This window comes from Ctenopharyngodon idella, chromosome 8 (assembly GCF_019924925.1).
Source record: "Ctenopharyngodon idella isolate HZGC_01 chromosome 8, HZGC01, whole genome shotgun sequence".
Taxonomy (NCBI): Eukaryota; Metazoa; Chordata; class Actinopteri; order Cypriniformes; family Xenocyprididae; genus Ctenopharyngodon; species Ctenopharyngodon idella.
This window is the reverse complement of record NC_067227.1, coordinates 12,499,558-12,642,214: the sequence shown is the minus strand read 5'-3', so window position 1 is coordinate 12,642,214 and position 142,657 is coordinate 12,499,558. Positions and strand designations below refer to the sequence as shown.

The 142,657-nt window shown below is 36.7% G+C and overlaps 4 protein-coding genes and 1 long non-coding RNA gene across 54 annotated transcripts; 3 read left to right on the top strand and 2 right to left on the bottom strand.

Annotated features, from left to right (window-relative positions):
- Window positions 1-45,377: 45,377 nt before the first annotated feature.
- arpc5la (actin related protein 2/3 complex, subunit 5-like, a) lies at window positions 45,378-52,609 on the top strand. Its single transcript, XM_051904251.1, has 4 exons — window positions 45,378-45,767; window positions 47,374-47,445; window positions 49,584-49,760; window positions 49,856-52,609. The coding sequence occupies exons 1-4, from the start codon at window positions 45,627-45,629 to the stop codon at window positions 49,916-49,918; spliced, it is 453 nt and encodes a 150-aa protein (XP_051760211.1). The 5' UTR covers window positions 45,378-45,626; the 3' UTR covers window positions 49,919-52,609.
- A 1,160-nt stretch (window positions 52,610-53,769) lies between these two features.
- On the bottom strand, window positions 53,770-77,222 carry golga1 (golgin A1). The gene is given in 24 exon segments (XM_051903438.1): window positions 53,770-55,366; window positions 55,368-55,376; window positions 59,320-59,406; window positions 60,171-60,437; window positions 60,535-60,594; window positions 62,342-62,497; window positions 62,600-62,760; window positions 63,835-63,937; window positions 64,035-64,124; window positions 64,684-64,779; window positions 64,875-65,027; window positions 65,321-65,416; window positions 65,550-65,645; window positions 66,579-66,674; window positions 66,760-66,885; window positions 67,350-67,445; window positions 68,624-68,735; window positions 68,965-69,134; window positions 69,384-69,512; window positions 69,638-69,768; window positions 72,809-72,883; window positions 73,602-73,692; window positions 76,120-76,396; window positions 77,055-77,222. Coding segments are annotated over 23 exon segments (2,595 nt in total). The 5' UTR covers window positions 76,246-76,396; window positions 77,055-77,222; the 3' UTR covers window positions 53,770-55,297.
- Window positions 77,223-79,396: 2,174 nt separating this feature from the next.
- On the top strand, window positions 79,397-128,020 carry si:ch211-158d24.2 (multiple epidermal growth factor-like domains protein 9). The gene is given in 8 exon segments (XM_051903425.1): window positions 79,397-80,038; window positions 89,517-89,715; window positions 101,357-101,496; window positions 105,386-105,535; window positions 111,636-111,905; window positions 125,874-126,031; window positions 126,033-126,305; window positions 126,307-128,020. Coding segments are annotated over 8 exon segments (1,686 nt in total). The 5' UTR covers window positions 79,397-79,593; the 3' UTR covers window positions 126,358-128,020.
- LOC127517582 (uncharacterized) lies at window positions 89,566-107,507 on the bottom strand. 50 transcript variants are annotated; one of them, XR_007931315.1, is made up of 6 exons: window positions 107,404-107,507; window positions 107,060-107,317; window positions 106,888-106,973; window positions 106,539-106,796; window positions 105,454-106,452; window positions 89,566-89,706 (listed from the first exon to the last, which is right to left on the bottom strand). It is a non-coding gene; the product is annotated as an uncharacterized LOC127517582 (long non-coding RNA). The 50 variants fall into 50 exon arrangements; XR_007931324.1 differs by having other exon boundaries at window positions 107,060-107,231; XR_007931284.1 differs by having other exon boundaries at window positions 105,454-105,936; window positions 105,980-106,452; window positions 107,060-107,483.
- A 7,090-nt stretch (window positions 128,021-135,110) lies between the features above and the next one.
- si:ch211-158d24.4 (uncharacterized protein LOC560966 homolog) lies at window positions 135,111-138,613 on the top strand. Its single transcript, XM_051903426.1, is given in 5 exon segments — window positions 135,111-135,406; window positions 135,408-135,548; window positions 136,367-136,397; window positions 136,524-136,589; window positions 137,404-138,613. Coding segments are annotated over 5 exon segments (723 nt in total). The 5' UTR covers window positions 135,111-135,352; the 3' UTR covers window positions 137,835-138,613.
- The last annotated feature ends 4,044 nt before the right edge of the window (window positions 138,614-142,657 follow it).

The following is a 142,657-nucleotide window of genomic DNA, read 5'->3' as shown; positions in this document are numbered from 1 at the left end:
TGATACAAAAAATGTTTTCATCCTATGACCAAGAAATATGAAAATCACATTGATGAGGGTCAGAAACATTTTTTTTTTTTTTTTTTTTTTTGAAGAATTCATGGAATATCAAATAAATAAATGTTTCCATTGGTAAAATATTTCAAAAATTGCAGCATTCCGGGTCAGTTTGACCCCCTTTATGCATTCTAGGAATAAGAAGCAGTCATGAAAGTGTACTCTCTTTAAGCACACTTTAATTTCATATTATATTATTTGCTAGTACAGATATTTAAGAATATTCTTTTAAGATTTGAAGTACACTATACAAATGCAAATTCAAATTTAAGTGCACTTTTTTACTAGGGTGAATACCAAGAGTTGAAAGGGTTAGTTCGCCCCAAAAGGATAATTCTGTCATCATTTACTCACCTTCGTATTGTTCCAAATCTTTCTAGCTCATAAACATAAAAGATGATAATTTGAGATATATCATTTGTCCACAATGAAAATCGATGGGGTCCAGTTTCGTTTTAGAACCCATTGACTTTCAGTCTATTGACAAAAACAGCAATAAAAACACACAACACCCTAGTTACACGCTCAAACCCATTTATAACACTTTTTTTTTCCAGTCAGAAAATCAGTGGGTGTTTATGCGTAAATGACATGCAGATTTCTTGTCTTCCAGTTCTGAGGTTACATTCATTCTGTCTGAGCAGGAAAAAGGAAACTCAGATATAAAACCACACTGTGTTTTCATGAGGTCATTGTTACATTTGGGAGGTCTGGGTGTGGTGATGATTGACTGACATGACAGGGTGTGTATGCTTAGATGAACTCAGGAGAGGTATAGTATTGTCGGAAGAACAGGGCGGAGGTTCAGCTTTAATGTGCGGGGGGTTCGCATCTGAATTAACCCACAAGACACTTACTCATGAGCCAAAGCCTTGCACAGCAGAATTCCAAGCCAACATCAGTACTCCATCAATGATGCACAAATAAACCACATTTATCTGTCAGACTGTAGCTCAAATGCTCAGCAGGATAGGAGTTTGTTTTATGTGAAAACCACACTTGGATACTTACATTTCTTTGTTAATATGGGCATCAATACATGAGACCTCACTAGCAACCCTAATAAAAGCTGCAGGTTGTCATATTTGGTGCAGGATGTCATTAATATGATTAAACTGAGAAGACAAATGAGCCGTGGCGGGTTAGTGTTGTGCAGCTCCAGTGTCCCAGACCCCCTAAAGGTCCTCTTGGCTTGCCTACAAGTCACTTTGTATATCGAGAGTCTACTCACCCTTTCCAATACACACCCTAATCCAAATCACCGTGCTGGGACCTCGAGTCATCTATTCCTATAAAAACATTAAATAAACAGATTTTGAAGCCACTGAACACTTAGTCCCAGAGGTACAAGAACTACATGTCAAGATGATTGATAAATTCTTGAATTTTGTACATGTCTGTTCACTCAAAAAGGGGATTTCCATTCCTGCCCTGCAGAGGCTTTGACCTTTACCAAAGGCATAACTGGATTTTGTTGAGTTTGTTGAGGTTGTTTTCCTTAATTCAGTGCTCTCTGAATGCAGTTAAGGCGTACAAAACAAAATCCTGAAGGCTGACCGCAAGAGGATTGAAACTCATTATGACAATAACACTGCAAGAAGCCCCCAGAAGTCCCCTTCACTTACGCAAGACACTGAGCAAATAAGCGTTGATTAAGCAATTGCATTTGCAAATGTCTGGCTTTGACTCAATTCATATTTTATGCATTACAATACTGAGAACTTGTTTAAAGCAGCGATTTGATTCCTCTATGGAAACCCATCAAAACAAGAAAATGTGTGAAGTTTGCAACAAGCTATATAGTTAATTAATTGGCTATTCCTCTATGTGACATTTAGAAAAAATACAAATCATTTTAGTGAATTGATTCTTCCTAAATTGGGTGTTTCTCTCATATGTAGCACTGAAAAATGTGAATCGTTATATGTAGCGCTTGAAATCCTGCTAGTGAATCTATTCATCCTAATCTATTCTTTCTCTCATAATTATTCTTGTGAATCAGTTCGTCCTAAACAATCCTCTCTCTCATACGTACAGTATAGGATGCATACAAAATTACATACTTCCCTACTATATAGTAGGCGAAAAACAGTACAAGAGTAGTATGTACAAATTCACACTACTCATAAAAGAGTAGGCAAAATTTACCCAGATGACTTACTACTTCCGGGCAAGATTCTGTGCATACAATGAACATTTTACTGTCCAATGAGGCCACAGGAAAGGATTTGTGGATGAAAGTGACGCAACTGACGCTGGTAGGTCACATGACAGTGACAACATGACGAATGTAGTTGGGGTGAGCGGGGCACAACTTAACACGGGGCTAGTTGTAACACACATGGTTTAAAAGTTTTCACACATGCCAGCATGACAAATCTTAGTGCATTTACTAGTTTCCATATAAACACTATGGGCTCTATCATACGGCGACGCAAGTGTTTTTTGCTAGTTTCAGCTTTAAACTTTGTTTAAATAGCAAATTGCATTTGCAACCATTTGTGTGCCCATGGGCATGCTTGTCTGAAAACGAGGTGTGTTCAGGTGCATTGCTGGCGTGTTGCTATTTTGAGGCAACTGAAATAGACTGCGCCATTGACCAATTGAAACCTGGTCTAAAGTCAATGGCGCAATATTGGTTTTGTTATTTAAAGAGCGTGTTAGTAATATGCGCCTACTCTGCACACAGGGATGCGCAGCAGCACACAAAAAATGTCAAATAATATTAAAAATAAAAGGATTACAATATAAAAGATTATTATTATTATGTGCATAAAGATAAAAATGCTTTGGTAGAATCTGGCTTTTCCTGTAGATGGTCTGCTCGCATGCTTTATGTTCGCGCATGAGTAGATCCGTTTCCTCGCTAGAGAAGTGTTCAGTTTTTCCGCTTGAAAATTGCATCATGTAAATAGCGAATACGCCGTGGCGCGAGTGCAACTGGCTTTTAAAGGGAATGGGAGATGAGACTCTGATTGGTTTATTGCACGTTATGCCCAAAACATACCCAATACTCATTAAGAGAATAGGGACAACCCTTTTAGACCATGCACCGACCATTTTTCCCATCCTTAAACTTGCAAAAGTGGATTCGGACACGCCCTAAGTGCACTTGCGCCGTGCGCTTTAGACCATGCGCTTAGATCTTTAAAATAGGGCCCATCATAGAGAAAAAATTGTGCCAAAATTCAAAAATACATATATATAAAAAAGATATTAATGAACATATTTTCACTTCCATTCTTTTGGGGTAAATGAAGAAAAATGTACACACTGTATTAATACAAAAAAACACATAATTGTACTAGAGATGTGAAATTAATGTGGGAAAAAATAAATACTCTGAACCCCAAGTGAATTTACACAAACTGAGAAAGTCATAAAGTGTTGTTGCCCCGCTCTCCCCTACGTTCAAATTCCATTCATACTACACACACTCATACTATATAGAACATACTTTTTTAGCAGTCATAAAGTAATTACTTACTCAAAATAAGTACTTAGTAGAGAGTATACGATTTCAGACGCAGCTGAAGTGTTGTAAAGTCAGAACCAATCTAGTGAATTGGTTCATTCTAAGCGATTCTCATAAGTAGTGTTGGAAAGACTGAATCATTCTACTAAATCACTTTAGTGAATTCATCCTAAAAGATTCTTTCTCTCATATGTACCATTGGAACATCTGAATTAATTTAGTGAGTCAATTTGTCCTAAACAATCTCTCTCTCAGAGCACTGGAAAGTCACACTCATTTTAGTAAATTATCCTCTCTTTCAAAGCACAAAAAAATTAGTGTATGACATTAAAGTACCGTGAGAGCGATTTGAAAGCATATGGAGCCGTTTGCTCTCTAATCGTTCTTGCAGTACTTTGATGTCATACACTGATCGGCCTGCGCAGCGCCGCTTCAAGTCGAACACACCTATTGGAAAGTCTGATTCATTACAGTGAATCAGTTCATTCAAACAATTCACGTAAATTAACAGACTACAAGAAAATTATTAAATTTAATTTGTGGTATTTTAGTTCTTCCTTTTTTGTTATATTCAGTGTAAATGTATTTATTTTTTATGCTGTCACTGTAATTGTTAACAAAATGGTGAAAAAAATTTAAATTTGTAAAAAAAAATAAAAAAAAATAAAAATAGGTGGTTCGGAGCGTGTATGAAACTGCCAAAGTCACGCCCCCTAGTGGTGAACCATTGAAATTTCGAAACACTTATGACATAACGAAGCCTCCTTTACTGAAATCACGTGACTTTGGCGCTCCGAACCACTGATTCGAAACAAAGGATTCATAAAGCTTCGAAGCCTCATGCAGCAGTGTTTTGAAATCGCCCATCACTAGATATTGTTAAATAAAGTTATTGTTTTGTTTTTTTTGGCACACAAAAAGTATTCTTATCGCTTCATAACATTAAGGTTGAACCACCGTAGTCACATGAACTGTTTTAAATACGTCTTTAGTAGCTTTCTGGGCATTGAAAGTGTCAATTGTCTTGCTGGCAATAGAGGCCTCACTGAGCCATTGGATTTCATCAAAAATATCTTAATTTGTGTTCTGAAAATGAACGAAAGTCTTACGGGTGTGGAACGACATGAGGGTGAGTAATTAATGACAGAATTTTCATTTTTGGGTGAACTAATACTTTAACTATTTTTATATATACTGCTATAAAATACATTGAATTTATAAGTCACAAGCTACAGTTGCAAAATAGATTCCCCAACACTGATTAAAGTCATATGCTGAAAAAAAAAATAGTCAATGAGGCTGGACTCTATCAGTAATAGATTTGGTGTGTCCTGTCATGTAGTGCAAGCTTTGCTAACAAGATGTGAGGGGTATAACCAACCCTAATCAGAAAAGGAGTTGCCCTCATGACTTCGGTTACACACACACACGGTGAAAGGGCACTGTAGGAAGCCATTGTAAAAAACACAATGCAGTCTTTAGGACTGATGGGGTCAAGAAATGTGAAGAAGAATGCAGAGTTCCCACTCAAGATGGCAATTGAGAGGTTGATGTTCTGATGCTTCATCTTGATAACTGCACAGTCTGTATTACACACATCTTCTGTAAAGCTTCAAATTCTTCTGTAATTCAGTTTAATCACTGCCTGAAATAAAAAAAGCATGCACGGCAGATAGCAGAAATATCTCACTCTGACCCTGACAAGAAATATGACCGCCCCAAGCCATGCTGTTTGTGAAGAGATGTCTATAGACTCAGAAAATGTCTGGGAATCATAGTTTGATTGTTCACATAAAAAAGTGCACTGTATTTAAGTGGGCCTTTGTGTAACACTTATCAACCACAGTGCTGAGAGTTTCAGCTGTAACAGGAAGCTGAATTAATGCAGTTTGTCTTCATTTAGAGCAAATGTCAGCCATGGGAAGAGAGTCTAGAGAGAGAATAATGACCCATGTTGTGACAGAAAAAGTTTAACATATTCAGACTGTGATGTAAAGTACAGTCACAAAGGCTAACATACTGCATTCAAAGTCTCAGGCTGAGAGGAAACAGAAATGACAAGAAAGGTTTGTATACAGGAAGCTAAGGACATATTTCATAATACGTTGAACCACAAGAGGCACATTCATCACAAAGCAACATTAAAGCACTTAATAAATCAGTGTTGGAAAGCAATAGGAAATACTTCCCAGGGCAAGTATGTGGTGATATGTATTTATACAGAGGTCAGACATATCACACATTTTTATTTATTTATTTTAGGTAAAAACATTTGTAACTAATGTGAAAAAGACGTACACTTTAACATACTTTTAAAAGAGTACTTAATATACTTTAAAAGAGTATACTGAAGTGCGAATTAAATGTATTTTTAGATACGTAATTACATTTATTCCAATATGATGAGAATGTATTATAGTTTAAATTTATATTAAATTCAGTTTTGGGCCAGAGCAGACTGTGCTCATGCTGCAGAGGTTCACGTTATACTAACGCGAAAATGGACTTCATTCGCATCAGTGGAAAGCATATTTACACTGTCTGAATTGTTCCCTATTCTCTATATAGTGTACTATGTGCCATTCACCATGTAGAAACTAGTAAATGTGTGAACAACTGACCGATTTCAGCCGCAACTTAAGTGTCTGTTGATAGTGTAGGAGGGGGTGGGACTTCAGATTCTATAGAGCATTTGATTGGACAGAAGATTTGATGAGAAGCTGAAGTGCCGTGATCCATTTTAGCGGAAGTGAGAGAAAAATGTTGTCATTGTTTTGGAACACACCAGCTTATTCATAACCTTAAGGTTTTTAATTATTTTTTAATTATTTAAAATGTACTTTAAAGTAAAACATTTTATTTACTTTATTCCAAAGTGCATTTTTAAAAAGTGTACTTTAATGTGCTAAGAAACATGAAAGTGTACTCTTTTTAAGTGGCCTTTTTATTTCATTAAAGGGGACCTTTTATCTCTCTTTTCACAAGATGTAATATAAGTCTTTGGTGTCCCCAGAATGTGTCTGTGAAGTTTCAGCTCAAAGTACCCCACAGATCATTTATTATAGATTGTCAAATTTGCCCCTATTTGGGTGTGAGCAAAAACATGCCGTTTTTGTGTGTGTCCCTTTAAATGCAAATGAGCTGCTGCTCCCGGCCTGCTTTCCAAAAGAGGGCGGAGCTTTAACAGCTCGCGCTTCAGTTGCTCAACAACAACAAAGCTGGAGAATCTCACGCAGCCAAAATGACCATTGTCAGTAATGGTGTTCAGCCTTACATTGTTCAAACCGGAGTCGGACACTGATGGAGAGACTCAGGAAGAAGTTACAACTTTTAGAATGTGTCTGGATGTTTCTGAACGGTTAGTGGATAAATTTATGTAGTTGTTGTGGAGTTGATTCAACTCATTGACTAGCATGTGCCGTCATGTTAATCTTTTATGCAAAACCTGTATGGACGCCCACTATACACAGCGTACATGTTTGCCAAGGCTAACGTTTATGATTGATATCAAATGCTGTGAATGGTCTAATATTTTTTCTAAAATATCGCTTGGACAGAAACGCTCCTTTTTTAGCAATCGAGCTTGCCAGGGTCAACTTGCAGGCTATCCAAGCTAACGAGACTCTAAATAGTGTTCTGTGCTCGTCTGTGCAGCCAACAACTGAACAGTTAGCATGCTTTGCTCAAACTTTTGCCATGGCGTTAGAAGTGGTACACGGTTGTCGCTTGAGAAAACAAAATGGCGGCGCCGTGGATGGAAACGCGCAGATTAAGGGGTGGTAATATTATAATAAGATCCCCTTCCTACATCACTAGGGGAGCAAAATCTGAGCGGGTCATTTTTTCACATGCTTGCAGAGAAAGGCTTATCAAAACAAAGTTACTGAGTTGTCCTTTTTCACATTTTCTGGGTTGGTAGATGCAAGGAAATCCCATGGAAAAAGTCAGATTTTCATGATATGTCCCCTTTAATATCACATTATCCGCAAGTACAGTTTTTTTAAAAATATATTCTTTAAGATTTAAAGTACACTACATGCACAATGATTACAATTAAGCACACTTCTTTTTCACAAGGGAAGTTGTCACAAATAAAACTAATTGGTACTTTCCAATGAAACATTCCACATGTACCATGTACTGTAAAGAGTGACAAATCTACAAACAAGCACAGAACAGATTACTTCCAGACACATACAGAGATGACACACTAGGAGAAACACATAAGACAAAACACATAAAACTTAATGATGCAAAAACAGTTTTTATTGATTCAGCAGTGTGGGCAATGGCGCTTGAAAGACCAAAACTATGTAACAAAACACGGTGACGGGGTTACCCAGCTGCTCTGTTTAACACAACAGTGTGGCAAACAGCCCAGAAAAATACACACTCAGCACACGCAAACACACGCTCAATCACCCATCCATCCACACAAACGCATGCACACACAAAGCGTGCTGTCAAATGCCAGAATAATCAACTCTCGCGTGCTGTCCAGACTGAGTTCAGCACCATTGAAGACAACGTAATGCTGTAAATAAACCTTGTGATTCAAGTCACTCAGCTGTGAAAGTACCTCTTTCAACATGCAGGGATTGACGGGGTCAGACAAGCACAATAAACAAGGTAAAGAGGTAATATTTTTCAATCAATGTTTCAGAGTTGGCTGATACAATAAGCAATGTAGATGAAACATTTGTTAAAGGTGAAGTGTGTAATTTATGTGTCACTAGTGTCACAGAATGGAATACAATGTGAAAATAATGATTATTTTCAAACATGTTTCCTTTCTGGCTGCGATTGGTCATAAAACAGATAGCCCCGCCCCAAAATAATACAATTGGTTGAGCTGTAGCTGGGTCAAACTAATTGGGATCATCGGTTACACTGTATTTTGATGGTCCACTTTAGATATTCTACTAACTATGAGTAACTTTGCAACTACTTGTCAACTAACTCTCATTAGAGTATTAGTAGACTGTAGTAGACTGTCAGGTTAGGGTTAGGTGTTAGGGTTCAAGGTTAGTAGAATAAGTTAACTTGTAGTTGCAAAGGTACTTATAGTTAGTAGAAGGTATCAAAATAAAGTCTTACAGGATCCTTTAACAATAAAATGTTTTGACAGAACCACAGAGAAGACAGTCGGTGTATCCGAAATCACATACTATCTGAGTAGGTACTACATTTGAATTTGAATTGACTTTGCAACCATTAAAAGAGTATGTTCTATATAGTATGAATGTGGGTAAGATGAATGAAATTCTGACATACTACGTCCGCCATGTTGTTACTGTCACATGACTTACCAGAGTCAGATGCGTCGCTTCACTTCCATTCATAAATCCTTTTCGCCTACTGTTTTTCGAACACTGTATTCAGACATACTCCACTGGTATACTATATAGTAGGGAAGTATTCGATTTCAGACGCAGCGTATGGCAAGCCGTTTTGACTTTTATTCATTCTCAGGATATGAATTCTTGATATCAACAATTCAGTTCTTGATATCAAGAATAACATTTCCACTAGTAACAATGTTAATTCTTGATATCAACAATTCAATTTTCACTAGTTAAAATGCTAGTTTTTGATATCAAGAATTACATTTCCACTAGTAAAAACTAGAATTCTTGATATCTGTAATTGTATTTTCACTAGTGAAATGTCACCATAGACTGCCATTCAAATTCAATTGTTGATATCAAGAATTGATTTCTTACTAGTTGAAATTCCAATTTCACATATCAGAAATACACTTCTTATTAGTAAAAATCATAATTTTTTATATCATTAATTACTTTGTTACTAGTGCAAATATCTATTCTTGATATCAACAATTGAATTGCTAGTAACAATGTTAATTTTTGATATCAATAATTTGATTGTCTCTAGTGACAATGTTAGTTTCTGATATCATGAATGTGATTGTTACTAGTAAGAAAGCCATTTTAGATATCTGAAATTATATTGATATCAAAAATATATTTTCAGATATCAAAAATGAACATTTTTACTAGTAGTAATTCAATTGTTGATATCAAGAACTGGCGTTTCAACTTGTGCCAATTGAATTCTTGATATCAAAAAATTTGTATTTTTACTAGTAACAATGTAATTAATGATATAAAAAATTATGATTTTCACTAGTAAGAATTGTATTTCTGATATGTGAAATTGGAATTTCAACTAGTAAGAAATCAATTCTTGATATCAACAATTGAATTTGAATGGCAGTCTATGGTGACATTTCACTAGTGAAAATTGAATTGTTGATATCAAGAATTAACATTGTTACTAGTGGAAATGTAATTCCTGATATCAAGAACTGGATTGTTGATATCAAGAATTCATCCTGAGAATGAATAAAAGTCAAAATGGCTTGCCATATGCAGCGAGTGTTTACACCCTTAGTGGGGAATCAACCTACAAATGGTCTACTTGTATTTTTTTCTGCATCTTAAAGTAGTATTTTATATTTTAAAAATGTTCACACAATATCTCAACATTTTCTCTAAAGACCCATTCACACCAAATATATAGTTATCATTAGTTGTCATTCTTGGTGTGAATGGACCTTTATAGACTGTAATTAGAAATGATGATAATATCTTCTCTAGAATTTCAGAAGATGACTCAACATGTGTGCTTATAGATTTGTCAAAATATCTAAAGTCTGCAATCAGCCATCAGATATGAACTCATTCTCACTATAAACATTCTTACTGAACTAAAAGTGCATTCAGTTTTATCTAAAACAGATTAACATGAATCTTGCAATGTTTTATTAAGCTGGTTGTTGTACTTATTGTAGCAGTTCAAAAATGAAATGTCCATTTAATACCCTAAACCATTGGCAAACTTGGTCTTGGAGGGCCACTGTCCTGCAACCCTAATCAAACACACATGAAAAAGTTAATAAACATCTTCAGGATTTGATATGTGTTAGTTTACAAATTAAGCTCTGTGGTAAAAGTGTTTTGAGGTCATAGCATAGTATTGTGCAAGGAACTGTTTGGAAATAAGTAACTGATAATTTGCCCTTTTAGTCATAATTTGTATGAAAAGTTGGAGTTTGAAGTAGGAGTACTGCAACAAATGTAAATAGATAAGTTAGCAAAGTTGATACTTAAATGTAACTGCATTAAGAACAGCATTAAGTCTCCTGAGCAGTTAAAAAGAAAAAAATCTTGTGGGAACTAGGAAGAGCTGAAACATTGTAGAAATGAATATTGGACTGTTTGATTAATATAACTGACAATAAAGGCAGAATGTGTCGCTATCAGCAGCCCTGTACAGATGTGTGTTATTCCTTAGCAGAAATATACTTTCATTTGTTTGGAAAGAAGTGGACTTAATGTCAAATGTTGAAATATTTTGATTCTGTTTCTTGCTTTCTCTCTAGATTAAGGAGATTCCAGATTCTTGGAAGCCATGAGTAATCAGATTCATATCAAAAAGTATCTTTGCTCTAAGGATTGGGAAAATGCTTATGAAAATGCCGTTGTCAACAACAACTGTTCCCAAGGGCATGTGCTCTGCCATAAAACAAAAATTATTTGTTAGAATGATTCTTTTATTCTCTTGTGCACCACAAATTTCTAATAAAAAGCATTATTTCACTCATGCTGTGAATAAGTATGTTTCTGAACATCTTTTTAAAAAGAAAAACAACACTGAATCTCCAGCAATAAATATTATGCAATAGAGTTTTATTGCACCCAATTATTATTACATCTTATTTTAGCTTTTTCGCACATAAAAACTCACACATTCTATCACTAAAGACTAATTTCCTGTACAAGGTCAGAGTGCGTGTACAATATTGGACAAAAACACTAATCATTTGTTTCCTATTCTGGCCCTGTTCCTGTCCAGACCCAACATGAGGAAACAGCCCAGTAACCTGAACCCATAACATGCACTTAGATTTATTATTCTAACTAATGCCTTTAAGAGACATTCAGAAAAAGCCCTGATGACATCACCCAATGCCCCGAGTGATGCTGATACAAGCCATAAAAGGCGGAGGCCTTAGGTAAATGAAACCCTTCATCTGGCCAACTGTTTTTCAAATGACACACATGACCAACTATTTTCTTACTTCAGCTTTTGTTTATTTTTATTTGTGTGATGCATCACTCAGTTGAGCTGAGAGTTGAATTTTGTGGGAGGGCATTTGTATATTTATACAGGGGAAACTAATTGTCACTTTTTACTCCAGTGAATATTTCTTTAGGAAGGTTTATTTTAAAAAGATGATTTCACACATACAAAAATGTGAAAAGTACTCTATAGTTCAAAAGTTTGGGATCACTTACTTTTTAGACTTTTTTGAAAGAAGTTTCTTATGCTCACAAAAACAGAAATATTGTGAAATAAATAGTCGTACTTGAGTGCTGTACTAGGTGAGCTACAGAGCAAGTTTACTACATCAGAAAATCCATATGTACGGCGCTAATTATGTGATGCAAACATCAAAGTGTATTAGTTTACAAATCAAGCTCTATGGTAGACATGTGATGGTATCAAATTTTCATGTTGTGATAATTGCTGAAGCAAATTGCTGAAACGATATTGAAATAAGTTGCAAAAAAAAGTGTTTTCATAGTATAACAGTTTTAAGAACTCTTTCTTATAACAAAAAGAACTCTGAACATTTAAATACAATAATGCGATACAAAAAAAATTAAAAAGTAAAATGTTTCAAACAGATTAAAGTGCAAAAGAATTATAAAGAACAACAGGTAACACTAATAAGGTCTCACTGTAGTGATATTTATTTTCAGCTTAACATTTATTAAGTTTGAAAATAAATAGCCTATTAAGTCTTTAAGTATTAAGTATTTGGTGCTGTGATGAACAACATTGCGAATACAAAAAAACTGAATGGCTGTTTGAAGCATTTTAAATATTGGAGTAGTGCACCTACTTTGTTTACGGGTTTCCGGGGTAACTGCTGCATTTCTGCTGTTTCATCAGCGCCCTCTGCTGTCAGAGAGTGAATGTGCAATTTTATTCAGCGCATCACCTTTAATCGTTCCACCATGTGCTTCTCGTGCACGTTGGGCTTGTTTACATCTGACTGCACGTGTCCCTTTGACGCATACAGCGGTGTTGTGCATTTTATACGGTTGCTGGGGAAAGTATTCTTAAAATGTATTACATATTTTTGAATAATTCATAATAAATAATTATTCTTGGTATTTTGAAGAACCCACGATAACAATATCGTGCATAATGATTATCACGATATATCGTATTACCGAATATCGGCACATGTCTACTCTATGGTAAAAATGTTTTGAGGTCTGAATTTTCTGCCATTACTCCAGTATTTAGTGTCACATGATCCTTCAGAAATTATTCTAATATGCTAATCTGATGCCCAAACAAACAAACAAAAAATATCATCAGCGTTAAAAACAGTTGTGCACCTTAATATTTTTTTGGAAACCATGATACATTTTTTTCAGGATACTTTAACAAATAAAAAGTTCAAAAGAACAGCATTTATTTGAAATAGAAATCGTTTGTAACATTATAAATATATTTTCGACCACTTTTGATCAATTTAATGTGTCCTTGCTGAATAAAAAAGTCCCCAAACATTTGAACGATATTCTAATTTACAAAAATATAAAATTGTTTATTAATAATACATTTTATAAATGTATAACATTTAAAGCACCTGACAACTCACTTCTACCTTCATTATGTTGACCCTTGTTTGAATAACATTAACCAACCAACCCTCCAAAAACTGGGCAAAACACATTGTGTAATATTTCATTTCTCTCTATGACATGCTGAAATTTGCTGTGAGTGATATAGCAGGATTTAGTGCCTTATGGGTATGAGAGAAGATTCAGTCAGGCATCTGAAAAATCCTCTGTTTAATGTGAGAATGATAAATTAGCCACAGATGTTTGAGTGGGATGAGCGTTATACTCGCCTCCAGAGAACAGGTGATGCCATATGTTGTGAAATCAGATCACCCTGCATCTCTGATGGTTGTGGGTCATATTGTAACTGATTGTTATGCCTCGTTCTGCAACTGACTTTGAAGCCAATGATATTCAGATGCTGCGCCAATGCAAACAAGGGGTAAAAAGGAAGGTTTCGAAAAGCAAACTGTACTATCACCCGGAACTGAATTGGAGAACGTTGATGTTTGTGAGCGTTGGTGTTTGGGAAGAGTGGATAAGGAAAGAATAGCTATCTATCATGCCAAAACCCAGGTTAAAAGGATAGTTCACTCAAAAATCAGTGCCATTAACTGACCCTCATGTTCCATATCTGTGTGACTTTCTTACGTCTGGCGAGCACAAAAGAAGAAAATGTGAATATAAAAGAATACTGAGAAGAAAGCTATTATATGACTTCTGAATATTTGAATACTTGCATGATACTTATGGTGTATTGTGTACTTTTGAAACTTAAAATCTCAGTCCAAATGGAAAGTAATTGCATGAAAAAGAGTGACCTGGCAGTGAGCTCAATGAGTATGAGCTGAAGAAATTGTTTCCATCCATCATAAACATATTCCACACGGCTCTGCAGGGGGGTTAATAAAGGCCTTCTGAAACGAAGCGATGTGTTTGTGTAAAAAAAATATCCATATTTAACAAGTTATGAAGTAAAATATCTAGCTTCCGCCAAACCGCCTTCTGTATTCTACTTACAAAGAAAGCGTAAACTGGCGTTGCGTCAGTTAAGTTTTTCCATAACTTGAGAAGGAAAGGCATAGGACGTAGAGTAAACTTTTTGAACTGTTTTACACTTTCTTCTTACGTTGAATACGGAAGGTGGTCTGGCGGAAACTAGATATTTTACTTCATAACTTGTTAAATATGGATTTTTTTTTTTTTACACAAATGCATCGCTTCGCTTCAGAAGGCCTTTATTAACCCCCCGGAGAAGTGTGGAGTACGTTTATGATGGATGGATGTCGATGGAGACACTTTCTTCAGCTCATACTCATTTGGTAACAATTACTGCCATTATTAAGCTCAGATGCGTCAGGATATTTATTAAAATATCTCAGATTGTGTTCATCAGAAGGAAGAAAGTCATATACACCCAGGATGGCTTGAGGGTGAGTAAAACTTTGGGTAATTTTCATTTGAAAGTGAACTAATCCTTTAAGTATGTTATTTTGAAGTATATTATTCTCATTTTTAAAGCTAAAGTGTACTCTTTTTCACAAATTATGACTTTAGATGACTTGGAATATAGCGCACTAGTCATAAGGATGACTTTTAATGTGGGTGATCTATATCTTAACACAAAAACACTGGAACTGATGCAGCTTATACACCTCATTTACAAACACACAAAGTTATAAAGCTCTGAAACTCTAGTATCTCTATTTCACTCACACGCCTCCTCCACTGGCTGAGGTGGACAGCAGTATCCGCATGTGTTGGGTAGAAAGATAAAGAGCCAATATAAAAGTGGATTTACTGGTGTCTTCCACAGAGCAGATGTTGGCAGGGCAAAACTCCATTTTACTTGTAAAAGTCGAGCGGGAAGACAAAGAGCCAGGGCAAATTCCTAGACGCTCATTCCATGGAATTGCCTGTATGGTTTTTATGAAGGAAATAGCAGCATCTCTGAATCCAGGAGCACCAGAGAGTTATTTCAAGAGTGGATGCATTATATTGGATACATAGGCCTTCAGTTCATTGTCTTTCATTGTTTGTCTTAATGAGGGGAAAGCCATGAAAGAGCTGTGAAATTGTTCTTTGATTACACCTGTTTTTTATCACTTACGGACTGCCAACTGTAGCAAATATGAATTGAATTTTTATGGAGCCACTGCCCTGAGGTTGCCGAGAAGATGAATGTGAACAAGCATAAATTTAAAACAATGTGACAACTTGAAATATGTGCTGTTCGTGTACTGTTTATTAAATATGTTCCACTTAGCCAAAGACAGCCACTTCATTTTCAGCACTACTCAAAATCCAGCTTCAAACCATGTTAAAATGTATCTGTCATAATAAACCTCACATGTTTGAAAGCAGGACCTGTATCTAGTGATCCAAAGGATGTGTAATATACAGAATGATTTGAATGTGAGAGAAATGTCAATTTACCTTGACCTGAAAACAATATATCTGTAGGATTAAAAGCTAAAATTTCCAGTTAGCATTAAAGTCAATGTCAAAAAACATGTTCAACATATTTTACTTGCAAAATGTGATGTTTTTGCAGAGTGAATCAGTATATTCAAAGAAAATAACACTCGACTATTGTTAAGGAATTGAAAAATGCTAGAAAACTTCATAATGTCGACTGAAAAGAAAATGTTTTCTTGAAGTTCTGACCCTTTGTTAAGAAAACGTCAAAGATTTAAAATGTGCACTGATAATTCGTGTACAATAACACCAGGAAAATGCATTTTGTATAGCGTCTATTTTACGGATACAAAATATTAAATCAGTTTTTGCAAATATTTTAGGAAATATAATTTTTAAAGATAAGTCAATGGCATGAGCCAAACATAATATTCATAAATATAATAAACAACAATATTCTAAATAATAATTATCCTATGAGTTTCCGTAAGAAAAGTGTGCTTGTATCACATAATATTAAATTCACAAGACTGTCTTGATGAATTGAAACTTAAAGGGTTAGTTCGCCCAAAAATGAAAATTCTGTCATTAATTACTCACCCTCATGTCGTTCTACACCCGTAAGACCTTCGTTCATCTTCAGAACACTTCTTCACAAAAAACTGCTTCAAAGCTTTACAAATCTTTTATTTTGAATCAGTGGTTCGGATCGCATATCAAACTGCCAAAGTCATGTGAACTATTAAAATTTCAAAACACTTATGACGTAACAAAGCCTCGTTTACTGAAATCACGTGACTTTGGCGCTCCGAACCACTGATTCGAAACAAAAGATTCATAAAGCTTCAAAGCGTCATGAAGCAGTGTTTTGAAATCGGCCATTACTAGATATTGTTGAAAAGTCATTATTTTGTTTTTTTGCCGCACAAAAAGTATTCTCGTCGCTTTATAATAATAAGGTTGAACCACTGTACTCACAGGAACTGTTTTAAATATCTCTTTAGTAGCTTTCTGGGCATCTGAAAGTGTTAATTATCTTGCTGTCAATGAAGGCCTCACTGAGCCATCGGATTTCATCAAAAATATCTTAATATGAGTTCCGAAGATCTTACAGGTGTGGAACAACATGAGGGTGAGTAATAAATGACATGGTTTTCATTTTTGGGTGAACTAACCCTTTAAAGGAGACCTATTATGCAAAATTCACTTTTGCATGGTGTTTGGCTATAAATGTGTGTTGGCAGTGTGTGTACACAACCACCCTATAATGATAAAATCCAACCAATCCTTTTTTTTTTAATCATAAGCAGTGTCTCAGAACAAGCCGTTTCCAGATCCCTGGCAATGTGACGTCACATTAGCCACAGGCCCCACCCACAAATGTTGACAGACACTGTTTACACAGTCCGCCATTGCTGCACTGATGAGAATGTCTCCCAAGCATTTTAGTTGTTAGTTGTTCTGAAAACGAGGTGGATTAATTTTGTTTTCGAAGAAAATGCTCCCTCAACTCTACCGAAATTCGTGTATGTCTGCGCGAATCATTTCACACCGGACTGCTTTGTGAATGAATGTCAATACAAAGGGACAATACAAAACAGAGGGGTTGTGCTAAAATTTTTTTACTCAAGGATAGATCACTAAACTGTTCGTGATCCAGCTTACAGTCTCCAGAATGATACTGGATACGGCAGTAATGAAGGTGAGAGCACTTTATTACAGTTCATCGGAGTTGATTTACGGATATAAAGTTTACCAGTTTATTAAGCACCACCCGAAAAGGCATATGGTCTTTATATATTTGTTTACTGTTGTAACGAGTGTTTCTGTGTACTTCACTGTGTATTGAGTTTATGGAAAAATTTTAATGCACACTTGCACTGTGTTTTATTAAGCGCTCACAGTGATTTTCTAGAGTGAAAACAAACGCTTCATCTTTTGTGTGAAGTACAATAAACATAATAAAACTCATTGGTAAACTGGCTTGTACTAATATAGTGGACTGACTCCTGACACCGGAGAATGAGCTCTTGAAGCTCCGCCCTCTTAGGCCGAGTGCAGCAGCTCATTTGCATTTAAAGGGCACACACTGAAACGGCGCGTGTTTGCTCAACCCCAAAAAGTGGCAATTTTAACATGCTATGAAAAATTATCTGTGGGGTATTTTGAGCTAAAACTTCACATACACACTCTGGGGACATCAGAGACTTATTTTACATCATTTTCATCTTGTAAAATGGGGCATAATAGGTCCCCTTTAATGGTGGCCTAGTATGACCCATTCAAATACCTTAATGAAGTATGTTTTAAATCGTGTAGGGCAGCAATTCCCATTCATGTCCCTTGAGGCTCTGAGTTTGAGAACCTCCAGGGCAGGAATAGGAAACACTGTTATAGGGCTTATGAGCTCCTTTCTGAGCCTGAACATACTGGATATTGAATCTATTCAAGGAGGTCAGTTGAGGGAGCCTGATGTGCTTCAGACCTCAAACTGAGTGTTGAAAAATGAAATGGACATTCATAAGAGATCTATATCTTAAGCCTCAGGCTGTAATATGTGCTGCTTGAATTTTACAGCACCGAACTGTTTGTTTGAGATGATATTGAAGTCGATATAGTGAGTGTTTTTTGCATTCCTCACCCTGAGACTTCCCTCAGTGAATCCAACGCCAACTGTCTTCTTTGATCCATCTGAAATGTAGAGGAAGAATGAGTGAGCCGCTGACACAGCGAGCGTAAACTGTGCAATAGGGTTCTCGTTGATGATATCCAACACAAACACAGAACCAAGCAAATCACATTAAAAAAGAATGTGTTATCATGCTTTACTGCTAAAATAATAAAGAAGATCACTGAAGAACTGTTAGTATCTGTTTTTGCTGCCAGTGGGCAGTTTCAATGCAACATGGTACTGATAATACACATGATAGCATATTTATATAGCAGCAAGCTTGGCTCCATATGTGAAAATCAACAGAAGAGTGAAGAAAAGAAAGAGTATTTGGATGTAAAGCAAAAACTTGACCCCCTGCATAAAGTGTACTGTAAGTCCATCCATAATATGTTGAGACATTCACTTCATAATGCTAATGTTAGTGTTGGCTAACGTTGGGAATGTTGCCATTAAACAAAGAGCAAAGAGAGAGAGACATTTGGAAAAAAATATATACAATATTTATTTTATTCCAACGTGATCTCATGAAAATACTTGTGTATTTTTGCGTAGCTCTACCACATGTACATTTACTTACGTTTTCATACACACAAAAACATTGACGTATTTATAGCACTAAAACGTTAAAATGCTTACGTATTAACAGAAATAAAACGTAAATCATGTGAAAGTGTGAATGTATATGAATTCCCATGTATTAATATTAAAATCAATTAATTGGCATTAATGTTTTAAATCTGTTGTATGTATTCAATTGTCATATCAATACATGTTTTTAGTCGCATTTTTTTAATTTAGTTTACTCATCTAGGCCTACTTAATATGAAATAAAATTTCTGTTCGTGACTTGTGCTGCAAACTCGTTTCTGAGGATTACACGTTAAACAAGACTACAATTTGACACCTTATGAATAAAATTTCTGTAATTGTTTAACCATTTTGTAATATTTAGTTTGTTTGCTGTGCGACACAGAAGGCGTTTTCAGCAACTGACAATACAACCATAAGATACATCAGAGCACAATATAAATTCACAAATCACATCCATTTTATTTGTTTGCTGTACTCCATATCTTTAGAATCCATATGTTTGTAAGGAACAGATCCGAATCCAGCCCTTTTATCCATCAATCTTCATCTTCATTCTCAACGACCATCACAGTTAAAGCCCATGCACGTTATGATTCAAATTTGAAAGTAGTGCCACCCTCGAGAAGCAGTACGACATGGTTTACGGCACAGATATCGAACGCTCATTGGTTCTCACCTGCTTCGTCACAGATTGCGACATGCCGTGTTTCAGTGGATTGACATTTGAAATGAGTTCGCGTCTTCACAGAAAGAAGCCGGATTCATCATATTTTCATGGATTAAAGGGTTAGTTCACCCAAAAATGAAAATTCTGTCATTAATTACTCACCCTCGTGCTGTTTAACACCCGTAAGACCTTCGTTGATCTTCGGAACACAAATTAAGATATTTTTGTTGAAATCCGATGGCTCCGTGAGGCCTACATAGGGAGCAATGACATTTCCTCTCTCAAGATCCATAAAGGTACTAAAAACATATTTAAATCAGTTCATGTGAGTACAGTGGTTCAATATTAATATTATAAAGCGACAAGAATATTTTTGGTGCGCCAAAAAAAACAAAATAAGGACTTATTTAGTGATGGCCGATTTCAAAACACTGCTTCAGGAAGATTCGGAGCGTAATGAATCAGCGTGTCGAATCATGATTCGGATCGCGTGTCAAACCGCCAAACTGCTGAAATCACGTGACTTTGGCGCTCCGAACTGCGGATTCGACACGCTGATTCATTATGCTCCGAAGCTTCCTGAAGCAGTGTTTTGAAATCGTCCATCACTAAATAATTCGTTATTTTGGGTTTTTTTTAGCACACCAAGATTAACGAAGGTCTTACGGGTCTGGAACGGCATGAGCGTGAGTAATAAATGACAGAATTTTCATTTTTGGGTGAACTAACCCTTTAAGTTAAATTCTGCTCTGTACCGCATAACAAACTATTACCGCCAGAGAGGACTGCAACTGCAACTCATCATCATTTAAACTACTTTTGGTACCACTTTTGACATTTTCGCAATAAATAATTACGCTTGTTTGTCTGTTATTGTTTTATTTATAACAGTACGGAGTTTTAAGAAATGGTTATGGGTAGGTTTAGGGGTAGGTGTAGGATTAGCGGCTCAAAATATCGTTTTAATGTTATGTTTTTAGTAAAAATTGTTATTTTCCTACACATTTCTGTCCATTATGTTTTATTCTTTTAACATTCTGTATAAAATGGGATATGTTTAGGTTCGGTGTGGGGTTTAGGGATCTTATGTTTATCTACAAAACGATAAAATGTAAATTATATATATATCTTTATGACATGAAAGATTTGTAAATATTTTACGTTTTTCGCTGTAAAAACGTAAGTATTTTTATGTTTTAGTGCTATAAATACGTCAATTTTAGCACCTTACAAAAATGTACGTTTTGTGTCTTTGAAAGTTACGTACCTACGTATTAACAATGAGACCAGGCTGTTTATTCATTTAATTTTTATTTAATACATATTTATATTTTATTTGTCTTTAATATATATATATATATATATATATATATATATATTAAATAATCAGTTTATATTTGATCTAGGATGTTGAAAGAATAAAACCAGACCTTAAAATGATTAAAACACATTTCCTTCATTGTAAAACCCATCAGACGGAGAGATTTTATTATGCTTGCTAGCTGAAATGCCAACATTTAAAATTCATATTCCAGTATAACTATTCAAACTTGTTTTGCAAGCGTACTCTCAAAGGAGATGAAATCACTTGTACTGCAAGGTGATGTACGTTTGTAGAATTTACATAAGTCAGCCGCCCCAAAGGATCATGGGGGCTTGCATTGGCCAGTGTACTGAAAGACAGATTTGTAGAGTAAATGAAACTCAAGATTTGAGACTCAAGAATAAGACAAAAGACTTAACATTCAAATCACAATTCAGACTTTAGTCTATCAGGCCACTTACTAATAATTGTAATAGACGGACAAAGCATTATTATTATTGGAATCAAAGGTACATGCTATTGGAATGAATACACATGCTTATAAATCGAAAACATGCTTTTCTTTAGCTAGCAGCCATCATCATGCCCTGACAGTTTAACAATGGGTGGGAGGCTGGGAACGGGAATGAACGGGTAGAATGTTAATCCATATGCGATGTGTTTCACAATCTTTAGGGTTTTTTTTTTGTAGTTTTCTGAAGCTTTTGAATGACAATATGCACAGAATGTGGATTACAGAGGCATAAATATTTGTCTGGAATAGGTTCTAAAATCATCGAAAAAGCTGAGCATTCTGATTTGAAACGGTGCCCTGGTTTAACACTGAAACACATAATTACATAGAGCTCATACAAGGTTTTGTTGTTGTATCCACTGACAACATAATGGGCCTTGCTCATTCACCTTTGCCACCAGACACTAAACAAAAAACAAACCAAAGCTGCAAGTTCCCTAGGAAACTCCAAAGATGGTCAAACCTTCAACAAAGAGACATCTGTACTTTTGAACTGAAGTTTAAAACACTGTATAAAAGCAGAAGAGCCACTTTGGACCTAAACTTTATTGGCAGGTAAGAGTGCAACCTTCTCAACCAAACAGATTTTGAAGCCTGTATGGAAATCTTCCTACACATTTCCCTGTTTCTCAAAGGAACCGGAGGGGTTTTCATGAACAATCCCTTTTTTAGGGTTGGGCCGCATGAAATAGAACATATCTCTCTGGTTGGTGGATCATTTAAGGGTTTACAGATGTTGTGTATTTTGTGGGTGCGTGAGAATGGTGTAATGAAGGCCCTTCTCCATGTATTTCTGCCTATTCCACACATCACAGACTAGATACATTGTCAAACTTGGCTTCTGATTGTGAGCTGCTTGTGTAAACAGTGTAATACAGGAGATGATTTCAAAGCAACCCTTGTGAAAAGGAAGTGCACTTATTGTGTTGACTGTCCACTTAAGTCTAAAAAGTATATTTTTAAAGATAATATAATATTACTGAAATAAAACGTCACATATGTGTATTTTTTAAAAAAGTACATGACTGTTTTTTAACACACTTAAGCAAACTTTTAAAAAGCGCACTTTGTAATAATGTTAAATTAAAAGTTTTACCTCAAAGTAAAATCATTATGTTTTAATAATCTTTTGACATGCTTTAAAAAATGCTTATTTTGATGTGTTGACTAAAGGACATGTACTTGATTAACTGTAGTTTTACATTTAAAATTAATTTATTTTTTAAATTGCACCGTCATCATTACAAATGTGTAATTGCATATTAATAAATGTGTAATTACGTATTAATAATACATGACATACAAGTTTCAATAGAAATGACATGAAAGTATATTTTAGTTGCCAAAATGCTTGTCAGTACACTTTAAACCTATTTTAATGACAACAGTAATTATCGAATTACATTACTAATTACATATAGAGTTATTTAACCCTAAAAGTTATGTAATTCAAAAACGTATGTAATTCAATTGCATATAAAATTTCCATCCAATTTAAACACATAAATCCAACGTAAAAAAGTTAACTTTTTCTTAAGCTTCCCCATCATGTTCAGTTGACCTGAATGAATTAAATAAAGGTTATGTTAACTGATAAACTGCAATTTAAGCTTGTGTAATACATAAAGCTTACTCTTTTCAAATAATTTATTCTTACTTGCTTTATATAACTACCTTACATTTTTTAATTTATATTAAATAAATGGTCAAACACGTGTTACATTTATAAACATTTATTGTCACAATTGCTCCAGGAATAATAAGAAACATCCAATCTGACAAAAAAAAAATAGAACATAATGCAGTATTTCACATTTTAAGGCAACTGTTTACTGCAGTTTTGTGCCTTCTCCCAAACTAACACAATGGTTATGGCTGTGTGCCAACAAGTTCATAGATCAACAAGGAACCAAATTTCAACATCAAACATTATTTTCACATATTCAAGGAAATATTGGGATTTCACTGCATAGTATGGTAATCAGTTTGTGCTTTCACTTATCTGAGATCTGTAAATGGTTACATTCCTTGTAAACATTTGTTCAAACAAATAAACAATCAGGACACTTGGGGGGAAAAAGAAAAGCAATTTGAAGGATTACAGTTGCAAGAAAAAGTATGTGAACCACTTGCAGAATTTGTGAAAATGTGAAAAATTTTAACAAAATAAGAGAGATCATACAAAATGCATGTTATTTTTTCATTTAGTACTGTCCTGAGTAAGATATTTTACATAAAAGATGTTTACATATAATCCATAAGACAAAAAAAAAATAGCTGAATTTATTAAAATTACCCTATTCAAACGTTTGTGAACCATTGATTCTTAATGTGGTTACCTGGATGATCTATGACTGTTTTTTTGTTTTGTGATGGTTGTTCATGAGTCCCTTGTTTGTCCTGAGCAGATAAACTGAGCTCTGTTCTTCAGAAAAAGTCCTCCAGGTCCTGCAGATTCTTCAGTTTTCCACCATCTTTTGCATATTTGAACCCTTTACAGCAGTGACTGAATGATTTTGAGATCCATCTTTTCACATGGAGGACAACTGAGGGACTCAAACACAACTAATAAAAAAGGTTCAAACATTCACTGATGCTCCAGAAGGAAACATGATGCATTAAGAGTCAGGGGTGAAAACTTTTGAACAGGATGAAGATGTACAAATTTTTCTTATTTCGTTTAAATATAAATTTTTTTCATGTAGTACTGCCCTTCGGAAGCAACAGAAGATACTTACATGTTTCCCAGAAGACATATTAAGTACAATTTACCTTGATCTTCAAATTCAAAAAGTTTTAAAAGTCTAAAAAGGCAAATTTAGACTATACTTTTCATTTAATCACAAAAAACATGCATTTAAGTCTCTGAAAACATTACATTCAGTTCGCACTTAAGTATATTGTTTTTAAGGCACATTATTTTAAGTACTCTTTTTACAAATATGCTAATGTGTACTTCTTTTTCACAAGGGAATCAATGCAAGGTAAACCTTCAGACATGTATATGATGAGCATATGGATGCATGCAAAACAGCTAAAAAAAGTTTCTTTGGGAAAGCAGTTGTTTATCATGTTTAACATATAATGAATAGAAACACTTAATTGCCTAAAGCTTGTCTGAACATCTTGCTAAAACATGTGGCATGGACAGAAAAATAAACCAGCACAACTTGAGCTAATTAAAGACTAATGATGAAGCCCTTATTGGTGTTACTGTTGACTTCACATTCCATATGCCATCCAGAAGCCTTTTCATCATGGGATTAGAGATTAACTGACTGTCCAAAATCATAAAACATCAAAACGCTGAGCAAGAGGGTTGGACACAGAGAGCACATGGGTTACATGCAGGCAGCAGATGCAGCTGGGACTTCCATTCCTTAAATGAGTCATACTGACAGCACGGACTGACAGATAATCCAGGTTTAGCAGGGTCGTTCCTCATTGTAGTGCATTTTCATGACCCCATTTTATGTCTTGATACATTGGAAGAAATATTAAATATGAAAGGCACACTTTTAAAATATAGAAATCATCTTAGTTTTCTATTATCACAATAGCACAATTAAGTTTTATCAAATTTTGCCATGTCCCTGGGTGCTGCAATTAACTGTTAACATAAAAAAAACAAGAAATTAATTAAATATTTCAGGTAATTTTTCACATTTCCCATTTCTCTAATCAAAATGTTTGAAATTAAAGATTTTTTAATTTTATTTGGTAATCATTTCAAAGGTTTTTTACTTTCAATCCAATGCATTCCCCCAAGAAACTTTGCATTCTCTCACAAAAGTTCTGCGTTCCCCAAAGAAACTTGCGCTCACTCTCAAAAGCATTGAAATGTAGTTTTTCCTCTATCTCATTTTATTTCCATCACCAGTTTTGCAATCGCTTGCAAACGTTTTGTGACAGAACGCAAATGTCAAACACACCTGAAAAAGTCAATGCCTTCAGAGATACTAGAAAATTGCATTCAGGTGAGTTCAATCATGGTTTGAGCTAAACTCTGCAGGACATTGGCCCTCCGGGGCTAGATTTGAGGAAACCTGTACTACATACTGTAGGACATGATAATGGTAAAATTTCAAAAGGTAATTAAAAATATCAAAAATCATTTCAATTTGATGTCCCCATGTAAGTTCACTCTTAATCTCTCACTAGGCAATGGGTAAATTTAGCTCTTTATTTTCATCCTGTTGGGTTGCATCATGTTCATATTCTTCCTATTGTGTAAATAATCCAGTCATTAATAAAGGTGAGTTAGACCAGAACATATTTCTTGAAGTCTGATATACCCTTTCATAGAAATATGTTATTAAATGCAGAGTTTGTTAAAGAAGCTGTACATAGTTCGAAAGGTAATACAGACCTAGCACATATTACAGTAAGATTTATGTTCATAATTGACTGTGTTTTCTCCCTTGTTTTTTCTTCTTACATTCTCTAGGTGTAACTTGTAAGCAATCATTTCAGATTCAGTGAGGTGCCCCATGCTGACTCATGAACATAAATGGGCACAGCCATGCGATGCATTTCTGTCCCGTGAGACTTTTCAGAGACCACACAGGATCCATCAGAACAGCAGGCTCAATGGCATGGAACTCTATATTGAAACAAGGACTACAGCTCCAAGTCACAAACCAGAGAGGGGTCCCACCTCTTAAAACATTTCCAGTACATCAACATGGATCATCTTCTCCAAACACTGGTGCCTATAGCAACAGCATGCTTCAGGGGAGGATCCTTAAAGATTCAAGAAACCTCTCAGAGAAAACCTCCAAGAAATCATTCACAGCCAAAAAAGCTCTGCTCATAGGTAACCATTTGTCAATGCTTTGTGAGCAAAATGTTTAGAAAAGAAATATATTTAAACACTACATTACACATGCTTAATGGGATTTCATACACCAATTAAACAGATGTGGTGTATATTATATTATATTATATTATATCACGTGGCAGTTGAATGCTTGATTCTGATTGGTTGACAAAAGTTCCAGGTCTGTCAAACTGACAAGTTTGGTGAATTTTAAAGATGCAGGAGTGTAGTATCCATTTGCAGTAATCATGTATTAACAAAAAAAAAAAAAAAAAAAAAAAAAAAAAAACACAAGGAGCAGAATATCTAGGAACTCAGGAAAAAGAATAAAGACCTGACCTGGGACTTATATACACACAGTGTAATAGACTAACAAGACACACCTGGACACAATCAGGGAACTAATCAACAAGAAAACTACAAAGAGACTACAAAATAGAGTACAGGGAACCAAAAGACAAACAAAAAGTCACAAAGCAAAAGCATGAGAACACAAACAAAACAAAGAACCTATGACACAAACGCTTTATACTGTAGTTAGTTCCACATCACTTTGCCAAATTATTTAAGCTATTTCAAAAGACCCTACAGCCTAAAACAGCAAATGAACCCAAGCCCACAAAGATACTGACCAAGCAAATAAATTTAACTAACAATAGGACAAAAATGTTTCTATTCCAATTTCCATTTTTTGCAATTAAAGGTGGGGTAGGCAATTTTGGAGAGGCTAGCAATAGCAAGCTAGCTTTGAAAGCATAACACCGTGTTCTAACCAGACACGACGCGACGACACGCGATAAAAGGTATCTTTTCCATGTTAATCTGAGTTTTCAATAATTAATGTGGTTCAGATAACATAATATTTTCAGTTTCTGTTGATTAAACCAATCGCCTTCATTGTGTTAACTCAAATTTTTAATTTCAATGAACAACATTTTAAGGCAACCAGGTAACTTACTTTTTTAAGTTAAACCAACAATTCTTTTTTACAGTACAGGCACTTAGGACATCGCATCATTGCATTCGGACTGAACACTTTTTAGTCATGAGACTTCCACAGAAGATATGTGTATATTTAGACCACTTCTATTATTGATTGATATCTGGATGTAAAGAGACTTTCAACTAATATAACAAAATGTGTTTATAAAAAATTACCTACCCTACCTTTAAATTACCTTTTATTATCTATTGGACTCCGCTTTGCATTGTGACTGCATTGCCACCTTGGGTGTGCATTATTGTTTAAAAATTCAACTGCCCGTCATCAATTATTCCTTACTTACTGTATATTATGCAAGGGGAAATGTACAGTCAACCTGTGATCCTGCTTAGTATTCTGCTACTTAACAGTTAAATAAATATGCCTAATACTTTACCAATATTCAGCTGATGTTGGCAGCAGCCGCAGTTAAAGGCGTTTAAACCCTATTAATCAAGATCTCTGTTTATGTTCTCGCAGCATGTGGAGTGCGATGTGTCCTGTCCCCACGACCCTCCAACTGCTCCACATCATCACCCCGTAAAGATGAGAAAGACAGATCTCATTCCACTTCTGCAAGGGAGCAGAAATGCAGTAGAGACTCTTTTGAAACAGAGAGTGAACTGAAGGTATGGGAATCATACACTGCAATAAAAAGAATAGAGGACAGAGAGAGAGCGAGGAGCAGTATACACAGACGGAGAGTCCCACTGGACTCAACCCGCCGGCCTTCCACTGTCCCACTGGAGAATCAGATGGGACGCCGAGCACTAAGCACACCAGGTACTGCTATGGAACACATTACTTCACGGAGTCTCTCTGTATAAGACATATATACCATTTTTAAAACCACAAGCAGCACCAAACTGACATATCATGTCATGGTGACAAAATTATTCCCCCAACATATAATTTCATGATGATAAAATTCCTCTTTGCATATCTAAGTCTATATAGTGCTGCAGGGATGGCAATATTTTTGTAAGTCAAAACCAAATAAAATGGCCAAAAATTGTATTTAGGCTTAAAAGTTTATAAAAGTTCATTTGTGAAGATTATCATGATGAACAAAATGTCTACGTCGATTTGACCTCTTGATTCAGAACATGCATTTTCAAAAAATTGGAATCCTATTTCATATAATAAAAGCAAAAAATGTTTAATAACAAAATGAAAGATAATTTTCCAAAAACTCCTACAGAAATGTATGTCTACTGATATTCAACAGTTATTTAGTTAGCAAAGGCACACTGAGAGTTTTGTATGGCATCTGAGACAAGTGTAATCACCTGTTAATATGAGACAGAATAAATTGTTTATGTCATCTCAAAGGCCTCATGACCAAAGTTATAAACTAGCGGAAGAACGTTGTTGCTAAGTTCTCCTTCTCAAAGTAAATAGTGTCAATTGCTTACAAGACACAGAGCAGCAGATTTTAAGATCACTCTCATCATTTCTAAATAATTCTCATCATTTCCCAAACTAATTCTCAATAATTTCATTCTTTATGGAGAAACTCCCATGTGTAAGATTTTCTGGAGAAGAAAAGAGGAACAAAATGTCCTTCAAGATGGACATTTTACTGAAGACAATCTAACTCCATCACTTCATCTCTACCTGCCTTCTTTATACCAGCCGCAGGAGCAGAGAGAAGACACAGCTGCAGGACAGGATAATAGGTAAAACTAACTAAAACTGAACTGACAAATGACCATCCTGAGAAAACCAGTATAAAAATTGTTAAAACAGAGCTACAACTTCGAAAAGATTTTCGTTGTAAGGACGCTGAGGCGGCATTAGAATCCATGTGCAGTGTTTAATGTATCCACAGTGTAGCGAATCAGTACAGGTATTTAATTAATTTATGGGTGAAATATATGAATATAATAAATCATAAAGCTGATTAATTATAATACATATACCGACCCGAGAGGGAATTATACATATATTGTGAATTAATTACAACGAATTATAATCAATCACATATATGATTAGTTCTGGTTTGATAATAATTTAGAGAAACTATTAGTTTGTCCAGCAAACCGTTAGCTCCTCATAGCCGATTATAAAAGGAAGGTTTTTCTCTGGCCACGAGAAAGACTTCCTATTCTAGCATCAATGCGTAAAGCAAGGATACTGGATCGAAACGTTAAAGTGACCTGGGTTTGTTGCATGAGCAAAAAGGACAATCGAGCATGAATATAATGTATTTAATATATATGAAACTACGGATACAGAGACTATACTACTAAACATACACAAACAATACACATATATAGAAAGCGAAAGTAAAGTCAAGAAAACAGAGGTGATCAAAGGAATGGCAACTTACTAACAGTTAAAACCTTTGAGAGCCAGCAAGGAAACTCAGCTTACACATCGAGCTTAAAACGCTTTGGAAAGAATGGTTCTATACTTGCATAGGTTCAGATGCTGTGGTCGTTTCGTGTTTCTGCAGGAGTTTCGGTGCGTGCGGCTGAAGCGATTGGTCCTTTTCCGAGAAGGTGTTCTTCGGCGGGATTTTCAAACAAGGGTTTAACTTAAGAGTAAGATAACCGGAAAATAAAGAAAAAGAGTCCGTCTCCTAGGCGATGAAGAGTGAAGACTTAGGGCGACGGATGAAGAGGGTTTGACAAGAAACTTGTTGCCAAAAGATGGTCGTCCCGAAGAGAGGGGGCGCGTGATGGAAGCGCGGTCGCCGAGACGTCCGGGAGAGACGTGTGTTAAATGGCGAGAGACAATCGAGAGACAATGAGAGATGCGTGTCATTGTGTTTTAAGGACAACAGGCCAGAACGCCTCCTGGGATACATCAGCCAATGATGAGGGTGCGATTTTGGCGGGCAAACTCTTTCTTTGTCTCCATTTATGACCTAATTTGCATGGTTTACGAAGTGTCCGATCTGAGTACATTTTCTTCAAAGTACCATTAAAAATAGAAGAATGCATTTTACAGTCATGTGACATACATTTTCAATTAGAGCATAACGAAAGCTTTACAATGAGACCAAACTTGTCAGATGGCAAAGACATAAAAGGTGAGATACAGTTTATACTTGAGTTTTATCGTTTAGAAGAAAACTAATACAACTACAGTCATAGCTAAGCTTATATACTAGGGATAAATACATGCACCTTTAAATACAGCGACGGGTACATATTGGCACAGTCATATTTGGAGGATAAATGTACATTCACAATCTCCATGCGTGTTTGTGAGTGTCTGTATGTGTGTGTGTATTGGGGTTGTGGCCAGTGTCTGTGACCATATGTCCTTTAGTCCCACCAGGGTGACTCTTTGAAGTCTCTGGAGCTGGTGAGAATATGTTCTGTTTTTCTTTACTGGGGTAACAAAGGTGCCAATGGGGCAATTGGTCCCGGACTTGCCGGAGCCGATTCGTGATTTACATGCACAGTTCAGGAGGCTAAAAGCATTCTGAAATGTCCAAAGTTGATTGACTAGCCAGATCTATCCAGACGCTACAACAGCAAACAAATCCAAAACAGCAGGCAAATAATCGTAAACGTGAGGCAGGCAGAGGTACAAACACAATAAGGCAGTCCAAACCAGGCAACAGAACAGTGGGCAATCCAAAAGGCAGTAAACAGGTGAAACAGGCAATGATCATACACAATAAGGCAAATAATAGCAATGGGTAAACGCTCGGTAAGGCAGACAGGCTGGCAATACTTCGCAAAGCACAAGGAGCAAGGCCATGCTTAAATGTCCACCAAACAGGAAGTAACCAGTGAAGCAGAGGGAGCGGCATACAGTCAGTACTCGGGAGAGGGCTCCCTCTGCTGGCGTGGCGTTACAGAATCCCCCCCCCTAGGAGCAACTCCTGGCGCTCTACGTGGACGTCCCCGTGGTCGCAGTGCTGGACGATCGGGTCTGGCTCGATGAAATTCCTCAATTAGTGATGGATCCAGAATGTCGTGAGCGGCTACCCAGGATCTTTCTTCAGGTCCGTATCCCTCCCAGTCCACCAAGTATTGGAGCTGACCCCCTCTCCGTCTGGAGTCCAACAACTCCTTTACCGCATATGCCGGGGTTCCATCAATGTCCAGCGGTGGAGGTGGCTCTCGGTTCTCGACGTTGGGGTCAGCATCCGGGTGGACCGGTTTCAGGAGGGAAACATGGAAGGAGGGAGAGATGCGATAATTAACAGGAAGCTCTAACTCATAAGTGACCGCATTAATCTGTCTCAAGATCTTGAATGGGCCTACGTACCTTGGGCTGAGCTTCCTGCTGGGTAGCCGTAGCTTGAGGTCCCGTGTAGAGAGCCAGACCCTTTGTCCAGGTTGGTAGGGAGGATGTGGGCGACGTCGTCGGTTGGCTTGAATCTCCTGATTCCTGACAGCTCTTTGTAGACGTACGTGAGCGCTGTCCCACACCCTCTCGCTACGGCGAATCCAGTCATCGACTGCAGGTACAAGGGACGGTTCTCCAGACCACGGGAACATAGGGGGTTGGTATCCTAGGACACACTGGAATGGTGTAAGACCAGTGGATGAGTGCCTCAATGAGTTCTGTGCATACTCTGCCCATGGTAGAAACTCTGACCACCGATGCTGTTCACGCCCACAGTATGATCTGAGGTGTCTGCCGATCTCTTGGTTCAGCCTCTCCACTTGTCCGTTGGATTCCGGATGGTAGCCTGAAGTTAGACTGACATTAATATCAAGTTGTTTGCAGAATGCTTTCTATACCTGAGACGTGAACTGGGTTCCTCGGTCAGAAACAATATCCTCGGGGATACCGTAAACCCTGAAGACGTGGTGGAACATCGCTTGAGCAGTTTCCATAGCTGTGGGAAGACCCTTTAAAAGGAATGAGTCTGCAAGCTTTAGAGAAGCGGTCAATGATTACAAGGATCGTGGTAAACCCATTAGATAGGGGCAAGTCAGTGACAAAGTCTACTGAAAGGTGTGACCAAGGTCTTTGAGGGATGGGCAATGGTTGTAATAGACCAGATGGAAGTTCTTTGGGGGTTTTAGACTGTGCACACACTGAACATGACTTGACGTAATTTGTTATATCCTTAACCATAGATGGCCACCAGAAGGAATTTTGCGTGAGGTGTAGTGTTCGTGAGATACCTGGATGCCCAGAGCAGTGACGTGTGGACCCATTGCATGACTCGGAGTCGAAGCCTGGAAGGAACATAATGTTTGTTAGCAGGACAGCCTTGTGGTGTGGGTTCATTGCTCTGTTCTCTTTGGATTTCATCCATCAGATCCCAAGTGATCGGTGCGATGATGATGGATGGCGGCAAGATGGATTCAGGTTGGTTCTCTGCCTGTGGATGATCATGTCTCCTGGAGAGAGCGTCAGCTTTGCTGTTCTTACTACCAGGACGGTAGGTCACGGTGAACTGGAATCTGGTAAAGAACAAGGACCAACGAGCCTGGCGAGGATTTAATCTTTTTGCACTTTTTATGTAATCAAGGTTCTTGTGATCTGTGATTACCTGGAAGGGGTGAGTGGAGCCTTCCAACCAATGTCTCCATTCTTTGATGGCTGCCTTCATAGCTAGAAGCTCCTTGTCGCCAACATCGTAGTTTCGCTCAGCGTCCGTGAGTTTTCTAGAAAAGTAAGCACAGGGGAAAAGCTTGCCTGGTTGTCCGTGGCGTTGGGAGAGCACTGCACCTATTCCACAGTCAGATGCGTCGACTTCCAGGACGAATGGTAAATTGGGATCGGGGTGCTTTAGGATTGGTGCAGTCGTAAAGCTGTGCTTGAGGTTGGCAAATGCTTGTGTAGCGTGATCTGTCCATTTCAACTTTGACGGTTTACCTTTCAGTAGGGATGTTAGTGGTGCTGCTGTGATGCTGTAGTTGCGTATAAAGCGTCGGTAGAAATTGGCAAACCCCAGATAGCGCTGAAGCTCCTTGACTGTAGTGGGTTGGGGCCATTCAGTGACTGCCGTGATCTTGGAGTTGTCCATTTCCACACCTTGATGACTGACGTTGTACCCAAGGAAAGATGTTCGTTGGACATGGAACTCACATTTTTCTGCCTTGACATAGAGTTGATTCACTAACAGCCTGGTGAGTACAGTTCTGACATGACCCTTGTGTTCCTCCTCAGATTTTGAATAAATCAAGATGTCGTCTATGTAGGCCACAACATATTGGTTCAGAATGTCCTTGAAGATCTCGTTAATGAAGGACTGGAAGACCGCAGGTGCATTGGCTAGCCCATACGGCATGACCTGGTATTCATAGTGCCCCCTAGTGGTCAAAAATGCAGTCTTCCACTCGTCACCTTCCTTGATTCTAATGAGGTTATAAGCACTTCTAAGATCTAGCTTGGTGTATATTTTAGTTTCTCTGAGTTGTTCAAGTGCTGCAGGAACTAGTGGTAGAGGATAGCGAAACTTAACTGTGATATTGTTCAAACCTCGATAATCAATGCATGGACGAAGTCCTCCATCCTTCTTCTCGACGAAAAAGAAGCCTGCAGCTGCTGGGGAAGTGGATGGACGAATGAAGCCAGAATTGAGAGCTTCCTCGATGTACTCTTCCATAGCTTGACTTTCTGGACCTGACAGAGGATATACTTTACTTTTCGGTGGTATGGCATTTGGTAGGAGATCTATGGCACAGTCCCATGGACGATGAGGTGGCAGTTGAGTGGCTCTGGTTTTGCTGAAGACTTCCTGAAGTTCTTGGTAGCATGATGGTATGGTGACCAGCTTACATTCTGGACTCTCTATGCTGGTGGTAAAACAAGACTTGGTAATGGTGTTACTCAGGCAATTCGAAAAACAGAATTGTGACCAATGTATGATCTCACCATGTTGCCAAGAGATGACTGGGTCGTGAACAGATAGCCATGGATATCCAAGGATGATTTCATGGCACGGAGAATCAAGGACGTAGAAAGTGATGGTTTCTTGGTGAAATAGTCCTACTTGCATTTTCATGGGCAGTGTTAGTTGAGTGATGCCATCTCCGATAGGTTTGTTGTTAACGGTGTTTACCTTGAGTGGAGGTTTTACAGTGTTGGACGGGAATGTTGAATGTTGTAATGAGGTCCTGATGAATTAGGTTTAATGCTGAGCCAGAGTCAATCAGCGCTGTGAATTCAAAGGAGCCATTTTCAGCAGTAATCGTGACAGTAGTAGTGAGAGATTTGGCGTTGGTAACGGAAATATTGTCCACACTTACTTGGCTGTTGTCAGCGTAGTTTCTCCGGGCTTTGAGAGGACAGACTGCGTTGCGGTGGCCTGCATTACCGCAGTAGAAACATAGATTCTGAATCAATCGTCTTGATCTCTCATCAGTAGATAATCTCGTGACCCCTAGCTGCATGGGCTCAGGACTGGCATGATCATTGGCGTGGCTTGAGTCGGAAATCTGTGTAGTTTGCGAGGTATGCATGGGCTTTGTTGACTTGCTTTGAGGGCGATGAGTACGCATGAGATTGTCGATCTTGATGGCTAATGTGACATACTCAGAAAAGGAGTGCTCCTCACCCTTACATGCAAGCTCTGCCTGTAACTCCATATTCAAACTGCGACGAAACAGGGCCTTGAGTGACACATCGTTCCAACCACTCTGAGCAGCAAGCGTTCTGAACTCAATAGCATATTCAGCGGCGGATTTGCGGCCTTGAGTTAGTTGCATTAAACGAGTGGAAACATCCTTGCCCCCTGCTGGGTATTCAAACACATCTCTAAGTTGTTTTATGAAGTACGGGTAGGATGTTTGGAACAAGCGATCAGTTTCCCAAACTGCAGCGGCCCACTCAATCGCTTTGCCCGTTAGCAATGACATGAGGAATGCACACTTCTTCTCGTCAGAATCAAAGTCACTTCCCTGATGCATGAAAAAGATTTCTACTTGGCGGATGAAACCTTTACATTGCTCAGCAGAACCATTAAACTTGTCAGGTAATGCAAAGCTTACCTTTCTGGGCATAGGCGGTGGTAGCGATCGCAAATACTGAGTGAGGTAGTCATTAGCCGCTTGAGCTTTAGCCAGTTGATCACGGTACTCCTTGAGAACGTCGCTCTGATAAGCGAACGCGGCCTGTAGATTCGTAACATCTGCTGGATTCTTCGGGGGCGAAGTATTATGTAAGGACGCTGAGGCGGCATTAGAATCCATGTGCAGTGTTTAATGTATCCACAGCAAACAAATCCAAAACAGCAGGCAAATAATCGTAAACGTGAGGCAGGCAGAGGTACAAACACAATAAGGCAGTCCAAACCAGGCAACAGAACAGTGGGCAATCCAAAAGGCAGTAAACAGGTGAAACAGGCAATGATCATACACAATAAGGCAAATAATAGCAATGGGTAAACGCTCGGTAAGGCAGACAGGCTGGCAATACTTCGCAAAGCACAAGGAGCAAGGCCATGCTTAAATGTCCACCAAACAGGAAGTAACCAGTGAAGCAGAGGGAGCGGCATTCAGTCAGTACTCGGGAGAGGGCTCCCTCTGCTGGCGTGGCGTTACATTCGTTAGCAATGCCAAGGTCATGGGTTCGATTCCCAAGGAAAGCAACTGTAGGCTGTAAGTCGTCTGCCAAATTCATAAATATAAAAAAGGGTTTGATCAAGCACACAATTGAATAGACAACTGAAATCACTTACAGAACACTTCACTTGATCGTAATATCACTTCAACTTATTGAAACAGCCCGTCCAATACTGCTGAATATCCATGAGAAAAGTGCCATACCGTCTGTTAGAGGAAAAACTTCTCGCTCCGTGAACGCAGTCACATTTCATTAAGATAAATACGAACTTTAGCATTTCGCTATCGATCATGAAACACGCGAGAGCCGATGACATTTCGCACACGAGAGCCGATGGCATTTCGCATTGTAGTAACGCTATTTCAGGCGGCAATTTGAGCGTTACGGCGGAATCAGGCGGATGGACGCAATTATCAAATATTTGCGTAGTTAGGCCTTACACAATGTGATAGTTTGGATTTAAAATACTTTTAATTTTATGTAAGACATTATTGTGACTGTAGCTAATTTTTATCTATATGTTACGTGTTTTATGTTATGTTGTTATATAATGAGAAATTGATAGGTGCTCAAAAATAGTATAATAGTGAAATGGCTACTAAAATTATTGTGGATGTTTAAACTGAAAATTATACCTCAACATATCATGTCATGGTGAAAAAAAACATTCCCCAACATTCATGAAATAACGATGATAAAAATTTCCCTTTGCATGCGTCACACAGTGCTACAGGGATAACTTATTTTTGTAGACCAAAAAGCCCAACAATTGTATTTAGGCTTTAAAATTCATAAAAAATTGTGTTCATTTGTGAAGATTATCATGATGAACAAAATCCTATTGTCTAGATAACCAGGGTGATGCTAACTTCCAGGTTGGCCTACAAAAATAAGTCAACCCTGCAGCACTCTATTGATTCCAAAGGTTTCTCCTTGACAGCAATGGGTTGCCAGCCTCTTGTCTCTTCAGCATGCGGCAGTATCGGACACCTTGGGAGTGAGAACAGGTTAAGTGTAAAGTCCTTGTACTGTAAAAACTACATGAAACAAAATAGATGGCTAGCATATTCGAATACCAAAAATAATGGACTCATTCATCCATCCCCTTGAGCGGTTATACACGAGTGAAATCATGAGTCCTCTGTGCCACTGAGGTAGTGTTAAGTGACATTGTAAGCCGTGTGGTTAGTGTCTGCCATTCAGCTCGTGACAGTATGATGTTCTCACTTCCATGGAAACTCACAACAGTTGAGGCCAGACTAGAGTAACTCATGCTAGGAATGGCATTAACCTGATGCTCACAGATGAAGTAAATTTAACTCATCAGCTGCACTCAGCAGACATTTCTGAGCAGCAGGGCCGTCGTTAGGGTAGGAACATTGTCTCAGCTCCTGTGGTGAGGGGGTCCCACTAAGGTCCTCTATGCGCCTATTCATTTGGTAGATGGGGCCCATTCATAATGCAACCCAGCACAAGTAAATTTCAATTAATTTACAGTCAGTAACTGGGGCAATGACAAATAAGAGTGTTCATGATAAAGAATAATCTTCATTGTTTACCCTCCAAAAAATTAAACATAACATTTTGTAATGTAACATTTTATGTTACATGTTGTTGAATGAATGTTTATTGCATTGTTTTAGTGTCATGTGTGTTACCATGATTGTGTTTTTGTATTGTATTTTGTGACATTGTGCACCTTCTATACATTAGTAGCGTATTTACAGTACCTCAGCTTGTGGAAAAGCTACTTGTGATGAACTTTGATTCATCATGTTGGCCTTCTCTTTACCACCAATGTTTATAAGGAACCCCTAAAGGGAAATGATGTTACAGGAGGAAAAAATATATTTCAGACTTTTGCATTCCCTCAAGAAACTTGTTTGTTCCCAAAACATTTGCCTTCCTCTGAGAAGAACAAATTTTTTTTATTCCCTGGAACACAATTTTAACCCTCCCGAACTCGATTTTCACTCCCGGAACGTGATTTTTAGCCCCCAGTGCATGATTTTTACTCCCTGGAATGCAATTTTTACCACCCGGAACTCGATTTTTACTCTCCAGAACATGGTTTTTACCCCCTAGTGCATGATTTTTACTCAATGGAACACAATTTTTACCCCAAGTGCACGATTTTTACTCTCTGGAATGTGAGTTTTTGGGGGAACCAAGGCATTTGTGAGAGAACTCAAAAGCATTGACATATTTTTCCTCCCATCTCATATTTTTTTTCCATTACCGTGTCCCTTTACGGGCTCCATGTGGTAAAAGACAGATTTTAGTAATTTGGAATTTTTTCAATTAATGAAATATACTTAGTTAAATCTGTAAAAGTCAAAATGTTGCTACCATTATTTTTTTTTTACAGTACAGTTCTGGCAACCACAGCTTCAATTTTTACTGTAAATCTCACCGATCTTTTTACAGTGTTGTTTTATCTTTGTTCTATAAATATCACAAATTAATAATATTAAACATTGAACCTTTTCGGGAGTAACACCACATTACATTTTATAGATACAGATATTGAGAGATAATAATAAAAGTTTATGCCAAGTTTTCAGGTTTTTTTTTTCTTTCATGAATTTCATTCTTTTAATAAGTCTTTTTTCTTCTTTATGATATCAAGACAGTTGTATTACTGACATCTTTTACTTTATACCTCAAAAATATATATAAAATTTATTTTAGTTACAGAAACTAAAACATGCTCATAATGGAAGAGGTGCATTCCAGTCATTTTATGTATGAATTGCATTTTAATGTATTTTTTGAATAAATTAATAGATCAGAACAAATGAGCATCACATCGTTCCCTTAATTAACCTAATGAAGTATTGATGCAGTCTGTAACATAAAAGCATTTTCAGAGTGCCAATAGAGCTAATCTTTAATCTACTGAAATTACAATGGAAATATGTACGTTTTGTCTTGTACATATTATCAGTTTCCCATGACTACCCAGTTCACTGCATGTTTTCAGTATTTATAGCAGCTGTATGTCAGGCTGCAAATATCATTTCACATTAGGCATTTGGAGTTTTCGCTCATGTTCCAGGCTAGCAAAACTCTTTTCTCTGAACATAGGTCTCCAGGGTGCAGCAATCGAGAAGGGATTTCTGGTTTACTTAGCCTCAGGATGTAATCACTCTTTATGACTTTCGTACATCTGAAACCAAATAGTTTTAAAAGTAATAAGCTGTAAAATTATTTTGCCCTCCAGACAAACAGTCTCTTAATCTGCGAACAAATATGTAAACTTTAAAGTCCACGTGCGTTGCATGTTACTTGGCCAGCATTTTCTTTTTAGGCTAAACAAGATGTGATGTAAACAGTCTGTTTTTTACCTTTTTTCCTTCAAGTGCTGACAATTTGTTTTCCTTAAAAGCAGCTCAGAGGTGCACGAGAACCAAGACGTCACAGAGGAACTCAGAGAGCATGACGAGAGCCAAAAACAAGACATCATCAACAAAACTGAAGATGAAAGAAAAAATGATTTTACAGATGTCACAAGAAATGATATTACAGATACCTGGCTGAATGACATACAGAACGACACTCCAGAGGAAACCTTTGAGATTGAGGAAAGACGTCAACAAGATGACAACAGACAAAAAAATCAATGTAACATTGACAGATCTTTTAATACCATAGAAGACAAGCAAGAATATAACATCACAGAGAAGACTGAAGGCATATATAGGAGGACCAAATCGAATAGAAGTTCTTACAAAGTGTATGATGCCAAAACACGTTATCCGGCCACAGCTACAGCTCTAACGTTCCCGTCCACCCTGACGAACAGAAATCCCTCTCCCCCTGTTAGCATCCTGCCATCGTTTTATGGAACTTCATTTGGCTATCGCATCAGAACGACATCTGAGCCCTGCCGGTCCAAAACAAGGTCCAGGAAAGCCTGTGATGACAACAGATTTACGCGGCCGATGAATGATATGCGGCATACCATAGAAATAAAGGGAAATCCCTGCTCATTAAAAACAAGGGCTGGAGCGCCAGTCAGCCCCCACCCCAAAATAATGAGCACTGACAGGGGGTCCCAGCTTCATAAAATGAAAACCACTAAGAAGTTTTTGTGGGGACCAGAGGGGCCCCAAGAGACTAAGACAATGTGAACAGGTGGAGAAGCCTGGATTAAGTCTGAGAGCGATGTGACGGCACAGTTGTGTGTGGCCTTTCATGCCTTTCTAATACAGAAAATCTGCTTTGCAAAAAGCTGTTTGATTGAATCAAAGCAGTTCAGACTGGCATGTTAGACCACTTTGGGTTTAATAAACTCAAATGTCTTATGGCTTTGAGATGAAGGGCTTTGGTACCGGCTGCAATGTTCTCTCCTTTAATTTAGTCCAGCCAAGAGGAGTAATAGAGTTTTTTTTGGTTTTCTGACACCCATCTGGTGTTTCTCAGTGAATGGTGCTTCAGCTGTATTGACATCGATTATTATGATTCATTGAAATTTGAATCCCTGCAGGTTTTGGTGTTTTTTATTTCTCTCTGACTTGATATAAAAATAAAAAAATGTAACTTTTTCATCCAAAAATAATGTCTGGTGACTGTCTTTTGGCACTTGGGAATGGCATTACATAAGACTTTTGAAGGTCAAAGAGAAAAGAACCAAGGCAAAAAAAAAAACATCTGTTGATTTTGAAACTATAAAATGCACATTTCAATGAAAGACGGTGCACACTAAAAGGTCAATTACAGATACTTTGAAATCAGTTTCATGAGTTTTTTTTTTTTTTTTTTTTCCACGTATATCCATATGCGTTACTCTTCAAAAGTTTGGGGTCGATACGATGTAATGTTTTTGAAAGAGTCTCTTATGTTCACCAAGGCTGCATTTATTTGATCAAAAATACAGTAAAAACAGTAATATTGTGAAATAGTATTTCAATTTAAAATAACTGTTTCTTATTTTAGTATATTTTAAAATGTAATTTATTCCTGTGATGCAAAGCTGAATTTTCAACATCATTACTCCAGTCTTCAGTGTCACGTGAACCTTCAGAAATCATAATATGATGATTTGGTGCTCAAGAAACATTTCTTATCATTATCAATGTTGAAAATAGTTGTGCTGCTTAAAGGGATAGTTCACCCAAAAATTAAGATATTTTGAAGAATGTTTGTAACCAAACAGTTGTGGGGCACTATTGACTTCCATGGAGAAAAAAATACTATAGAAGTCAATGGTGCCCCTCAATGGTTACAAACATTCTTCAAAATATCTCCCTTTGTGTTCAGTAGAACAAAGAAATGTATACAGGTTTGGAACAACTTAAGGGTGAGTAAATGATGACAGAATTTTCATTTTTGTGTGAACTATCCCTTTAATATTTTTGTGAAAAAAAAAAAATGTCAGGGTTATTTTTAATGTGAAATAGAATTGTAGCACTGTAAAAGTCTTTATTGTCACTTTTGCTCAATTTAATGCATCCTTGCTGAATAAATATTAACTTCTTTCCAAAAAAAAAAAAAAAAAAAAAAGGTAGTATATATTATCTAAGGTCCACGTAAATGTATCGTGAAAAAAATAAAATAACGTCATAAATACTTGTCTGTTTCTCAAGTGTCTTGAGAATCAGTTCATTTTTAAGACACTAAAGAACACAATGACAGTTCACAGTTTTCTAAACCCTAACGCTCAAAAAAACGTAATTGGTTTGAGTAGGACAAACTTAAATTAAACAAATTAGTTCAGTTAAATTAACTTTTATGAGTATTTAAAACTTTCTTTTTGTTTTGAGTTCACAGCACTGACATATTTCAAACTGAATCGTTTCATTGTTTTGAGTTGTATGAACTCATTTCTTTCAATTTAGACTTAAGCTTAACCAACTGGGCTGGGATTTCTATTTCCCAGCATGCTTTGGCCATGGCACTCGAAAGCGAGAGTAAATGCTAAAATTAAGTGTTATATAATGTTTTGTTTTTTGTTTTTTTTGTGCAAGATTAATGGTAAGGAAGATTTAGTAGTGATGAATGTTTTGTTATGCTAATTTAGAAGAGTTTCTGTTAATGTGGGTTTTTGGAGAGTTATCATCATGGTGACAAGTAACGCATGTGGCTTGGTTTGAGAGCAAGTAAGTTACATGCTTTAAGCTGCTGTACTCATTCAGTACGTGTTATACCATGCTATTGTTAACATGTTAGCAAATGAGCAAGTTAGCATTTTCTGAATTTTCTTAATTAGGGTTTATAGCGAAGTAAATAACTTATTTGATTTGCAAGAACTCAAAACAAAAAAGTTAATTAACTAAATATTTTATGTTAATTGCTGTCAAAATGTATGAGTTAGCTAACTCGGTACTTAAAGTTAGGAGCAATTAACATGCATGAGTACTACAAACTCAAAACTTGATAGTTCTGCTTACTTAAAATTGGGAACATCATAACAAAACTGATGTAACTGATTACCTCAAATTTTTTGAGTTAGCCCAACTTATTCGGGTTTACAGTCATTCTTTATACTCTTTCATTTTGCATCCATATGCTGTACTGTTATATGTTAAATGAATTATTCAGACTCTGAATATGTTCAAAGAGTGTAACTTGAGGCTCTCATCAATGCCATAGATTTTCTGATTAAATGAACACTACATTCATAAAACAGCAGCAGGGTTGTGTGGAATACCCAGAGGTCTCTGTCTCCCAGCGTTCCCTTCCAGTTCAGACGCAGAGTAAATATTTGTATTGCTCTCAGAAAATGAGAGAGAGAGGATGTAAGCCGGGTATTGATAAAGCCTGAACATACACATTACTTAGCTGCAAGGCAAGAACAACTGTTATTTTTCATTAGAAAGAAAATAGAACCAAAACATAGATGTAGATGCAGAACAACACTAAAAGTAATTACATACATGCCATGAAAATCATGATGGGAACAGACTGGGTCAGATACTCCGAGTGATCTACATGCTATTTCATTAAAGTAAAATTTGAGTTAATCCTTTTTTAATATATTCTATTTACATGAACTTGACAAATTAATTTACTTGTTTAAAGTTTAATAAATCAAATTCTTTATTATAAGACAATGTAAAAGCATCATCAAGCTGCATGTCAAACAGTAAAAAAAAACAACAACAACACTAATTTGTTCAAGATGGTGTACTGGTTTGATCCATCTGTAAAATTGAATAGACATTAAATTTACTTGAAAACATTTGCTGTCCTCTAGTGGTCACTTTCTGAAGGTTTAAAACGCTTCCTTAAATTCACTGAATTGTGGAAAAGTGTCATTGAAAGCTAGATACAATAACTATATAGAATATATATTTATTCTAATTTCTAGCTTTCTTACCTTTCCCCTAAATCTGTCTACCACACTTTTAGATATATAATTTAAAATCTTAAATGTCTTTTATTATTTCAACAGTATTTGTCACAAATTCTCCAGACTTTGACATTTCAGATTTACAAACACCTTGGGAAACAATATAGATTCATCAGATAGGATACTGTATGTCAATTAATAATAACTATTAATTTATTTCTGCAATGGTAAAGCTGAATTTTCAGCACCATTACTCCAGTCTTTAGTGTCACATGATCCTTCAAAAATCATTCTAATATGCTGATTTGCTGCTCAGCATATTCATATGTTTTGGGTTGATAATTTCATAAAGAGAACATTAAAAGTTTACAACTAGGAGAAGTCATATAATTAATCAATGGCCCTTGGGTCGAAAAGGCATATTGTACAGTTATAATTAGTTGTAGACATGGTCTACATGGTCTGCAACAATGCTTAGGTAGGTGGTACGTGTCAAAGTAACATCCACATGGATGGCAGGACCCAAGGTTTCCCAGCAGAACATTGCTCAAAGCATCACAGTGCCTCTGCCGGCTTGCCTTCTTCCCATAGTGCATCCCGGTGCCATGAGTTCCCCAGGTAAGTGACGCACACGCACCCGGCCATCCACGTGATGTAAAAGAAAACTTGATTTATCAGACCATTCCACCTTTTTCCATTGCTCCGTGGTCCAGTTCTGATGCTCACATGGCCACTGTTGGCACTTTCGGCGGTGGACAGGGGTCAGCATGGGCACCCTGACTGGTCTGCGGCTATGCAGTCCCATACGCAACAAACTGCGATGCACTGTGTGTTCTGACACCTTTCTATCAGAACCAGCATTAACTTCTTGAGCAATTTGAGCTACAGAAGCTCGTCTGTTGGATTGGACCACACGGGCCAGCCTTTGCTCCCCACGTGCATCAGTGACCCTTGGCCACCCATGACCCCGGTTCACCTCTGTTCCTTTCTTGATAGATACTGACCACTACAGACCGGGAACACCCCACAAGAGCTGCAGTTTTGGAGATTCTCTGACCCAGTCATCTAGCCATCACAATTTGGCCCTTGTCAAACTCGCTCAAATCCTCACACTTGCCCATTTTTCCTGCTTCTAACACATCAACTTTGAGGACAAAATGTTCACTTGCTGCCTAATATATCACACCCACTAACAGGTGCTGTGATGAAGAGATAATCAGTGTTTGTACACACAAAATAAAAACAAAAAAGAATATTAGAACATGCATGATTGTGATGATTATTATAAACAAACAAACAAATCAGTTAATCAATAAAAGAAAGAAAGAAACCTTGAATAAGGTCATGTAGTTTTGAAATGTGATATAAAAGCATTAATCTTTGGATGTGTTTCTAAATAACACTGTTGCCAAATCAGAAAGCTAACAATTATTTAGTTCCCGAGAAAAACAAACAAACAAACATACAACCAAACAAACAAAACTCTTTTCCCTCCAACTGTGTGTCATTTATTTAATAAGGTCATCAGTGTTTGCAACTGAATGAGCAATTTTTTGGTGCTCACTAATAAAAAAAAAAGATATGAATTGCATACGGACCATTCCAGTGTTTAAATTTTAATTTGAAAGTCCCATCAACTTCATTCTATAATATGCAAATATGTTTTAGATTGAGAGAAAATATATTAAAGAGGAAAATACACAGCGTACAACTGGGAAAAGTCATAATTATATATTAAATTAACCGTTGGATAGAAAATACACAGGCTACAGTTATTAATATTATTGGAGGGGTTGTATATATATATATGCATAAAATAAAAACAACAATAACAAAAAGATATTAGAGCATGTATGATGTCATTATTTTGAATAAATAGGCCTAAATAAATAAATAGAGTGAGAGTGTTCTTTGTATATTACGAATGAACTTTTCTCTCTGTGTTGTTTATGTTACAGATAATCTATAATATGCATACATTAGGCAACTTTTTTTTTTTTATAAAAAATAAATAAATAAATAAATTACATTTCAAGAAAAATAAACATTTAACAATAGACATGGGGGATGTAACAGATGTTTCACACATGTTTTCAGAAGACAATTTTTTGTCCATTTACATATTTTTCTTGTTTCATACAAGGTAAAGCACATTCTGCAAATAACTTTTTTTCAGAATACGGGATGCTTTTGTACATTTCTTATTTCTTGTAATTGCATTCAATGAGTCATAGAATACTTTTAAATAAAATAAAAATATCAAACGAGGGCTTGATAGACAACTTCACTTGAGTCAAGCCCACTGATCTGTATAACGACTCAATAATATTCTCTATAGTGGTCAGTCCGCAGGTTCCATCGTTGCCTCACAGGAAACGGAAACACCGTGTCACAGCGTAACCATGGTGTGTAATTCCGTTTCCGCTCCAGTCGGGATTTTTGTCCGCTCTGCAGGAATGTGTGGAGATGCTCGCGCTGGGGGAGAGGTAACAGCCGCACCTTCCTGTTGACAGATGAACCCATTAACGGCGGTCCGTGCCTTTGGCTCTCTGCACTGCCACTGAGGGAAGCGAAGACACACTCGCATCCGTGCAGCTGCAGATCTGTCCATTATCGCACATTCCCGGGCTCGCATGATTGATTGAAGCTGCTCCTCCTCATGGCGAAAAACACCCTGTCCTCACGATTCCGGGGAGTCGACATCGACGAATACGACGAGAATAAATTCGTGGACGACCAGGACGAGGCGGCCGAGCAGCAGGGACCGGACGCCTGTGAGGTGGACGATCTTATCAGACAATATCCTTAAGATGAGCGCTGCTGGCGATGCTCTCTTCACTGTCATTATCGATTATATATATAGCCTGCCTTATGCTGACGGATCTTAATATTTATTACCTCTAGAAAACATGCCAGGAAAAAGTTAATCTTTCTTAAGGGCATCCAAATAACAATATTGTCCTAGTTTAGATGTACCTCATACATTATTTACACACATGTTGTGTTTAAAACCCCAGTCAGCTGTCTACCTAGGCATCACAGCACCAGTGGTGTCCAGAAATGCTGTCCAGTGTCTAGGTAGGCAGCTCACTGTGATTTAATAATAATGAACCTGTCAAATAGTTTAACAATGAATGTGATGTGGGGCAAATTTAGGTTTATTCAAAATTATGGATTTTGTTTTTGTATATGAAGTAACTTGCTGGTGCTGAATGCTGATTGCTTTCTGTTCTATTAATTTATTATAGCTTTTTAATCTGGTTTTATTTCTAATTTATTTGTCTTTCCAATAGTTTAAGTAAGTTGTTTTTCTAGCTTCATATTAGTTTAGTTAGTTTTTAGCTGTTATACATCAATTATAAATTATTTTATCAGATTATATATAGGTTTAATGTATAGTATAATCATCCTTATGGACTGCTACGTTAACACATTGACTGAGAATATTTGAATATTTTAATGCACATATTTTTAACACTGTGCCATTAATTTTAAATTGCCATTAGTGCCATGATTTTTTTTTTTTGTTTTGTTTCAATTTTTCTAATTACATTCATTTTTTAAAAAGCTTTGAATAACCTTGAATATGATAAGTTCATGTAGTTTTGAAGTGTGACGGATATAAGCATTACTCTTTGGGTGTGTTTTTAAATGACACACCAGAGTTGCCAAATCAGAAAGCTAAACAGTTATTTAGTTGTTTCTGAGGGAAAAAAATTCCCCCCTCTTTTCCCTCCAACTGTGCGTGATGTAATTTATTTAATCAGGTCATCAGCGTTTGTGACTGGAATGATCCATTTTTGGTGCTCAGAGGCACATTTTTAGACCGTAGGAGCTTTAAACGGCCTGATGCCTCCTTTACCCTCACTAATGAAATGAAGACATGAATTGCATGTCCATGTCATCAGCATATGGACTATTCTAGTGTTTAAAGGTTTGCCTTGGCAGCAGGTTACATGTTTTAATTTGATTTATTTTAGATAGTTTGGGGTGGGACTATCATTTGAGTCCGTGTCGAGATGGACAGAATGATGTTTTTATAAACAGAATGATGTTTTTATAGACCACAGAGAAACGGAGAATGTTTACATTTTTCTGAGAAATCAACCCACAGATGATTTATTTATAGTTGTCTCTGTATATTAGGCTGAGAGATAAGAAAGTATTTTAAAATCAACATATTTTATCTTCAGATTTAGACACAAGTTATGACTAGCCAGTGAGATCAACACCAGATATGTTCAAACCAAACTTCTGAACAGCTTCTCTGTAAACTTTTCTAATGCTCATCAAAAAAATTTCAACCATGCTAAAATAAGATTTACTCTATCTAAGGAATGCTCTTCAGGGTTCTTTGAGAGTGACTGACTGGTTGGTCAGCTTTCCTTAACTAACTGTGATGCACAGGGGACATGATGACAGCATTTCACATCGCCTTGAGGAATCCTCCAATCAACTCCAAGAATCCAGCAGTGAAAGTAAGAGCCAATTCTTTTACTCAGACAGTTTGATCTATCACTTTAAGATGTTCAAGAAGACTGTCAGCGTCCGAAATCGAATACTTCCCTACTATATAGAATGCGAAAAATAGTATGCCAAAAGAGTAGCGTGTCTAAATACAGAGCATTTAGAAAATAAAAATCGGCAAAAAGTACCTACATGACCTACTACTTCCACCGAGATTTTGAAGTGCACATTCGATGGACACTTTACTATCCTATGAGGCCATGGGAAAGGATTTATGAATGGCAGTATGACGAATTATTACTTGACAGTAACAACATGGCGGATGTAATGCATCTGAATTTCATTCATACTACCTATATTCATACTATATATAATGTACATTTTAACGGTCATGAAGTAAATTCAAATGTAGTAGTATCTACTCAGACAGTATGCAATTTTGGACACGCTGTGCTATTAGGAGCCTTATTTGTGCACAACAGGTTGTGAATTGTGATGACGATGTGATGTTCTTTTACCTCGAGGGGTGTGAAATTCAGCTCTCTGGATGGTTTAAGAAATATTTCTGGGTTCAGTACAAGTTCAGCTCATTTGATAGCATTTGCAAAATGTTGGTTACCACAAAAATTAATTTCCGCTTGTCTTTCTTTTTCTTCAAAAATAGCAAAATTTGGGCTACACTGAGGCATTTACAATGTTTTTGGTGTGAAAAAAAAAATTGCTTGCTAACCTTTTCTGTATAAAGCTGTTCACACACAGTTACAACTTTGTTGCCCTGAATGCCTAAAATGACTATAAAAACTGAATTTTACAGCTCAGATAGTACAGTTTTAACAGAAGAATTACTGTATGTGCTTTTACAAAATTATAAGCTTCACATTCCTGCTTTTAAATCCTCCAAAAATTACCATACTAAGCGCCACAGCATAACTTTGATTTTAGCTTTTTTTTTTTTTTTTTTTAATAAAAAAATAAAACAAGGGATGCGTACAAAAATTATGCCACAAATGCTGTCAATTGGGCCTAACTTGTCTTGTACATTAAATATTCCTTTAATAATGTTAAGCGTGATGCACCAAAATTTCGCCAATCAAGGAAATTTGTCCAAAACGGGGGAAAAAATGGTCTAAATGATTGACCGAAACAGTGATATGTAATATCCTCTCCTCTGATGGTGCTTTTTGATGGTGACCATGTCTATTTTGTGCCCCCAACGTGTATAAGCTACAAGTAAACAAGAAAGTGATGCCGAGAAAACCAAAAATGATGCTGGAGCAGCAATATGTAAAATTACGAGAGCCAGCTCAATGTTGAAGAAATGTACTACGACTGGTTTAATTTATCTTCTGAGAACACAACAGCATACCGAGTTCAATTATCCAGTTACCCAAATTTAATTTTCAAAATGTTATTTTCAGTTTTTGTCTAAATGGTGCATCCATAGCTATTAGGGTTGCAAAGGGGCAGAACATTTCCAGAAAGTTTCCATGGGAAGCTGGGGAATTTTGGAAATATTCCAAGTTGGAAACTTAATGGGAATTTACAGAAATTAAAGGGAATCAATTGGAAATTTGGGATAATTTATACAAACTGTATCATATACAAACATAAATATAAACATTTTGTTTGGTCTTAAGCAGACATGTATGGCAACTAATACAAATTTAAAATAAAGTAAATAAAAAAATTCTGACTTTGATTTAATGCGAGTGGAACTTTAATCGATTCTTTCATTGAACAACAAAAAGCATGAATGTTGAGTAAAATATACATTTTCTCTATGGACAAAAAAAACAAAAAAAAAACAAAAAACGTCCCATGTAAAATGTAATAAATGCAATAGCCCTGCGGTACGTATTGCGCTGTTTGCATGTGATTGAGGAATGTGCAGGGTACAAATAAACCTGAATTTGCATTAAATCTTAGTTGTTTTAACTAAGATAATGCTGCAAAATGTTTTTTCCTCAACTACATTTAAGTTCCCTGTTATAGGTTAACTTGCAGTTTTGCAAATTTCCAGTTTATTCCTGTTAATTCCCATATATTCGAATTTTGCAACCCTTCTAGTTATGCATTTAAACAGTCCAAGCGTTTTCTCTTTTACACCACCTACACTTGTTTCTTTTGCTCCCTCCACCTCCTCTCTCAGGAGCGGGCCCAGGCTGTGGTGTTACGAGTGCTGACTGCGTTCAAGAGCAGCGATATTGAGCCGGCAGTGAAGTCTCTGGACAAGAACGGAGTGGACCTGCTGATGAAGTACATCTACAGAGGCTTTGAGAAGCCCTCAGACAACAGCAGTGCCATACTGCTCCAGTGGCATGAAAAGGTCGGTCTTGGAATAAAGAGGTTTGATCTCTTTTAAGCCTTTTTCTTTTCATCTCACACGTCTGTGTCTATTTTTGTCTTCATATTCTCACTCAGGCTTTCGCTGTGGGGGGTCTGGGGTCGATTGTACGGGTGCTGACTGCAAGGAAATCTGTCTGAGAAGCCGAAAGAAATAGAGAGATAACCAGCCACGGGATTTGCTTCTCTTTCTTACACGTGGACAGCTTCCTCTCTCAAAACTCAACCTTATCTGGGGGAAAACCACTCTAGTACAAGCGATTGTTTCACTCAAAAACAGAGATATTGTATGATATTTAATGTAAATTATTGATTCTTCAATATGTTATTACGGAAGACCAGATTCTCGACTAATGAAGGTGAGCGGTTGTGTGACAGTCTGTGAACTGCGACAGAAGGACGATGAGTCTCATGAAGAGACTTTGCTGTATTAGCCCTGAGCAGCAGTTTCAGGGCAGTAAATACTGTGACGAATATGAAAGTTGTATTTGCTTGTTTTACTTAGTTGGCACTCTCAGATGTGTAGTTCTCATTTCTTTAGTTCAAATTCTCAGTTTTTCTTATTGTACAGAAAGAGGATGATGTTAAATATATTGTATTTAGGTGGTGGATTTATGGTTCAATTCGTAGTGTGGGGTCGGGTCGGGAGGGTTATTGTGAAGTGCCTGGTGCAATAAAGAACATTTAAGAGTGTATTTCTTTTTTTTTTTTCATATCTATTTGGTCATTAGATTGGTTCTATGGGAGCTTGTTTTCGCCACTGAATAACAAATAAAAAAGGTAATTGTGACTTTATTTCACAATTCTGACTTTTTCTCGAAATTGCAAGTTTACATCTCAGAATTGTGTGATATAAACTTACAATTGCAAGTTATAAAGAATTATCTGATAAGTCGCAATTGCGTTTTATCAAGTTTATACACTATATTGCCAAAAGTTTTGGGACGCCTGCCTTTACGTGCACATGAACTTTAATGACATCCCATTCTTAATCCGTAGGGTTTAATATGGAGTTGGCCCACCCTTTGCAGCTATAACAGCCTCAACTCTTCTGGGAAGGCTTTCCACAAGATTTAGGAGTGTGTTTATGAGAATTTTTGACCATTCTAGAAGCGCATTTGTGAGGTCAGGCATTGATGTTGGCGAGAAGGCCTGGCTCGCAGTCTCTGATCTAATTCATCCCAAAGGTATTCTATCGGGTTGAGGCCAGGACTCTGTGCAGGCCAGTCAAGTTCCTCCACACCAAACTCGCTCATCCATGTCTTTATGGACCTTGCTTTGTGCACTGGTGCGCAGTCATGTTGGAACAGGAAGGGGCCATCCCCAAACTGTTCCCACAAAGTTGGGAGCATGAAATTGTCCAAAATGTCTTGGTATGCTGAAGCATTAAGAGTTCCTTTCACTGGAACTAAGGGGCCAAGCCCAACCCCTGAAAAACAACCCCACACCATAATCCCCCCTCCACCAAACTTTACACTTGGCACAATGCAGTCAGGCAAGTACCGTTCTCCTGGCAACCGCCAAACCCAGACTCATCCATCGGATTGCCAGACAGAGAAGCGTGATTCGTCACTCCAGAGAACACGTCTCCACTGCTCTAGAGTCCAGTGGCGGCGTGATTTATACCACTGCATCCGACGCTTTGCATTGCACTTGGTGATGTAAGGCTTGGATGCAGCTGCCGGTTTCACAGACAGGGCTTAGCCTAAGCCAGGATTAGGCCTTAGTTTAATTAGGATATTTAAGTATCTTTTATAAATGTACACTACAAAAAAACATTACTGGTGTGCATCTTGAGACAAAACAATGGCACTGGCATATTTTAAGATCTGTCAGTACAAGTTTGTTTCAGTTAAAACAGCTCAAACATGCATTTTAGTTTAGGACTAGCTTAAGCCTTGTCTGTGAAACTGGGGGTATATCTCACAATTCCGAGAAAAGAAGTCAGAATTGCGAGATATAAACTCGCACTTGCCAGAAAAAAGTTAGAATTGCGAGTTTATACATCCCACAATTCTGACTATATAACTCACAATTGCAACTTTATATAATGCAGTTCTGTGAAAAAATATCAGAATTGTGAGATGTAAACTTGAACTGCGAGATGGTAAAAGCTTAGTGATCGTTTATTGACTGAATACCAAACACGACTGAATAAATTCAAAGCGCACATTTTCATTACTCAAAACTGTTTGTCTTTACCATAACAATGTCTGTGTGCTATAAAGGAGCAAACAATAATCTAAATCAGATTGTACTTTGCTGTTTGGTGATTTTGCAACATCAAACGAAGGTTACAGTATCAAACTCATGTGACAGAGGTGAATATATGCTGGTTATAAAGCGTTTTTAGGTTTCTTATCATGTAAATGCATGTTATCACTTTGAGAAAACCAATGAAAAAAAAAATACTGATGACTATACTGTATATCAAAAAAGCTGAATATAGTGCTGTATGAACCATTTATGTAAAATATGGTCTGAAAAATGTGAGGTTTGGAAATTTGAGTCTGGAAAAGTATGGAATTTTGAAATGAATAATGTGTAGGAACCCATTTGATATACTTCTCAGGGACATCATTTTTAGACATATAGGCTTACCTTTACAATTGCAATTAGATTTGTATAATTTTTTGAGGGAAATGTATGGTTTTCCAGGATTACCTACACAAGTGTCTTTAAAATGGTTCTCTAGGTATGGCTTTTTAGCCCATTTTGGTATGTCCAGTTAGAAGAGTAATAGTATACTGTATATCTCCTCAAAAAATGTGATTTGAGGCATCATTCATGTCACAGCATGTGGATTATTACACATAAAGTCTAAAAACATAGGCTTGGAAGTTGTTTTAATCCTGAATCCTAATATGAAGAATACTAATAGTGATACTCGAGGCTGCTGCTAAAATTCAGAAGGGGAGGACAAAATTTTTGCTCAACACAGAGCCTGGGACAATGTTCATACACAAAAATACAAATGAATAAACGACTATATCCCGTCTCATATGGCTACTGATAATTTATCAATAATGTTACTTATTTAATGATATTATAGATTACACTTTTGCAGAACGTGCCATGGTTGCGGAGTTATCGCATTTGACCAGCGGATGTCGCTAGCGTGTCACTGCTTCGCTGCTTTGCGCATGCGTAGAAGTTTCTCATTATTATGAGAAAGTTTCTCATTATTATGAGATACTAAGTCATTATTACGAAAAACTTTCTCAATATAATGAGATACTAAGTCATAATTATGAGAAAGTTTCTCATAATTATGACTTACAGAATTATATTTTTTTTACTCAATTGTGGCGGAAACGGGCTTCCATATTTAAATATGGAATGGATGTACGGAACATGACTCACCTTTGAAATTCTGGCATCTTGAATGGTATCTGCTATTTTTGACCAAACTAACATAAAGCAACCAAAGACTCATTCTGTTATGCTATTTTAACTAAACCATCATCAACAGAAGCTTTGTGTTTTGTATATGATTGGAAGAGCACTCTCTTACAGTGTTGCCATGTCCATATTATTATAAGGGCTTATAAGGGCTTGTTTGGGCTTGGCTCATAAAGCCATCAAGTTTATGGAGTTAACAAAATAGGAAAGTGTGGGTTGCGTTATTTTGGTCTAATTTTCAATATAATAGCACTTGGATTCTTTTAGGTTTATTTTGGGGGGTGTTTACACAACACCATTTTGTTGTTTTCTGTGTGTATAGAACGGGATTAAGCACTAAAAGGTGAACTGACACAAATTTAGCTGAAGTGTGTATGTGGCCTGTATGCAGTAGTCACCTAGTAACTAATCTATAATCTCTCAAGTGAAACTGAATGTTAATGTTCATCGTTAATTATTCATCTGTTAGTTCTGCTCAAAAATGATTCAGAAAGGCATTGTCTCACCACTTTCAGATCCACTGTTACAACAAAAACACAAGTCAGCATTGGTAACCACACAAAAGCACAAACGAGTCTTCAGACTAAAACTCACTGAGAAAGATTTTAATTTTTATCAAGTTTTGATATTCCTGACATACCATGAAGTGAAACCAAAGTAAGGATGTAGTGGTATTTTGCTGAAAGCAGAGGCAATGGATACTGTCGTGATGGCTACAGTATCATAACATCAAAACAAACATGAATACAGTTGTAGAAAAGTGCATTATGGATCTTCCATCTCATTCCTAAGGTGTTCACACACAGGGCATTTTATCTGCATTATCCAATGGGATTTCAGAGAACCTTCATTTACGGCACAACAAATTCTCTGAATCAGCTGTTTCAGGCTTCAGAAGGAATTTCTTCAGTCTTTACATAAAACAGAAATTCTTTGGGTTTCTTTTTCTAAAAACAGGAAACAAATGTTAAGCATCCCGCACAGATATTCAAGGCTCTCTTCAGCTGTTTTTACCAGAAGAGTCTGTCATTTAGAATGGATAACCTTAGTGCTGATGTGGCCTTAAAAGTGTTAAAACACACAAAATTACATCGTTCTGACAGCAAAACACTGGCTCTGACTGAAAACAACTTGGTTTTCACAGGTAAAATGGAGAGATGTTTCTATTGACTTGTTCTCAGAGAAATATAAATGCAGTTGCTAGTATTTCAGCCTTGAATGGTAAGGCTTCAAGTGTACTCAAATGCTTCAATATACACTCAGAACCAAAGTACAATCAAAGCATTCAGTATAAGGCATGCATGCTCGTTTCCTCAGTCTGTGCATATATGCCTCTATGTTACAGTTTCAAGCCCACAGTGAAGAATCTCACACATATACATACACACTCATGAACAGCATTGAGACTAATGCATGTGTATGATGACCAAAAACATAACTTAAGTATCCACTGATTTATAAATCATCTTATCACTTATATACAGGTATTCATATATAAATACTTGTATGGAATGTATGCAATTGTAATTTACACATAAACAAGGCAGATTAAAGTAAGATGTGTCCACATATTCAAAATCACAACCGTATATCTTACGACATCCCATTCCTGATTTTCATTGACGTCCAGTATTGGAGGAAAAGGGGCAGATGATCATAGTCTTAAGACTGGTGCTCAAGCTCAGCTCAAGCTCAAGCTCAGACTGGTGTTACAAAAAAGTAAATGAAAAAAATGTTCATTTTTGCGTTGAAAGATCTTCTTCAGTTGAAGGATGTTGGAAACAGCAGTGGTAGTTTTTTGAAAGCGGATGAAAATACAGAGTACATGAGTGAGACGGATGATGTTATTTAACCATTACTTAAAAGATGAAACTCCCCAGTTCACAGAAAGATGATGTTCATAAAGCGTTTGTTTTTAGTCCCTGCAATATTTTAGTGAAAAATGGACAGAGTTGTTTTTATGTCCCATTCTTTAAAGGGCATGAGCTACATAGGAACTGTTGAGGCAGAGATTGAAACTGCAGAGTCGGCGATTGTTCTCTTCAAACATCAGTAGTTTCCTACTGTGATCATTCACTGTTCCCTCTTTCACTTTGTCTCAGAGATGTTTTTTGTCTCTCAGCTCCAACTTGAGGTTCCTGAGATGGAAGGTCGTATGATTCCTTTGGGTGTGGGCTTGGAACCGAAACCATGACATCTGAAACACACACAAAACATTAGACTCAAACAGTGCTTCTATCATTCAAATACACCGTTTAAAAATCTGGCCCACCTCATTTTGTCAGTGAACAGGATATATTTACAGAATGTTGTGACTAGCAATGCACTGCTATAAAAATTCAGGAACTGTATTAGATAAACATTTTTTCTTTTAGTTTTTAATATCTATCCATTCATTTATATATCTCTATCGATCAATCCATCCATCGATTCATCGCTCCTTCCATTCATCCATAGATCCATCCATCCATCCACCTATAGATCCATCCACCTATCCACCAACCAATTCATCCATCCACCTATAGATCCATCCACCCATCCATCTACAACCCCTGACAAAAGTTATGGAATCACCACACTTAGAGGATGTTCACCCAGATTTTTTACTTTATAGCAAACAAACAAATCACAGATATGACACAAAAAAGATTTTGTTCAATAGCTTAACATTCTGGCTTCAGGAAACATTTCTCAAAAAAAATCCACTTACATTTTTATTATTAATGGCATGTCTTTCCAGAGCAAGTAGAGGAAAAAAGTATGGAATCACTCAATGTTGAGGAAAAAAAATATGGAATCATCAACAAAAAAACAAAACAATTGTTGCTCCTCCTCTGGCTTTTGACAGCCTAAATTCTTTAAGGCATGGACTTCATTAATGAAAAACAATATTCCCCAACAAGCTGGTTTCAACTTTCTCAAATAGCGTTTGACAGATCAGCTTTGCAGGGTGGAGCCTTGTCATGGACCAATGTTTATAATTCCACCATAAATTTTCAATTGGATTGAGATGCGGACTGTTTGCTGGCCATGTTTTTGAGTTGATATGCCTTTCCTTGAATAAAAGCTTTAACACTCTTTGCTCTATGGCAAGATGCATTATCATCCTGAAAAATTATTTCATCATCACCAAACCTATTTTCTATCGATGGAATGAGAAAAGTGTCCACAATTTCAATGTACACCAGTGCATTTACTGTTGAGGTAATGATTGTCATCTCCCCTGGTCCTTTACCTGACATGCACCCCCATATCATAAATGAGTTGGGAAATTTGATTGTTTTCTTCAAGCAGTCATCTTTATGTTTCATTAGAACGGCACCTGACAAAAGTTCCAGTGTAATCACCTTGGCTAATGCAGATTCGCGATTCTTCACTGAATAACACTTTCATCCAATCATCCAGAATCCATGATTGCTTCTCTTTAGCCCACTGTAACCTTGTTTTCTTTTGTTTAAGTGTTAGTACTCATTTTCATTTGGCTTTTCTATATGTAAGCTCAGTAAGCTCTATATGTAAGTTCAAGCTGGTTTTTACAGTTCTGTCCCAAAAACTGGCTCCTGATTCTGTCTGTTTTTCTTTTGTTTTGTTGTGGTTTTTTTTTAGATTTCTATCTTGACGCTTTGGCGTCTTCCTTGGTCTGCCCGTATGTCTTGCTTTATAACCTTCCCATTTAGTTTATACTTGCACCAAATTTTAGACACAGCTGACTGGGAGCAACCAACTTCTTTGGCCATACTCCATATTGAAATTCCTTGTTGAAGGAGTTTTATAATCCTTTCCATTGTTTCAACTGAGAACTCTCTTCTTGGGGCCATATTTCATTTCAATTAGCCAAGTCAAACAACCCAGGTGCAAGCACTCCCTTTTAACTACTGACTAATTAGCATTTTTAGACTTGTCCCAGTGTTTGTTTAAAATGGAAATTAACAGATGATTCCATATTTTTTTCCTCAACATTGAGTGATTCCATACTTTTTTCCTCTACTTGCTCTGGAAAAAGACATGCCATTAATAATAATAACAAAAGTGGATTTGTTTGAGGTATGTTTCCTGAAGCCAGAATGTTAAGCTATTGAACAAAACATCCTCTAAGTGTGGTGATTCCATAATTTTTGCCAGGGGTTGTATAGATCCATCTATCCACCTATAGATAGATCCATCCATCCACCTATAGATCCATCCTCCATCCATCCATCCATCCATCTATAGATCCATCCATCCAACTAACCACCCACCTATCCATCCATCCAGAAATGAGTACTGACATTTCAAAAATAAATACTAAAATATTTCACAGTATTTTATAAATAAACAATATGAAATTAATTCAATTTTAAATAAATTTAAAAAAGCTTGAAAATGTCTTTCACAGAAACACTGTTATTTAATAAATAAATGGTTAAACTGTTATTTAACCATTTACAATAACGTTTACACTACCATTCAAAAGTTTGGGGTCAGTAATTTTTTTTTTTAAATTCATCACGGAAGCATTAAATTGATCAAAAGGGATAGTGAAGACATTTATAATTTTACAAAAGGTTTCCAATAAATGATGTTGATCTTTCTATTCATCAAAGAATCCTGAAAATAAATGTATCACGCTTCCACTAAAATATTAAGCAGAACAACGCTTTTCAAAATTATTATTATTAATAATAAATATTTTTGCACATGTAGTGTATATTATTGTTTAAATTAACCAATTTAATTATAGAATACAATCTTCAGAGTGATTAACAGTCAATACATTCAATCAATTATTATTAACAAGAATAATATTATTATTAATTTTATAATTTCTTTCTTTCTTTCTTTCTTTCTTTCTTTCTTTTCTTAATGCCTGCCAGCTTCTATGGCTATATTCATGGCGAGAGAGGTTTAGTTAAAAAAAAAAAAAAAAAAAAACCTGAAGATTTTTAAGATTCATTTTTTCTAAAAACCTTAAAACTAAATTTGGATTTATTCTTCAAAAGAATCAACAGAATAAAACCATTTTCTTAAAAAGGGTAGAAGTGTTACAGTCCAGTAAAATATATGTTTAATGGACAGTGGATTCAGGCAAGATGGACACTTTGGATAATTTTCTCCTGAAAGTAAAAATGTATGCGTTAGTCTTGAGTGTCCTATCCGGAATCTTGTATAAACAACTTGATCCCAGCGATTATTAAACGGCAATATATTTTTTGTTCCAACATCCGGATTTAATTATTGTAGTTTGTTGTTTAAGCACTGATCCCATTCCAATTGCCATTTGTTTGTGGTGTATGTATTTAAAGCTGGTTTCAGGTCTGTAAAGGGTATAAAACATTTTACTGGTTCTTTAGATAATGCTTCTTTGGCAGCACTGTCTGCTTTGCTCATTACCAGAGATTCCTGAGTGGCCAGGTACCCATCAGAAAATAATATTAAAATGCTGCGATTCAAGAGATGACAATTTAATTAAAATCTTAACAATAGTTGGGTGATTTTATAATTACTAACAAAGAAATCAATAATTATCACCTTTTTAATGCCAATAGCTGATTATTTAATTGATTATTTTGTTATGGCCAGTAACGAATATGATATAATCAGATTTTTTGATACTATGATGTCTGCTTTTAGAAACAGTATTAACACAACAGCTCCAATCTACAGTTTCAGTTTTAAAGTGAACAAAAATAAATACCTGATAATATTTTGCTTTTCTAATCATTTCAAAAATTTTTTTTAAATGTACATTCCCTAATTTTGTTTCAAGTAAAAGTTAAACTTCTGTATATATATATATATATATATATATATATATATTAAAAAAAAAACCTTTTCCCCAAGTCCTCTACACAAACCAGTGTACCATTGAAAAGGGGCAGCGAGTGTAATGTAGCACAGTGATGTGCAGTGATTTCCCTGCTCTCCAGCACTGCTGTTGGGTCGAGCTATAAATACCTGCCAGCTGCTATTCCTGACCGTGTCACTGAGTGCTAATGGTTTGATTCAGTGCGGTGAGCCAGATATCCTGACCCACATTGTTAGCTGCCTTAGCAGAGTGGCCTAGTTAGCTCACGGGTGCGGAGGAGAACGCTGCTGGGTGTGATGAGGGTACAGAAGAACCTTACCATCATACCATCAAAAGATTTGTTTCTCTTACACACCTTGTACTCCAGAGTCTGTTTGAGCATGTCCTCTTCATCTTTTGTGAAATGCAGAAGTACAGAAACGGCTCTGATGAGCTGGAAAGCCTGAACAAATAGATAGAGAGACTCAGAGAGAGGAAACATCTTACTGGAGCATTCATTCAAGCATCACTTACAGGTACGCTAGGCAGGAGTTGAGTAGAGGACTCTCTAGTGTTTAAAAATCAGTGATGCACAATTGCACATACCAACTGGATAGTAATAAGATGATTATTAGGGTAAATAACGTACCAAAAAACATTTTATAGGACACTGTGGCTACAATAATCTGCATTACAAATCAAATGCCATCCAAGATGATTGGACGAACACTAAAAAAGTTTGGGGTCAGTAAGATTTTTTAATGTTTTTGAAAGAAGTCTCTTACGCTCACAAAAGCTGCATTCATTTGATCAAAAATAAAGTAAAACAGTAATATTGTGAAATATTTTTTTTACAAATTAAAACAACTGTTTTCTATTTGAATATATTTTAAAATGTAATTTATTTTTTGATGGCAAAGCTGAATTTTCAGCAGCCATTACTTCAGTCTTCAGTGTCACATGACCCTTCAGAAAAGCTTCTTTTAAGAAACATTTCTTATTACTATCACTGTTATTATAATTTGAGTATTTATTTGAAATAGAATCTTGTACCATTATAAATGTCTTTACTGTCACTTTTGATCAAATTAATGCATTCTGGCTGAATAAAAGTATTAATTTCTATAAAAAAAAAAAAAACTCTACTGACCCCAAACTTCAGAATGGTAGTGTACATTGTTTTTTTTAATGTCATCTGAACAGCTCAGATACCATTCAAGCCCTCACCTCTGCCTCTCTGGATGACATGAACTTCAGCACCACGTGTTTGAGGTACTCAAAGTTGATCTCTCTTGTGTCGGTGAGGTCTGAACTGTTGGTGACTGTGGTGTTGGAGGTGATGGGAGGCGGGCCGGGGGTTTGAGGGAGTCCTGGAGCTGGAGCTGGAGCTGTGGAGTGCATCGGTGTCTCTAAGACCATCTTATCGGCCGATCTCTCTTGCCTTCCTTCCTGGAGTCTCTCCTTCATCTCAGAGTCAGGATCTGGTTTCAGTTTCTGTTGCACAAACACGTGAGAAAATGTTTACTGACAGCTGACATGGGCTGTGTTGCATACAATACATAGACAAATGCATCTGAATAAACACACGCACCAGCTCTTTCTGTAGCGTCCTCTTCAGTTCTGCAAGCCTCTGCTGTAGCTGCTTTATTGTCTGACAAAAATAAATAAATAAATAGATTGTTTGTTCCCACTTTATATTAAGTGTCTTTAAACTACTATGTAGTAACATTCAAATTAATCATTTGATACAATGTGTACATACATGTTTGTATATTGCACTTATTTAAAAATTACCTGCATGAAATTACAGCTGTAATTAATTTCTGTAACTGCATCTTTAATTACACTCTTGACCCTTCCCTTACCCCTTAACCCACCCTACCACCAAACCTGTTCCTAACCTTACCCATATCCTACCTCAATGGCAGCAAAAATGTTTTGCAATATATAAACACAATAAGTACATTGTACCCATTTTTTTGTGCATACATAGTAGTTAAAGACACCTAATATTAAAGGGTTAGTTCACCCAAAAATGACACTCAAAAATATCGTAATTTGTGTTCTGAAGATGAATGAAGGTCTTACGGGTTTGGAACGATATGAGAGTGAGTACTTGATGAATTTTCATTTTTGGGTGAACTAACCCTTTAAATGTGACCAATTGTTTAGAATATTAAATTGAAACAAAATCATACAAAATGTCCTTGTTTATAAACTTCTTTACTTACTTTATAATGTCAAGTGCAACAGAATATACCGTTTTCAAATTATAAATAAAATGGGGTAATATTATTGGTGAATATAATTTTTCGCCTTCAGTGCAGGCTTGGTTATGTCAGCAAAGTTGTTTCAAAGGTGGAGAATAATGTAATGAAAATTTAATTACAACTGTTTTTACACGTACAATAATATGTATGAATGAATGGTGCACAATGAAACTAGACATATTAAAGTACTTACATTTTAAACCCCATAAAAACATTCTCCAACTGATGTAATTAATTTAAATCATTTATTTCTGTAAAATATGTTCTCCATATAATTAAGTTCTTACATATAATTACAAGTTCATAATTTTTGATAAAAATGTTAAAGTGCCCCTATTATGCCATTTTAAAAGGCTCCTAATTTTGTTTTGCAGGTCTCCTACAATAGATTTACATGGAAGGTCAAAAAATACATTGCAGCATCACCTCTTTTCTCAAAGGATTCAGTCTCTCTAAACTCCTCCTTTCTGAGAGCCTACTCTGCAGTTATTGGTCAGATGGCACAGTGTGTTGTGATTGGTCTACCACTTACAGTGTGTCGGAAAATGAAATGTCCATTACCATACTTGAATTTCAGCTCCAGAGCTTCCTCAGCACTTGTAAACAGTGATACGAATGGTAACAATGGTGTCAGATTTACTTTACCATATAAATTTGAGTCTGAGTCCTCATCCTTTGGAAATGCATGCAAAGTTTATTTGCTTTCACATCGCAGAGAACAGACATGTTCAACATGTCGACAGCACAAACCAACTTTCCTTGCCTCAGTTACAACTACAGTGTTTGAGGGTCAAAGTAGACATTGTTCACGGGCAGCCAAAGAAGACCATAGGCTGGTATTATGCAAATTTGTTACAAACCTACGTAGGTTCGAGCAGGAAGTAAGACTGGAATTACTAACGACTCGTTTCAGGTAGTTCAGAATTGGTTCATTCCTTTGGGAAACAATAACTCCATTTGTTAAGCACTTTGACCTTTGAAACTCTGCAGACCTTTTACCTTAAACAGATATATTATACAAAACATGAAAGCTAATATCCAAAAAAAAGCATAATAGGGGCACTCTAAAATCTGCTGCTCTTCTTAGAAATTATATTCTTTCATTTCAGTGGTTTTGTTTGCTCTCACCTTGTTCTTTTCAGCCAGTTGTTGCTCCAGGTCTTTATTGACCTTTTGTAACTGGTCAAGATCACTTACAGTAACCGTCCCATTCTGTTCACCATCACACTCATCTGCATGTGACTGCGCTGTTAATCTCAACACCTCACCCTCGAGATCAGACACCTGCCACACACAAAGAGATGTGTAAATACAAAAACATCTAATTGGCAAGACAATGTATCTAAGAGCAACAGGCAGCTCAGGTGGGTAAAAGCACACACCAACCTGTGACTGGTAAGAAGAGAGTTGCTGTGTTTTTGTGACGACTTCCTGCTGCAGCGATGTCAGCTGAGAGCTGTGTTCCCGCTCTCTCTCCTCAGCCTCCAAACGACGAGACTCACACTCAGCCTGCAGAGAAGACAGACTGCTACGGGCTGCCTTCAGCTCTGACACACACAAACACACACACAATAAGAAACAGAAGCTTTTTAATGCAAACCATTATAAAGCACATGAACATTTCTGGCATCAATGGATCTAATCTGTAGTGCAGAACTCAAAAATTAACATCTGACACACTCACTTTACCTTTGATCATGTCCAATTCGAAATGAAGCAAGAAATTAAATGAAGCTTAAATGAACTTATCAGTTTAGTATCAAAATCAGTATGATTACTGACAGGTTAATAATATAAATGGCAATTATACAATATATATATATATATATATAAAATATTATAATATTATATATATATATATATATATATATATATACATTTATTTTTAATATATATTTTAAGGTCCAGATTTACTAAACAGGGCAAATGAGTGGCAAGTTTTGCGCGTGATCTACTGCTGACGTGCAAATTAAAGAACACAGATGCAGTCAAATCATTTACATAATGACTAACACAATCTACCAAGAGCAGTGCAAATTAGCGTTGGGTCACAAATAAGCAGAGCTTATGCTCATCAGGTGCGGGTCGACACAGGTGCAACTTGTTACATGTAATATACGGATAACATCTTCCTCTGGCATTCCAAAGAAATTAATACGAGTGGAAAATATTTTCTCCCTTTTACCATGCGCTCTCTGTTCTCTGTGGTGTCTCCTCCTAGCAGCAACAACTGTAGCCATGTCGCAAAACAGGTTAAGACATTTTTTGGATGTTAAATAATGGCAGAAATACCAGTAAATTGACTAGCATAAACATTAGTAAAACACTTTGCGTGATTCGTTTAAATACTCTCCTCCCATAAGTTTTGCGTCTGAAAGGGAAATTCCTACAAATGCATATGCAATAAGGTCAGCTGCAAAGACAACTCAGTCCACGCCTTTTCAGCACTAATATTGCACTGCGTGTCTTTAGTAAATCCTGACAGTAGTCTTTTAAGGCCAAAAGAGGGTTTGCGCTGACGCAAGCTGTTAGTAAACCTGGCCCTAAAATGTGTAACCAAAACAGTATTTTTTTTTTTTTTTGGAGGGGTTGAATCAGTTCCTGTCCTGCTGCCTCCTTACCTTCCTTCAACGTGTTTAGTTCCTCCTCCTTTGCCCCTAAATCTTGAGAAAGACGACTCACTTCCTTTTCCGCCTTCTCAAGAGACTCTGTCATTTTGCTGACCTATAAAAGACAAGCAATAAATTAAGTATCTAAAACAAGTACATGACATTAAGAGTGAACAAAATATATGCATGTTTGAATATGGCAGTGAATTAACCTGCTGTTGGAGTTCTTCCCTCTGTTTTCTGGTTTCCTCCAGAGCTTTGGCAATTTCAACGCTGACCGTCTGCCTGCTGCTCAACTCCGCCTGTGACAACAACAAATATGTCACACAAATGCTATATTGGTCAGCAACATAACTCAAACTTACAATATACAAAATAATAGTGAACTACAGAACAAAAGTTTGGGGTCAGTATGTGTTTTTTTATTTTTTATTTTTTTTAGAAAGAAATTAATACTTTCATTCAGCAAAGATGCATTCAATTTACTGACAGTAAAGACTGTCAAGAAAAACTTTATCAACACTGATAATAAAAAGAAATGTTTAAGCACCAAAATAGGTATCTTAGAATGATTTCTGAAGGATCATGTGACACTGAAGACTGGAGTAATGATGCTGAAAATTCAGCTTTGCATCACAGGAAAAAATTACATTTAAAATATATTAAAGCAGCAGTTATTTGAAATACTACTCTTTACTATATATTTGATCAAATAAATGTAGCCCTGGAGAGCATAAGAGACTTCTTTCAAAGTAGTGTAGTGTAGTGTTACATAGATAATATTGAAAAAAAAAGTGAATCTGTTAGTGAATATTGAAGAGAAGTGAACGTGTTTGTGCAGATGTGGTAGATGATTCTCACTCTAGACTGCTCTAGTTCTGCTGTCAGTCTCTCTACAGTGCTGTCAGTCTCAGCTTTGCTCTTCAACAGTGAGGCCTTTTCCTCCTCCAGTAACCGCTTGGGAGAAAGACACAAACATCAGACAAACTTTTAATAATGTTCCCATGTTCAGTTTATGATAGTCAAAAAAAGACTAGTGATGTTTCACAAACCAGGTTGTCCTGATGATTGTTGACCTCAGTTTCTCTCTCCTGCTGTAGTGCAAGAAGTTCCTCCTCCAGTCTGGCTGTTTTCTCCAAGCCTCTCTGTCTCTGTGTCGAGACCTGCTGTTGTAGTCGCTCTCTCTCCTCTGTCCACTCCACATGCTATGGGACCAAAGGTCAAAACTCTAAGGCAAAGCTTAAGGGACTTTAAGGATTAACAATAAAGCTGACTTGTAAGACAGACACTGAGCTGTTTGACAAGCCCATTTTTTAATAACCATAAACACCATAATATCTTTTCCTCATCTAATGCTGGCATCCCAGATTACAGATCTCTGACACAAGAGGGCGACATTTCAGTAAAAACAGCCTGAAAGTGTGAGAAACCCAACAAACAAAATTCAATCAGCTACTGGGATGTTTGGCGAGACTTTACAAAATGTGACATAATGTACCAGTTTTTCTGTGTGCGTTTCACTGTCTTCAAGTTGCTGTTGCAGACTCTTCATCTTCTCAGCGCAGTCAGCCAACCTCTGCTCCAGATCTGAGATCTGACAGAATACACACACACACACACACACACACACACACACACACACACACACACACACACACACATCATTCAGATCACTCAGCCACAGTCATGTGATGTGTGCATTAACTAAAGAATCGCAGTGCTCTCACCTGTGCATCGGTCCTCTCTCTGTAAGCCTTGGATGAGTCGTCTTTGTGCTTGATCAGAGTCTGGAGATCTGTGATGCTGGCGTTCTGCCGAGAGATCTGGAAACCAATAAGAAACAGGAATTCTCTCACTGAATTAATGTTATTACAGTACAATAGCTTTATAAAACAATATAGTATACAATATAATATAGTAGCACAGTACAGTACAGTGAATCAGTTTGATTCACAATCCATAGATTTTTGTAAAGGGTTTTGGAAAATTTAATTAAATTTGATTCAATTAACAATGAAATATGATTTGAATAATGATTAAATTCTGAATTTTTTTAAATGCATTTATTGGATACTTTAAATACATTCTACATTACTGTTCAATAGTTTTGGAGTCAGTAAGACTACTTTTATTGACATTAATACTTTATAAAAGGAAGGACATTTTAAACTGATCAAAAGTGACAGTAAAGATATTTATAATGTTACAAAGATTTCAAATAAATGCTGTTCTTTTGAACTTCCGAATCCTAAAAAAAAAAGTTTCACAGTTTCCACAAAAATATTAAGCAGCAGAGCTGAAATGTTTCTTGAGCAGCAAATTAGAATGATTTCTGAAGGATCATGTGACACTGAAAATTCAGCAATAAATTGCAATAATATTTCACGATATTACCGTTTTTTAAACGTTTGTCAAATTAATGCAGCTTTACTGAGCATAAGAGACTTCTATCAAAATCAAATTTTAAATAAAAGCGTATGTGTTTTGCATAAAAAAAACAAAAACAAAGGCGAAGTAATTTTAAAAACATTATGTAGTCGACGCCGATAGCCTTGTGGGCAGCATGTCGACATACAGCGCCATTGCGCGATCCTGTCCCCCCTCTCTTTCCCACCTCGTTTCCTGTCCACTCTACCCTATCCTATCACAATAAAGGCAAAAATCGCCAAAAATAAATCTTAAAAAAAACAAAAACAAAAAAAAAACATTATGTAATAGTGTAGAGCAGCGCATGAGGTTAGATGCTGGCTGTTTACCTGGGCCTCAAGTGAACTGACTGCTGTGGTGTGATTTGTTCTTGCCTCCAGTAACTGTCCTCTTGCCTCCTCTAACCTCTGCTCTAATGAAGACTTCTACACACACAAACACAACATGTGGATATTAGATGAATGAAACAGCAGTAAGATGAAAGGCATGTATACATGTGTGTCCTCTGACCTCTTTGAGCAGTTCCTGTAGGTGTTCATCCTGAGAGTAATTTGCTTCTAGTCTCCTCTCTAAGGAGGTGGCCTTCTCCTGCAGATCAGCTAATAGACGCTCTCGCTCCTCCTCTGTCACTGCAACCTGACCAATCACAGTATGGTATGAAGAGTTATACCGAAGTGACAGTGAAATAGAGGTCAATCCATTCACACACACTATATATAATTTAGCTTTAGGGCGTAGGTACAGGACACATTTTTGTGTCCAAAAATATGTATATGGAGTGCAATGAAAGGGAATGAAACACAAGGGTCTCAATATGCATTGTTAAGGCTATCTTAACCTTGACACTCTATCTAAAAAAAACAACTTGAATATAAAATGGAATGGTATAGAAAGCAGACAAATGTAATTTCCATATTAGTCAGCGTAATTAAGGAGTGTTTATTCTGATGTAATTTTATAGCCTACAGGTTTTGACTGGGTGCTACTCTCATGTGTGCCGAATAATTTAACACATTCTCAGACAGTAATTTTCACTTGCAAATGCGAGTGAATGCTTCACATTATTAGCATCAATGAATTCTTTGTTGAGTCAATCAGACCTTGTTCTTGTGCTGCTCATGCTGTAGCTTTAGCTTATTGTGTTCAGACTGGAGATGCTCCATTGATTTCTCTAATGCTTTTGCATTGCTTTGTGCCTGGAAAGCAAACAAAAGAAACAACAGAATGTGGGAATGATTTGTATCATACCATTCAAGGAAAACTGAAAACATATTGAAAAACATTTTCTAGTTTCTTTAAACAGACATTGAGCACATTTACATGCACACCAGTATGCTGACAACTCACAAAAACGAGCTTATTGAAATAACCTGTTGTCCGGGTTTACATGCAAACCGATAACCCGACAACACAAGAAAATGCATTTAAATTACTTCATTACATTTCCCGGTAGTGACGTCAAAACGTAATAATTTGCGTATCTGACTCGAGAGTATTTAATTTGTTATGTCGGTTGTGATTAATAAAGTATTAAAAATAAAGTATTAAAAAGCGAAGAAGAGTTTTGCAACATGTCAGCGGGAAACTTACAGCTTATATATTATCTTCTCATACAGTTACAGATGCAGCATTTTGACTTCTACTTTTGCTGCACAAGATGAGAACACATTTTTATAATTCTTTGGGTCAAGAAAGAGTCTGAGTGTGTGATATATTTCCTCCTCCCTTACTGCAAAACATTTGCTCTGTCTGGATGCACTTAAATCCTCAGTAAGGGCGCGTTCCTGTCACATATCACACATGCGTGCTTCAATAAGCCAACAGAAATCAGGTTAATGCGTTTACATGCTGGGCAAAATCAGAATAAGAGGCAAAAATCTAGCTGTGGCAATCGATTTATGCTTAAGCCGTTTATGACCTTACTCAGATAAAGGAAAACAGGTTAACATGTTTACATGACCACATTAATTGTCGGCTTATTAAGTGTAATCGGGTTAAGAGCGTGAATGTAAACGCACTCACTGACTGTTTCCTCAGGAGTGTATGGTTACTTCAGGGACAATTTATGTAAGTGAAAGCAAGGGTTTAAATATTTATACCACAGATTGCAGTCAGATTGCAATATTTATACAACAGTCAGCAATAAGATAAAGACAGAATACAAGTGGTTTTAATAATAATAAAGATTTCTTCATTAAATACATCATGAGCAATGTTACACCACTGTTATAAATGTATAAATATAATGTATAAATAAAAGTGAAAGAAATGAAAACACTCATATGGGATGGTATGTAACTATGCTCCCAAAAGTAACCTTCTTGGCTTCTGAGTGTCATCTGTATTGATGAGCTGAAAGTTGTCAAGTGTTCACCTTCTGGAAATCCTGTGAGACCTGCTGGATGAGCTCCTGTAACTCCTGCTCTCTCGTCTCCAGATCCACAACCCTCTTCTCAGCCTCGGCTCTCTCACTCAACAACTCATCCCTGAGAGAGACAGCGAGACAAAACTACATTTTCTAAAAACTGAAATAAGCAAACTTCACAGATGTACAGAATAATCTGACTGCAATCTCTTTTTCAGAAGGAAAATTTTGCACACCACTATTTTTAAGTCTGAAGAACACTGATCTTTGATAAAATGAAGTCAAACCTTGTTTTACATTCCAAACATTTGTATTAAGGAAGTCAAGTTCTTCTGTACTTCTTCACACACCTTTGAGCCTGTAGCTGTGAGTTGATCCTGCACATCTCCTCGTGTTCCTCTCCCAGCTCATACAGCTTGTCTTGGGTTTGACTCAGCGTCAGTCTCGCTGTGTTCAGCTCCTCTCCTCTCAATTTGAGCTCTTTCTCCCGCTGACTCAGCTGTTCCTCTCGCCTCAGCAGCTGCAGAAGAAATGCCCACTTATGATCAGGCTGCTTTGGGAGCCATTTGTTTTTGTTGTCTACATTGCAATGAATATGAGTTTTCTGACATGGCTTGGTTTTAGATTAAATATTCCTTTAAAATAAGGAATAAAAAATACTGTTTAATGCAGGAAATGGTATGAAGGTGATGTGTGTAATTTTTCGAAGTGTGTATGTTTTTTGCTATGTACAACTAATAATAGAATACTCAAGGTTCACTGTGCTGACCATGTGTTTGACTTTAGCCAGTTCCTGCTGTTGAAATCCCTCCAGCTCATCCAGGTCATCTCTCTTCTGGAACAGACTTAAACTCTGCTCTGTCATCTCGTCTAACCGAGCGGTCAGTGACAACTTCTCCTGTTTGAGAGAAAGAGGACATAACAATCATAAATTATTGGGATATTAGAAGCTTTTAACCCAAAGCAGACTTATAAATCGCTAATTAGAGCAACTTTAACCAGTATGTTACAAAGCATCTTTACCTGCTCTAGTGAAGCCAGCTTTTCCATCCACTCCTGGTCCTTCTTCTCTAATGCTAAAGCCATTCCTTCTGCCATCTTGGCTCTGTTGGCTTGGAAAGCTTCGTTCTGGTCCTGAAGTTTGCGCATGGATGCTGATTGAAAACAAAAATAAGTCAAAATCTTCAATCTTTCTGAAATCCTTCTTAGAGAAATAATCACCAGATCATTTTCAACAATGTCTATGGGCCGCATCTGTGACGAAAAGTCTGTTTCCACAGACAATGCTTTAAATGCGTCCCTCAGTGTGTAAATAAACAGCAAACATGTTTACAGTTAATACACTTACAATGGAAGCTTAGCAGAAAAGAGATCTGTAGGGTTTAAAAGCAGAAATTTGCAGCTTGCATTTTTGTTAAAGCACATAAAGAAATTATTTAGTAATTCAAATGTTTTGAAAGTAACCCGGAATATTCCTGTAACTTTTAAAACTGCTTTAAAACAGACATAACATTGTAACTCAGTGGTTAGGTGTTATCACAGATGGTAATGTTAGACTTAATATACGTAAAGTGCTAGACACATCAATACATATTAATTTTGTCTTTGTTAGTGTTGCATTAAATGTTATTAGAGACGAAAAAACACACATTTTCATTAAATGAATTGAACAACATTATATAATTTCCAGATGTCCTTGGTAGTAAAGCTGTAAAACACATTGTTAGTACATGCATTTATTATTAATCAATTGTAATCAGTGCATTTATCCTCTTAATTTGGGTCTAGAAATGGGGTCTGTGCTTTCAGATCATGGCACTTCTGAGCGAAACAGCATTTTACATTACCTTGCTATAAGCACAATCTAAAACTGCTGAAAAAAAAAAAAAATGTCATAAAAAGTGGCAAAGGACTTTAGAGGACTTCTCAATAGATTTCACCTTTAAAACTCAGATGCCATGACCCCAAAGACGCATATTTCCCAGGCACAGAAAACTCCCAAAGCAAGAGGTTAAAAGAATGCTTCAGGTTCAAGTCAAGCTCCACCAACAGCATTTGTGGCATATTATTGATTAATTTACCAAAAAAAAAAAAAAAAAAACACTGAGGAATATGCAGTAACAAATGGTATTATATTAATATTTTGTTTTTATATTTTGTTTATTAAATTACTATTATTATTATTATTGTTATTACTAATGACTAGTGTGATAGAATCACTTACTGACCTTTGTAAAGTTACATCAGATGTTCATCTACCCAAATAACTATTTTCACTTAAAATACAAAAAAAAAAAAAAAAAATATTATTGTTGAGCAATGTTTTTTTTTTTTTTTTTTTTTAAGTGAGAATACTTATGGGCCTTTTAAACAGAATGTGTATTTCCATTCCAATGCACTGCTTTTCCATTGTTTTTCTATATAAACATGCACTAAACAGAAATGTTTGACCATAGCGCTTACACCTCACATCTTTTGCAGTGTCTTGCGTAAGACACAGCATTCTAAAAACGTGGCGCTCAAGTTAAAAGAAGTTTAAACGGGACCTATTATGCCCCTTTTTACAAGATGTAAAACAAGTCTCTGATGTCTCCAGAGTGTGTATGTGAAGTTTTAGCTCAAAATACTCCACAGAGAATTTTTATAGCACGTTAAAATAGCCAGTTTTAAGGGGGGTGGGCAAAAATACGCCATTTTTGTGTGTGTCCCTTTAAATGCAAATGAGCTGCTGCTTCCAGCCCACTTTCAAGAAGAGGGTGGGGCTTCAAGAGCTCATGCAACAAACAAACAGGACAATCTCAAGCACTGAAAATGTCAGAAACTGCCAGTAATGGTGTTCAGTTCGAACCGGAGTAGGACAATGATGCATATAGAGCCAGAGAATATATGCTGCATGGAGAGAGAACAGGTATAGTTTATTACGGTTATAAATTATGTTGTCATCTTGCTTTTATCCACAATTAGTGCAAGCCTGTTGTAGCGGAACCTGTCCGAATGATGGCCAAAACTTTACAGATGAGTTTTATAAAGTTTATTGTACGTCACACAAAAGATGAAGTCTTATCCATAAACTCTCTCTCTCCCTTGCACTAACATACACAGTGATCGAATTACACAAAAACACTCATTACAACTAACAGTAAAAAAATATTTACAGACCGTGTTCTTTTTTTTTGATGGGGGTGCTTAATAAACTGGTAAACTTTATATATCTCCGATGAACTGTAATAAAAAACGAGTGCTCTCCCTTTCATTACTGCCGTAACCAGTATCACTCCGGAGACTATAAGCTGGATCACGAACAGTTGGTAATGATCCATACTTGAGTAACAACTTTTTAGCAAAACCTGTTTTGTATTGTCTCTCTGCATTTACCCTAATTCACAAAGCAGTCTGGAGTGAAATGATTTGGCAAAACATAAATGAATTTAGATATATTTTGGGGCGCATTACCTTCAAGAATTAATCCACTGCGTCCTCAGTGGCTCAGATGTTGGGAGAAAATAAAGACTCTTACATCCAACAACAGAACACCGGGATTGCTTACGAGACATTGTTGTCAGTAAAGCTGCTCAAGCGCAGAGAAAATGGCGGACAGCGTATAACTCGCTAAGGGCGGAAACTATGGCAATGCAGGACTATCAGTAAACAACTGTGGGTGGGGCCTGAGAATCAAAATGGCATGTCTAATGAGACTGCTTTGGTTTAATTGGATTTTTTTCAATGTAGGGTGATTGTGTTCACACACTGCCAACACACATTTATGTCTAAACACCATGTAAAAGTGGATTTTGCATAATAGGTGCCCTTTAACTTTTAAAAAACATGTATTTGACTTTGCGTTTTTTTACAGCAAAAACGTGTTCTGTGTGAACCGGCCCTTAGTAGTCACGTGTCAGCTTATTTAAACAACTAAGGGTAGAAATAATTTTCTGTGGTAATGCTCATGACTGCAAATGCTGTTGATAGAGCTTAACTTACATAGAACCCAAAGCAGGAGGTTTGTGATAAAACATTTAACAGTCTTCTTTCTTTTTTTTTTTTTTTTTTTGGTTTCTGATCAAGAACCAACCTTACTTGTCTATAAGTTGATCATGTGTAGCCAGCATCAGACAAACGAATGGAAAACAGAGCAAAGGAGAGAAAGCCAAAAGGAGGAAGAGGTGAAAATGGGAGGAAAAGAACGGTACGTACAATCCTGATGCTTCTCTAATGCAATCTCAAGCTTCTCCTTGGTCTTCTGCATTAGCCGAAGCTGCTCAGCGTAGTCTAGGGTTGGGGAATGGGATACCGACACACAAACACACGACCGGAGGGAGGCAGAGGAGGATGAGGGGGAGGATCACGGGTAGGGCGGGAGGAGGGACAAAAACAGGGACGAGAAAACAAAGGGATAAACATGATTGAGAAGATAAACAAATGGAGGGAAAAACAGAATGATTTTCTGAGATGAGAAAACCAGACTGACTATGAGGCTGTACAGAGACAGCTACCTTTTCCTGCTGACCTTTGACCTTTAAACTAATACATCATCCCTGATCAGGTCAATTATGCAATCATCTTATCTAGCACTGCTCATTTAGGGTTAAAGGAGTTTCTAGATCAGGCTATGTGTAACTGCATACCATGACAGGCTGATAGTGAGAGCCAGGTATCTATTATTTATGCTGATTTTTCCAGGCTGTTACAGTGGAGTCATTTGCATTCATGCCTGACTTAAATGTGGCAAATCTGTCAAATTCGATGTGCTTTATACAGTTCCGTTGTGGCAAAATGTATAAAAAGGTTTAAAGGTATCCGAATACAGACTAAAATAGAGTCACCACATAAGAGTGGCAGATGAGAAGGGTGTACACGTAATAACCTGCCTCTAGTTTTTCCTTTTCTCACTGATTTTGTCACGTTGGCCTTTCGTGTTTTTTCCCTTCTTTCAGTCTCTTTCTCTTGTTGTGTTTACATGAGTTTCAATGTATTGTGTTGGCGATACCTGAGAGTTTGGCCTCCAGCTTTCGTATTTGATCATTTCTGCGCTGAATCTGAGAAGAGACGTCATCTCTGGAGCTGCTGCCATCAGACGCCTGAAAGCGAAAGATATATATGAAGACATTTATCATCTTAACAGCACTATAGAAAAAAAACTAGGAATGCATCAATATTAAAATTCTGTCCAATACTGATTAGTATTATTTATTATTTACTGATTTACCATTTAATACTGATCACAGATTATATATTATATGTAGTATTTTTTTAATTATTATTTCAAATGTTATGGCAGATTAAAATTCTATAGTATTGTGTGTAAAAATTAAAAAACACTAAAAATCAACCGTTTTAAAATGCAAGTGAATTTAGGCAACAAAAAAAATATAATGTACAGTAAGAAAATGGAAATATTTTTTGAGATTTGCATTTAAAGGGTTAGTTCACCCAAAAATTAAATTTCTGCCATTAATTACTCATCCTCGCATCGTTCCAAACCCGTAAGACCTTCGTTCATTTTCGGAACACAAATTAAGATATTTTTGATGAAATCCTAGAGGTTTTTTCCCCCCCCATAGAATGCAACGTAATTACTGGCATTCATTCGAGATTTTTGAATAAAGTCATTATTTTTGCTTTGTTTTTGCGCACAAAAAGTATTCTCGTTGTTTCATAACATCAAGGTTTAACCACTTTAGTTGCGTTGACCATTTTCACCATGTCTTTACTACTTTTCTGGAACTTGAATGTAGTAATTACATTGCTTTCTATGGGGGATAAAAAAAAAAAAATCTTAATTTGTGTTCTGAAGTTAAACAAACGTCTTACGGGTGTGGAACGACATGAGGGTGAGTAATTAATGAAAGAAATTTCATTTTTGGGTGAACTAACCCTTTAACAGGGTTTTAAATGTTAACTTTGATTGTGAGATGACAGTAAAGATCATCTAAATGTAAAAACAGTGGAAATGAGCATGAACAATTAAATATACAAATTAGGCAATTAATTAGAAAAACACAAAACACTAATATCTGAGAAATTACCAATATAAATCGAACATCCCTCAAAAGAACTATATAATGCAAAAGGGAGAAAATATTTATTTATATTAAAAAGAAATTCCCAAAAGTTAAATTGCACATGCAGAATCATTTAGGTTTTTAATTTAATAAAACATTTAACATTAAATAATTTACATTGTCCTTGGGGTCCAAACCTATTGGTTTCTCTTGATTAAACACCTATAAGTATGGCTTTGATTTAGACCTGTTACTGATGCTCTCATTCTCCATCAAGCCTGAAGGCTGCAGCTTTAATTATTTAGGGCGATAGACAACCTGAACCTAACCCTGAGTGTGTTGCCATTAATTGCTAGAGGACAAGAGTGTCAGGTTACACTGGTTTGTCAAAGCATGTGATATTATTTAGCACTTTCTATAAAGCAGCATAGCACAGCCCTCTAGTAATAAACTTAGACATACTACCAGGTTACTCAGGTGAAGCACTGTACAAACACAGTCAGTACACAGTCATATGACTTTCACTAGAATGGATACTGTAGGTAAGCCAGTCATTTAAAACAGGAATAACTATACAGCTGTTTACAAGGGCCATGCTACTTTTGCAATAGGAAATATTTAGGTATTTACTACGTCCACCAATCAAAATGTGTCAGCTGGTACTTTACTAGACTTGGAAGTACACTTGGAAGGTTTTAGTTTAGAATTGAAAACAATTTTCACAATAATATTTTTTTGGGGGGGGGAATAGATGTACCACCATTCAGACAAGCATAAGAGAAATATACTGTAGAATTAGGTTAATACATAATTCTATTTGACCAAGAATACACACAACCCTTCATAGGTTTTGGGTCAGTAAGTTTTTTTTTTGTTTTTTTTTTTTTTTTTATAAATAAATAAATACTTTCATTCAACACATTCAATTGATCAAAAATGACAATAAATACATTTATAATGTTATTTCAAATGCTGTTCTTTTGAACTTTCTACATAGATAATAAGAAATCAGCATATTAGAATGATTTCTGAAGGATCATGCGACACTGAAGACTGGAGTAATGATACTGAAAATTCAGCTTTGCATCACAGGAATAAAGAATATTTTAAAGAAAACACTTACAATTTTAAAATGTAATAATATTTCACAATATTTCATTTGGTTTTTACAGTATTTTTTAACAAATAAATGTAGCCTTGGTGAGCATAAGAGACTTATTTAAAAAAAAAAAAAATCTTGTTAACATTATCAATCTTATCAAAGTTTAATACATTATTTTTTGGAATAAGCAAAGAGCAAACATGAAGAATACAGTAATATCACACCGTGACCCAGATATTATTATAAAGATTTTTTTTGTTTTTTTAAATTTTGCAACAGAGCAAGCAACTTAATTGGTCCAAACACCACAAAGATTTATTAATGCATGATGAAGATATTGAGATCGCAAAAAGATGAGGACTCAGAGTTACACAAAAGTATAAAGAGAAAGATCTACTCACAAAGTCATCCCCTGAATCTGCGCCCACAGAAGTAATGGACTCTTTGCTCATGGAGCGAGGGATGCGGCCTGAACGAGGGGCAGTGGCGGCTTCCTCTGCCAGCTTCTTCTTCAACTTTGCAAACATCTCCGTAGTGTAGATGTAGCCTATAGCCGTGTGTGTGAAGCAATGATTTGAATGACTCTCTGGGACACTTTACGGCCTTTGTAATGCAGAACTGGTTATATCCACGACATACGCAGATCTCATTCTGGGGTTACTCTCTGCTGCCTTAACTCTGTGGAGACAATCACAACACTAGAATTACATTAGCAGAAGAAATTCACTTGGTCTAGTGAACACACTAATACAATCAAAGAAGGCTTTTAACTAGCAGATACTTTTCTGAATAAAATGAGCCTGCTGTGCTTCATATTAGTGAATTGCTTAGTATACATCACTGTCTAGCATACATATGTGCCTGTATGCTAGACAGTGTATATACTCCTGTTTATATAGTTAGTGGAAGTGACATAAATGTACAAAAATAGTACTATACTTATACTGACACTCAACTAATGAATTATTTAAAGCAGATACGTTGTTTTCAAGCAATACTGTAGAGTTAAATACAAATATGAACTCATAAAACCAAATTTTGATGCGTTTCAATGTTTTAGAATAGACTACATGACCAAAAAGACTCAATGTTTACACTGCTTGATAAGCTACATTGTAGTAAGCTAACCAGTGTCAGGTTTGATTATGACACGTAAGCTTGATGCCAAACCCATTTATCCATCACATGCTGCCACTGCATGCCAACATCTAAACACAACTGTCAAATAAAAAACGCAAAGCGGAGCAATAAGAGATAATTGTAAACAAAGCTAGCTAATGTTAGCTCTCGTGCATCTTCATTACTAAATCAACTGAGCAGACAATCGTGAACCTACCGTGAAAACTCCATAAACTCTGAAAGAACTGATGATTATTGTAATGGAAATGCACGTTTAACGCAAATATTTTTCAGGCGTTACATCTGTGCGTGCTGTTTTTGTCGGGGCTAGCAACTGGCTAACTAACTTCACCACGTAATCTTCAGTCACCAGAATCCTGATGACGTTCCAGGAACAACTTGGCAATTGTGCTCCGCGCTGATTGGACCACCACAGGAGGGAGGCGTGGCTACAGGTTCGCGTGATTTCATGTCAAACATGAAAGCTGTCATATACTCACACAAGGCTCACAGTATAGTAGCATTGCTAAATTAGACGCATACAATTATTAAAACGTATAATGAGACATTAATGTATAAATGTTTAGATTAAAACAATAATTCTGGTTATAAATAATAAATAATTAATAATTAGTGTATTGATTAAATTTTACTTAATACACTGATGATGTTGGAAGGAACAATGTTTTTTTTATGTTTTATTTTTTGTTAAATGCATAGTTTTATTTTTTCATAAAAAAACCAAGTTAAGACCCCTGCTGTAAATCGTTTTGTTATGATAGCTTGTAGTTTTTTACTAAATATTATTTCATTACATTCCTACATAAAACATGTGGAATGTATAGGGGAATTATCAAAAACTCACTTAAAATGGATAATGACAACTGAATATGAATTTACAGATGACTCTTCATCTAAACACTGATAACAGCATTTCAAACAAACCTCAAATGACAGTAATAAACAAAAGATGGGGAGATAATAAAATAAATAAAACATTATTATTATTATTTAAAGAAGACATTCAAGATCTCTATATGAGGGCTGAAGGGTTTTTTGTTTTTTGGTCAACTTACGGTTGGCCACATGTAGTCCTTTAAGATGTTATATTCTCATATTGGTTGTGTAACCATGTGGACTGTTTTGGCCATCATATATCACTTGTTGGCCCATGCCTTTTACACATGAGTATTCAGATAAACAGCACTGTCCTTCAGCGGATGTTTCTGTTAACACTGTGCATAATACAACGCCATTTGGGACTCTTTTAATTGTTTTATTGTAATAATCACAGCCTGTCCCAATAACTATAACACCTTTCAGTTCTAAATATTTTAAAAACAAATAATGTTGTTTCAATCGAGGACAGAAATGCTTATACAATCCTTGAAGATGTTTGGAGAATCACTATTTTGATTATGTGTCCCTTAGTCAATTCCCAATAATACATGTATACTGAATTATAGTAGGCTATCCGTGTTTTATTACTGATCTAAAATTTAAAGGAAAAAAATCAATGTAAATCTATATTTAAAAATGTAAATAGGTAACCTAACGAAACATTAAGTGACAATATTTACATATCTATATAGCCAACTATCACCTCCTACCCACACTTTTTTGTTTTGTAGTCTACCTTTTTTACCTTATTTAGTACATTTAAGATTTGTGTCAAAAGCAATCTCATGTGTCTCCACCTGTGCAATGTCACAGCTCACTGCCTGAGCCCCATGTGTTCATCCACACATGAAATGTCCATATGGATGTTGGCCTTCACCTTGATGAGGTCTCAACACAGCAGGAATGTGGGTGAGGTGTAAAGGAGGCTCTGTTTTAAAACACTGTTTAGAATGCTGGCATTACAGTCCGGTTGCACTTCTCCAATTGCACTTCTCCATCTTGCTGGTATGGCTGGCTCAGGATAGTGTCACATGCACCACAGATGTTCCTCATTCTTTTGCACAACCAGAAGATGGTGCTGCTGATGATAATAACCTGACAGTGCTTGGAAACTGATACTGCAGGAAATCAACCCAGAGCTCCAAATACCACCACAAAAATAAATAAATAAAAGACAGGATATAATAAATAAATGTAACAATATATAATACAATTAATTATATAAAACTATAATAAAATAGAAAATAATGAAATTATTAAACTAGTCGTTGTTCAGTGTGGTGTATATAGAATCCTTTTAGACAACCTTAGTTATAATGGCAATAATCCATGAATATAATTGCTCACGCGGACGCAGAATGAAGTAGAATTGCGTGATAATGTAATTTTGAAAGTCCTTAAATATTTCGAAACGCGTTTTCTTATTTTTTTCTCCACGGCTGATTCAACAATAGGCTATAAAACGAAAATATTTTAATGATCGCCTGACAGCGTGAACCAGCCAGCAAGGTTTCGATGCGCCTGGTTTTGACCAATCAGACGCCTCACCGTCTGTCAAGCGGAGAGAAAAACTACACATCGTACTTCAGCGGTTATCTCATCCTGCATTCTGATTGGCCAGTACGTGTGCCACTCTAAAGCGCTTCGCTGCTACTACAGGTCGGTGCGCATCAAACACCTTGCAGTCGGTTCAGAGCCATTGAGAAAAAGGGGGTCTCTCTCGGATATGGTGGAGTAGGCTACATCGGGGCGGCTTGGAAACCACCTGGTTTGGAATAACCCGATGGAAATTGGAAGACGGGGGCATTGCGAAGTCCGTTTTGAGGAGGTTTTCATGGAGCGTTGAGATTATTATTATGTGGTGGCTTGCCTTAATGATGTTTACATCTCCGGCTTTCCCATTCATCGTGTTTGTGTGCATGGGGTTATCCGAGGCAGTTCATTCCTATGATGCGCTGCCGTTAGTACTAAGGAAATCTCGTACAATCGCCGAAGAGCATCCAGATACGAGCGCGAACGAGTTTCCAGGGTACCGGCTCGGTATTGTCGCATTAACACCAGCGCCCACGATCGCGTCCGCCAGAAAACCGATAAATGTCGCCGCACCAGCAGCCACCATTAAACCACCAACAACGGACCCCACCACCTCATCCCTGTCTAATCCCAGCTACATGGCCGCGTTTGATCGGAGGAAGCTCAGCTCTGTTGAAACGCAGATGAAAGACACGCAGATCTCTGATAATAAAGCAGACAGATCAGGCATCGTGCCCGATTTTAGCACAACCTCTGACAATTCTCAAGGTGAGTTCAAATAGATAACGAAATGACTGAATAGTAAAATTTAGAAATCACATTTATGACAACAAAAATTATGAGAATACTCTTATTAAGCATGTCATTTAGTAGCTATATCTAATCAGTGCGAACATCAGGCCTTTCCCTGCCTTCTGCTTCATAATCCTGTACTGTACAAACATCATTCCTGCAGTCCGCCGTCTGCCTCTCAGAAATCACTTCATTAGCAGTCACAGTCATGCGACATGATATATTGATGAGGGAAAGAACAGCACTTCACCTCACTCTATCAGAGTATCTATCTATCTATCTATCTATCTATCTATCTATCTATCTATCTATCGTGTGTACATCCATCCATCCATCAATCCATCCAGTCATCCATCATCTATCTATCTATCTATCTATCTATCTATTGTGTGTACATCCATCCATCCATCCACCCATCCATCCATCCATCCACCCATCCATCCATCCATCCATCCATCCATCTATCATGTGTACATCCACCCATCCATCCATCCATCCATCCATCCATCTATCATGTGTACATCCATCCATCCATCTATCTATCTATCTATCTATCTATCTATTGTTCTGTCGTTCTATCTACTGTTCTATCGCTCTATCTATCTATCTATCTATCTATCTATCTATTGTTCTGTCGTTCTATCTTCTGTTCTGTTGTTCTATCTATCTATCTATCTATCTATCTATCTATCTATCTAGTGCACATCTATCTATCTATCTATCTATCTATCTATCTATCTATCTATCTATCTATCTATCTATCTATCTATCGTGTGTACATCCATCCACCCACCCATCCATCAATCCATCCAGTCATCCATCCATCCATCTATCTATCTATCTATCTATCTATCTATCTATCTATCTATCTATCTATCTATCTATCATTCTGTCGTTCTATCTATCTATCTATCTATCTATCTATCTATCTATCTATCATTCTCTTTATCATTCCATCCATCCATCCATCCATCAAGATCTACCAAGTCTAAATCTATCATTTCATCCATCTGAATGCATTGATTTAAAATACAACTTGACCTTTATTTTATTTACATATCATTATTATGTAACAGGCTCTTATGTTTAATGGGCCTATCCATTGATATAATATGGCAAATCATATTATAATGTGCCCGGGCTCTTTATTGATTGAACTGCGGGGTATTTGTCCTAACTAGTTAGTTGTCTGTCTGTCCTGACTTTAACTCTTTAGTATGAAGGGATTCAGGAGCTGTGAGCTATATCAGTTAAAGGACATCATCAACCAGTATTTCCAGAATATCAGCCAGTATTTCCATCTGGGATTGTTAACATTCTTAGTGGAATGGTTTCATTACTATGTTGCTAGTAGCTGTAGGAAAGAAGGACTGCAGATTATCCATTGTGTGTATGTGTAGAAGAACCAGGTCACACTGTTAATGAGACTGAGGTCTACATAAATCTTGCATTTGCATGGTCGTTTGGGTGCACCAATTGTTCATATGGAAATATCAATAGACTTGGCCTACTTTTCCATAATAATGCTAAATCCCCAAGACAACAAAACCGACAATTACAACCAGTGCACTGACAAAAGGGTCATTGACCCCACTGAGTTTACACTGCATAGGCTTAGATGATTGTAGATATTTAGAAACTTATACTCACTTTCAAAAGAACAACAGGGGGACAAAGAAAAGCAGCTGGATCACATAGGGGTGTTTCTGCATAAGAACATTTTGGCTAAATTTGCTTTCTTGCACTAATCTTCAACCACATTCCCAACCAAAATGCAAAGAAATGATACCAAACCAAATGAAAAAATACTAACCACATGAGTAAGATGAGTAAAAACAGGCAACATGTACCACAGATGTTTAACCCTTCTCTGCCCTGCCATTGTGATTAGACATACCACTGCTATTGTTCCTGATGGTGAGGTTATAATTGGGAGACAATGTCCACAAAAGCATGGACTGTCTAAGCCTGCTGTTATTAGGACACAGGAAGTGCTAGGGGAGCCCTTCAGATAACAGAACCTCAGGGCCAGAGAAAGTGGGCTGGAAATCGAAAGTGGACACTGAATGGAACTACTTCCAATTAGATTGATATATTTCAAATCAACACAACAGGCATCTTGTAGAAAGGTGTCCAAAAATGTCCAGAAGGTATTTTTATTGTGAAGAGACTAGGGTTGGGCAAATTCAGAATTTAAGAATTGACTCTTTCCATTCATGAGTTAGAATTTTGAACTAAATTGGCCACATAAATTGAATGTTGAACTGGAATTACATTGAGTTGAAGATGAATTTACTGAATTGACATTCAAAGATTTTATTAGTCCAAAACAACAACAAAATGGTCCTGCTTCTCTTTGGGAAATACATAAAATAATTTCACCATAGTGTATTATTATTATTATTATTATTATTATTTAAGTAATGCATTTAAATTACCTTTTTTAAATTTTAACTTTCTAGAAATTTAAATTGCATACAACATAATCATTTCATTTATGGACTACCCATGTTATCATACACAAAACATATGGAGTATTTCCAGAAACAGATCATATACATATATAGCCTATATATACTATATGTTCTGTGTATATAATACTCCATATGTTATGAAATACTCCATTTATTTTGTATATATTGTGTATATATTATCCATATATTGTGTATATTAACATACTGCTGCAATTAGTTTTCACAACTTAAAATTCAACATTAGAATAACTAATAATATGTTGTTTTAACTTAAAAGTAAGTTCTCATGCTGCCTTAACATTTTAAGTTTAATCAACATGGGTTTTTGAGTCACAACAACAACAATAACAAAAAAAAAACACTAAATTTTAAGTTGTGATAACTAATTGCAACAAATTTTTTATTTATTTATTTTCTTAATTATTTCTAATTTTCACTTAAGTTTTTTTAAGTTTATGTTTTTGATTTATTGTTTTTGCTGTATTGCAATCAATGAAAAAAAAAAATGTGAATGTATCTATGTAAATAACATGTATAAATTAAATTCATTTTTTCCGAAAATACTCTACTCCGTTTTGTGTATGAGTTCATACAGAAATATGAAATTATTACAATATTACAATATTGAAAACTACAATAAGATGTAATTTCTTTTCATTTTCTTTCACTTTAATTTAAAAACAAAGGTGATCCACTTCTGAATGTTGCACAACCCTATAAAAGACATCTGTTCAGATGCATTTGCAGTAGTCAGAGCTTTCTTCTTATGTATAGGACTTTAGCTAGAGGGGCATCTGAAATATTCTAATGGAAACAGATAAATCCTTTATGATAAGTATGATTTTAGAGGTGAGCGAGTTTGACCTACATGCCAGCAGCTGTGCATTAGATGGCCCAGTGAACTCTCTTTACCCCCGACTCGAGTCTGTGTGCCCGAGTGGGATGAGTGCCATTTCCACTGGAACAAATGGACAGAAGAATATGTTTGTTCTGAAAGATGTGACTCTTTCACACTGAGACACCCTTGTCATGTGTTCTTTCTTTTGTTGTCTGACACTCAGTGTCTGTATTGTCTTTTAGATTCATATCTAACATCGAACGACCCCTAATATACAAGAGCTAGCTTCTTCACAGTAAACAAGTTCATGTTTAGTTCATGATTTTATTTACTGATGGTTCATTATCATACGCCTGAGGCAAATGAAGCCACAACACATTTACCTCACATCAAAGGTTCATCCTCTCAAGATGGGTTTAGTTGTAATCGCACTGTCATATTTAATATTTTCATAATATTCTCATAAAGCGATGAGTCTGGTCGGCAGCCTCATTTACATGGATGTATGTATAATCTGTCAGACTGGGATGTGTAAGCTTCTTATCCACACCCTCCACAGCCCCCCTCAGGAGCAGAAGGTGTTTTTGTACACACTCCACAGCTCTGTGTGTTAGAAGGTGTGTCTGTCGGTGCATACAAATGATGTTTTTCGCTTTCGGCAGGTGCCCCTCTGGGTGACCTACTGCAGTAAATCTGGTAAAATGGGGTCTTGGGGATGAAGGCATGAGAGATTCACAGAAAGATGTCTGGCTCTTAATGGAGTTCATTGATCTGAATCTTCAGTCATATGCATTAATCTGCACGATGAACATGTCATTGTTGATGTTATTGGTAACATTACATTGACAATGTTCTTTAATAGATGTGTCTGAGTCCATTGATTATTGTGTTGTTGTACACAACCATTCAAAAGTCTGTGGACAGTAAGATTTTTTAAATGCTTTTGAAAGAAGTCTCTTATGCTCACCAAGGCTGCATTTACTGTGAAATATTATTATCATTTAAAAAAAAAAAAAAACTGTTTTATATTTTGAAATGTGGTGAAAATCAAGTTTTTAATGTTGTTGTTTATATGTCTATGTGGTGTTTTTAATATGCTTTAAGACAAACCATTTGCAAATTCATATGTCAATACCATTGCTGAGTATTTTATCCTTAAAACTGCAGTGAAAAAAAGACAGTTTCAAACCCGTGGTTTGAAATCGCTGGTGTCCATGACGTCACAAACTACCTTGTAACCAGTTACGTCAACGTGCCGGCGGGCTTTAACATATCAGTAACAGCAAACTAGCAGGGAGTCTCGAGAGAAGCCAGGTTATCCTGGTATATTTTTCTGCTGATATGAAAAAACATGTAGATTTAACAATATGGCAGGTGTATGATGCATATTATGATGTTATGATGAACTATATGCCTTTCTCCACTGACGTTCTGAGTTGTTCAAAGCATTTGTAAGGATACTGATTGTATGAAGGCAGCTGTCTGACTCTGACATGGCGAACAGGAACATGGTTTGTGTAACATTAGCAACACATTATTAGCGGTTTTAGCAAAAGGCTAAACATATTAATTACTGTTATGTGTTCAATGTTGTAAAGAGCGATAGCATTGTGCAGCGTTTACCTCAGTAAGTTGACCGAGTGGATCTCTGAGCTTGTGTGAGTGGAGGTGGAGCTAATTTGCATATTCAATGATCCACGTATATTAAATGAGGCAAGGGTGTGGAGTTACATTCAAGCTATTTTAAGGAATGAAGAATTTTTTTTCAAAAGGAAAAAATGTTTAAATATGTCATTTTGGTGATCAAAGATGAGTTTTAAGAGATAAAGTTATTGACTACAGGGGGACTTTAATAACGTTTAAAATATTATTTATTCTTGTGATAGCAAAACTGAATATTCAGCATCATTACTCCAGTCTTCAGTCACTTGATCCTTCAGAAATCATTCTAATATGCTGATTTGGTGTTCAAAAATCATTTTATTATCAATGTTGAAAACAGTTTTGCTTCTTAATATTTTTGTGGAAAGTGTTTTTTTCATGATTCACTGATAAATATAAAGTTAAAGAACATTTATTTCAGATAGACTTCTTTTGTAACATTTTAAATGGCTTTACTGTCTCACTTGTTTTCAATTTTATGCATCCTTGCTGATTTAGGGGCTGTTTACACAACACCGTTTTTGACTGAAAACGGAAAATTGGCATAAAAAAATGGCGTTTTGGTGGCCTGAAAATGTAAGCATTTGAAAACGGGTTTTTAAAGTGCAAGTTTTTGAAAACAATATTATTATTTTCTCCATGTAAACAGCCAAAATGCAAATTTGTGAAAACAGTGATGTCATGCGCATGCGTATTACATGTTTAGGGCCCTATCATACACCCGGTGCAATGCAGCAGCAGGTGCGATTCAAGTGTTTTTTGCTAGTTTCAGCCCGACACAGTTTTCGCATTTTCAAGTCCTGCGCCACGTTGTTTAAATAGCAAATGTATTTGCACCCATTTGTGCGCCCATGGGCGTGCTGGTGTGTTCAGGCACATTGTCGGCACGTTGATATTTTGAGGCAACTAAAATAGACTGAAACCTGGTCTAAAGTCAATGGCGCAATATTTTTTATTTATTTTTTGTTATTTAAAGAGCGCGTAATATGTGCGCGTACACTTAGTAATATGCATTTTTATTACACACACAAGGACGCGCAACAGCACACAAACATGCCAAATGTTAAAAATAAAAGGATTACAATGTAAAATATTATTATTGTGTGCATAAAGATAAAAATGCTTTGGTGGAATCTGGCTTGTAGATGGTCTGCTCACGTGCTTTAACCTCGCGCACGACCAGATCCGTTTCCTCGCTAGAGAAGCGTTCAGTTTTTTCACTTGCAAATCCCGCCATGTAGCGAATCTGCCATGGCATGAGCGCAACTGGCTTTTAAAGGGAATGGGAGATGAGACTCTGATTGGTTTATTGCACATTATGCCCAAAACACACCTATGACTCATTAAGAGAATAGGGACAACCCTTTTAGACCATGCGCCCGGAACACTGACCATTTTTCCCATCGTTAAACTAGCAAAAGTGGATTCGGACACGCCCTAAGTGCACTTGCGCCGTGCGCTTTAGACCATGCTCTTAGATTGTTAAAATAGGGCCCTTAGTGTCTATAGGTGCAATCGCCAACTACTGGCCTGGCAGCAGAATACAGCGCTTTTAGTCATTTTCGTGGATCCGTGTGAACGGGGATCGTTTTCACAATGTTGTCATCTGTACCCTAAAAAAGCAAAGTAAATCTTTTCTGTTTTTAGTACATTGTTGTCGTGTAAATATCCTAAAAGTTTTAATTTCTTTCATAAAACAAACAAACAAATAAACAAAAAAACGTAGTTATCACCTGTAAAAAAAAAAAATTACAAAAGAAAGAAAAGTCATACAGGTTTGGAGTAACATTAGGGTGTTATATCATTCTAAACCCATATGACTTAGGGGCTGTTTACACGACACCGTTTTCAACTAAAAACGTAAAAAATTTTATGTGTTTTGTACATTCATTTACATGACAATGGAACTGTGACTGTTCGTTACAGTTTTGGGTGCCTGAAAACGCAAACTTTTCAAAGTGCAAGGTTTTGAAAACGGTCTCCGTGTAAACCACAAAAAACGCGAATCTGTGAAAATGATGACGTCATGTACATGTGAATTACATTTTCAGTCTATAGTGTTTCATCGCCATCTAATGGCATGCCAGCAGAATACAGCGTCTTTAGTTGTTTTCACGGATTCGTGTGAATGGGGATTTTGACAATGGTGTTTTCTGTGGTCTGTACGCGGAAATCTCAAAGGAAAAACTTCTCCGTTTTAAGCATATCGTTGTCGTGTAAACGTACCCTTAGTATTCTTTTGTGGAACGCCATGTACATGAGTTCATGAGTGAACAAATTGCTCCTTTGAGTTGGATCTTTTCAATGAATCAGTTGATTAGCTCATCTGATTCTTGAGTTCACTCAATGATCCGGTTACAGTTCACTGGATTTTCATTAAATAAAACCTTACATTTCAGTCTGTCCCTCACACAAAGCTCTCGAATCTCTTCAGAAGACTTGAAATATAGCGCATGAGTTGCACGGACACCTTTTTTGATGTTTTTATTGTGTTTTTGCTTCATTTTTTGAAGCTTGAAGCGTTTGTACCTGCATGGAAACTAATTGCATGCAATTGGTGGACAAGCAAAATTCTCCTTTTGTGTTCCATGGAAGAAATCAGCATTTGGAACAACATGACGGGGAATAAATGATGACAGAATTTTAAATTTTGGATTAACTGGTCCTTTAACACCTCGCCTGGCTTTGATTTCTGTCCCCTGAACTAAATGACCACCAAAGGGAATAAGCCGTTCCCTCTAAGGGATAAAAGGGTTGCTTTGGGTATATGCGGATGAACAAAGGCTGATGAATAAAAACATGTGTTACATGAAAGATGGATTCAAATGTGCTCTTTCAGATTTACATTTTTATAAATACAGCCTTCTTTGCTTTTTAGATCAAACACAAGATCATTAGCAAACAGAATCGGTGTCAAGTTAGCACATACTCGAGACAGAGCTGTGGTGTTCATGAAGGAAAAGCAGGTTCAATCAAATCAGACTCCCTAGTAGTGATAAGAAAAGAACATTTACAACCAACTATATTCAATTCTAAGCCTAATCGCAGCTGGACTCGACATACAGATGTTGCTGGTCAACTCAATAATGCTGAGACAAATAGTTTCCAGACTAAATTCAGATCAATATTTAAATATTACAGCAACATTGTTGGAAAATCATCTTCGATTTGATCACAGTTGGTATAGATTTGCAATTACACAAGCTTCACTTGTTCCCTTGAGCTGCCATGTTGGGATATAATGTCACTGATTTGCCTTTAGAGGTTGTGTTGTACAACCTCTCCTGCATACTAAAGATCTGCACTCTCTCAGTCTAATATCAACTTAATGAGCTATCAAAGAATCAGGCTGGAGGGAGTCATTCATTACAGCTGGCAGAGATCAGCAAGATGGAGTAGAGTGATGCGTAGCAGACTTGAACTTGAAAGAGAAATTTACTACAGAGCAGGATTGCTGCATTAACAGGGCTTCATGTTTGAACGCTCTACGGGTGACAGTTTATCATGGTTTCTCCATTATTTGCAGTTTTTAAACCAGGGTTGTGTTAACCCTAAGGGGGCACTTGGAAAGATTTCGCTTTTGCAACACTTGCGAGTGTTGTCGTATGGAGCTACTTCAACCTGATATAACCCTAAATTTTTTGTTGTTGTTGTTGTAACCTGATATATTTAAGTTGATTCAGTGATAATAAATAATATTTTTGACTTGAATAAAATTAAGTTATCCCATGAAGCACATGTTTAGGCTAAAATTTATTTCAGTGCATAAAACCAACCAGATATAATGGGAAAACGTAACTATTTTACATTTTGGTGAATATAGGAGAAATTCGTATTAATTTGTATGATTTGAGTCTTATGAAAACATACAATTTTTGAATTCACCACCGATTCACCATGTAAAATAGTTAGAATTGCCATAAGTGTGTACAAAACAGGAAAAAAAAAAAAAAACTAATCATGACTTGTGTAATATTTTTATTTGTTCCTTTTTAAGGAAAAAAAAATGCAATGATAAATTTGTAAAAGAATTTATGACATCCATTGCAGTATATATTTTTACATGTCTTTAATAATATTAACATTTTTAAGTTATGTCATAATTTGACCACATTTCTGGTTTGATGTTAATTAAGTGATTCTTGAGCCTTATTCAAGGGTCTTTGGGGGGTTTGTAAGATGAGATTCTGGGAAAAGCTTTCTTAAACCAATATGATATTAGGGAGAGCAGATATACACTCTTATTAATAATAATAATTTAAAAAGGTTTTTTTTTTTTTTTTTTCAGTAGTGATGCCATAGAAGAACCATTTTGTGTTCTTTGTGAAGAATATTTTAATAATCTAAAGAAACCTTTATTTTTTTAGAGTGTGCAGGGTGAATTTGTCTGTATTTTTATATCAATATTTGATGATCTTAACATTGCCCCTCTTTGGTTGTCAAATATTTATAAGGAATCCTTTGTCTGTCTCCTCTGAAGAGCTGGTGTGTAACTGCAGCGGTGAAGGAGTGTCGGACCCTGATGAGTGCGACCGTGAGACGGGCCAGTGTGACTGTATGCCGGGTTACACTGGGCTGCAGTGTGAAGAGTGTGAGGAAGATCACTTCACCAACGGCACCATCGGCTGTCTGCCCTGCGCTTGCGACACCTTCGGTGCGGACGGTTCAAGCTGTGACAGGTAAGAGGCATTGTGGAACATTAAATTCCGTTTTCAGATTTACAAAAACATATACTACCGTTCAAAAGTTTGGGGCCTATAAGAATTGTTATTGTTTTTAATGTTTCCCCAAGGTGGCATTTATTTGATCAAAAATACTGTAAAACAGTAATACTGTGAAACAATTCAAAATAATGGTTTTCTATTTTTTTTAAATGTAATTTATATCTTTGATGGCTGAACTTTTAGCAGCCTTTACTCAAGTCTTCAGTGTCCTGCAGAAACAATGTGTCAAGAAACATTTCTTCTTATTATCAGTTGTGCTGCTTAATATTTTTGTGTAGACCGTGATACATTTGTTTCAGTATTCTTTAATGAATAGAAAGTTCATAAGAACAGCATTTAATTGAAATAGAAATCATTATTAAACATTATTAATGTCTTTACCTTAGGGGTGTAACAATATACCGTGTCAAAATATATCACAATACAAAAATGCAAAAATATTTATCATGGATAGCAACAATATGTGCCGTATATAGTTTACCCAAAATAAAAGTTTAGACTGATTTAATTTAACATCAGATATGGTAATGGCACATCAAATATGGAAACAAACACAATAGGTCACACATATGAGCTTCCAAGTTTATTAATTATTAGTAATAAATTAAAAATAAAATACATGATTTAATAAAAAATGATATTTAAAACTTTTAAAATGTATTTAGTCAGGGACAGAGTGCAAGCATATGTGTAAAACATAATTTATTTTTTTAGCTAAGCAGAATCATGAATATTTCTTTTCTGATGTCACAATTGCATTGTGCATGGAAGACAAGGTCAAAGTTCAAACCTATTTAGGTCCACCCCTGATGTAATGACAAATTTAGCATTTTAATGAACAGTACTTTTTGTTTACTCATCACCATGCATGTTAGAAGTACTAATTTTAAAAAAATGTACTATTTTAACTCCATTTTGGCTTTGTTCAAAGACAAGTATCATGAAGTATCGTATCGTGAAAATCAGTATCGTGTATCATACCAAATCGTGACATATATATTGTTACACCCCCACTTTACTGTCACTTTTGATCAATTTAATGCATCCTTACTGAATAAAAGTATTATTTTTTTTAATCTTTTGAATGGTAGTGTATATAATTTAAATATAACTAAAAGGTACTACACACAGGGTATCTGCTCAACTAATTATAAATATGTATATAATGATATTCTTAACGTTTTTGGCTGGTGTTGCCTTAATATTTATACAGCTTCTATTTCTCCCAGATGCTCTGAAATATTTAATTTTTAAGCCTTAGCTTATGAATCAGTTTGCCCCTACAGTAGATTTATTTAACGGTTTCTGTAAATTGTCCATTTAAAACAGAAACATGGACACAAAAACTTTCGACAGTTCTGTTGTTTTTATATAAAGCTAATTATAATTATTACACAACTTGAACTCTATCCCTCAACTCTTTTAGATTTAAATTTTTTTTAACTATATTTATGAATCATTTTTACCTTTAAGAATGTTCCCAGATATCCTAAGAGGCAGGGTTTTGTCAGATTTAGTATAGCTAAGTAAACAGATAATAGCTCAATCCAGTATTGCTTCTCTCTCTCTGAAAACCTTGAGGACGTATCAGTTTCCTGTTGGCATATTTATCCTGTGCTTTAATTCTTTAGAAGGTTTACGGTGAGACATGCTGAGTATTGCCAGTTTGAGCCTAATTAAATGACATTCCCTGCAGGGAGCAGATTGTTGTGGTCCCGGCTTTGTTTTGGGATGAGGCCGTAAAGTGATTGGCTTTTAGAGCCCGTAACCATGATTCCATAATCAGGATTAAGGCTAAATTTGGACATTTCTTTAAGGACAAATGTATAGTTTTCTTGGCTATTTTAAAATATTTTTTAGCAGACTGCTCAACTGCAGCATTTCAGATGTTAGTTCAGCCTCACATTATATGAAGGTCAAAATTTATGATCTGTTATATACCTTCTCAAAACCCACCCAAGCGTTGATTCGCAGGAGAAAGAGTTTATATCTAGCTTTAAGTCAGTCATTATTCAGGTAGACCACCATGATTTAATTCAGCAATAAAGCTTTGATGTTGTGCGATCTTTGTAATGAAGCTTCTAATAATAATTCTAATTATACTGTACTTGGAAGGCTTTCTGTGAAACCATTGGTCTGCTAAGGTGTTCATACCTCAAGAGCTCCTCAGGGAAATTATAGTAGCCAATATGAATCCATTGCATATTATGAATTCTTATATTAGCATATCCTAATGGCCGAATCAAAACCGAACTTCCAAGGCTTTTTTGTTCTTAAAAGAGTTTAGCTTCCCGTTGAAAGGCATGTGTGATGTACACAAATTGTATGCAGTTTTCCAGAGGAGAGAATGTATATGATTATTGTAATCTTACAATGGTGATTGCAGTTCTGCATCAGAAGAGATTTCATGACTTGATTTGCAACGTGCACACTGCATGCTTTATATCCCTGCCAACTGTGTGTTTATGTGTGCATCTGACTTTGTTGATGCAAGATTTAAGTTGTGTGGGAGGTAAAATGTCAGTTCTGCATTCCCATTATGGGCACTTCATTTCACCACATTGGCTCTTAGGATTATATTTCTTTCTTTTTTCTAAATTTTAACATTTCAAAATTAATAATGACATCCCTTTACCATCCCTTTTGTAAAAGAAATACACTTAAGCATACTTTTAAAAAGAATATACTCAAGTATAAACCGAATGTAATGTTTTCGGATACTTATTTACATTTTAATTGCAATTAAATAAAAATCTGTGATAGTTTGAATTTATTTAAAATGCAATTAGCTGAAACAAACTCTTCCGGAAGCTCACACGTGCTGCGTAACACACGAGAATGAACCTCATTGGTTATACAGCGCTTTTGAGCTTCCGGAAGAGGTTTGTTCTTGTGCGTCATTCAGGTTCGGTTGAGCTTCTGTTTATGTTCGCTGATCAATGTTTACATGCGAGTAAAAGCCTAAATTAAAACTGTTCGTCATAACAAGCGATCAATTCTCTTCAGAAAATTTGGACTAAACCATTCTATTCATATGGATTTGTTTTCCGATCTCTTTATGAAGTTTTTGAAGTGTCAAAATGGTAGTTGCGAAAGCAGTCAATGGAAGTAAATCTGACAGCATTCTGTCATCAAAAAGATCTTAATTTGTGTTCTGAAGATGAACGAAAAGCTTACGGGTTTGGAGCAATATAATGACAGAATTTTCATTTTGGGGTGAACTAACCCTTTAAGTAGGACTTAAGTACATCTTTGTATCTAATTTAATTATTACTTCTATTGTCTTGTGTACCGCTGAATATACTGACAAGTATTTATGAAAAACTAAAATATACACATTTGTAATGATGAAGTTGCAATTTAGTACATTAATATTATGTTGAAATGTAATAACAAAACAAAACACACGAATATTATAATCATGTGATTTACGTGCACTTTAGTATGTTAGTCAACACATCAAAATAAGTGTACTTCTTTAAGGCACAACAAAAATTATTAAAACAGTATAATTTCATATATACTTTAAAGTAAAACTTATAATTTGACATTATAAGGGTTGGGTTATATCAACACTAAGGCTGTTCAGCTAATAAAATTAAAGGGATAGTTCACCCAAATATGAAAATTATCCCATTATTTACTCACCCTCAAGCCATCCTAGGTGTATATGACTATCTTCTTTCAGACGAACACAATCGGACATATATTTAAAAATATCCTGGCTCTACAAAGCTTTATAATGGTAGTGAACGGGGGGCCTGTTTTGAAGCCCCCCAAAAATGCATCCATCCATCATAAAAGTAATCCATACGACTCCAGGGGGTTAATAAAGGCCTTCTGAAGTGAAGCGGTTCAGAAGAGGTTGCTCAATCGCCGCAAATTGATGCGTACGGCTGTCTGCCGGAAGCTAGTTATTATGCTTTTAATTTTAATATATGCCCTTGTAATTAAAATAACTCCAAAACCCATCTCTCTTGCAATGACATCTCTCCTCTTCTCTGATGACATGTTTACTGGTGAGGGCGGGACAACCTGTCACTCACATGACATCACAGCAATATCAAACCACAATGATCAACCATCTAATCAATTCCAGATTGACAAAATCAAGTCCCACTCTGTTTTTTCTTGTTTGAGAAGCCGTTTCTCTCGTAATAGGGAAGACAAGACTATCACAACTTCCGTTGTATGCCGACTTTAAAGGACTGGAACTAGTGCTGTGCGGTTTAAATAAGTCAGTAAAGTATGATGCAAGTAAAGGTTTAAGTATCTGCACAACTTCAGTTGCTTAGAAACCAGACTGAATTCTACCCCCTTCAGGAAAACATCTAAGCCTTTCACTTTAAAAGCATCAGGCGAGGTTTAGAGCACCCCAGTTCCACGGTTGTCATGGTTGTGAAGGATGCAGGCAAAAGAATGATGTTGGCATCTCCATGGCAGCAGAGCGAGAGAGAGAGAGAGAGAGAGGGAAGAGGGGGTCCAGTCGTTGTGTAACACTGACCTAGTTAATATGCAGCTGATCTGCCCCAGGGTCTCTGAAACATTAATGAGGTTTCTGCTACTGCTGCCTACTCAACGCAGTTTCTCTCTCTGAAAACACACCCGTACACACACATAAACAACCAATCTAAATGATTAAGGAAGCCCCTGGTTATGTTATTATGATATATCATGTGTCAAGCCGGCTGCATTAGTGTGTGCTTTGGCTAAAATCTGGCTGTGCTGCCTGATGCTGGTCGATTTTTGATTTTAAAGTGTTTTTATTTGATCAAATGCCATTTTAGTGTGTGAATTATAAGGGTTTCTATTCAAACAAGCACAGTCACTGACAAGTGATTACATAATTTTAATTAAATAAAGCCTCATTATAATACCTAATTATTTAATTCAGCTTAATTTTTCATTAATTCACAGTATGATCCTAATTAAGCATTACTTTAAATGTCATGTTTTAGAACTCAAATAAGTAAATCTGGCTTTCAAATTATATTTATATAAAAACATTACTGTATTTACAGTATATATATATATATAATATATATACACACATATACATACATAACCATTCAAACATTTGGGTCCAGTAAGATTTTTGTTATGTTTTTGAAAGAAGTCTCTTATGCTCACCAAGGCTACATTTATTTGAGCAAAAATACAGTAAAACTGTAATATTTTAAAGTATTATTACAATTTAAAATAACTTCATTTTAATTTGTTTTAAAATGTAATTTATTCCTGTGATGTCAGAGCTGAATTTTCAGCATCAATATTTGAGTCTTCAGTGTCACATGATCCTTCAGGAATCATTCTAATATGCTCATTTGGTGCTAAAGAAACATTTCTTATTATTGTCAATGTTGAAAAGTTGTGCTGCTTAATATTTTTGTAGAAACTGATTGGCATTTTTTTCAGGATTATTTGAATAGAAAAGAGAATTTATTTGAAATAGAAATATTTTGTAACATTATAAATATATTTATGTTCACTTTTGACCAATTTAATGCATCTTTACTCAATAAAAACATGAATTTCTCATTAAAAAAACTCTAAACTCTAAACTTTTGAATGGTAGTATATATATAAAAAATTCTATTAAATTAATAACTCAAAATCTTAACTTGAGGCTGTGTGGAGTCCTTGCACAGCACTTTCATTTTATCATACACTTGGTCGACTTACAATTGAAATAATTAAGTGAAAATTATATCATAATCACAGATCTGAGTTAAGTCTACTTGCAGATAGTTAGCTTGTTGACAGTGTAACACTTGACTGAAATGTTTATTGTGAAATATCATGTGACGGTTTATCATATTACAAATGACCTGTCGATACCATAATGCCATGTTCACACAGCTGAGATGGTGCTAACGGCTGGGCAGGTTTATTTCCAGTATTACGGGTATTTTTACTGATATTATGACAACAAATAAAAGACATCTTTTGCCAGCCCGGGTTTTAGCAGCCTGCTTTGTAGAATACAGCCTTTTCTAAGTTGAATTTATCAGCTTTTCCTAATACATAATGGTGTGTTTCTATCCATACGCATGGCTTTTTTAAGGCTAAATGTGTTGCTGTAGAACTGGGGTGGATGCATTTAGATAAGCATCATGATGCTAACAGCTACAAAACGCCACCCTGTTTGGTGTTTACACAAATGCTAAATGTGTCACCCTAATGAATGGTTCTGTTCAACAGCTGGCTTTAGAGAGCCCACAGACACACAGACGAGGGGTCTGTCTGCTAATGAATGTGAATGCAGGGGAAGGGTGTGAGACAGGGTGTGATTGATCATTATCTGACCTTGATAATCACTGTTTGTGTGTGATACAGTACATGTGTGTGTTTAGGAAACAGACATCTTTATATGCTCTCACTGACTCATTTTTGAATCCATAGTTTTTTTTAGGAAGGACAGATGTTTGTGTATTGCATCCGCCACAAAAGCCCTTTTCTCTGGTTGTATTAAAGTGTTAACAGGCGGTCTTTCTCTCTGTCTTGATCTCCCTCGCTCTTTCTTTGGAGATTGTGATTGATAGGTCATATATGTCACACCTCACTCCCATTCCCCAGGATGCTCTGGGAGCTGAGCGATCGCCATGGCAACCTGTCTACTGGCCCGTGCACACGCACCCACCCACACGCTCTCCCACAGCAAGTGCAAATGTATCTACTAACACCCTACAAATGTTAAAAGGATGTGTGTTAGGTAACAATGCAGAGGTGCTTTTTTTTAACATATATCTATTGTGGCGGCAACACATTTTAGGAATATGTGAGGAAGTGTTCCATGGGAATACAGCAACCAACTTGATTTAGACCATATTTGCGTCAAATTAAAACAAGGGAAAGGAGAATCTCATGCGGAAATGTCAGGGTTATATTTCACCACAAAATGAAGAGAAAATATAAGATATACAGTGGGTACGGAAAGTATTCAGACCCCCTTAAATTTTTCACTCTTTGTTATATTGCAGCCATTTGCTAAAATCATTTAAGTTCATTTTTTTTCCTCATTAATGTACACACAGCACCCCATATTGACAGAAAAACACAGAATTGTTGACATTTTTGCAGATTTATTAAAAAAGAAAAACTGAAATATCACATGGTCCTAAGTATTCAGACCCTTTGCTCAGTATTTAGTAGAAGCACCCTTTTGATCTAATACAGCCATGAGTCTTTTTGGGAAAGATGCAACAAGTTTTTCACACCTGGATTTGGGGATCCTCTGCCATTCCTCCTTGCAGATCCTCTCCAGTTCTGTCAGGTTGGATGGTAAACGTTGGTGGACAGCCATTTTTAGGTCTCTCCAGAGATGCTCAGTTGGGTTTAAGTCAGGGCTCTGGCTGGGCCATTCAAGAACAGTCACGGAGTTGTTGTGAAGCCACTCCTTCGTTATTTTAGCTGTGTGCTTAGGGTCATTGTCTTGTTGGAAGGTAAACCTTCGGCCCAGTCCGAGGTCCTGAGCACTCTGGAGAAGGTTTTCGTCCAGGATATCACTGTACTTGGCCGTATTAATCTTTTCTTCGATTGCAACCAGTCGTCCTGTCCCTGCAGCTGGAAAACACCCCCACAGCATGATGCTGCCACCACCATGCTTCACTGTTGGGACTGTATTGGACAGGTGATGAGCAGTGCCTGGTTTTCTCCACACATACCGCTTAGAATTAAGGCCAAAAAGTTCTATCTTGGTCTCATCAGACCAGAGAATCTTATTTCTCACCATCTTTAGCCAACTCCATGCGGGCTTTCATGTGTCTTGCACTGAGGAGAGGCTTCCGTCGGGCCACTCTGCCATAAAGCCCCGACTGGTGGAGGGCTGCAGTGATGGTTGACTTTCTACAACTTTCTCCCATCTCCCGACTGCACCTCTGGAGCTCAGCCACAGTGATCTTTGGGTTCTTCTTTACCTCGGCCAGCTCTAGGAAGGGTTCTGGTCGTCCCAAACGTCTTCCATTTAAGGATTATGGAGGCCACTGTGCTCTTAGGAACCTTAAGTGCAGCAGAAATTTTTTTGTAACCTTGGCCAGATCTGTGCCTTGCCACAATTCTGTCTCTGAGCTCTTCAGGCAGTTCCTTTGACCTCATGATTCTCATTTGCTCTGACATGCACTGTGAGCTGTAAGGTCTTATATAGACAGGTGTGTGGCTTTCCTAATCAAGTCCAATCAGTATAATCAAACACAGCTGGACTCAAATGAAGGTGTAGAACCATCTCAAGGATGATCAGAAGAAATGGACAGCACCTGAGTTAAATATATGAGTGTCACAGCAAAGGGTCTGAATACTTAGGACCATGTGATATTTCAGTTTTTCTTTTTTAATAAATCTGCAAAAATGTCAACAATTCTGTGTTTTTCTGTCAATATGGGGTGCTGTGTGTACATTAATGAGGAAAAAAAATGAACTTAAATGATTTTAGCAAAGGGCTGCAATATAACAAAGAGTGAAAAATTTAAGGGGGTCTGAATACTTTCCGTACCCACTGTAAAATATAAAGAAAATGAAGTCTGTAACATTATTTTTGAAGACAATCAGGCAATTTTTACTCATTCAATTCTAATTACTGTATTACAAAAATATACTACATGAATATGTATATGTAAACACACACACATATATTTATAATATATAATATATATATACACACACACACACACACACATATTTTGTAAACAAACTTTTATCTTAGATGCGATTTAATCGCAGTTAGTCGATTTGACTAATATACAGTCAAACCAAAAATTATTCAGACATTTTTGATATTTTTGATATATTTTTACTAGTGGGTGCAGGACACTATAGTTTATTTATGTAAGTGGGGATAGCAAAATAAAGTAAACTGTGACATATTATACCCAAAAATTCTTCATACAGTGAACTACCAGTAAAATTGATAAAAATTTGGAACCAAAAATTATTCAGACACTTTGACCTGACCATGTTTTGCTTAAGTGTTATTTTTTTTCTGACATGGTTTAACTCTGAGATCTTGTCATATTTTATGACCATTTTTTTTAAATTATAGTGAATAAACTGAATTAATGAATGAAATGTTCAAGGTGTCTGAATAAATTTTGGTTTGATTTTATATATATATATATATATATATATGTGTCACAGTTTCCATATTTTATATCAACAGTAGGTCTATAAATGTGGGTGGATGGTGATGATGACACTGATGATGTTGTTCCTGTCCCTATTTTTAGGACCATTCATCTATAGCTTTTTGTTATTTTAATGACAGTTACTCACATTTCCCTTTAAAACTGTATTACAAAAAAGTGTATAATTACATACACCCTCAATTACACCCTCTTTCTGTCTCTTTCAAAATCTCCTTACTTTCTCTCTGATCTCCTTTTTATTTTTGGGTCTAAGCGTCAGCTCTTTTATTGCGGCTGTTGTTTTTCTGGGGTCTCCAGTGTTGAGATCCTGTCAGCATGGCTGAGCGCTTTAAGCTTGTCCCACGGGTGTCATTGTTGCCCCTCTCTCATCTATCACTCGCTCCACTCATACACAGGAACCAATCACAAAACCCCTGGAAGCCCCACCTCGCCTCAACCTTCACCCTAGATCTGACGCAACAGCCCTGGGGTGTGAGTATGAGTGTTATTGTAGGGATATGGAGGAGTGTTTATGTGTATGGAGTCGACTAATGACTGTTTTGAAAGAGTAAGGGCTAAAGCATCCATTAAATGACATGATAATCAGCAAAATTACTAAATAAAAGAGTGATAAGCACAAGGGGTCATTAGTGGGCTTGCTAAGACAAGCATCACTATTGCTATTGCTTATATGTTGGGTTTGGGATTTGAACCAAGGAGGTCTATAATACCTAGATACAGCTATATGTTAGCATTCCCATTCATCTCAATGGCAGTTTCTTTGTGGGTACAGGACCCCTGGGAAATACAATTTTAAAGTCCCCCTGTAGTCAATAATTTTATCCTTTTAAACTCATCTTCATTTTTTTTCTGAGAAAAAATAATTATTCATGCCTTAAAATAGCTTGAATGTAACTCTGCACCCTTGCTTTATTTAGTATACGTAGATTCATGAATATGCATATTAGCCCCACCTCCACTCACTCACACCAGCTCAGAGATCCACTCGGTCAACTTTACTGTAGTAAACACTGCACAATGGCAAGTGGAAATACTGGTTTAATTAAGCCATATTTTTGAACGACACCCAGAACACCCTAGCAATGCCCTAGCAACGACACAGAACACCTTAGCAACTACATAGCAAACATGTTAAAAGCCAATCAGAACACCTTAGCAGCTACTTGACAATCACCTAGCAATGCCCTAGCAACCACACAGACCATCATAGCAACTACCTTGTAACCACCCAGAACACCCTAGCGATTCCCTAACAACCACACAGAGCACCTTAGAAACTACATAGCAAACATGGTGAAAGCCAATCATAACACCTTAGCAGCTACTTGAAAATCACATAGCAATGCCCTAGCAACCACCCAGACCATCATAGCAACTACCTAGTAACCACCCAGAACACCCTAGCAACGCCCTAGCAACCACACAGAACACCTTAGCAACTACATAGCAAACATGTTAAAAGCCAATCAGAACACCTTAGCAGCTACTTGACAATCACCTAGCAATGCCCTAGCAACCACACAGACCATCATAGCAACTACCTAGTAACCACCCAGAACACCCTAGCAACGCCCTAGCAACCACACAGAACACCTTAGCAACTACATAGCAAACATGTTAAAAGCTAATCAGAACACCTTAGCAGCTTCTTGACAATTACCTAGCAATGCCCTAGCAACCACCCAGACCATCATAGCAACTACCTAGTAACCACCCATCACACCCTAGCAACGCCCTAGCAACCACACCGAACACCCTAGCAACTACATAAAAACATGCTAAAAACAACTTAGCAGCCACTTGGCAATGGATTAGCAATGCAACACAACTTCATAATATCACACTAATCACCTTAGCTTTTCAAGTACCATTCACAATTTTTTCAGAAAATGTAAAACTAGAGTTATTATGAAAGCAGTGATATTAATGGTTGTGTGATTTTGGTTCTACATAAATAGATGAACTGTAAGTGGATCGTTCTCTATGAGATTTGTTTTTGTTCTGGGTATCTGATTTACTCTGGTTGGTTCTGTGATTTCCTACATATGTAACACTTCCAACAGCTTCTGTAGTTTCAGTAGTCAGACTACTGTTGTTTGTGTATGAGAGAGAGAGGCAGAGGGATTCCTGGAATCAGGTCTGAAGCAGCAGATGGTTTCAAATGTGGTCTGGGCCACAGGTCCCTAATGTGTACCCACATGTAGAAATGGTGGAATTAAAAATGAAAGGTCTAGACTGCTTTACAGTGTGCGTGACTGCATTTTAGACCAGGATTGTTAGCTGTCTGGGGCAAAACCATGTGTGTGTGATAAGATACCGCAGGAACTGGATGCACTAAGAGGATGTTGGGAGTTGGAGCTATATAGTTGTCTGTATAACAGGCAAATTTTCCAGACTGCCAGTGTCAAGCAGAGATTTCGATTTGTTCATGTGTGTTTTTTGTGTTTTCTCTCTTGCAGTTCAGGTATGTGTACGTGTAAGAAAGGAGTATACGGGCCCAAGTGTGACGACTGCCACCCTGGATTCTTCCACTTCAGCAGCACAGGATGCCAACTGTGCCAATGCAACAACCACTCCACCTACTGCCACCCTCAGTCAGGTCAGTCCAGCACACTTTTGTCATCATTTAAAGTCTCAACATTTAATATTGAGTTAAATACAACTTGCGGAACAGGAATTATATCCAGAAGTTTATCCACCTCCTTTACAAAACCAGTTAAAATGGTTCATTCGTGAATTGAACTGACCTGGTTCTCATGTTCGACTCACTGCAGGTGAAGATGAATAACGTAAATTTCATAAAACTATTGTTTTTCTTCAGAAAACATGGAATATTATTTAAAACAAATTAGAATAATGTGAAGATGGATGAATACATTTTTTTGGTGAATATATCTTGGGTGAAAATGAGAACAATTCTGAGATTGATCATAAAAACAATGTATTCTGGGTACTATTTGTCATTTTAAGAAAAGGAAGCCTATAGGCTACTTTCTTGGAAATGACAAATAATATTACCCAGAATGCATTGTTTTTTTTTACGTTATATTACGGTTTCAATGGAAAATGGTATTTTACTGTGTAAATTTCTTTCTTTTTTACAGTTATTTTGTAATGTGTATATATTTTTTAGATAGACTAATCTCGCAATTCATCAAAAAATAAAAATCAGAACACCTTAGCAGCTACTTGACAATCACCTAGCGATGCCCTAGCAACCACCCAGACCATCATAGCAACAACCTAATAACCACGCAGAACACCCTAGAAATGCTCTAGCAACCACACAGAACACCTTAGCAACTACATAGCAAACATGTTAAAAGCCAATCAGAACACCTTAGCAGCTACTTGACAATCACCTAGCGATGCCCTAGCAACCACCCAGACCATCATAGCAACAACCTAATAACCACACAGAACACCCTAGCAATGCTCTAGCAACCACACAGAACACCCTAGCAACTACATAGCAAACATGTTAAAAGCCAATCAGAACACCTTAGCAGCTACTTGACAATCACCTAGCAATGCCCTAGCAACTACCGTGTAATCACCCAGAACACCCTAGCAATGCCCTAGCAACCACACAGAGCACCTTAGAAACTACATAGCAAACATGGTGAAAGCCAATCAGAACACCTTAGCAGCTACTTGACAATCACCTAGCAATGCCCTAGCAACCACCCAGACCATCATAGCAACAACCTAATAACCAGACAGAACACCCTAGCAATGCCCTAGCTACCACACAGAATACTTTAGCAACTACATAGCAAACATGGTGAAAGCCAATCAGAACACCTTAGCAGCTATTTGACAATCACCTAGCAATGCCCTAGCAACCACCCAGACCATCTTAGCAACTACCTAGTAACCACCCATCACACCCTAGCAACGCCCTAGCAACCACACACCCTAGAAACTACATAAAAACATGCTAAAGGTAAAAAAAAAAAAAAGTATTCATACAAACATAACACATTAATACACTAATATAATTAGTGTACATTAGTTAACATGAACTAACAATAAACAATACTTACAGCCTTTATTAATCTTAATCATAATCTCAACATTTACTAACACGTTTTTAAGATCAAAAGTTCTATCTTTTAACATTTATGCACTGTGACCTGACATGAATGTGACTATGACATGAAGATGAATACATAACAATGATTTTCTTTTATTGGGTGAACTGTTCCTTTAAACTGATATCTTAAGATTTGAGATTGACTCACCTAGAGCGATTCATCACAACATCCTCCACACTTCCCTCTCTTTTCTCTCTTCATCCTTGTATCCTAGGCAACCCAGGCTTAATTAAACTCAATTTGAATCAGAACCAAAAAACCCTATCAACATAATGCTCATGCTGGTGTGTGTGTGTGTGTGTGTGTGTGTGTTAATTTGTTAAGCAAACCTGCTGACATCTCAGAAGTGTAGGTGTGTTTGTCTTAAATCATTTCACCCGGGCCTCAGTCTACTGATGCCGTAGACGTGTTTGTCAACTGCTTGTTCAAGTGCATGTGTCTAGGAACCCATCTGTCCCTGTCTCTCTTTCTCCGCGGTGTGTGTGCAGATGGTAGCTGGTAACCTTTCCCCCGATGCGGAGAGCCACAGTCAGATTTACAGCCCTCCTCAGTCATAAACCCAATCAGCATCTCCGGAGACTGCTTACAGTTCATAGACTCACACCCGCCCCGCAGCATAATACCACACACACACACACACACACACAAACACACCCACCCACACACACACACACACACACACACACACACACACACACACACACACACACACACTATGTATAGTGTATACTGCATATACTACACAAAGCCTTTTGGTCTTTCTTTATACAGAACACTTACTGGATAACTGTAACATGCAGCTTGAGATGTGATAAAGCTGAATTTATATTTTCATGTAATTAAAACAAAGAACGAAGAATAGAAAAGTGAATGCAGACATACAAAGTGAGCATAATTGCATCATAGGCAAAATCTCACTGAAATTATAAAGATATCATAACACAACATTTCATATTCTCATCAACCACAATATGAACAAAAAAATCAAACCAGAGCTAAACAAATACTCCCAAAACTGGCAACATATTAACACTGTGCTGAACCAAGGGGTTTTAACCTTTACTCACCTACATGCTGTTCCAAGGACCCCTCAATATAACAATCTGACGTTTTCATTAATATTATAAACATTATGAAATCACATAATGCATAATATTATCTGTTGGTTTGCATTCAGATACTTAAGCATTAAATTGCATACAACTTTGGTTTATATAATATAGTATGAAAGCTGTTCTAACTTAACTGTAAACCAGGCTTCATGGGGCTTATTGCTTTTATAAAATTGTTAGTCCATAAAAATATCTATTTTAATATTTATTTGGTGTATGTTTGTAGGGTAATTTACAACGGCTTCAAACCTCATGGACCGACAGAAGCATGGACCGAAAACTAATATAATATAATATAATATAATATACTTAATATAAAAATAAACTACTTGTCTGTTAATATAATCAAAGTTATAAAACAGACTGCACTTAGAAATATATTTTGAATATAACAATATTTTAAATTATTTATTTTTATTTATTAATATTTTTTAAATATTATTAATAATATTTTATTTGATTATTGAATATAGCTTTAAACAATTAAACAACTGACTGACCTATATTTTAAACTTCTGTGTAATGCTGGTTGTTTTATGTTTAGTGTCATGAATTAAAAACTCTGTTTAGCATTATTGTATACTATTGTAGTATTTATTAATATTTTGAATTAGTTTTATTTTTATATTTTCAGTTTTCATTTTCATTTTAATTTTAGTAATTTTATGTGATTTTTGTTTTTTTTATTCATTTTGTTATTTATAATTAGCTTTAATTTATTTTATTTTTAGATTTTTAGTTTTAGTTCATCAACTTTTTTATTTTAGTTAGTTGCCAAGGTAACATTTAATTTTTTTTTATCTAATATTTATATTTTATTTCATTCCATCTTTCAACAATATGAAAAAACAATTTTTATATGCAAAAAATATGCAAAAGTTTTAGTTTTGGTTAATAAAAACACTGACAGAAACTTTGTTTTCTATATATCTCTTCATGGAGCCCATGCAGTACCTCCACAGACTGCACTTAAAATCCCTGGTCTTGAATAGTGCTAATTGGAGAACTAGTACAGCGTTTCTCAGACTGGGGCCTAATCATCAAAAAATGGCCCAGTGCACATTTAGGAATGAGAGCACTTTAAACTTCAGTGATGGGCTCTTCTCTTAAAATGCAGAATTCTTTATTTTAGAAACAGCTTTTGAAGTCTCACTGTGCTAAACTAGTCCTCACCTTATATAATGATTTACATAAGACTCTCAGGGAGGCAAGAAGTGTCGTATTCTATCTATACTATTGCCAATGATCAGTTGTTCTGTATATTCTCCTTGTGTTTCAGGTGTTTGTTTGGACTGTCAGAACAACACTCAGGGCCACAACTGTGAGGAGTGTCTGCCCAACTTTTACCGGCGTCACGGCGAGGGGTCCGCGGACGCCTGTCTGCCTTGTCCCTGCTCCTCTGAGACCTCCAGCGGCAGCTGCCATCTCGGTGGGTCTGCATCTCTGTGACATGTTGACAGGGTTCAGGGCAGCTTCTGGCTTCAGCACATCATGTCCTGAAAGTGGCTGGGAATTATTCAGGAGGGCAGAAAATAGAAGGCATAGAAAGTCTCTTCTCTTGAATATCGTGTACTGATGGATCTTGACATTTACACTACCAGTCAAAAGTTATTAATGTTTTTGAAACAAGTCTTTTAGCTCACCAAATCTGCATTTATTTGATCAAAAATACAGTAAAACAGTAATACTGTGAAATATTATTCCAATTTCAACTGTTTTCTATTTTAATAAATGTAATTTATTACATTATAATGTAATAAAAAGTGTAATTTAGTCCTGTGATGGCAAAGCAAAATTCTTGCGATCGCTACTTTCCGGCCTACACAACACCTATCAAGTGACACCGATCGCTACTTTCCTGCCTACACAACACCTATCAAGTGACACCGATCGCTACTTTCCAGCCTACACAACACCTATCAAGTGACGTCGATCTCCACTTTCCTGCCTACACAACACCTATCAAGTGACACCGATCGCTACTTTCCTGCCTACACAACACCTATCAAGTGACGTCGATCTCCACTTTCCTGCCTACACAACACCTATCAAGTGACACCGATCGCTACTTTCCTGCCTACACAACACCTATCAAGTGACGTCGATCTCCACTTTCCTGCCTACACAACACCTATCAAGTGACACCGATCGCTACTTTCCTGCCTACACAACACCTATCAAGTGACGTCGATCTCCACTTTCCTGCCTACACAACACCTATCAAGTGACACCGATCGCTACTTTCCTGCCTACACAACACCTATCAAGTGACGTCGATCTCCACTTTCCTGCCTACACAACACCTATCAAGTGACACCGATCGCTACTTTCCTGCCTACACAACACCTATCAAGTGACATCGATCGCTACTTTCCCACTTACACCACTCCTATCAAGTGACGTCGATCTCCACTTTCCTGCCTACACAACACCTATCAAGTGACGTCGATCTCCACTTTCCTGCCTACACAACACCTATCAAGTGACGTCGATCTCCACTTTCCTGCCTACACAACACCTATCAAGTGACGTCGATCTCCACTTTCCTGCCTACACAACACCTATCAAGTGACGTCGATCTCCACTTTCCTGCCTACACAACACCTATCAAGTGACGTCGATCTCCACTTTCCTGCCTACACAACACCTATCAAGTGACACCGATCGCTACTTTCCTGCCTACACAACACCTATCAAGCTACACAACACCTATCAAGCTCCACTTTCCTCCACTTTACCTATCAAGTGACACCGATCGCTACTTTCCTGCCTACACAACACCTATCAAGTGACGTCGATCTCCACTTTCCTGCCTACACAACACCTATCAAGTGACACCGATCGCTACTTTCCTGCCTACACAACACCTATCAAATGACATCGATCGCTACTTTCCCACTTACACCACTCCTATCAAGTGACGTCGATCTCCACTTTCCTGCCTACACAACACCTATCAAGTGACGTCGATCTCCACTTTCCTGCCTACACAACACCTATCAAGTGACACCGATCGCTACTTTCCAGCCTACACAACACCTATCAAGTGACGTCGATCTCCACTTTCCTGCCTACACAACACCTATCAAGTGACGTCGATCTCCACTTTCCTGCCTACACAACACCTATCAAGTGACACCGATCGCTACTTTCCTGCCTACACAACACCTATCAAGTGACGTCGATCTCCACTTTCCTGCCTACACAACACCTATCAAGTGACGTCGATCTCCACTTTCCTGCCTACACAACACCTATCAAGTGACGTCGATCTCCACTTTCCTGCCTACACCACACCTATCAAGTGACGTCGATCTCCACTTTCCTGCCTACACCACACCTATCAAGTGACGTCGATCTCCACTTTCCTGCCTACACCACACCTATCAAGTGACGTCGATCTCCTACTTTCCTGCCTTACACCTCACAACTATCAAAGTGACATCTATGCTACTTTCCGGGCTTTACACACACCTATCAAGTGACATCGATCACCACTTTCCTGCCTACACCACACCTATCAAGTGACGTCGATCTCTACTTTCCGGTCTACACCACGCCTATCAAATGACATCGATCTCCACTTTCCGGCCTACACAACACCTATCAAGTGACATCTATTGCTACTTTCCGGCTTACACCACACCTATCAAGTGACATCGATCACCACTTTCCTGCCTACACCACACCTATCAAGTGACGTCGATCTCTACTTTCCGGTCTACACCACGCCTATCAAATGACATCGATCTCCACTTTCCGGCCTACACAACACCTATCAAGTGACGTTGATTGCTACTTTCCGGCCTACACCACACCTATCAAGTGACATCAATCCCCACTTTCCGGCTTTCACCACACCTATAAGTAAGGGTACTGTTGGAGGTGGAAATGCAAGCCGGATCAGGGTTTACTGTCCCGAATCATACTATTCTGTACTGTACTGCCCGGTGGAAACGAGCCATAAGTTACCTGACAGTTGTTGCAAGTAACCATTGGCTTGTACCTGTAGGTTTATTGCATTAGGATGACTGAGTTGTCAGTGAGCAGGTGGGAGTTGTTCATTCCTTGGTTGTGTATCAATCCATCAACTGAAAATTTTTATGGTACCAAAGAGCCAATCAAAGACCTTCTTTCCATCCCAGTTTCTCTTCCATTGGATGCAGTTGCACAGCAACAGTCATGGTGATGTGGCTTTGGGTTGTCACTTTACATTTACGGTCAGTGGAGCCTGAGGAGGAAAGTCAAAGAGCGAGAGAGAGAGAGAGAGAGAGAGAGAGAGAGAGAGAGGGCACTGAAAGTTCAGAACTCTTATATAAGTGTACTCAGTATTATTTATATATTTACAGGTCAAATATGTAGGGCATAATGTACAGTCAGCCAGTCATTATATTTATACTGATTATGATCGTTAGACTGTACATTAAGCCACTTATTTCATGGCTATTAACAAACAAATAAATCTGTGGACATGAAATATTAATTGAGTTTAAATGATTTTATTATCTTGTATAAAAGAGAGAAGGAAAATGAAAGGGAATGTAAAATGATGGAGATGAAGCAGATCAGCAGTGATTATTAATGTGTCAACAGGCCCACAGCTGTGCCTCTCACCTTCCACCACTAAAGGCATTTCACCTTAAGTTCAAACTTTGTGGAGTGGTGTAATGGTTAAAGATCTGTGCTGATGACTGAAAATTTGTAGGTTCAAATCCTGCAATTGTGCTCTTGAGCAAAACGCTTAACCCCAGGTTGCTCCAAGGGAAGTGCTCCTATAATAAGTAGGCTAAGTGTACTGGAAATTTCCTTGGAACTGCTAAATTACCTGCTTAGACAGAATGTTTATTTTGTGGATTTGCTGAATTTTTAAAGTTGTTTAAAAATGGATAGAACAAATTTTTTACCAATCATAAAAATAATTAAATCAAAAATCGATTAAAGTCGAGAAATCTTTTTTTTTTTTTTTACCCAGCCCTACAAAATAATAAAATAAGATAAAATGCAGAATTTTATTTTACTATGGTTTAATTTTGCTTTCTAAAGACAGGTTGGAGATCATGAGATTAATTACATTTTTTTTCCTAGTTTTATGTTTCTCTTTAGGCTTACACATCTAAAAGTACTCCATGGTGGTTAGAAAATAAGATACATTTAGATTAGATATACAATTATGAAAAACGACAGACAGACAGACAGACAGACAGACAATACTTTACTCAGGAATGAAAACTGTGATGTCAAGCCATTTCATGGGGTCTTTCATGATCCAAAAACACTCAAAAAGAGCACAAATTTGAGGCCAAATGCATGTGTGCACATTTCTGTACTATTTAGTAGTTTCTCTGGTGATGTTGAAGGTGGTAAACCCTCATATGTTGGCATCACACTGCCTGGAGCATGAAGCTGGCACAGGCATGGCCGAATGGGAGGAGTGCCGAAACGAATTCCTCCACCTTCTGGCCACTTCCGTCTGTCACTGCCCGGCAGTGTGTCTGCATCTCTAATTTTCCCGTGACAGATTTGTGCATGTCGCAGACTGTGGCAGTAAGGCCAGTCAGGCCGGTGGTGTGGGGAGAGATCTGGTTCAGGGAGGGGCTGCCCTGGCAACAGCGGCCATTCAGAAAACAGATCAGTGGTGTCATGACTATTGAAACTGCAGAGAAGATTGCATTACTACGTTTGTGTGTGTGTGTGGAAGATTTTACATTTATTCCGAACATCATTTTATAGATATGAAACCTGGTAGCAGGTGGTTGTTGGTCAGATAGTGAGTGTGAGTGTCAGGCAGGTCAGGATGTTAATCCAGTGCAGTCATTCACACATCCTGCTAAGTGTGTTTTTCTTTCCTATCATAAATATTTTAGAGCTGACACCAGCTAAGTTGTGTGTATGCGTGTGTGTGGTCCTGGTAAACCCTATTATGTGGACCAAAAAGATAGTAATACCAGTAAATCTTGGTATTACCAAACATTTTTGGTGCCCTTGAGGAAAACCGCTTATAAATCATACAGAATTATGTTGTTTTTTTGTTTTGTTTTTTTTAATGTAAAAATGAGGAGAGTTTTCTATGAGGGTTGTATTTAAGGTAGGTTTAGGGTTAGGGGATAGAAAATACAGTTTGTACAGTATAAAACATGTAAAACCAACGTGTGTGTGTGTGTGTGTGTGTGTGTGTGTGTGTGTGTGTGTGTGTGTGTGTGTGTGTGTGTGTGTATGTATGTATGTGTCTCTGTGTTGAACACTCCAAGGAAGTTTTAATTTTGGTTTCTTCATAATCCACTTAAAAAACACATCATGGCAATTTTTGGACATGGTACTATGGTAATAATATGGTACTTTGGAGTAATAAAGACCATGAATATGGTAATCATTAAGTACCATAGTAAACATCAAAGTATCATGGTGTTACCATTTGATACCATCACTTTAGTATGAAACCAGATTGCTGCTCAGTTGATTCTCAGTTTAATACAGAAAAACAGAGGATATTTTACACTGATACATAAACAGAATATCATCCTTTGACTATTGTTAGTTCGCTGAGCTAAGTGTTGAAAATCACGTTGACTGGAGCAAATCTAGTCTTCTTAACAATTACTGAAAATAGAGTCTCACACTGAAGCAGAACATGATATCACAAGCAGGGTGACAGAGCCAAAAAATATTGTTGTCATGGAAAATTATTCTTGAGCCAAAAACAAAGAGTTTATGGCCCAAAACGGGGCCGCTGAGTTAAAAATAATATATATATTATTAAAATATATTCTCAATTACTACTTCATTTTTATGTTATTCTGCACTTCTGTAGAAAATGATGTCAGACTAGATGTCAGACTTAAAATTTAGTACTGTGACGCCACCTTGTTGTTGGAGTTGGAATTACAAGTGGCTGCAAACATTTTCTGAATTTCAGTGCTTGAATAAAAAGAAATCTAATCAAGGTCCTACAGCTTTTCTCTGAACTATCTTCACTCTTCCAGGCCATAGGTTTAATTAACATTTTTTCAAATAATTTCATCAACAATAAAATATCCACTGTGACAATAATTAAATTAAATTAAAACAGTATTGTTGTAAAAAATGCAGCAAGATTAACAATGCACTAATAATAGTTACAGTTACAGCTGACACATTTTACAGCTAAGTTTTATTTTCGTTGACTAAAATTTTAGTCAGAGTGAAATACATTAATGTGATATAATATGACATGACAAAATATGATTAAAAAAAAAAAAAAAACACAACCTAAACAAATAAAAAAAACGCTCTGGATGTATAAAGTCAGATCCTTTCCTTTCAACTTCCACAGGTGTCTTACAAAATATGGTTTGATATGGCAGTGACAGAAAGAAGTGGCCAGAAGACATTCATACCTTTTTAACTTACTTTTTGGGCCCACTCTACGTCAAAATGAGTCCAGCATTAGGAAGGGAACACTAAAACTTTGCTTTAATGCTCTATAAGATAAGCTATGAATGCCTTATTTAATCCCTTAGTTGTTGATCAAATCTGTTCAATCTCATTTACAGATTCCAGTGGACGACCTGTATGTGACGAATGTAAGCCTGGCTTCTCTGGCCTGACATGCAACGTGTGCACAGACGGTTTATTTAAATCAGCAGGCACGTGCGTGCCCTGCGACTGTAACGGGAACGCGGACCCTCGCTCCATGCCCCAAATATGCCACCCTGAGACCGGCCATTGCCACCGCTGCATCAACCACACAGCAGGAGCACACTGTGAGATCTGCGCACGTGGATACACGGGGGATGCCCGCTATCACAACTGCACCCTGAGAGGTACGACAAGTGTTTAAGCAATGTGAGAACATTGTTACAAACATGCCCAGACAATAGTGATGGGGTTTCTGTCCTGAAAAACCTCGCAAATATTTGCAAATCCAGTGATTCATTTTTAATAAAAAGTGGTAGCTTGCAAACAGTGGTAACATTGGTAAAAACCTGCACCCAGATTCCATGAAATTGCATGTCAGGCATCCTGTGACTTTAGAACCTTGGCAATCTTACTTGCTTTTTCCCTCGTCGGGAAAAAGCCTGAAATCAGCCTAGCTTACCGTGTCCTCTTCTATAATACTGCATGTTACCTTTGACAAGAAATGCCACAAGCAAACATCAGAGTGAGCATAAGAGTTATTACCAAAAGTAAACAAAAAGTATGCAAATCATCATTGCAAATAATTACATCATTACACAACCGATGTGTGCATTTCAGTGGAATAGACAAGACAAGGCAAGTTTAATTATATAGCACATTTCATACACAATGGTTCAATTTTAGGGCTACTGTAGAAACATGGTGGCGCAAAATGGCGAATTCGATGTAAGGGGACCCATAGATAGAAATGGCTCATTCTAAGCAGAGGATATTTACACAACAAAACAAAACAAAATTTATTCCTTTGACTATTGTTAGTTTGCCAAGCTAAGTGTTGAAAATCATGTTGCAAGTCTAGTCTTCTGAACAATTACTGGAAATAGACTAAAGCAGAACATGATATCACAAGCAAGGTGACAGAGAGCCAAAAAAAATCTTGCACCATACAGTACATCCTGGAAAACACACAAAAATGTAAAATGACCTTGGAAATCTTGTTGTCATAGAAAATTATTCTTGAGCCAACAGTTTATGGCCCAAAACAGGGCCGCTGAGTTTTAACGTGTGAAAGAGGTATTTTGAATGATGAAGTTTATTCTTGTGTTTGATGATGTTTAGTCTTGTGTTGACCCTTGCAGCAGCTAATGTTGCTAATGTTGTTAACTGCCCAAATGTTTGCAGCGAATGTCAGCTGGTAAGCAGCTACTTAACCTTGTTAACATTAATTCAGTAACTTGCTAACTAATAATTTTGATACGGTTTAAGCATGGTGTTGGCATGGCAAGCTACAGTAGTCACAAAGCCTGTTTTATTTAGTTCTGATTGTTGTCAAGTCTATACTTGATTTAAAAAAAAAAAAAAAAAAAAAAAAAAGCCTGATAGGCAGCTCCTTTCAAAAACTCCCAGTCCTATTTGTGTGAGTGCCAGTGGCCAATCAGAGGTGTTAAAGTTAGTCAGAATCCACTCAATACCGCTCAAAACATCTGATTTTTTCAGGGCAAGCTCAATGACTGAGTTCTGCACATTTGTGAATCCTTTCATTGTAACCAACAAAACGTAAACAGTGTAAATAAAAGATTCTTTGTGCAGTGTAGCCAGCTTTATTAATTATAATGGGAGTTTTCGCAAGAATGCAGAACTCTGTGAGCTTGCTCTGAACTGAAGGGATTGACAGGTTCAGTGATTATATAGAGCAATCTTTGTTTGCTATCTGTATATAACCCATTCACAATTTGAATAAAAGTTGTATTTGTCATGTTGCTAAGTACTGCAAAATTTTGGGAGTGACATCCATATTTAAATGTGGGATTGATTCCAAAATTGTGTTTATTGACATAGTGATAACCATAGCATTGGAGGGGACAAAAAAATCTGATACTGTATGTTAAAATAGATCTGTGTATTAAGGGTAAATGGAGACTAGTAGACCTGCCACTTGTTTCTTTGTTGTTCATTGGCTTATATTGACTAATATGTTTATGCTCTAATAGTTAAAACATTTAAATAGTTCCAATATTTTTGCTATGGTATTGACATTGGTAACGAGAAATCATTTGTTATAATGTATAATTAATAGAATTAAGAGATAATTAAACTGATTTTATAGTTAAGTCATGACCATAAACTGTCTTTTTATCTTTTTTAAAGACTTATGGAGAGAGCAATATATATACTTTAGGATCATTGTCTTTTATTCCCACAATAGTAAAATTGAAAATGTCTTGAAAAAATTCTGGAAAATAATTGCTGAAAAAGAGTGGGAACCCTGGCAATATGTATCAAGTAGGGATGCACCGATGTATAGGCCAATAAGCAGTATCGTCGAATAAAAGCAATTATTTTCACTATCAGCCATTGGCCAACTCATACTGTATCTCTTGTGTTGAATTTAGAGCTGTTAACAAGACAGTAACGCATTAACAATTTAAAAAAATGGGACATTAAAGCTGTCTTAGCTTTCAAATTCTGTCATTTTTGTCACAAAATTCGAACAATTAATGGCGTTTTGATGCTCTTAAATGTGACATGACAGATCGCAGTAGCGCATCAGTTCAGTGGCAGTTCAGTCTTTTCTTTCACTTTAATACAAGTTATAGCACAAAAAAAAAAAAAAAAACATGCATGGACATCAAAAGGTATGTTGAAAGATGCAGTACAACTTACTGAAATATATCATATTTCATGTTATCCCTCAATCAGTGTTTCAACCGTGGAAAGAATAATAATAAAACAGCTTGTGTATATATATATACACACACACTATATTGCCAAAAGTATTGGGACACCCCTCCAAATCATTGAATTCAGGTGTTCCAATCACTTCCATGGCCACAGGTGTATAAAATCAAGCACCTAGGCATGCAGACTGCTTCTACAAACATTTGTGAAAGAATGGGTCGCTCTCAGGAGCTCAGTGAATTCAAGCGTGGTACCGTAATAGGTTGCCACCTGTGCAATAAGTCCAATCGTGAAATTTCCTCACTACTACATATTCCACGGTCAACTGTTAGTGGTATCATAACAAAGTGGAAGCAATTGGGAACAACAGCAACTCAGCCACAAAGTGGTAGGCCACGTAAAATCACAGAGCGGGGTCAGCACATGCTGAAGCGCACAGTGTGCAGAAGTCGTCTACTTTCTGCAGAGTCAATAGCTACAGACCTCCAAACTTCATGTGGCCTTCAGGTTATCTCAAGAACAGTGCGTAGAGAGCTTCATGGAATGGGTTTCCATGGCCGAGCAGCTGCATCCAAGCCTTACATCACCAAGTGCAATGCAAAGCGTCGGATGCAGTGGTGTAAAGCACGCCGCCACTGGACTCTAGAGCAGTGGAGATGTGTTCTCTGGAGTGACGAATCACGCTTCTCTGTCTGGCAATCCGATGGACCAGTCTGGGTTTGGCGGTTGCCAGGAGAACGGTACTTGCCTGACTGCATTGTGCCAAGTGTAAAGTTTGGTGGAGGGGGGTTATGGTGTGGGGTTGTTTTTCAGGGGTTGGGCTTGGCCCCTTAGTTCCAGTGAAAGGAACTCTTAATGCTTCAGCATACCAAGACATTTTGGAAAAATTCATGCTCCCAACTTTGTGGGAACAGTTTGGGGATGGCCCCTTCCTGTTCCAACATGACTGCGCACCAGTGCACAAAGCAAGGTCCATAAAGACATGGATGCTTCTAGAAGAATGGTCAAAAATTCCCATAAACACACTCCTAAACCTTGTGGAAAGACTTCCCAGAAGAGTTGAGGCTGTTGTAGCTACAAAGGGTGGGCCAACTCCATATTAAACACTACGGATTAAGAATGGGATGTCATTGAAGTTCATGTGCAAGTAAAGGGAGGCGTCCCAAAACTTGTGGCAATATAGCAGAGGCGTAGAATACGCACAATTACAATTGTAATGTTTCCAAACTTTTGAAAGGTACTGTATTTTCTGCTTTATTCTGTGATCTTTTTTTTTTTTTTAACATTGTATAAAATCCATGAGGACTTGTACAGCTAAAACTGCCTGTACTCTGATTTTGCTGTTAATGTATAAAGCTACTTGTCAGACATTTTACCCCACCCATGGGGACATTTTACCCCACCTGTGGGGCAAAACGCCCTCTTGGTACAAATTTAATTTTTGTTATGAAAACTCTGGATATTTTTCATACTTGGTTTATAATTTATTTCATTGTCACTAAAACTATGATAGCTATTCTGGACACATTTAACTTTTGTTTCACAGAAAAAAAATGACACAGTCCTTAAGGGGGACATTTTCCCCCACCCTACCCTACTGTTAATTAGACAAGTGTTAATGAAAACTACCTTATGTTCAACTGAGTTGTATACAAACATTTAAGTTTTATAGTGGAATTATTATATCTGAAAATAAATAGCAGTTTAATGTAGACTCTGTTGTTCATTTTAACCTCTAATATTACAGCAATGTACCAACATCCCGACCTGAGGTTCCCCCTCCTAACCACCAGAGGGCGCCCTCTTCTTTTATACTGAACTCTATCTTCTGTTCCTGTCACATGTTTACTCCTTCCTATTTAAGGAGCCTGGTTCTCTTTGTTCATTGCAATTCTGAGCATTTTCCCATTGTTGTGTCTTGCCTTGATTTTGGATTATCGGTCTTGTTATATCGTGCACTCTCTTGGATTTGTTTTGGATTTTGTTTCCTGATTGGACTGTTTTCTTGGTGTTTGACACTGGACTTTGTTACCTGGCTTACAACTCTGATTTACACAGCTGCTACAAAAAATCTCTGCAAATAGAGATTTTTGCTCTCCCCAAGTCTGCTATGTTCCAGTACCAAATGAGAGGGTTCCCTGTGTAGTTTACAGCATTAGTTGGGAGAGATTTTTTTTTTTTTTCCTCAAGTAAATTCTCTTGGTATCGGCTGATATTCTGAATAATCAGATATCGGTATCGGCAGAGAAATTTAGTATTTGTGCATCTCTAGTATCGAGTGGTCATTGATAGACTGGGGGAGTCTGTTGTCCCATTGATGTAAAAGCATGTGTCACTTTATTAACTCACAATGATGTCATGTCAATGGTATGTGAGTGAATTTGTTGCTGAAGTGGTTGCTGGGATCTCATGAGTCATGAATAGTGACTGCAAGCTTCTATGTAGTCTGGATAATTTTTAATGATTTTATTACACCGTTCGCACTTTTACCTTACAGGGGATAAGGATCTATGTTAAGGACAGTTGTTTATGGTTGGTGTAGATTTCCTGTGTAGGCACTGTATACCTTTGACAACGCCTTATTTTATGTATTATGGTGTCTAACATTAAAGTGACAAAGTTGAATGTATATATTTGTATTATGTGTTTTAAAGGGTTAGGGTTAGTATTAAAGGGGTCATAAAGTGGATTTTTTAAATTTTATTTTGTAATGTTCTCTGAGGTCTACTTATCAAGATTTTTTACATCAAAACACATCCTAATTTAAAATAACGCTGCTTTTTTTTAATCCTGACTTTGACTGTCTCTTCCAAACACTGTTTTGATGGCCATGCCGCATGCAAGACTTGGAAGTAAACACCCACTGCTATGATTGGGTAACAGTTTTGCATATTAAAATCATTTTCATTGTCCCTGCCATTACATGGAATTGCTTTGAAAACTTCTGATGTTGTAAAATATCTTGTTACATAGTTGAAACATTTGCCAACAATGTGAAACATTTATGCATATTGCATAGGCTAACTAATTCATAGTTAGCCTATAATTAGCCCATAATTCATAGTTTATCCTTTTATTGAAAAGTGAAAGACATTGTCATTTGCAGTGTCGTGTTTTAAATAAAATGATACGTGTTGTAATGTCTACCAGTTGTAGTTAGTAACATAATCCATTACATTACACATTTAAGGTAATATAATCTGACTACTTTTTGGTTACTTTTAGATTAACCATTGATTACTTTTGACTAAAAAAGTCTTTAAAAATGGTCTTTTTTGAAGGTGTTGTGTTGGTCTCAGCTGCATTTGGTCTCGGTCTTGTCTTGGTCTCAGACTAAAAGGACTCAGGATTTTATTTCAAGACCGGTCAAGGCCGCAACTGCGGGGATATCGCTAAATTGTCTCGTTTCTTTGTTAAAGGATTAGTCCACTTTCAAATTTAAATTTCCTGATAATTTACTCACCCCCATGTCATCCAAGATGTTTATGTCTTTCTTTCTGCAGTCGAAAAAAAAATAAGGTTTTTGATGAAAACATTCCACGATTTTTCTCCTTATAGTGGACTTCAATTGGCCCCAAACGGTTGAAGGTCAAAATTACAGTTTCAGTGCAGCTTCAAAGAGCTCTACACAATCCCAGACGAGGAATAAGGGTCTTATCTAGTGAAATGATCGGTCATTTTCTAAATGTTTTTTAAAAATTATATACATTTTAACCATAAGCGCTCGTCTTGAACTAGCTTTCTTCTTCTCCTTCTCTATTAGAATTCTGGCAGTGTAGACACTGCTAAGTGTATTACTGCCCTCCACAGGTCAAAGTTTGAACTAATTGTTATATACAGTATCTCACAGAAGTGAGTACACCCCTCACATTTTTGTAAATATTTTATTATAACTTTTCATGTGACAACACTGAAGAAATGACACTTTGCTACAATGTAAAGTAGTGAGTGTACAGCTTGTATAACAGTGTAAATTTGCTGTCCCCTCAAAATAACTCAACACACAGCCATTAATGTTTAAACCGCTGGCCACAAAAGTGAGTACACCCCTAAGTGAAAATGTCCAAATTGGGCCCAAAGTGTCAATATTTTGTAAATTATCAGGAAATTTTAATTTGAAAGTGAACTAATCTTTTAACATCATTAATTTGAATGGATGTATAACTTATTTCTAATTTTATTAATTTGTTACTGTTGTGCCGGGTCAGAAATCAACAAGGGATTATGTAAAAAATGTCACCAAAATTAATACAAATGCCCACAAAATTCAAGATATGATTGCAAAAAAGTACTTGTATCTTGATATTTATATTATAACATATGATATAATTAGCAATATCACAAAAAAGAGAGCTGTTTTCACAAATATGAGCACAATTGCAAATGTGATATTGTTTTTTTTTTTGTTGTTTTTTTTTTTTACAAATGTTTAATAAACAAAAGTTTATTGTTAGTGATTTCAATTGATTAGTAACAGCTCTATATAGTGTCTTATTATTCTAATTGTAATTATTGATTAAAATAAGACATTTCTCAGGCAGTAAATGTGGTTCTTTCAGATGAATTTGAGGAGTGCTAGTCTGGTCTTGGTCTTGACTCGGTCTCGACTTGCCTCGGTCTTGGTCTCGACTTGGTTTAGGTGGTCTTGACTACAGCACTACTTTTGACCTAACTTGTTTATCACAATGATTTGCATAAAATATACCATATTGATATAAAAATACAAAGAGAAAGAAAATCTATTTCATTCTTCATCACCAACAACATAAAGTGTATTAAATGTTACATTACGTCAGGGTTTCTTAGACTGGGGTTCTGATGGAACTCCAGGGGGTTCTTGAGTTTAATGAAAAGCTATCTTTAACTTAAGAGCTTAAATTCTCAGAGGCTACTTATATTAGTAAATATATTAGGTCAAAGATGTTCAGCTGACAAAAAAAGTTGGGGAATCCCTGCATCGGATGTAAAAAAGAAATGATGTTAATTGTGTTTGAAAGACAAAAGCTTTCCAAAGACGGTATTCATGGTTATATGACTCACTGAATGATAATTCAAATAATAATTAATGTGTTCGTCAGGAGCTGCTGAGAAAACACTTCTTAAAAGCGAAATGATTTCTGTAAATCCAGTGTTCAGTTTTCATTGATAGGCTCTTGCAAAATTAGCATCCCCATCCGAAACGCAATCACATCGAGTCAATCACCTCAGCATTGCCTTAATCTACATTTCCTTTCCTTCACCCCCCTCTTCCCCCATCTCTTCTTTTTACATGCAGAGATGACCTGAAATTCACCCAAAATCTATATGGTTTAATGTAAACAGTTATCATACAACATTATACATGTTTGGTATCATTTGAAATGTCTCAGTGCGACTGGTACAAAGGTCTCATTACCATAGAAGTAAACCAGAAGGTAATAAAGGTTTTAAGATTTTAGAGATATTTTGCTCTCTGTAATGGGTGTGTCCACCTTCATAGGGTCTTTCATGCAAATGGCCTTTTGTCCCCAAAAGGTGTAAACTACTCAGTCTAGGACCCTGATTAATGCAAATTCCCACTGTGAACTCATGTTTCCATTTAAAAGAAGTTTCTGTCTTGGTCTGAGTGTTTAAAGAGATGTTGCAGGAGGCTCAGCGCGATTCTGTAGTCAGATCAGCCCACATTGCTGAGTGTCCTTCAGATACTCAGCCATGTGTATTTTCCTAATGTCAGATATGCATCTTTTACTCTGTTTCTGAGCATCTGATGTTTTGTATTGATCATCTTTGAATTGATTATGTAATTGGCATTATACATTTACCTGACTAATAAATTGTTATATTTGACTTTATTCTGACGTACTCTGAAATTACTGACTCTAGTAGATTATAAATCCATAAATCCCACAAATCTACGCTCAGGTTAGTAACGGACTAAAGTACAGTTTATGTGGAGCAGTGGGGCACACCAACTGATATTTTAGAGCTCCGACTAACACATTGGCATTAGTTATGTATACTTAGACTGTGTAGGCTAATAACGGTTCAGAACCATTTCCGTTCAGAACAACATAGGGTTGTCAGACCAATCTGAATAGGGTGAGCCTCAACCTCTGATTATTGTGATATTATTCTAACTAAGTGTACGGGGGAAACCACGGCATGATTATATAAAGTTACCATTAGAAAAGTTAGATTGGTCAGCTTGGTTCTATGGTAATGGTCATGACCTCTGGTTAGATATAGTCTTGCTTTAATTCAGTGTGTTCAGATCTATGGGGACTAAATAACGTACTTTTAGAAATAAGCAAGCATGGTGCGGTGTCTAAAAGTATTAGTCATCACCTCTGTCTAATGACCAAGACTGACGAGTTTGTGTATATGAGATTGTATACCCGGCCAGTGCGAGACTCAAAGCGTTATAAGAATCCGAATAAACGAGTACAGAAAGAGCAAAGAGTTAAATAGAATAATCAAATGTAGAGCTAATTTATTATACAAATGACCAATAATCAGTTGACATTCTAAACTAAATTCGAGGTCATAATAAAATGGCGTGAGATAAAAGTTTATTTGGAATTAAACTACTTTGCCACACTGAAAAGACCGAACGTGCAAGAAACCTTCCCCGTCCTGTGGGAAACCGCCGTTGGGCCGATTGGGTGGGCCTTACAACCACCATTGTGAGAAAAACATGTAATCATGTAATGTGTAATCTGATTATGAGTATTTTAAAATGTAATATAATCTTATTACACTTACTTTTTTGGAATCTGATTACGTAATTCAGATTCCATGTTATCAGTTACTACCCAGTACTGTCTCTTACTGATGACAACACAGAAAATCTCGCTCAATGAAGCTTTTATTCAGAATTTTAGTGAATGGCCTAGGTCAAAACCAAAACAAAAGCACCCCGCTAGCAATAGACAAAGCAATAGTGACACATGGTAAAAACACTCACACTTGTGTGTTGCAACATTACTGTCAAATCCAAAACAGCTGTCACTGAATCATCTTTTATTTTGTCTCTCTGAAGAGCCTGCGCCGAACGATGTCTTGTTTAAAAATTAATCTGCAGTAAAATTAAGCAAACAAATGAAGTGTCTTACTGATGTGATCTGAAACTTTGTTAAAAATAAAGTTCATCCGCGCTTTCTTAACATTAGGATGATAAGGAAGGGAATGCAAAGACTGTGTTTTTCCACAACTTGGCACTTCAAAACTTCTTGTAATCCTCTTCTTGTAATCCTATTTCTGTCGTTTTGTTGCTGTGTTTGCTTTCTTTTGTAGTTACCACTACATGACATGTGCGTATCAATGGGCGGGGCTAAAAAGGCAATGGTGTTAGAAGTAGGCATTGATTTTCTTCTGCAGAGGCAGTCTTTCATTACGCCATAATGTAACAAAATCCAAAACGTGGCTTAGTTTCAATAAAAAAGCTGATTTTAGACTAATGAGGAAGTTTCAAGTTCTGAAACTTACAGGATATTTTTGTAGTACAATGGCCTCTTGTATGTCAAAAGGAAAATTTTATTTCTCAATTCATGACCTCTTTAACTTCTTTTATGCTTGTTAATGCATTTAATAACTTCTGTCATAGAGGCATCAACATGAACATGGAAATATTACAAATAGCAGAAGGTAAACTCTAATTCAAAAGCTTGACATACCTTTTGGAGATCTTATTTTAAATTTAGATTGCTCATTTTGCAATGGATTTTATGTGTCACTTCAAAGGATGCAATCAATACATCATTTAAAAACACATCATTTAAATGGATAATTTTATGTTTATGGTCCAAATCTTGAAATTTAAAAGAAAAATGAGGATCTACAAATAAAAAATATATATTACACTGGAAAAAAAAAAAAAAAAACTGATTTACTTTGAATACCGATATTAGGGAGTAAAAAAAGTCTGATATCGATATATCGGCCGATATTCTTTGTGTATATTATAGGGGTGCAACGGTTCAAATTACTCACAGATCGGTTTTTATCACAGTTTTAGAGTCACAGTTTCGGTACAGTTCGGTATGTGCTATGTTCAGGGAAAATAGGACAACTGTCAAATAAAAATAAAGAAAATAAGAACAAATTAAAGCTGCAAGCAGCGATGAAAGGGCCCTCGCACCCGGGCTCACCGCCACCCGTTGGACTTAGGAAATCAGTGAAAAGTGAGCAAAATGCATGTAAGCGAGTAAATACTGGACAATTATGGCAAAGTCATTTCAAAGTGCCACACTTCCTGCTGCCAACAGGTGGCGCTGTGACCGTAGCTGAATATTGCCATGTAGATGTCTTCAGGCCAGGACTATTATCAAACATGTAAAGTTTGGAGCAGATCGGACATCGTATGCCTGAGTTACAACAACTTCCTGTTTCGTGGTGTTAATCGCAAACATTAGCACTTAGCCAAGTGTTGCATGATTTAACATGTTTCTAGTGTGTTTGATACTTCGTGGCATATTGAAATGTGTTTCTGGGAGTGAATTACAGTGTAAAGCATGCCATTTCCTGTTGCCAGCAGGTGACGCTATGACTAACTAAATATTGGCATATAGATGTGTTCAGGGCAGGATTCTCATCACACATGTGAAGTTTGGGGCAGATCGGACATGCCTGATTTACAACAGCTTCCTCTTTCATGTCGAAACATCAGACTTTGTCAGGCCGCCACGAACACACCCTTCAATGAAAACTCAAGATCTTTGATATTTATCATCACTAAGGTCTTAAGATTAGACTGACAACATATGATGTTGATCTGGTTAAATCTCTACGAGGAGTTAATCACAGTGTAAAATATGACATTTCCTGTTGCCCTATGACATTGTATGCCCGAGTTACAACAACTTCCTTTCGTTAAAGTACAACGTCTGGAAATGGCAAAAATTGCACAAATTTTGCAGAGAAAATTCAAAATATCTCACTTCCTTTTCAGATTTCGTAACAAGAGACTATTTTGTAGGTATTGGTCTGTTACATGTGTGTACCGAATTTCATACCTGTACGTGAAACATAGCACGAGGGGCACTTCATTGAAATTTCGTAGGTGGCGCTATCAAGCCATTTTGCCACACCTAATTCTGAAACCCATATCAGACGTACATTTTTTTACCACTTCTGATGCATGTGCAAAGTTTCATGAGTTTTTGAGCATGTTTATGCCCTCAAAAAAGCGATTCATTTGCCAGAAACGGAAGAATAATAATAAGAAACGGAGCAATTCCAATAGGGTCCTCACACCATCAGTGATTGGGCTCTAATAATCAAACTACAAGCAACAGCAGGTATTTCAGGTATCTAACAGTTGTTTTCAGGTACAGAAAATGAATAAAATAATCAAATATAAAATAACACTGCATATTATCTTCACTGTATAAATTAAATAAAGATTAAGTAATCATTATTGAAGTTACAAAAGCTATTCAGACAAGAGCAGTGAGTGATCTCATTGTCATTTGTCATTTGTTTATTAACCCTTTGAGCGGTACGGTCCCACATATGGGATTTTTATTTCTGTGCCCCTGGGCGTACGGTCCCACATATGGGATTTAGAATATTCAGCAACGTCACAAAACTGCCAGATTCAAACTGTGCTTTTGCGCTTTGGCTGCGAGACGGACATATATCACAGCTATGCAGTGTTTTCAGCCACGCAGTGTTTTCAGCCACATAAGGTTTCAGACATTTAAATACGCATAAGCATCAGTAAAACAATACATTTAGAGTTTGTAAAATACACACTGATGTTAGACATCAGTGGAAGCAGCAATAACAATACATTCAAATATAATTTGCCGACATTTATTCATATCCGACACACATAATGGGCTTAAGTAACTATAAAGTTTGCTCTATTATTCTTCTAGTTCACCAGCCACTTACTTGCATATATTTCGGGAGAAACTGATGAATTCACCTGCTGTAAATCCGACTGACAGGACTCTGCGAACTGCGGGGCAAACTAAGATGGCGTTATAGATCAAGATAAAGATCATTTATAAAGGTTTTTAAACGACAAAACACACTCACTTACACATATTTGAGAATCGGAATATCAGATAGTTGATGACATGGTAAGCAAGTTTGTGAATATTTTAAATAAAAAAGGAAAAACAAAATAATAACAATCCATCTGTCATTCAGTGTTATTGTGGCTGCATTCATGACGCGTCCCCATGGAAACAATAAGGGCAAACGTTCTAAAATAACGGTCGCCTTAAAAATACTCACTCTGGGGGGTCAGTTAGAATATTTTAAACTCACGCTTGAAAGGGTTAACATTAAAAACACAGACAGCATATTAGGCTTTTTTCCCTTTAAGACAATGCACGATCCAGTACGTATTCATCGACTGAAACATACATTAGCTGAACTCTCTCTGTCTGTTTTAGATGTTGCTATTTTCAACAAACCATATTATAGATGCGTTGTCAGATTTGAGATGAACCACGGTGCATGCCCGAAATGTTCATATCGGTGGCATATCTGCAGCATATATGCCAATACAGATATACCAGCGACAGGCTCATATCGGCTGATAAAATCGGCAGACCAATAAATTGGTCAGCTCTAAGTAACACATTGAAATAAACATGAAATCAGTAGAAAGGCTGAAATAGTATTTTCTTGTAAAACATGCAGTATTTCACAGAAGTGAGATACTGTATGTTTGATATTGATATGGATATGACACTGAGCACGTGCAATCAACTTCTTTGGTCAACCATGGCGAGGCCTGTTCTGAGTGGAACCTGTCCTGTTAAACCGCTGTATGGTCTTGGCCACCGTGCTGCAGCTCAGTTTCAGGGTCTTGGCAATCTTCTTATAGCCTACGCCATCTTTATGTAGAGCAACAATTCTTTTTTTCAGATCCTCAGAGAGTTCTTTGCCATGAGGTGCCATGTTGAACTTCCAGTGACCAGTATGAGAGCGATAACACCAAATTTAACACACCTGCTCCCCATTCACACCTGAGACCTTGTAACACTAACAAGTCACATGACACCGGGGAGAGAAAATGGCTAATTGGGCCCAATTTGGACATTTTCACTTAGGAGTGTACTCACTTTTGTGGCCAGCAGTTGAGACATTAATGGCTGTGTGTTGAGTTATTTTGAGGGGACAGCAAATTTACACTGTTATACAAGCTGTACACTCACTACTTTACATTGTAGCAAAGTGTCATTTCTTCAGTGTTGTCACATGAAAAGATATAATAAAATATTTACAAAAATGTGAGGGGTGTACTCACTTCTGTGAGATACTGTAACTCCAATAATCTATGTTTACAACTTTGAAAAATAATAGAAAACAAAAATCGACTGGTTTGGTTTATCAGCAGATTTGCATCAAGATTGATCGTAATCTTGAATGCTTGTTCAATTACTCACTCCAAGTTAATAATTTTTCATTTATATCCTTTGCCATCTCTGCAGACACACCAGCCATTTTAATCATTGACTCTTTCTCTTTCTCTCTCTCAGCTGTAAGAATCTCCCCAACTCAAGACATCAAGACCTCCACAACAGAAATCCCCAAATCCACAAGTTCCGTTTCTTCTACACCTTCTCGTCTCCTCACTTCCTCCTCCCCCACCACCTACCCAAGCCTACCGACCCTGCAGTCCGGCACAGGAGACTCCTGCAGGACACAACAGCACAGCCTCTGCTCTAACAGTAGTGTCCTGGACGCAGTTTAACATCATTATTCTCGCCGTCATCATTGTGGTCGTCGTTCTCCTCATGGGCTTCGTCGGAGGAGTGTATACGTATCGTGAGTACCGCAACCGAAAACTGAATGCCCCGTTTTGGACCATTGAGCTGAAGGAGGACAACATCAGCTTCAGCAGCTACCACGATAGCATCCCACACGCCGATCCCAATGGACTACTGGAGGAGGAGCCGTGTGTGGTCGCAGGCCAATGGGCAGTTAGCGCTCGCCACTGCCGCCAACATGTACAAAGCGTGAAGTCATCGGTAGGATTGTATCTACTTTAAAAGGGATAAAATTATCATCATTTACTCACCCTCATGTCGTATCAAACCTGTATGACTTTCTTTTTTCTGTGGAACATAATTGTGAAGACCTGTTTTTGTCCTTGTACTGAAAGTTGGTGTGGTCCAACATCTTTTCTTTTGTGTTCCACAGAAGAAACAAAGTTCAAACATTTTTTGAACAACATGAGGATGAGTAAAGTAGCAAGTTTCATTTTCTGGTGAACTATCCCGTTAATTACGATGAAAGAAGTGATAAAAGATGCCCTGGGAGCCAAAGCTAACTTCTTTGATTCTACACACTATTTAGCTCCCCATTGCTTCCTTTGTGATATCCTCATGCAAAGTGTTCTCTCATACAATATTTCCTGTAACATTAAAGAGGACTCAAGGAAATACAAGACAAGCCATTAACATGTTACTTCACGGCAGCCCTCAGACACAAAAATCGATGAATTGCGAATATGTTGCCTCTTAAATGAGCCTGTGTTTGGGTGTAAGGATGCTAACCTTCAGTTGCTACTTCTACATACATGAAAGAGGACCCACATGCCAAGATAATTCCACCCAAAACTGCTGTTTGTATAGGAAACTCAAAAGGTTTTCAGACTGACCCAATTGCACCGACTGGGAAATTCACTTTGGCTTTGTGATCTTCAATAGAAAACAGAGGAAGTTTTAACAGAGGAACATATAATCAGCAAGGAAACAAAGACTGCCAGTTAAGTTGTATGTCTTTGCCAGAGACTATTTCATATATCGATGGCGGCACTTTGAATTTCTTTGGAATGCAGTCTCGCTACGATTTCCTCTTTACTCTATTCCTGTCACAGATTGGTACCAAACTGAACATGCTACATAACAGTCATACCTGTAATGCTAGCACCTGTTTCAGCCTTATTGTATTTATGAGTGTGAGTGGGTGTATGTGGAGAGAGAGAGAGAGAGAAAGAGAGAGTGTTGAGTGTGGAGACAGTTTCAGATCTAACTGTGTAGAGCTGGATTCTACGCAGGAATGTACAAAAAGACTGGATTTCTTCTGCTGCATAGTTTCACGAAAACTGATCAAATGTTTGACACAATATTGTACACACGAAAGCCATGTAAGCGTAAAATGACCCACGAGGAACGTGTTCAGAAGACTTTGTGAAGTGGAAAGACTTTTTTGGGAACCTGTAAGGTACGACGGTGGACACAGTGGTTTTTTTTTTCCTCCATTTGTCTGCAAGGACCCTTTTAAATGTGATTCAGGATCATTTTGATGATTTGGACAAAGGACTGGTGTTTGAACTAATGTGTTTTTTTTTTGTTTTTTTTCCTAATTTGTCTTGTTGGTTCCTATTTATTTATCTTTTGTGTTTGTCTCTGTGGTCTTATTTTATCAATGTTTTTTCAATCTTCATGCTGCATTGTACAGTGTATTATACCGAATGCAAACTCTGTAGGCCGAGTTGTGAGCACAACCTCAAAGACGTGTTGGAAGTCTTATTTTCTTCTCTTATTTTCTTTCTAATTTATTTAGTCAGGTTACGTGTTAATAACTCACAGTATACAATGGGATTTTGGTGGAAAATTCTGTATTTTCTCATTCCTGAGTTGTCAAATGACTGAAAATAAAGGATTATTGAATCAAAGGACATGCTTCAAAGAGATGGTATGTCACTTTTTGAAACTGAATGAGTGAATGGACTGCTTAAAGGGGGTGTACAGTATGTCTTTTTTCGATGTTAAAAAGACAGTCTAACCAAAAACGAACATTCTGTAGTATATTATTCACCCTATGTCACTCCAAAATGAAAAAGAAGACTCTAATGTTAACTGTTTTGTCCATACAATAAAAGTCAGTGGATTTTTGGACCCAACTGACTTTCATTATATGGACAAAACAGTTAACATTAGAGTTCAACAACAGTTCGAAGCGTCTTTTTTTGTGTCCCATGGAAGAAAGTAAGCCATGCTGGTTTGTCTCGACATGATGGTGGGTAAATTATGACAGAATTTTATTTTTGGGGTGACTAACACTTTAACACTTTAAAATAATTTCTCCTTTCCTAATCTCCTGAGAACAATCAATAATAGAAGTTGTCTATGTACCTTCTGTGGAAGAATCATCTGTCCGATATCACATGCAGACATCACAAGTCTTCAGGGACCTCCATGATGCTATGCAGAGTTAGTCATTGAGCGCCGCAAAAAACAAACAAACAAAAAAAACATTTTATCAACGCTATCAAAATTACTCTGCAGCAGTCAAGTGGTGCAAGTCTGGGCTCTTTATATGTTGTTTACATTCATTACTATTGTAATGTGCTTTGAGACATGAGTTTTTCATGATGCTTTGCAGACTCTGCTCTGTGTTTTGGAGGAGGCGTGGCTTTGGAGAGCGATCTGAAGGGGATATTATGCTTTAAAAGCTAGATTGCTATTGCTAATCTCTACAAAACTGCATACCCTAGCTTTAATGTAGACAGAAAACTATAAGTAAGTTGTAGACTGATTTCACAAAAAAGTGTAAACGCTGTTTCTGTGGTGCTATCAAACTGGATTTGTTCGATCACCCCAACCAGCCTGATACAGCAACAGCTCAACCAGTGGCATAAGCCTTGGTTTGGGTTTTCTGTTTAACCAACCAATGGAAAATGTGCAGCGTATTTGGAAATCCTTAGTCATTATTTTTGCAGAAATTAGACATTTTGCGATTCAGATGCTTAATTATCTTTTTAATTGAATATATTGTATAATTGCAAAAATTTTCAAGAAAAAAAAAAACTGTTTCAAATCAAATTAGCTGACTAAATAATGTTATAACCCCAATCACCCTGCAGCTATGTGTTTGTCAGGTTTCACTGTACTTTCCCAAAAGCTTACTGTTGAAATCCAAATCAAAAGGCATCTGAATTTACAATGAACTGAATAAAAATAGACAATTGGAAGTTTTTATATTCAGGACAGCCTTTGTTTCTCAAGAATGTCGCCCTGTGCAGCTCAGCTAAGAGTTATTCTGACCCAACCCTTTTCACCGGAGAGATGTTGGTTGACGGCCAGACCTACATGTGTCTGGAATCTTTATAGATACTGATATGAGTTGATTATGATCAAAGTTGAAGTTTGCTTTCAAATGTGTGGATTGTTTCCTGAAAGGGGTGAATGTAACAGTTGTATCATGCTGATATACTACCATTTAATAGTTTAGGGTCAGTATGTTTTTTTTTTTTTTTTTAAATACTTTTATTCAACAAGGACGCATAATATCATAAATGAGAGTAAAGACAATTTATAGTTACAAAAGATTTGAAATCCTGTTCTTCTTATTCATCAAAGTAGCCTGTAAAAAAATGTATCACATTTTCCATAAAAATATTAAGCAGCACAACTAATTTCAACATTGATAATAGTAAGAAATGTTTCTTGAGCACCAAATCAGCATATTAGAATGATTTCTGAAGGATCATGTGACACTGAAGACTGGAGTAATGATGCTGAAAATTTTGAATATTGAAACATTTTTTTAAATATAGTCCAACAGCACCATTGCAAGTGTGATATTGCTTTTATTCAACAGTTAAACATTAACTTAATATTGATTAAATTACATTTTAGACAGGATGTTGTCACATACTTTCATTACAGAATGATTCATTAATGAATCGGCATACAGGTGTGAATTTGTATTATTTGCATTAAGCCTGAGGCTTAAAGGATTAGTTCACTAATTACTTTCAAATGAAAATTAGCCCAAGCTTTACTCACCCAATATCATATAATTTCAATATCATATGGAAGCTGGATTTGAGTCCTTTCCAAATCTGTTTTACTTCTCTCATCTGTTTTCACTTCTTGTCTGTAACAAAAGTTAATGTTTATCTGAAGTCACCTGATTGCTATGATTTTCAGGAATGGAATTCTTAGAAAAACAGGTTTAAAGGGTTAGTTCACCCAAAAATGAAAATTCTGTCATTTATTACTCACGCTCATGCCGTTCCAGACCCGTAAGACCTTCGTTAATCTTCGGAATGCAAATGGAGATATTTTTGTTTATTACGCTCCGAATCTTCCTGAAGCAGTGTTTTGAAATCAGCCATCACTTAATAAGTCGTTATTTTGTTTTTTTTGGCGCACCAAAAGTATTCTCGTCGCTTTATAATATTAATATTGAACCACTGTACTCACATGAACTGATTTAAATATGTTTTTAGTACCTTTATGGATCTTGAGAGAGGAAATGTCATTGCTCCATATCTAGGCCTCATGGAGCCATCGGATTTAAACAAAAATATCTTAATTTGTGTTCCGAAGATCAACGAAGGTCTTACGAGTGTAAAACGGCACGAGGGTGAGTAATTAATGACAGAATTTTCATTTTTGGGTGAACTAACCCTTTAAATACCGTAACTGTCACCCCCTTTTTTCGCATAGACATGAAAATGCACTATCCAAACTTAAATGGTTGTAATTCAAGAATGCTTTGGAATATAGACCCAAGGTTGGTCTTGTTTTAAAGAAGAAACTTGTCAGATTATTTTAGAAGTGAAATAAATTAGGAAAGTGAAATAAAAAAAAAAAGTTATAGAAGTTTAAATTTATGAAAATGTAAAAATATAATTATTTATATTTTATAATAATATATTACAAAACATGTTTTACTCTTAAACTGCAAGAAAATCAAAGCCAAAAATGTCAACATTCCAAATTTTAGTTTGATATATTTCAAAAATGAGCTTTCAGTAAGATTTTGTTTAGGCGCAGTACCAAACTTTTTCACTAGATGACATCCAAGCTCCATTACTGACCATGTAAGGGTGACTCCATTTATTTGACCTCTAATAAACACAAAATTAGAACATGTGTGTTCATTATAGCTCCGTTGTTCTCTAAAGTCTATTTTTTGACTTTACTGAAAACGTTCCACTTCAGAAGGCCTTTATTAACCCCCTGGAGCCATGTGGAGTACGTTTATGATGGATGGATGTGGATGGAGACACTTTCTTCAGCTCATACTGCCATTATAAAGCTCGGGTGCATCAGTATACTTGTTTAATATACCTCAGATTGTGTTCATCAGAAAGAAGAAAGTCATATATAGGATGGCTTGAGGATGAGTAAATCTTGGAGTAATATTCATTTGAAAGTGAACTAATCCTTTAAGGCCTGGGTATACTTAATTTTTTTCATTCCAATCCGTCTCTCGAATAGTTGAGCATGTGAGCCTTTCAAAGCATACTCCTTTGGCTCTGAGTGCGGAAAGACGCCTTCGGCACATGCGCACTATCTAGTGGACTTTGTTTTTAAGTGCTGTAGTCACTCACACATACCCTGTTGTACATGCACCATCCGTCCGGACACAAAAATTGCGCTGCACGCGGACAGTGTGCGCAGATGTCCATGGACCCTCCTAATGACGAAAATTACAAACAACCAAGTCCAGCTCAGGTGAGAAAAGTAACGCAAAAGTAGAATGACACATTATTTTCTAAAAAAATGTAACTAAGTAACGCACTTAGTTACTTTTTTAGGGAATAACGCAATGTTGTAACACATTACTTGTAAAAAATTACTTTCCCCAACACTGCTCATTATGCAGTGGTGTCCAGTGCATGGATAAAATGTAATTTAAAACTAAAATAAAGAAATGTTATGCTGTATGCATAAGAATAGATTCAGCACCTTTTCTAGATCAATAAGTAAATTAGTGATACTGAGCATGCAAACTCTGTACAGACATGTTCGCACTCTGATCATTCTGGTTACGTAATCATCAGAGCTTACACAAACATATGAAATTTCTGCAGCTTTTAGTACAAACTGTAAAAATCACAATGCAACAAGTCATGTGATCTCATAGTTTTGGATCCCACTGTGCATATTAAACAGCTTCATGAAGAAATACTCGAGTGAATACAGATTTGTAAAGGCTTACTGGTTGAAGAAAAATGTGCGATCAGTATGCACATCAGGAAAACATGTCTTTATTTGATTATCTTTAACATTTGAATGTTGAATCATGCCACTAAACTATGTGTAACGAGGCAGGAATTATATCTCCACATTGTTTATTGTGTCTGTCTGCAATTCCTCTTTAAAAACCTATAAATATGATGTTTATTTTATTTTACTTTATTTATTTTTTTTTTAGTTAAAGCTATCGCCATGATCAGAGCTGCAATGAATAGCTGGAACACTTTGTGCTAAGTGAGGTGTGAGGTTGGGTATGAATGATCTGTTCATACAAGTATTCAATAGAAACTATTAACTAAACCTTCAGACCTAGCAGCAAAAATGATATGAAGGGTACCTTATGCACTCATATGTTTGAATATTTTTTACCCAAAAGTGAAAAGAAACACTTTGCACTGTAAAATGGAGGGAAACAGCGCTGATAAAGCTGCATTCCTTTCATGCAAGATTGGTCTGAGCATTACCCATATTGCTCTGGGCCAAGATTATATCCTGATTGTTTTGGTAGAAGCACCAGCCACGTGCCTAAACTGTCAAGTGATAGACTTTAAACCAGGACTTTTTAACTGTGGAAAAGAGGAAAATTGTCGCAAAACAGGTCACTTTTATTTTATGCCTCCACTGAGATGACCCACATTAAAACCTAATGAAAAACTGACAACTGAGCTATAACTGCTGCTCGGAAAGAAAAAAAAAAATACCCTGGCTTTGCCTCCTGGAAGTGTTTAAGGTATGAAAACTTTGCAGACATGTGACATTTTGATTTCCTAAACTTCCCTAAACCATTCCAATTAAAATAGGGGTAAATGTCATGACCTCTCACACAAATTCTTCACAGGTATGGGTTAAATTCTTTTCCTGCACTATACAAACAATAGTTTAAAGTTATGTAGTTTTATGCAAACAAACTTATGATAATAAAATCAACACTCTTTGACAGAACTCTCTCGTCAGTAGTTTCAACATGTTCCAAATGCTTGTAAAACCTACATGCTTGGCAATGTGCATTGTTTTTGTTCCAATAATAATATTTTTCCAACACAATCTTCTTCCAGAGTTTAAATTATTTATTAAAGGGATAGTTCACCCAAAAATGAAAATTATACTAAGCTTTACTGACCCTCAAGCCATCCTAGGTGTATCATCCGTTCATCATAAAAGTAATCCATAAGGCTCCAGTGGGTTAATAAAGGCCTTCTGAAGTGAAATGATGGGTTTTTGTAAGAAAAATGTCCATATTTAAAACTTTATTAACTATAGCTTCCGTCAGAATCCCATACACATCGCTGTGCGGCGGAAGAGTGACCTCTGACCTGACGCATGTCGTAATGATGAACGCAGAAACGCAGAGAATAGAGCAAAACAAAACACCAGTCATGAATTAGAGGTCTAAAATTATATTTTTTAAAGAGAAATGTCGGAAGATTTCGATATAAGAGAAGAGGAGCTTGAGTTTGTTGCTCAGCCCTATTTGTTTGAACCCTGAGAGGCATCTAAGTTCACGCTACTCCTACATCTTACGTCATGATACATTGCGTCAGGGTTGTCCGCCTGAAGCTAGTTATTTGTATTTATAAAGTTTTAAATATGGATATTTTTCTTACAAATCGCATCGCTTCACTTCAAAAGGCCTTTATTAACCCCTTGAAGCCATATGGATTATTTTTTATAATGGATGGATGAATATTTTTGGGCTTTAAAATCGGAGATATATTTTTAAATATATCTCCGATTGTGTTTGTCTAAAAGAAGATATATACATCTAGGATGGCTTGAGGGTGAGTAAATCATGGGATAATTGTCATTTTTGGGTGAACTATCCCTTTAAATGTTGCTGCATCTAGCTGGGCAATAATAGTGGGAATATCTACAAATTTTTTAGCCAAAATTCAAGTATGTGCCTATATACAGAAACTATACAGCAAAGTAAAATGTCTTTATAGTAAAACTATAAAAAAGAGTAAAATGTGTGACAATTATTAAAGTAATTCCCCACCTAGGCCCTCGCATCCTCTCATAGTTAAGACTCTCATGTTAGGAGGGAATGGGAATGCCATGTGTGTTATTTTATGGTTTACTTTTCCGCTAGGCCTATCTGCCGTGGCCCACTTTGGGGGTCCTCAGGACCTATTCTTCATGGGTTTTAACCTCCTGCCCTTTCTGAGATATAGGCAAGCCTCATGTTCTGTAATTCCTAGACTCCATGTCGTGGATGCAGTGGCAGGAAACAACCTCAACGGAGAACATCCAGTTCGAAGACAGCTTCTACGGGGAACTAGATAGGCCTACTGCCCCTGCAGTGCCAATTTTACTCAGATAGTAATAAGCATTTCAATCTGGTATTTCCTGCTTGCTGTCCAAATTTTACTTTGCAAATTTGGGGCGCAAATCTGAGTTTGAGAACAATATACTCTCAGAGCCTCTCCATAGTGGACAGCAAGCAAAAACTGTTTACCATGTACACCAGGATTAGCATATGGGCACACAAACTCGCGAAACCCCAGTATAATACAGTATTTTTTTTTTAAGTCGTGCAATGTGTTTATAACCGGTTCTCATGAGATATCATGAAAGTATAATGCAGACTGTAAGCACATTTCTAAGTTTTTAAAAGGTACCCGAGGGCTCTTGGATTACACAGAAACATAATGGCTAATATTAATCAAAAAAGTGCTGATACAATAAAATAAATAAGTGATTCGCCTATATCCTGTCTTTCCCCGACATTTACTGTAATGCTTTGAACACGCAACCTAGCAATGACGACATATCATGTAGGCCTATTTGTTTATTTGCTCAGGCGTAAAGAATTTGGCTGTGAGTCAAGCTCAGGTCTTGCATGAGCAAAGCAGGAAGCGACACTGGATTGACTGGACCGAGAACCTCATGTTTTCAAGGTGCCGAAACTGCACTAGTAGGCTGTTTGTTTTTGGGCGTTGAAGAAAACACGTGGGAGAAATAGCATATATAGAGGAGTCCGAGGGAATGAAGCGGTGCTTTTTAAACTATCCATTATGGAGATGGGAAAAGAAGAGATAGCCAGTAAAGACTACGTGGTTTTAATGGAGCCCTGAGCCCATGAGCCGTCTGAAGACACAGTACCGTTCACTGCGGCGACAGCTTTTCTTCATCCAGTCCATCTGCGTGCTATTCTGCTTCACCTGCTGCCTATTCACGATCATATATCACTCATACCCGTCGACGTGCAAGGTAAGACGTATATACATTCAAAGCCAACGTCAAACAATCATGTTACTGCTCAGTGAGCCTATGAAAGTCATTATTTGCTATCCCGAACACACCTTTGCAAAAGATAGCTACTATGATTTCATATCTAATATTCAAATATGTACATGGTAACATACTGCAGTAGGCTATAACCAGTTTAATATCGATTGCAACAAGAATTAACTTGTACTCTTTATTGTTTTAATAACCCGCAAGTATCCAATAGTGATATTTATCTATCCAGATTATAGCTACATTGTATTGTTTTTTCATTATACTGTGTAACTGATTTTTTCCTTGTAATAACTTCTCGTTCAACTGTGTTCTCTAAGATTAATAAAGTTTAATATTAACTGGAATGCTTACTAGTGTAGCGACTGCATAGCCTATTGTAATTCATATAGCCTACTAGCTGAATCTGGAAAAAAGAAAAAAAAAGTATTAATAACTATTAGGCTACTATTAGGATGTAAGAAGTAAGTACTAATACCTTATTACTAGTAAAACTAGGACAGTAGTAATGGGAATGCATAATTGTAAAAAGTGAATAGCTGATACCAAAATAAATCCAATGGCAAAATAGGATATATGACTAATAGCAACAAAATAAGTACAATCTAATAAAGAAGTAATGATACATAGTTACTAGTGTAACTAAAATTATGCTGCTCATTATTTGCTTACTTAATAGTGATTGAAAAAAATCAATATGCCTGAGAGAATCAATATACTGATTAATATAGGATTCATTCAATGAATTTGTGTGTATTAAACTGTTTACATTTGCTCTCTTTTCACAGGAAAATGGAACTAAGGAGGCACCTAAACATGGTGAGTTCATTACTAAAGCTGAATGTTATTGTAAATATTGAATTTTGTCTGTTACATTGTGGTACCATGATGCATTATGACTTCTTGGTATGAAAATTCATGTTCTCACATTTTTCATCCATATAGGAATGCAGCGTCAGGGAAGTGAAGAAATGATCCAGACACAAAGAATCACAGTCACTCGTCTGACAGGTAAGAAGTAATGCATATGTGGAAGTAAATACAAAACACAATTCGCCATTATGAAAAGACGAACTGTAACCAAGAGTTGTACCTTTAATCAGTTAACTTAAGCCTACCTGCTGTAATTTAGGCCCTGAAAGTCACTTCAAATAGAAAGCATCTGTTTAAACTTGTTTACAATTAAATATTAATTAGAGCTGCATGATTAATCATTGAAAAGATTGTGACCTTGATTCAAACACCCACGTGATCTTATTCCTACATGGCAATGATTCAGCTATGCCTGGTAAAACTTTGACAAGTATGATCACAGAGGAACATTCAAATCATTATTTCTGTGTTACAATAATTCAAATTATTGGTACTGGAATAAAAATGTGTTGTTTGGATATAAACACAGATGTCTACGGTAGTGATCATATAGAGTAAATCTCCTTTTGAAAGTAACTTGATGCTTCATATAAAGAGTATCAGTTATATCATTTAGTAGGTAGCAAAAAGTGACTGTTAAAAATATATATTTGTCATTGAACCATTCATTCAAGAGATTTATTAAAAAATGATTAATCCAGTAATGAAACAATTAATAATAATATTAATAATATGATTAATAATAATAATTCATTCAAATTAAGTTTTAACTTACTAAGTAACTAAGTATTAACTTTGAGTTTCAAAACAAGATGTCATTGTCATTGAGCAGGTGAAACGAAGAGATGTTTGAACAAATTTTTGGCAATAGCATATCATGTGCAGTGTTTACTCTCAAAGATTCTTCTAACATTTTTGGCTAAATGTAATCACACATTTCCCTTCTCTCTAGTTAACGCTAGTGCTTTTGGTAGAGAAGCAAAACATGTGCCATGGAAGCATGCAAGAGAGCCAGACCATCCCGGATATTTTGACTTGGATGAAGACGGTGTGTCTCTGACGGTCCTTCGTGACGGAACGTACAAAGTTTCTTTGCAGATCACGTACAGAGGAATCGAAAAACGCAATGATACCTTAATTCTGCAGCATGATATTCATCATTATACTGACAGATATGATGGACATCTGCCTCTGCTCACCTACATGGAAACAGTGAACTTTACGTCCCCATATTGGAGGAAAAGTCTGTTCTCTGAAGGTATTTTTTTTCTTGAATGTGGGGATAAACTCAAGGTGTGGACCAATAGTCTGTCCCTCATTGATGTTGGAGAAAAATTGGAACAAAAAACAGCCTTTGTGGTATATCCTCATTTTTCCACATGAGGATTTGGAGAAGAAAAAAAAAGACATTTCTCCTTTGCATAAAGATCGAAAGGGCTGCCATGATGCATCATATTCATTTGTCTGAGATTACCTTGTCATCTAAACCCATTTTTCTGTCAGCAGAATCATTTGGATGTCAGATATATTTGAGATATAATCAATAACAGAGCCATGTACAGAAGGAAAAAAATAATGTGGTACAGTGATGGTGTCACATGATAATACCAGGGTACTTTGAAATATACCATAGTACTGAAATTCTTTCATTCCAGGGTAGTTTTTCAAGAAAAACATGGAACATGTGTAAAAAAAAAAAAAAAGCTACATTTTAAAGCATTACAACTGAGGAGAAATTGTAATCAAGTATTTTGGTTTTATTTTGATTGAATTTGTCCAAAAAATGAAACAATGACTTTTCTTCCCAGTAATGTCAAAGCTTTATGTGCACAAACGTATTGTATGTAATATTTATACCATTGTAACCTTATTTTATGCTTTTTATGCTATTTATGTTTGATAGTTAAGGATTTGGGCTGCTAATGCAAAGGTTACAATTTCAGTAATATTACAGAATGAAGAGAATGATCAATATCCTTATATGGGCGCTGTCATTGGAATTAGTAGGTTTTAACTTTGGATTTAAAGGGCTAGCAGTTTCCTAAAATCACAATATCACCTTTGTAATGATTTGCATGAAAGATCTTTTATGTACATGAATACACGTTCAAAATTGCATTATTTCTCTGGCCATAAAGCATCAATAAATAATATTATGTAAAGGCTGTGACTGTTTCAGAAAATTCTTAATATTTTGTCTGAAATTTTACACTATTTTAATATATTATTTTCTGCAGCCTTTCAGAGAAGCCAGATAGCCACTTAAAAACAACCATTTGATAGATATTTAATTTATATTAATTATATTTCAGGCAATTGATTGATATTGGAAAATGGATAGTTTCTTTACACATTAGAGTCAGATGTTTCATCTTTACTGTAAAACCAGAGTAGATTAGTCATAATCCCTGACACAGTCATAACTTCTTTAAAAGCATTGCTGACTGATAAGAGACTAAAGCCACAATATAAACTCAACAAATAGTCCTGTTGGCACTGAGGACCAGTCAAGTGGTTCTAAGTAAACATTTCTAATCATACATTTACATTAGAAGAAAATGGCATATTAGGTTAGGTTATGAAACAAAAAAATATTTGCCAATAGTGAGGGTATCAGTCTACACTTCTATTCAACACATATTTTGTCAAAACAAGTCTTAATATCTTATTTTGCTTCTCAGACAAATGTATCATGTTTTATAGACATTTAGTGTTCTTTCCTCTAAAACATATTTTTTTGGATATAATATCTATCTTTTTTGTTTTCCAACAATTTTAATTGAGAGTGAAAATAATGTTCACATAATTTGTTTCATAAATCCATTCTATAGCCGATCTTCCAGTCTTGTAAGCATGACATATCTAATAATAGTCAGAAAAATTTATATCAAAATTTAATACATATTCTTTTTTTTTTTTTTATGGAACAATTTATTGAACCTTTAGACAAAATACTTAAAAAAAGTTAACAAAAAAGTTTTTTGCTAGGCCCAAAATGATCAAAAATATGCAATTTAGTTAAATTCTGATAACTTGTATTATAAATCATGAGATTTTTAAAGCAAGAATAACAGACTACTTACATAAAATGCATAAATATCAGTTGTCACTATATCTAATATGGCATATAAGATGATATTTAAATGTTTAGTTTTAAGATCAAAGATCTGTCATTTCAGTTCTGGGGGGCATATAATGCAAAGCAATGCAATTCTTTAAATGATAAATGAGAGATGAAGAAATAAACATTCATCGAAAGCCTTTTGGAACATATTTGATACTTGATACTATTTTAACATGATTTAAAAATAAAAAATTGTGTCATACATTTCCTGTCTTGTGTTCAACTTTTATATTCTATTTGATACTTGATACTATTTTAACATGATTTAAAAAAAAAAAATTGTGTCATACATTTCCTGTCTTGTGTTCAACTTTTATATTCTATTTCTCTTTTCCTTTGTTCCATTTACGTAATGTTTTTTTTTTTTTTTTTGTAGTCCTTTTGTAGTTTAATTTCTTATTGGTTGCCCTTGATTGTGTAAAAATTCCATCATAATCTATAATTACCCATCATTTAAGACATTTAATAGCTTTTGTTTTCATTTACATTTTCATTTTTAATCATGAAATTACAGGACGAGCATGTAGGCTAGATTATGCGTTTATTTATTTATGAAGAGAACAGATGAACAGAGACAGTGCATCACTTTTCATGTTTAACCCCACATGAAGCAGATGAATGTTTTTTTTCCCCCCGCAGTGACAGCGGAGGCTACTAAAACAAACTTTGTGCCTAAAAAGGCAAATATGAACAACACAATATTACAAAACACAATTCCCTGATAGCACACATATCAACTGCGATACATCTCTGAAATGTTTACTATAAGATGTTATATAGACATTCAGAAAATGTCTTTAAGATATTTATGATTTAGAATGTACTGTATGTAAAACTTATTTTAAACATATGTTTATCAGATGTTTATACACAAAAGATGTTTAACAGATGAAGTGCTGTTTAAAAGACATCATAGACATGTATGTGTGCTACCACATGGTACTCACTTGTGCCAGTGACTGATAAACGTTGTCTGTTGTTTGTCCTATATCCTCCACTGCATCCACATCAGTCCCTTTTTTCACCTCTTTTATCAATGACATCTCATCTATTTGTCCGCTTGAAGGCCCTGTCCCAAATGGTACCCTAAACACTCGCAGTCTTCCTACGAGTCCACACTTTCGACTACTTTGACTGTTGGGAAGATATCTGCTGCGGAGCTTGCAACAGTGTGGGCTTTTAGCAAAAGTGTGCATCGAGGGTGCATATCAGCTGCAAAGAGGGTGCTCGTGAGCACCCTTCTGAAGCCTAAAGTTGACAAATGGGAAACCCTACGGTCTCATGGACTGAACGGACACGCGCACGTGGCAGCCATTGTAAGTCCACAAAACCGAAAGTGCATAGAAGTGTGCCATTTGGGACAGGGCTGAAGAAACATTTTTCACAATGCTGTGACATTTTTGCAATTGTGTGTGCGCTTGCCAACAACTGAGCAGGGGTGGGAATTACAGTTACAAGTTACAACAAACCACAAAATTCAGTCAGTGTTTAATGTGACCACTGTCTCTTGTTTTCTTTGTAAACTAGACTTTGTTTCCTTGGATCCCATGTTTCCTGCTGTTTCCCTGGAATACCGCCTTTATAGAATAGCTGACCTTACCAAAGGGATGCATCATCCTCCTCTACCAGTGCTCATTTCCTCAAGTTCCACACCCAGTGATTTAATTTAGGATAATTCTCTCATTTCTTTTTAGTGAATTGGACTCAATGACTAATTAAAACGATTTCTTCCCATCAATGGTCTTCGGGGGACCTTTTGTGAGTTTGTGGAGTGGATCTCCCTTCACGGTGGTGGTGGAGGAGGAGCAAAATCTCACCACTCTAGCACCGGAACTCTTCCCAAGTCCCAGTGCTCCCTTGCCCAGTGGTCCCAAGTCTAATGGTTTAAAGTCCAGTAGTCTCAGCAATCCCTAGCCCGGTGGTCCCTAACCCGGAGGTCTACTTTGGTGGCCCAGGAGGTCCTTCCTCTTTGCATCGGTGCTCCTATGATGGCTACTGCTATCTTGTGTGTCTGGGCCACACACACTACCTTGTCAGAGGTGCGGCCATCTACTGCAGCTCCCCCTGAGGCAGAGGTGTCTATCTTCTGCTATGTGGGGGTACCCTGTTTCGCCGGCTTCGCTAGTGTCGTCTTCCACTTTACTGTGGTGGTCTTCAGCTCTACCTAGGTCTCCAGTTTTATAAACTCTCCAGTGCTGGGACAAGGATGAGATCCTGATTACAATATTTGTCACTGTCACTTTGCAAACAAACTTTTAAAAAACCTGAAAATAGATATATATAGACACATTTTAAGGTAGCCTTTCATATAAAAGACCTTAATATTCAAACATGATCACAAAAGGCAAAATTACTTCCTTGAAGTGGCCATGGCACGTAACCTCATAGAATGGTCCTTCCTGAAAGGATCCAGTTGCTTATATTCACTTGGAATGATCCTTTGTATGGAGAAAATCCGCAGGCAAAATGCACTCATTTCAATAAGAATCCGCACGATCAAGAATTTCTCCCCACACAAGTTTCAATTCAAAACTTGAAAAAATGTAACTGGCGCTGCGTTCGTTCCGTAAGTAGAATAGGGAAGGCGTAGGACATACAGCGTAAGCTTTTTGAAGAATACGAAAGTACGGTTTTGGCGGAAGCACTTGGAAGGCGATCATTTGTTTATATAAAGCATATACATTTAAATTTTTTTCGAAAATGACCTATAGTTTCGCTAGACAAGACCCTTATTCCTTGTCTGGTATCGTTTAAAGCACTTTGAAGCTGCACTGAAACTATAATTTTGACCTTCAACCATTTGGAGGCCATTGAAGTCCATACTGGAATGTTTTAATCAAAAAACTTAATTTCTTTTCGACTGAAGTAAGAAAGACATGAACATCTTGGATGACATGGGGGTGAGTAAATTATCAGGAAAATTTTATATGAAAGTAAACTAATCCAATAAATTTCTGAAAGGCCTACTGAGGTTTCAAGCATTTATACTGTATTTCTGTGTCCAGCCACATGCTTATTTCTTGTTGTGCTTTCTCTGATGCAATGTAAATTGAAGGCTTACTAATGTTGTAAAGTGAAATCT

Excerpts from the sequence above, each read along its gene's own strand:
- arpc5la (XM_051904251.1), top strand. The coding sequence starts at position 45,627 with ATGGCGAAAAACACCCTGTCCTCACGATTCCGGGGAGTCGACATCGAC. Across the intron at positions 47,446-49,583 it reads CCAAGAATCCAGCAGTGAAA|GAGCGGGCCCAGGCTGTGGT; the intron begins GTAAGAGCCAAT and ends CTCCTCTCTCAG. Across the intron at positions 49,761-49,855 it reads TGCTCCAGTGGCATGAAAAG|GCTTTCGCTGTGGGGGGTCT; the intron begins GTCGGTCTTGGA and ends ATTCTCACTCAG.